Source organism: Thalassophryne amazonica, chromosome 17 (genome assembly GCF_902500255.1).
Source record: "Thalassophryne amazonica chromosome 17, fThaAma1.1, whole genome shotgun sequence".
NCBI lineage: Eukaryota > Metazoa > Chordata > Actinopteri > Batrachoidiformes > Batrachoididae > Thalassophryne > Thalassophryne amazonica.
The window spans coordinates 39879393-40003056 of NC_047119.1; the positions used below are offsets into that span (position 1 = coordinate 39879393).

Here is a 123664-nt window from a genome sequence, read left to right on the forward strand (position 1 = left end):
CTGATCGCGCCCGGTGTGAACGCGGTGGAAATCCGCGAAGTAGCGCTATTTTTTACACTTATTATAGATGTTTTAAGGCTGTAAAACCCCTCACTACACACTTTTGTCAAACAGGCATTAACATTTTCTCACTTTTCTCTCTTGTGTAAACACTCTCTTTTTTCTTCTGTGTGAGAAGATTATAAACAGACACATGCAGAACACAATGCGCGGCTCTCCCTTCGCTCACTGCCTCCGGGGGTACGGATGCGGGACCTGCAAAGAATCCAAATCCTCTCTCGGTGGCCACGGAGCTCTGTGGCTACGGTCAACATCCGGATCAAAACAGCGAGCGTAGCCTCTGGACCTGTTGCCAGATTTGGCACAATTCTGCACAGCAGACAGGAGGGTGGCGGTGTGATTGGCAGTGAGAGCAATCGCAGTGATTTATTTATTTTTTTTTATATTTTGTTAGTCAAGAGAGGTGGCGGATCACGGATCCAGTATAAATAGCTGGCGGAGCCAACGTCAGAGGTTCCGGAGCGCGCGTCCGAGGTTCCAGAGCACGCTCCGGCTTGCTCCCCCTCAAATTAAGCCCTGGTTAGATCCCACAACAACAAACAGATGACCACAACCAGCAAGCCCACTTTGAGTTGCTAGATGGTCACTTCTACGCTGTCCAACTCTGACAGCGTAGTTCACCCAGCAGTTGGAGGTGCCTGGAATCAGCTCTCTGTCACAAGGGTCCGACCCACGGTTCCCCACCGGTACTGCTCGGAGGGGGCACGCCGTAGGCTGTTTAAGCTGGTGGCAAGGAGATTTGTCTAGTTGCTCACTGCCTCCATCCGGACGTTCACCCCATCCAAGCTGTTCCAGCACCCTGGCCAAATAGCCCTGGGGCCAGGATACAGACCGGCCACGCCCGTTAATGGCAGCTCTCACTCTAATGGATCTGGGCTCTGGGATAGTTGCTAGAAACTGTGTTTAGCGATCCAGACAGAGGACCTATTAGAGCTAACTGATGTTAAACACCCAACACTCTCATGGGCCTTTTACACTGAACACGTCGGAAGCATCAAATGCGTCAAAAATCGGTCTAAAAAGCATTATTTTCAATGAGACGTGTTGCTTTTTAGATGTGTCAGAAGCGTCGCGTCAAAAGCTGAGCTAAACCGACGCTTCTGACAGGAGCCCGCTTTGCCGCTTGTCGGCAGGCTGATGCGGTCAAAGTTCAACCCAATCCAACTTTCGATGCTCTGAGCTGTGCCGTACCTTTGCGCTGTCCAATAGGAACAATGCGTCGGGCCAAAACACGGAAGACTAGTGGCAGAAACCACTGATCTGTACAAAACAGATCAGTGCAGAAACCACTGGTCTGTACAAAACAGATCGGTACATAAACCACTCATCTCTACAAAACAGAAACGTGTCACAGGACTGCTGTTTTCTGAAGAAAAATCCTTGGAAACGTTTTTTTTTTTTGTTGTTGTTGTTTGTTACCTCAAAATTTCTGATTACTGTTAAAAAAGTTTAGAACACTTGTAATTAAAATATCTAAATAAATCAATAAATGGTTCTTTAGAAACCTTTCATCTTTCATCTAAATTAAAACCACCTGTTATTTCAGATTAGATAATTTCTTGTTTAACATAAGGAACCTCTGACATTTATTTTTAGACAAATAACATGGAAATTTGTACATTTTTTAAAGTCTGGTAGATTATTTATATCTCATTTCAACCAGAAAAACAGACACTGTAAATAAATACAAATGATTATTATAAATGCAGTGTGATTGTAAAGTAGGATTTATGTGACATAAACCTCATAATGATTTTTTTTATATAGTCATTTCAACTTGTAATTTCATAAAAATATGTAATTGCCTTTAATGTTGTTATCAGGACAGTCATTTCTAAAATATGAATTTGAGCACAATAAGTGGAGAGCTTCTACTTGTGCAAATGTCTTTTGACTTTGATTCATGGACATTTTAAATGATTCGTTCATTTATTATTAAAAAATACAATGAAACAGCTTTTTAAAAAATAATAAAATAGTTGCTGTTGAAAGAGCCTTTTATTTAGAAGCAGGTGATGTTATGCTGAATTCTCGGGAACAGATGAAGGTCTCTTCTGCAGCTTTGAACTCTGGTGGTGTTGCTGAAGAGCAGAGATGTTTTCTTTCGACTGGACTTCATGGTGTTCAGCTCATCAATGGAAGTTTGGTTGTCTGCACAGCAAATGTTCCTGATTGGGCCAAATAAAGATATTTCTTTAAATATAAAGAAACACTAAACAGTTTATATATAAAAAAGAAAAGAAAACAAAAAAAAAAAACGGGAAAAAAAACTAAGTCGTCAGTCCTCTCTTGGTCTGTATCACTCCGAAAAGTAGCTGAAAAAAAGCTTCTCCCAGCAGGGTGATGGGAGAATCGTTCTACTGCTGTTTTTTAAAGCTTTTTTGTGGTTCAGGTGACACAAATTCAAGATGGCGATTGCTGAACTTTTTTCAGGTTGTGGAAACAGCCCGAGTGTGACGTGGCAATCTCCGCCCCCTTGCCACTTCCGAAGTGAAATGTCTACGTCACGACGCGATGGAAACGCATCCGATGGATTGGAAAGCATTGACGGACTGGCCTGACGTGTTCAATGTGAAAGACCCTTCAGTTTTACACCTTAAGGAGATCCAGTAATCCAATGTCCACAACCAACACTTTAACTGCAGTTTAGAACTTTATTGCAGAACAGGCAAGTGCTGACAGCGAAATTAACATGGATTATAATTCTGATGACAATTTATAATTGGTTGGAATATGATTAGAAATATGATTGGAAATAATTATCTGATTATGTACTTTAAAACTGATCACTCACTTTAATTGGGACAGTTCTGAACTTCTAACAGTCCTTTGGGGGTGAGAGCGTGAGGGTTTGAGGTCGCATTCCCTGGCCGGGGAAACTTGAGCTCCTTTTGCGGATTGTAAGTACCTTCCTCTTCAGCCGGTAACCACCGACTTAATCCAATACACGGAAAAAGTGGCATTCCTTCTTCAGCCGGCTACAGCCGACCTAATCCAACACCCGTATGCCGAGCGTCAGGGTTGGACTGGGAACATATTTCGGCTCTGGCATTTTTCCTCTGGACCAGCCCACTATTGGCCCGACGAATCCACCCCCAAACACGCACACCCACCCGTCCATACCGAACTCCCAATGAACAAATACTATACACCTAAACACCATGAACACACACCTAAACACACACTTTCACTGTCATTTCACCTTGATCATAGTACAAAACGCGTTCCCGGTGCCACGAGGGGGCATCCTGATAACATTAAAGGCAATTACATATTTTGACAAAATTACAAGTTTAAATGACTATATATATATATATATATATATATATATATATATATATATATATATATATATATATATATATATATATATATATATATATATATATATATATAAAACATCATGAGGTTTATGTCACAGAAATCCTACTTTACAATCACACTGCAGTCATTGTTAAATTATTTCCTTTTGCATTTATAATAAACATTTGTATTTAGTGTTTGTTTTTCTGGTTGAAATAATATATAAATAATCTACCAGACTTCAAAAAATATACAAGTTTCCATGTTATTTTATTTGTCTAAAAATGAATGTCTGAGGTTCCTTATGTTAAACAAGAAATTATCTAATCTGAAATAAAAGGTGGTTTTAATACAGATGAAAGGTTTCTAAAGAACCATTTATTGATTTATTTACCTATTTTAATTACAAATTTTGAGGTAACAACAACAAAAAAACATTTCCAATGATTTTTCTTCAGAAAACTGCTCTATAAATGAGCAGTCCTGTCACACGTTAATGTTTTGTACAGATCAGTGGTTTCTGCACCAATCGGATTGGTCCAATACATTTTGTAGAGATCAGTGGTTTCTGCCACGAGTCTTCCGTGTTTTGGCCCGACGCCGTTCCTACTGGACAATGCAAAGGTACGTCACAGCTCAGAGTGTCGAAAGTTGGCGCACCTCATCTCGTCAGAACACCGGCTCTGTGGTATGCAGGAGATCACTTGACCGAGCGTCTATACGTTCAAATAATAATTTAAAAAAATACTGTCATCACTCTTCACTCTTAGTCTCTTACAACAGTGTAGCGTAAATACACGAGCTTTCCAGGAGCGCACGTCTCCTCCGGTGCGCACTTTTTTGTTTGGGGGGGTGATGATAAACTTATCGCCCCCTTAATATATATATATATATATATATATATATATATATATATATATATATATATATATATATATATATATATATATATATATATATTTATTTATTTATTTATTTTTTTTTTTTTTTTTTTTCTGGCGCCGGGTGTGTGTGAGTGAGAGGGAGAGAGAGAGAAGAGCGGAGAGAAGTCCAGGCGCCGAGGAGTCAGTCCATTCACAGGGGCAATCTGATTGGCCACCCTGTATGCTTCTCCAATTGTCATTGTAAGTCATCGTTGTGTGATCAAACAGAAACAAAACTGAAACCTAGAATAAGACTGCGCCGTGTATGAAACACTACAGAAGTTTTATTTTGACACAAATTCAGGAAGTGGCTCTGCAGCTGCGCCGATTAAATGCTGTAGCTTCACCGATCACGGACTTTCCACGTGTTGACTGCAGCGCGCGGTTCGAGAACACTGTATATTTCCATAATCTCTATAATATGGGAGGGCCCACCGGGGAAATGCCCAAAATCACAGATTATCAGTCCGAGGCAGCCGAGCGTTGTTCCATGGATTGGGAGCAGAGATCATATCTCCCACACGGGCCAGTGGTTATCTTCCTCCTTCTGCAGCTTCTCTCCTGGATTGCTCGTGTGTGTGTGTAGAAATCTTTCTCACAGATGATTTTGCTCCAAGTCCTCTCACTCTTGATGCAGAAAGTTCCAGTTGATAGTCACAGGATGGTCAGTTCCTGTGAGCTCCATCGAAGCCTTTACAGAAGGGTAGTGAAGAATCACCTCACTTGGAAGTAACCTTGTTTCCTCATTGCAAACAGTTTTTATATGTCATTGTCGTAGGTTGCCAGGGAATGAAGATGACTCTCAAAACCTCCACTCCCCCTCCTTCCTACTTATCCTGTTTACACGTTAGGAACTTCTCTATTCTTTAACTAATGGTTGAACACAATTCATCTTTTTAACTGACAGTTGAACAGATTTCCTCTTTTTGTCTCAAAAACAAGTTAGGAACTTCTCTATTCTCTAACTAACAGTTAAACACATCCCCCCCCCCCCCCCCCCCATTTTTTAAATCTCAGAAACAACTCAGTTCCTCTTTCTTAAAAATTAACTCAGCCTGTCTCACTTTGATTCTTAAAACATATAATCGTCACAACATATATAATCATTACAATTAATCATTCATAAATCAAATCTTCAATCATTTCTCAAGTTTAACACATCAATATATTGTTTTGATTAGCATACTGTTACACTCTTGATGATATAAGCACACACCATTGTTCCCACTGCAGCAGTCATTTCTGGCAGTTCAAATTTATAATGGAAAATCCAGTATGATCTTACTTGCTTCTGTGGATTTATCCAATATCATGTCACTCCGTGCTGAGCTGAGGGTGAGATGAAAGTCACATTCTCCAACTATATATATATATATATATATATATATATATATATATATATATATATATATATATATAGTGAGGAAAATAAGTATTTGAACACCCTGCGATTTTGCAAGTTCTCCCACTGTATGCACCACTCTGCATTTAATCATTAGTGATCGATCTCTGCTCCCCTCCACAGCATGTCTTTTTCCTGGTTCTCTCCCTCAGCCCCAACCAGTCCCAGCAGAAGACTGCCCCTCCCTGAGCCTGGTTCTGCTGGAGGTTTCTTCCTGTTACAAGGGAGTTTTTCCTTCCCACTGTAGCCAAGTGCTTGCTCACAGGGGGTCGTTTTGACCGTTGGGGTTTTACATAATTATTGTATGGCCTTGCCTTACAATATAAAGCGCCTTGGGGCAACTGTTTGTTGTGATTTGGCGCTATATAAAAAAATTGATTGATTGATTGACTTAGAAATCACGGAGGGGTCTGAAATTTTCATCTTAGGTGCATGTCCACTGTGAGAGACATAACCTAAAAAAAAATCCGGAAATCACAATGTATGATTTTTTTAATGATTTATTTGTATGTTACTGCTGCAAATAAGTATTTGAACACCTATGAAAATCAGTGTTAATATTTGGTACAGTAGCATTTGTTTGCACTTACAGTCAAACATTTCCTGTAGTTTTTCACCAGGCTTGCACACACTGCAGCAGGGATTTTGGTCCACTCCTCCATACAGATCTTCTCTAGATCTTTCAGGTTTGGAGTTTCAGCTCCTTCTAAAGATTTTCTATTGAGTTCAGGTCTGGAGACTGGCCAGGCCCCTCCAGGACCTTGAAATGCTTCTTATGGAGCCCCTCCTTAGTTGCCCGGGCTGTGTGTTTGGGGTCATTGTCATGCTGGAAGACCCAGCCATGACCCATCTTCAATGCTCTTACTGAGGGAAGGCGGTTGTTTGCCAAAATCTCGCAATACATGACCCCATCCATCCTCCCTTCAATACAGTGCAGTCGTCCTGTCCCCTTTGCAGAAGAGCACCCCCAGAGTATGATGTTTCCACCCCCATGCTTCAAGGTTGGGATGGTTTTCTTGGGGTTGTTCTCATCCTCTAAACATGGTAAGTGGAGTTGATTCCTAAAAGCTCTATTTTGGTCTCATCTGACCACATGACCTTCTCCCATGCCCCCTCTGGATCATCCAGATGGTCACTGGTGAACTTCAGATGGGCCTGGACATGTACTGGCTTGAGCAGGGTGACCTTGCTGCCCTGCAGGATTTTAAACCATGACAGCATCATGTGTTACTAATGTAATATTTGACTGTGGTCCCAGCTCTCTTCAGGTCATTGACCAGGTCCTCCTGTGTAGTTCTGAGCTTTCTCAGAATTATCCTTACCCCACAAAGTGAGATCTTGCATGGAATGCCAGAACGAGGGAGATTGACAGTCATCTTGTTTCTTCCACTTTCTAATAAAATAATCATAACAGTTGTTGTCTTCTACCAAACTGCTTGCCTGTTGTCCTGTAGTCCATCCCAGCCTTGTGCAGGTCTACAGTTTTGTCCCTGGTGTCCTTAGACAGCTCTTTGGTCTTGGCTATGGTGGGCATGTTGGAGTGTGATTGATTGAGTGTGTGAACAAGTGTCTTTTATACATATTGAGCATGAGCTGGACATGCCCCAACATGTCCTGTGAGGCTTCATCACGGCGTTGCTTTGTGCCATGCGGCTCCACCGCAACGCATGGAACTCCTCCGCACGTCTGTCTCAATGTGCCGAAAAAGTGCTGATGTCCACGTCTTTTCACAATTCCTGTGCTAGTCAGACGACATACCGGATCAAGACAGCGTCCAGTTTAGAAATGAACGGCACATTCCACTGTTACAGGAGTTTTTGTCATGGAAAGAGGAACGGAGTTCCACGCGTCGCGGTGGAGCCGCATGGCGCAAAGCAACACCGTGATGAAGCCTCACAGGACATGTTGGGGCATGTCCAGCTCATGCTCAATTTCTCAGATAATCACACGACTGAAAAGCAACCGACAGCCGTCTGAAATCCACCTGAAAGGCGTCCTGTGAGACCAACACGGAGGTGGTTTTGTGCCGCATAATGAACGGCTCCGTGTGGCGCGTCCCTCCGCTTTTCTTTCCATGAAAAAAACTCCTGTAACAGTGGAATGTGCCGAAAAAATGCTGATGTCCACGCCTTCTGCCTTTTTGTGAAAGTCAAACGATGTCCCGGATCAACAAAGCCTTCACGTTGGAAATGATCTGGTTGTTTCAGCGGGGTGTCAGCCTGTCGATCGGCACTCGGAGTGCGGCCAGTTGTGGGCGGTCTTTAAACCGTCTGGATCACTCCTTAATCTGTGTAATCCCCATAAAATCGTCCCTGAAAGCCATATTAATTTTCCATACGGTGTCCACCTGGAGGTCTCTCACAGTTTATGGAAAAAAAATTGATGCAGCAAAGCTCCAAATCATTCAGACATTTATTCGCAATAAAAAAACGACGAGAGGGGTGGACCAGTGCTCACACAAAGCCTGCTCACAGGTGAATGACGCAACCGACAGGCGTGAAAAAACTCACGCATGCGCACGAAGGTTCAAGCTTGGCTGATGCAATCACACGTGATTCAAATCCATATGGTTTTTGAAAAAAAATAAAACGGTCGGATACTTTTATAACAGACCTCGTATATATATATTTGTCCCTCTCTGAGTCTGCTCTGCTTCAGGTTTCTTCCTGTTACCAGTTGGGGACTGGGTCAGATTAGACTTTACTCATGTGCAGCATATAGGATCGACTGTGATTTGGCTTTGTATAAATAACTTGAATGGACTTCTATCAGTGTCATGGCAACTGTGGTGAAAATAACTTCACTGATTTAAACAGTGGCTGCAAGTTGCTGGATCCTGGTTTCAACGTCCTGGTACTCCAGTAATGCTGGAGTAATCTGATTACATCACTGGTTTGTATTTTAGTATTTTTATGCTCTACAAATTTCCACTGTTTGTAGAATTTTGAAACTCAATAGGTAAACTTCTTTTTTAAATTTTTGGAAACAAAATGAAAAATTATTGTACATTATAGTATTTGTTATTGTTATTCTTATTATTATTATTCGTGCTTTAAAATAATTTTTTTTTACTGGCGTTCCTCTAACGTAGGGCGTGTCCTGCCGTGACGTCATTATGGAGGAAGTGCGCTGCTTGTTGTCGGTGGTTGCGGGTTCGGGACCGTTCGTGACGCTGCGGGACCAGAACTCCGGAACCGCACGAACTATGGACCGGTAAGCGTGCGAACAAGGATCCGGATCAGTGCCGCCGTTCTCCCGTACCCCCCCTCCCCCTCCGCCCGTTGCCTTGGTGACCGAGCCGCGAGCCTCCGGCGTCAGCCCCGCCCTCCCGTTTGTTTTTGTTTGCTTGCTTACTGGAGTCGTTTCCAGCGTTGTTTGTGGCTTTGCTTCTGTTTGTTTCGCTTGTTTTGACAAAATAATAAATAGATAAAATCGCGACTGTAGAGTCACAATTCGGGGGCGGGGTTTAGTTGATGAAATCTCACGATATTTCTCCACATACACGTTTAAAAGAATTACCACAAAAAGTACAATAAAAACTCAAGTATTTGTGCAATTATTTCACATTCAAATAATACACAGTGAATAAAATGCTAATTCACAGTTACATTTCCCTGTAAATATAGTCAAAATCACCCAAACATATTTTATAAACTTAACACTTATTTGGAAAATAATCAAAAATTACGACTTGGGGGCATCTCGTGGGGACGCCCCCTAGTGGTCTCCCTAGGGAGGACTTCCAGGTGTAACGGAGGCCAGTAGGAATTCCTGTGCATGTGGTAGTCCCCGCTACAGCCAAAGGCACTCAGGCCATAGCTGACGTTTTTCCGACTGCTTTTAGCTGACAGGTCAGAGCGCCGGCCCGCCTCACATGCCAAGTGATTATGAGTTCGCATCCCGAGTGGAGTGGGTGAGAGGAGTAAAAACACAACGCAAAGCTGCTACATTGGTGCCGTGACCCAGGTGGGAGTGGATGGATGGATGGATGGATGGATGAGATTTATTGTCATTTTCATTACAACAATGAGATTCCGTCCACACTCAAATTGCCACAGACAAGATACAGCAATTAATCCACAGTTATTACTTGTTTACCGTAATAATGGCACACATCAGAATTAAGACAACACATATACATTTGACATTGTTTATGTGCACTAAACTTGAAACAGTCCGTTTTCGGAATTGAGGCGATGTGAGTGTGTGGTAGCCGCAGCAACAGGAGTCACACCGCTGCCAGTTTGGGGGAACGGGGATCTGCCGCAGCTAAAACTGCGCAGCCCCCGGAGGGGAAAAGGGGTGGCATGAGCGGTGGCTGGGATGGGGTGTGTGATGGGGCAGGACGGGAGGTAGGGGGGTGGTGGAGTATGCTTCAGTCTTTGTCCATGTGTGAGTCAGTTTCTGTCCTTGTGTACTGGAGTTAGAGAGATAAGGAGGCTACCAATGTTCCCCAAGGCCGTAGAGATTCTTCTGGAGGAAAACAATGGGGCATTTTATCTTCAGAGGCTGATAAGCCTGCCGTGTTTGTGGTTGAGCAGTGAAAAACACTTTTACAGTCTCACATGAACAAACCAGATCCCAAATTATGAATATTCCCCGGTCTCTGAAATCTTCATCTCCATCTGCAAGGTGCGCATTTGCTCCGAGAGTGAGGTTCGGGGTGGGGTACTGTGACAGAGGCTAGCAGGAGTTGCTGTGCATGTTCACCTCACTCCCCGCCCGGCCCCCGGGAGCCAGAGTCTACTTTGGCCACTCAGGCCAGAGCCTGGGTTTAGTCTGACTGGACAGTGTGTCCACATGCCCTGGGCATTTGTTCCCAGGGCAATTGGGAGGAGGTAAAATCACAAGGCAGATCAAAGCCGCTACACAGGCATGGCCAACTGGGGGGAATCTGTTAGTAATTTCGAACCAGTTTAAACTGTCATTGATCATTTATGTTACCTGTCAATTAAAAATATGATTTCTTGATTTAAACCCTTTTCAGATGTATTCGTAAGATGTGAAAAACATTTTGTCTCAAATAAACCTTGAGAAAAGAGAAAAGTAACACATTTGAGGAGCAAGAACAGTTCAGAATGAGTTTTTTTTGGTTGTTTTTGTTAAAAATTGATGCTTTGACGTCGTATAGTTGATTGTGTTTATGATGAATGAGGTTTTGAATCCATTCTATCTGCAGGAAGCAGATGCAGATGTTCTTTTGTTGCTCGCCTGTTCTGAGACCATGAGCGGCTCCAACCTGCCGACAGGTAACAGCTCAACCACATATTTAACTTTCACGAATAATCACATTGATTGAGTTCAGACACTGTAGAAATAATCCTGTTATCATGCTCATTTCTGACATCAACAGGGAAAATAACTGAATGAAAAAAGTCATGTATTTACAATATTTAATCTGCAAAAGCAACAAATGACAGCAGGGGGTTAATGAAAATTGTTTTGTATTTTGAAAAAATATTGTTATGAAGATGACATTATTAAGTACAATCTAAAAAACACAAAACCAAATTCGCCTGAGCTCTAGAACAAACATATTTTAGTAAAAGTGTCAAAAATTTGACTTTGTCAAATTGTACGTGAAAATGCAAATGTTCCATTTATATGAACAAATACCATGTTGCTCGACAAAATCCATGGACATCAAGCGCCTCAAGTCTGGCATCAGTAAGGACAAGGTTTGGGGGGGAATCTGACCTTTGACCCCAGTGTCCTTTTGGTTGACCCAGCCTGGACAATTCTACAACCCGTCGACGTCATCTGACCCCAGTGACCTTGACCTTTGCCCTACTTTAACCAGTTAAGGGCAATTCTGGGCTTGACCTTCATGCACATACAAAGTTTTATAGAAATCAGTTAAAGAACCAAGGAGAAAACAGGTTAAGAAACAAACATTGCTTAAATTTTATGAACAAAATTCAAACTGGAAAAAATAATGTTGAAAGGTTGAATTTTTTTCTCTCGTGCTGTCAGGAACTATCTGTGGCTCCACACTGGATGGCGCCAACGGGCTGTGTGATTCTGGTCGTGTTTCATGTGTCCCGTCGTCTCGGGTTCTTCACCTTCGGCGGCTGCCCGCTGACGTCTGTGAACAAGAAGTGCTCTCTCTGGCGCTCCCTTTTGGCCGAGTTAGTAACCTGATAACGCTGAAGGCCAAGAAGCAGGTAGAGTCCACAAGGTCACATCAGGTTCTGCTTTCGGCCCCACCTTCACACGTCAGTGCCATAAAAAACAAATGATACGACATTAATCTGCAAGTTTAATGAAGAACAAGTGGACTTCCTGTTTAGAGATTCCACTGATCATCCAAGACCAAAGCCCCGTTTTCTTAAAAAAGAAAAAGGAAGATAAAGCTCAGTTTTGTACATGGACCTAGTTTAAGTCAAGATTTTCATTAGATTTTTTTTACTCTTTTATTCTATTCTTCTCACAGTTTTAGGATACAGTCTGATGTCATATGATCAACACATACAAGGTAATGTAAAAAAAAAAAAGAGAGAAGATTTTCTCAGAGTGCTTCTGATTCCTTTTCACCACTTCAGAACGTCGACCCGCCTCCTCAAAGTGTGTAACCCTGCCTCCTCTCAGTGCCTACTGGAACTGCCTTCTGTAGTCCATGTAGCCCTGTAACCCTGACATGACTGAATCACTTTGTAGTTGTTGATTCCTTTGAATGGAGGTGTGCTTAATATTGTGGCACTTCTTGTGGATTTTACAGTCATCTCTGTGGGTCTTCAGTTACACAGAAATGAAAGACTAAACACTAAGGATGTTGGAGACAATTGGCCTTTTATATCTTCAGCAGCTTCACAGCAGAGCTGGATTTGTCTGTCTTTATTACTTACAGGCACAAATTGTACAACATGCTCCTGCAAAAATATGATTATTTCTATCCAAACAACAGTTGAAGATTTCTGTTTTCTTAGTTCCACTCAAAAAATTAATAAATATAAGTATGCAGATACTATCCATCCATCCATCCATCCATTTTCTTCCGCTTCATCTGAGGTCGGGTCGCAGGGGCAGGAGCTCAAGCAAAGCTGCCCAGACCTCCCGATTCGCACACACCTCCCCTAGCTCCTCCGGGGGAACCCCAAGGCGTTCCCAAGCCAGCTGCGAGACGTAGTCCCTCCAGCGTGTCCTGGGTCTTCCCCGGGGCGTCCTCCCGATGGGACGTGCCCGGAACACCTCTCCAGCAAGGCGTCCAGGGGGCATCCAAAAAAGATGCCCAAGCCACCTCAGCTGTCTCCTTTCGACATGGAGGAGTAGCGGCTCGAGTCCGAGCTCCACCAGCGTGACCGAGCTCCTCACCCTGTCTCCAAGGGAGTGCCCAGCCACCCTGCAGAGGAAACTCATCTCAGCCACTTGTACTCGCGATCTTGTTCTTTCGGTCATGGACCAAATCTCATACTGTCATCCATCCATCCATTTTCTATAGCTGCTTACTCCAATCAAGGGTCATGGGTGGGGGTGGGGATGGGGGTCGGGGGTAGCTTGAGCCTATCCTAGCAGACATAGGGTGCGAGGCAGGGTACACCCTGGACAGGACACCAGTCTATCACAGGGCCACATATAGACAGACAAATACATAGACACGTGGAGAACATGCAAACTCCACACAGAAAGCACTAGTCAGGAAGCGATCCCACGATCTTTGTGCTGTGAGGCAACAGTGCTAACCACTAATCCACCGTGCTGCCCGCTTATTAAATGAATATAAAAAAATGAATATTTATGTAATTTTTGTTCTTGTAATCATGAAATAGCTGATGTTGCATTTCAGAACAGCTAATTGATCTTTTTGTTTTATTAATAATTCATTTCTCTTCAAATTTAGTTTCATATTGATTCGGTAAAAAACATTTCATTAATTGCACTTTGGAATCTTTTTTCAGGCGTTTTTAGAAATGGCATCAGAGGAAGCTGCTGTTACTATGGTAAACTACTACACCTCAGTCACACCCAGTATCAGGAATCAGCCAATCTTCATCCAGTTCTCCAACCATCAAGAGTTGAAGACTGACAGCTTTCCCAATCAGGTGGAATAATAATTATATAATAATAAATAAAGCTCCAAATAGATATAATAATGTCTCATGATTTTAGACTGAAGACAGTAATTTTCTTCACTTTTTCACTATTTTGATTTTTATTAGGAAAACTTTTTCTTTTTTCTTTTCACATCCTGTTTATACTCGTACATAAAAATTTTGCCCGTTTTATATATGCTGTGCTTTTTATATTTTTCTTTTATGAATAATCAAGCTTCATTTGTTTGCAGAGAGTGCATGCAGTGCTGCAGGCCATCAGTGCATCAGAGGTGCATCCTGGGAACATGCTGACAGGAGGCGAGGGGCGGAGCTTAGCTCTGGGTCAAAGTCCTGTCCTACGAATCATTGTTGAGAATTTGTTTTATCCTGTCACGCTGGAAGTGCTGCAGCAGGTTCTGCACTTTACACATTAAAAAAAGGAGAAGTGATCAAAGTATTTATCGATTAATTTTGCTGTCAGTCAAGATGTTTGAATTGTTTCTGTTGCCACGGTAACGTGTCTGCAGATCTTCAGTAAATTCGGGTCAGTCTTGAAGATCATCACCTTCACGAGGAACAACCAGTTTCAGGCTCTGCTGCAGTTCAGTGACGCCACACACGCTCAGCACGCCAAGGCGGTGGGTCACATGAACATGCACATGCACACAAGCACTTGCATGTATGCATACGTAGTGCCACGCCCCCTTGAGCTTTGACATGTTTCTGCTGAAGTAATGTTGACACCCACTGTTTATTTGTTTGTTTGTTGCTGTAGTCATGTTTTTTTCTCCTGGGTGATACCAAACTGGCACTCGGAGACTATCACAGATCCGTTTGTGCACTGCTGACCCAAAGCCCCCACCCCTCACTGCACACCTTTTTAATAATGCCCCCCCCCCAAAAAAACCCACCCCCAAACATTTGCATCTTACATCACTGTCACGCCGTCGGATCAGGTGTGACCTTTGCCCAGTCTGCTGTACATCTCATTATTACTGTGAAGGATCAAAGAAGAAGAATCGATAATTCACCAATAATCAGTCCTCCTGGCTCAGAAGTCCCACCTTTGTCCTTTTTAGTAACCTCACACCAACATGGACAACAGTGTCACAGTTGCGCACATTTTCTGTACTTGTGAGGTGATCCATGAGCAGAGGTTAACAATGCTAATCGATCTTTACACATAACTGAGCCCCTGATGACTAGCATGTGCGCTTTTAGCTCTGTCCAAGTACGCAGAAAATACACACAGGTCAAAGACGAGAAACAGGCGATGAACAGGAAACCGGTTTGCGGTCTCAACTTTTGCGAACTGGTTCTCTGGGTCTATAGTTAAATGGTCTTATGCTAAAGTACGCCAATGATGCTGCACTACCTCTAGCGAGTGCTAACGGCCTGAAGTTAAAATTCAGTGGCTTTAGAAACCCGTTTAACAAACTAACAGCGCTACTTATTGGTCTATGTTAGCTTTAGCTGCATAGCTCTATTAGCTGCTTATGTCTCTAACTAACAACAGGCTGATCTGAAGGACTGGAAAAGATCAAAGCAGCAAAAAGACCGATTAAAACTTAAAGAATGAGATTTAAAATAAAAAAGCAGTAAAAAGGAGGCCGTAAACGGCTTATTTGAGCTTCAGATTGATGACGTCACCACAGAGCTCAGTGATGACACGCTAAAATGATGACTGACGTGTTTTTGTGCTGCTCAGGGTCTGGATGGACAGAACATCTACAATGGCTGCTGCACGCTGCGCATTGACTGCTCCAAACTCAGCACGCTCAATGTCAAGTACAACAACGACAAGAGTCGTGACTTCACCAGAGTCGACCTTCCCACCGGCGAACTGGAACCCGCCTCCACCGCTGCCTTCGGTGAAAAGTGCTGCTGCTATTCAAGTGCTGCCATATGTCATAAGCAGCCATGCTAATGATACTAGCTGCGTCTGTATGTTGCAGGTGTGGCCCTTCCTCCGTACGGTGCCGCAGTTTTCCCACCCACAATCAGCCAGCACACAGGTGAGATGGTGCTCGCTTTACCTGAGACAGAGTGAAGCTCAGTTCCATTTCATCTGTTCTGTGTCTGATGATCAGGTCAGGTTAGTATGTGTTGGTGCCACATCCACCATACCATGAAACTGCCTTAGGGCCTGAATGGCAATCACCCAGGCAGATGACTGGTTTTCCCCAACCTCTCCAAAGTAACCATCTAGCTGCTGCAGTCAGGTGAAACACAAGTGTGTCCTTGGCCAGAAGACACATGGATATGTCTGTGACCTTCTCCACTCGGATGCTCAACATTGAGACACCTGTGTACTGGATCATGTCCAGAGAATCACATCACATGGACAAAATGTGGTAGCTGATGTTCCCTCACAGTGTTAGTGATCCTCCTCATCTAACCCTCACAAAGTAATCCTTCATTTGACACAACATCACTCCAGCCGGACCCAAGGATCCTCCACAGAGACCAGGTACCAAAGACATGGTTTGGCATGGTTTGTTTTGACAGACCAAGTCTGACAAAACATACAGTAAGACAGGAAGCAACACGAGCCTGATGTCTTGGACATTCCTGCAATGATATCAGCATCACCAAATACCTCTGACCTTTGACCTCATGACTCCAAAAGGTCTTCCCAGGCATCTCTGGATCTCAAAGACGGAGGACGCAGAAACATGAGTGTCACTGCATCTCATACTGATCTCTCACTGCGGTATTGTATCACTTCCTGTTCCGGAGCACAGTGGTGTTTTGCTGTATCTCTTAGCTGTTTAATCTGTGCAGTTAGATTGATCTAGTTAACTAGATAACGATTTGTTTCACAGTGTAATCTTAACGTGCCTTAACTAAAGCACTCCCTCTGCTGAATCACCTCTAAATTATTTACACATTATTCACATTGCGTGTTTTTAGGAATCCGCTAGCTTAGCGCAGCTACTAGCTCTTAGCCGGTTTAGCATGGCGGCTTCTCCTGTCTCTCCCGCACTTTTCTGCTCTGGGTGTGAAATGTTTAGTTATTCCTCGGCCTCCTTTAGCAGTAATGGTACTTGTAATAAGTGTAGCGTATTCGTAGCTTTGGAGGCCAGGCTGGGCGAATTGGAGACTCGGCTCCGCACCGTGGAAAATTCTACAGCTAGCCAGGCCCCTGTAGTCGGTGCGGACCAAGGTAGCTTAGCCGCCGTTAGTTTCCCTCTGGCAGATCCCGAGCAGCCGGGAAAGCAGGCCGATTGGGTGACTGTGAGGAGGAAGTGTAGTTCTAAACAGAAGCCCCGTGTACACCGCCAACCCGTTCACATTTCTAACCGTTTTCCCCACTCAGCGACACACCCGCCGAGGATCAAACTCTGGTTATTGGCGACTCTGTTTTGAGAAATGTGAAGTTAGCGACACCAGCAACCATAGTCAATTGTCTTCCAGGGGCCAGAGCAGGCGACATTGAAGGAAATTTGAAACTGCTGGCTAAGGCTAAGCGTAAATTTGGTAAGACTGTAATTCACGTCGGCAGTAATGACACCCGGTTACGCCAATCGGAGGTCACTAAAATTAACATTGAATCGGTGTGTAACTTTGCTAAAACAATGTCGGACTCTGTAGTTTTCTCTGGGCCCCTCCCCAATCGGACCGGGAGTGACATGTTTAGCCGCATGTTCTCCTTGAATTGCTGGCTGTCTGAGTGGTGTCCAAAAAATGAGGTGGGTTTCATAGATAATTGGCAAAGCTTCTGGGGAAAGCCTTGTCTTGTTAGGAGAGACGGCATCCATCCCACTTTGGATGGAGCAGCTCTCATTTCTAGAAATCTGGCCAATTTTCTTAAATCCTCCAAACCGTGACTATCCAGGGTTGGGACCAGGAAGCAGAGTTGTAGTCTTACACACCTCTCTGCAGCTTCTCTCCCCCTGTCATCCCCTCATTACCCCATCCCCGTAGAGACGGTGCCTGCTCCCAGACCACCAACAACCAGTAAAAATCTATTTAAGCATAAAAATTCAAAAAGAAAAAATAATATAGCACCTTCAACTGCACCACAGACTAAAACAGTTAAATGTGGTCTATTAAACATTAGATCTCTCTCTTCTAAGTCCCTGTTAGTAAATGATATAATAATGGATCAACATATTGATTTTTTCTGCCTTACAGAAACCTGGTTACAGCAGGATGAATATGTTAGTTTAAATGAGTCATCACCCCCGAGTCACACTAACTGCCATAATGCTCATAGCACGGGCCGAGGCAGAGGATTAGCAGCAATCTTCCACTCCAGCTTATTAATTAATCAAAAACCCAGACAGAGCTTTAATTCATTTGAAAGCTTGTCTCTTAGTCTTGTCCATCCAAATTGGAAGTCCCAAAAACCAGTTTTATTTGTTATTATCTATCGTCCTCCTGGTCGTTACTGTGAGTTTCTCTGTGAATTTGCGGACCTTTTGTCTGACTTAGTGCTTAGCTCAGATAAGATAATTATAGTGGGCGATTTTAACATCCACACAGATGCTGAGAATGACAGCCTCAACACTGCATTTAATCTATTGTTAGACTCGATTGGCTTTGCTCAAAATGTAAATGAGTCCACCCACCACTTTAATCATACCTTAGATCTTGTTCTGACTTATGGTATGGAAATTGAAGACTTAACAGTATTCCCTGAAAACCCCCTTCTGTCTCATCATTTCTTAATAACATTTACATTTACTCTGATGGACTACCCAGTAGTGGGGAATAAGTTTCATTACAGTAGAAGTCTTTCAGAAAGCGCTGTAACTAGGTTTAAGGATATGTTTCCTTCTTTATGTTCTCCAGTGCCATATACCAACACAGGGCAGAGTAGCTACCTAAACTCTGTGAGTGAGATAGATTATCTCGTCAATAGTTTTATATTCTCTTTGAGGACAACTTTGGATGCTGTAGCTCCTCTGAAAAAGAGAGCCTTAAATCAAAAGTGCCTGACTCCGTGGTATAACTCACAAACTCGCAGCTTAAAGCAGATAACCCGTAAGTTGGAGAGGAAATGGCGTCTCACTAATTTAGAAGATCTTCACTTAGCCTGGAAAAAGAGTCTGTTGCTCTATAAAAAAGCCCTCCGTAAAGCTAGGACATCTTACTACTCATCACTAATTGAAGAAAATAAGAACAACCCCAGGTTTCTTTTCAGCACTGTAGCCAGGCTGACAAAGAGTCAGAGCTCTATTGAGCCGAGTATTCCTTTAACGTTAACTAGTAATGACTTCATGACTTTCTTTGCTAATAAAATTTTAACTATTAGAGAAAAAATTACTCATAACCATCCCAAAGACATAGTGTTCTCTTTGGCTGCTTTCAGTGATGCCGGCATTTGGTTAGACTCTTTCTCTCCGATTGTTCTGTCTGAGTTATTTTCATTAGTTACTTCCTCCAAACCATCAACATGTCTATTAGACCCCATTCCTACCAGGCTGCTCAAGGAAGCCCTACCATTAATTAATGCTTCGATCTTAAATATGATCAATCTGTCTTTATTAGTTGGCTATGTAGCACAGGCTTTTAAGGTGGCAGTAATTAAACCATTACTTAAAAAGCCATCACTTGACCCAGCTATCTTAGCTAATTATAGGCCAATCTCCAACCTTCCTTTTCTCTCAAAAATTCTTGAAAGGGTAGTTGTAAAACAGCTAACTGATCATCTGCAGAGGAATGGTCTATTTGAAGAGTTTCAGTCAGGGTTTAGAATTCATCATAGTACAGAAACAGCATTAGTGAAGGTTACAAATGATCTTCTTATGGCCTCAGACAGTGGACTCATCTCTGTGCTTGTTCTGTTAGACCTCAGTGCTGCTTTTGATACTGTTGACCATAAAATTTTATTACAGAGATTAGAGCATGCCATAGGTATTAAAGGCACTGCGCTGCGGTGGTTTGAATCATATTTATCTAATAGATTACAATTTGTTCATGTAAATGGGGAATCTTCTTCACGGACTAAGGTTAATTATGGAGTTCCACAAGGTTCTGTGCTAGGACCGATTTTATTCACTTTATACATGCTTCCCTTAGGCAGTATTATTAGAAAGCACTGCTTAAATTTTCATTGTTACGCAGATGATACCCAGCTTTATCTATCCATGAAGCCAGAGGACACTCACCAATTAGCTAAACTGCAGGATTGTCTTACAGACATAAAGACATGGATGACCTCTAATTTCCTGCTTTTAAACTCAGATAAAACTGACGTTATTGTACTTGGCCCCACAAATCTTAGAAACATGGTGTCTAACCAGATCCTTACTCTGGATGGCATTACCCTGACCTCTAGTAATACTGTGAGAAATCTTGGAGTCATTTTTGATCAGGATATGTCCTTCAATGCACATATTAAACAAATATGTAGGACTGCTTTTTTGCATTTGCACAATATCTCTAAAATTAGAAAGGTCTTGTCTCAGAGTGATGCTGAAAAACTAATTCATGCATTTATTTCCTCTAGGCTGGACTATTGTAATTCATTATTATCAGGTTGTCCTAAAAGTTCCCTGAAAAGCCTTCAGTTAATTCAAAATGCTGCAGCTAGAGTACTGACAGGGACTAGAAGGAGAGAGCATATCTCACCCATATTGGCCTCTCTTCATTGGCTTCCTGTTAATTCTAAAAGAGAATTTAAAATTCTTCTTCTTACTTATAAGGTTTTGAATAATGAGGTCCCATTTTATCTTAGGGACCTCATAGTACCATATCACCCCAATAGAGCGCTTCGCTCTCAGACTGCAGGCTTACTTGTAGTTCCTAGGGTTTGTAAGAGTAGAATGGGAGGCAGAGCCTTCAGCTTTCAGGCTCCTCTCCTCTGGAACCAGCTCCCAGTTCGGATCAGGGAGACAAACACCCTCTCTACTTTTAAGATTAGGCTTAAAACTTTCCTTTTTGCTAAAGCTTATAGTTAGGGCAGGATCAGGTGACCCTGAACCTTCCCTTAGTTATGCTGCTATAGACCTAGACTGTTGGGGGGTTCCCATGATGCACTGAGTGTTTCTTTCTCTTTTTGCTCTGTATGCACCACTCTGCATTTAATCATTAGTGATTGATCTCTACTCCCCTCCACAGCATGTCTTTTTCCTGGTTCTCTCCCTTAGCCCCAACCAGTCCCAGCAGAAGACTGCCCCTCCCTGAGCCTGGTTCTGCTGGAGGTTTCTTCCTGTTAAAAGGGAGATTTTCCTTCCCAGTGTCGCCAAGCGCTTGCTCACAGGGGGTCGTTTTGACAGTTGGGGTTTTTCTGTAATTATTGTATGGCTTTGCCTTGCAATATGAAGCGCCTTGGGGCAACTGTTTGTTGTGATTTGGCGCTATATAAATGAAATTGATTTGATTTGATTTGATACAATTCTGACAGCTGAGTCCAGAAAGTCAATGAAAGCTTCGATCTTTCCACAGGACAATCACAAACCCAGATACTTTGATTCCTCACTCAGCTTTTTCAAGTGCTGCAGTCATTGGTTCCATAAAGATCACAGCATCGTCCATGAAGTCAAGGTCTCTAAACCTTTCCACGCCAACAAAGACACCTAAGTCACTGGTTTCCACATCCCGATCCAACAACCAGACTAGACAGGCACTCAAAAGTGTAGGAGCCAGAACACATCACCTGAGGAACACCAGAATTCAGTGGGAGCAACTAAGACTCCACACAACACTCACAGTACCTATGCATAGGCTGGATATTATGTCCAGAAACTTCTTTGGAATCCCGCAAATTCTCAGAATGTCCCAGAGAGCAGTCCAGGCAACTGAATCAAACGCATTGTGAAATTCAACACAGGGTGCAAAGAAGCACTGCTGACATCGGTGCTTTAGTTCAGTAAGTACAACCCCAATTCCAGTGAAGTTGGGACATTGTGTAAAATGTAAATAAAAACAGAATACAATGATTTGCAAATCCTTTTCAACCTATATTCAACTGAATACACCACAACGACAAGATATTTAATGTTCAAAATGATAAACTTTATTGTTTTTGTGCAAATATTTGCTCATTTTGAAATGGATGCCTGCAACACATTTCAAAAAAGCTGGGACAGTCGTATGTTTACCACTGTGTTACATCACCTTTCCTTCTAACAAGGCTCAATATGCATTTGGGAACTGAGGACACTAATTGTTGAAGCTTTGTAGGTGGAATTCTTTCCTATTCTTGCTTGATGTACGACTTCAGTTGTTCAACAGTCCGGGGTCTCCGTTGTTGTATTTTGCGCTTCATAATGCGCAACACATTTTCAATGGGCGACAGGTCTGGACTGCAGGCAGGCCAGTCTAGTACCTGCACTCTTTTACTATGAAGCTACGCTGTTGTAACATGTGCAGAATGTGGCTTGGCATTATCTTGCTAAAATGAGAAGGGACGTCCCTGAAAAAGATGTTGCTTGGATGGCAGCATGTGTTGCTCCAAAACCTGGATGTACCTTTCAGCATTGATGGTGCCATCACAGATGTGTAAGTTGCCCATTCCATGGGCAACTAACACACCCCCATACCATCACAGATGCTGGCTTTTGAACTTTGCGCTGGTAACAATCTGGATGGTCTTTTTCCTCTTTTGTCCATAGGACATGGCGTCCATGATTTCCAAAAACAATTTGAGACATGGACTCATCAGACCACAGCACACTTTTCCACTTTGCATCTGTCCATTTTAAATGAGCTCGGGCCCAGAGAAGGCAGCAGTGTTTCTGGATGTTGTTGATGTATGGCTTTTGCTTTGCATGGTAGAGTTTTAACTTGCACTTGTAGATGTAGTGACGAACTGTGTTAACTGACAATGGTTTTCTCAAGTGTTCCTGAGCCCACACGGTGAGATCCTTTACACAATGATGTCGGTTTTTAATGCAGTGCCACTTGAGGGATCAAAGGTCACGGGCATTCAGTGTTGGTTTTCGGCCTTGCCGCTTACTTGTAGAAAGTTCTCCAGATTCTCTGAATCTTCTGATTATATTTTGGACTGTAGATGATTGAATCCCTAAATTCCTTGCAATTGAATGTTGGGAAACATTATTAAACTGTTGGACTATTTTTTCACACAGTTGTTCACAAAGTGGTGATCCTCGCCCCATCTTTGCTTGTGAATGGCAGAGCCTTTTGGGGATGCTCCTTTTATGCCCAATCATGACACTCACAATTAGTGCCCTCAGTTCCCAAATGCTTATTGAGTGTTGTTAGAAGGAAAGGTGATGTATAACACAGTGGTAAACATACCACTGTCCCAGCTTTTTTTGAAATGTATTGCAGGCATCCATTTCAAAATGAGCAAATATTTGCACAAAAACAATAAAGTGTATCAGTTTGAACATTAAATATCTTGTCTTTGTGGTGTATTCAATTGAATATAGGTTGAAGAGGATTTGCAAATTATTGTATTCTGTTTTTATTTACATTTTACACAACGTCCCAACTTCATTGGAATTGGGGTTGTACTCTCAGAGCCAAGATGTGGTTAATAGTTGACGTCCTAGTATGATGTGAAGCCAGACATGTAATTGGGACTGAATCCCGGTAAGAATAATCTGTGCAAGTACCTTTCAGTGTATTACCCTGTAGTTACTGCAGTAGAGGTGATCATCCTTTCCTGAGTGGGACAGTAGGTCCTTTCTTCCAAGCTCTTGGGATGATACCTATATCCTAAACTGAAACAAAAACTGTTTGCAACACTACAACATCATCTGTAGCCACCTGAAGAAGTTCAGCCAGATACCACACATCCCCGGAGCTTTACCCATGCTTAGCTGTTTCCATGCCTATGCAATCTCACTGAGATTCAGTGATTGACAGTTGACTGCAAGATGAGCCGCCAGAAGCCTGCTCACAGAATCCTTGAAGAAACACCGCCTGTTCTACCCTCAGGCCCATCACAGTCCATTTTCTTGGCTCCTTAATTAAACAGGCCAGGATGTCCATTAAACTGCACAACAACTCCTCTGGATGATGTTCAGGTCCCTCAGAGATGAAGCACACAACTCCTCCTGTGGACACTGGTGTCCAGTGCAATTCCCAGTGGCTTTCCTGGTCTGGCCATGGAAGAAAACCACCATTCCATTTGGTTCATCACACAGTGATTTTTTTTGTCTCCTCCCCTCCAGGTATTTCTGTCCAAGCTGTTCCAGGCTCATTGGTGCCAACAGGTCGAATGTCTGTCCAGACTCTGGCACCCCCTGCTGTTCACTCTGTGTTGCTGGTTTCTAACCTGAATCCAGAGGTCAGAGCTCAGTCTTGGGTATTTATAATACACGCAGTTTAATTGGACAGACTGCATTATTGTTGTATTTTTTGTCGTGAGTTTTGTTAGGAATACAGTTAAACAGGTGATTGATTCATTGGTTGTTAGATGCTGTATGAATTTCTTTCTTTTTTTTTTGCAGACTGTATCTCCTCACTGCCTCTTCATCCTCTTTGGTATGAATGTTTTACATTTTCTCATTGATTCGTCATATTCATGATTTTTGTGAACTTTGTTTCACAGATTATTTTTAAGTGAAAAGTTTAAACATTTGCTTGAATGCTTTTCAAGTTGATCATGTTTTACAGGTGTTTACGGCGATGTACAGCGAGTGAAAATTCTCTTCAACAAGAAGGAAAATGCTCTAGTTCAGATGAGCGATGCAACACAAGCTCAGCTCGGTGGGACTGCTTTATTTACACGTAACCAAAACGGACAACTCTCTTTTATTTACACGTAAACAAAACAGAAGACACCTCCCCATTATTTACATGTAAACAGAATGCACACTGAGTGGAAGGAAATGTCTAAAAAGGACAAATTGCTAAAAATACTTCTGTTGAACTAAAATATATACTTCAACAGGATTTTTATATATACAATAAAACTCGCCTAAACTGTCATCATATAAACTGGATATTCACACTCACTGGACAAAAGCAAAAGCCCCAATGCTTTTGTATGTTTTCCATGTAATAAACACCGTATATAACGGATTTTGTATAACGAATTTTTGCTCACATTGTACAAAACGTCCCGCCCCATCATAATGTATTTACATTAAAAAACCTTTGCATGTACCGGGCATGTCTGGGATTGACCAGTAACACTGGTACGAAATAAATTTCAGCACTGACACTCGCTGATTCGAGGAAAGGGTACTGCATTTCCGTGATTAAAAGACTGACCGTTTTTTTCTTCAAACTGTGCTCACACACAGGACCTAAACAAGACAGGGTGTAATTCAAGGCTGATGATTATTAACAAAATGATGCTGTCTCCCATCTTCTGTCTTCCTCTCCATTACATTTTTTTTCAGTGCACCTGACAACTACATTTCAAGCATGGATCAAATACATTTGGCAGAAAAGTCCACAAATATGACCACCTTCACAACACAAAATCAGAAAAAGACACTCAAATGACCTGCAATTTAAGGAGGAAATTGTACGTACCGTATAGCTGGTTTGGACGTTGATGATTGTATAAAGATGTGGAGTTTGTTGAGCAACAAATTAATCCAGAAAATGCCACTTTTCCAGTTGTAAATTGCATAAAGATGCAACGGAGAATTTTAAAAGGGTCATGTGCATGTCAGTGTCATTGCATGGCCAAAGAGTTACAGAGTTGCAGAAGCATAAATCAGGCTTTAGGATTTTAAGGTACCACTTCGCAGTGGACTTAGATTAAAACGTGACTCGACCAAATGTAATGTTTTTAATGCACAAGCGTTTATTTAAGGCAGGCGTTTATTTTATTAATTTTTTTCAGATGTAGTTTTAACTGTCATCAAATGAGGCAGGTCCTGATTCAAGGTCAGGCTTTTAATCAAGGAATACTTAAGCCTAATTGGACCTGGGGATTCCCCGTCAATTGTTCTTTGCCTTCTGGCTGTAACTAACCCATTACATACGTATAAAGGATTTTGTCCATTTTTTTTACATATAATGGATTCTGTCAGTTTTATACATATTTCCATTATAATGGACAAAATTTGCTGGACCACCTGAATCCATTATATGCAAGTTTTTACTGTAGTTACAGTCAGCAGGCGCCGAATGATCTACAGGGAATCCTGAATCGAGACCTGCCTAATTTTGTGACCGGGTCAAAAATTCCTCTGAAAAAAATTAAGTCCTGTGTTAAATAAGCGGCTGACATTATGTGCATTAAAAAGATTACATTTGTTCGAGCCACACTTTTTTGAAGCTAGCTATGGAAGTGGTGCCTTAAAATCCAAAAGCCTGAGTTATGCTTCTGCAGCTCTGTAACTGTATGCCATGCAATGACGTGATGTTGATGTGCGTGACAGTTTTAAAGTTCTCCGTCGCTGGATTATGCTTTATTCCGGATTAATTTGACCCTCAACAAGCTTTTCTTTCTACAATCATAAACCTCCAAATCAAAGGTAAGGTGTTATGTGTCGGACGCAGTCGGAGCACCGACCCAGCGTTTGACAGGACCCAGCATAAAGGAAACAGAGCACGGTTCAAAGGATAACAGAATTTAATGACATAACAGTGAGTGCTCAATTAATAACCAATAAGTGCGCGGTCTGGCGAGGTGGAAAAACGGCACGCTCCCAGCAGCACAAACGGTCCGGAGCCAGAACAGTTCGGACCCAAGGACCCCGCCGACACCCCCCAGGTGGCCGCGACCAACCGAGTCTGTGAAAGAAGAAACCATAATGTGAGTCCACCACTCCACCCACAGGGAGACCACTCAAAGGTGTACATAATCAGCAAACACTTCCTGGCTTAATCACCAATCAGCTTCCCACCCTGCAGGCATGGAACACCTTGTTCAATTCTCCACTGCAGTGGAAGCTGATTAAACGACTAACATAACAGCTCAATATAATAAGGTGTGAGGGACACCACATCTACTGGCTGTACTCATGTTAGTCACAAAACCTAAAGTACCTCAGGAAGTGTGCTGACGAGCGTGAGACCTCACCCCCTCCTCTTTCACAGACCATGGCATCAAACCTGGTACGGTCTCTGCGTCCATAATGATGAGATTGTTCTCCAAACGTCGATCTCACCCGTCTTGTCACAAGGTTGAGTCTCTGGCATATACACACTGTGTACTCCAGACTTAAATGCAACCATGCCCCAATCCATACAGATGCACCACAGCTGTGAGTCCTGACGAGCTGCACATGACAAGCCTCAGGTGATCAGGGTGAGGTCCTGATAACTCAGCCACACATCAGCCACTCAGTCCTGAACGCATGCCACCTGGAAGGAAAGACAGAAAACAGAAACAAAAGCCAGCCAGGCACCCCAGCCACACAACATAAGGTGTACAATTTCTTCTTTCTCACTCCGTGTTGTATAATTGGTTATATTTGCGGACTTTTCTGACAGATGTATTTGATCCATTATCGAAATGTAATCAGCATGCGTCCTGCAAAAATTTTTAAAATATGAGAGGAAAGAGTGAAACCAAAAAAGTGTAAAATCACAGCCTTTTGCGCTGTCTGATTTAGTAGGTGCATGTCAGGTTGCGGGTCCTAGTCTGAGCATAGTTTGAAAAAATTATCAGTCAAGCTTTTAATCATGGAAATGACTCCAGTCCCACTTTCCTCAAATCGGCGAATGTCAGTGCTGAAATTTAATTTTCTACATCTGCTATTGTGCACGTCCAGACTGATCTGTCCGGTACATGCGAGGGGTTTTTAATGAAAATGCAGTGCAGTTGGACAGGATGTTTTGTCCGATGTGAGCGAAAATTTGTTATATATGGTGTTAATTACATGGAAAACCATACAAAAAGCATTGGGACTTTTGCTTTTGTCTGGTGACTGCAAATATCTGGTTTATATGATGACGGTTTAGGCAAGTTTTACTGTACATAATCCGTTACATAAATAGAATGGATTTTTATCCATTTTATACATATAACAGATTTTGCTCATTTTATACATATAACGGATTTTGATTATAACTGACAAAATTCGCTGGTCCACCTGATTCCATTATATGCAAGTTTTACTGTATATAGTATCTGCATACTTTATTAATTTTTTGAGTGGAACTGTGAACGTAGTTATACAGTTTCATGATTTATGATGAAGTGGTATAGAGGAGGATTTTCTTAAAAAGAAGACATGAAAGTTGCCAGAATGTACATCTGAGATGCAAGCCTAGATTTGATCTGATTCGGTGAAAGAAAATCCTTCTTTGCTGTACTCCACTATAAAGCTAAGAGCAGTGATGCAAAATGCAGAATTTGCACTGTGCACAATTTCTCCAGTCACAGCCACATAAGTCTGTAACTTCTTCTGGCTTGTCCGGGTGTCTTGGTGGCTTTCCTCACTCTTGTTCTTGCACAGTCACTCAGTTTTTGAGAACTGTCTACTCCATGCAGATTTACCATTAGAGTGCCATACTGTTTGTATTTCTTCGTAACTGAAGACATGTTCAGTGGCAGCTTCACCATCAGAGAGCTTCATCCACAACAACCACAAAATACTCCAAGCTGTCATTGATGTTAAAGGGGGCAATACACAGTATTAAGAACAGGGGTATGTAAACTTTTGATCAGAGTCATTTGGGTAGTTCTGTTGTCACTGTGAATTTAAAAAGAGTAAATTCAGTTGCTTGACAATAAATGGCTTCACCCAACCACTAACCAAGAGTGAAGAAAAGTTTGGTGTTATCGTTCATATTCTCTGAAAAATGGCCAAATAAATAAATATATAAATAAATACAATATTCTGGCAGGGTATGTAAAGTTTTGAGCACAGCATCTTAGGTGCATGTCCACTGTGAGAGACATAATCTAAAAAAAAAAAAAAAAATCCGGAAATCACAATGTATGATTTTTTAATAATTTATTTGTATGTTACTGCTGCAAATAAGTATTTCAACACCTGTGAAAATCAATGTTGATATTTGGTACAGTAGCTTTTGTTTGCAATTACAGAGGTCAAACGTTTCCTGTAGTTTTTCACCAGGTTTGCACACACTGCAGCAGGGATTTTGGCCCATTCCTCCACACAGATCTTCTCTAGATCAGCCAGGTTACTGGGCTGTCACTGAGAAACACGGAGTTTGAGCACCCTCCAAAGATTTTCTATTGGGTTTAGGTCTGCAGACTGGCTAGGCCATTCCAGAACCTTGATATGCTTCTTACGGAGCCACTCCTTGGTTATCCTGGCTGTGTGCTTCGGGTCATTGTCATGTTGGACGACCCATCCATGACCCATCTTCAATGCTCTAACTGAGGGAAGGAGGTTGTTCACCAAAATCTTGCAATACATGGCCCTGGTCATCCTCTCCTTAATACAGTGCAGTCATCCTGTCCCATGTGCAGAAAAACACCCCCAAAGCACGATGCTTCCACCCCCATCCTTCACAGTAGGGACGGTGTTTTTGGGATGGTACTCAGCATTCTTCTTTCTCTAAACACGGCGCGTGGAATTAAGACCAAAAAGTTCTATTTTGGTCTCATCTGACCACATAACTTTCTCCCATGACTCCTCTGGATCATCCAAATGGTCATGGGCAAACTTAAGACGGGCCTGGACGTGTGCTGATTTAAGCAGGGGAACCTTCCGTGCCATGCATGACTATAACCCATGACGTCTTAGTGTATTACACACAGTAACCTTGGAAACTGTGGTGCCGGCTCTCTTCAGGTCATTGACCAGCTCTTCCCGTGCAGTTCTGGGCTGATTCCTCACCTTTCTTAGGATCATTGATACGCCATGAGGTGGGATCTTGCATGGAGCCCCAGTCCGAGGGAGATTGACAGTCATGTTTAGCTTCTTCCATTTTCTAATAATTGCTCCAACAGTTGATCTTTTGTCACCAAGCTGCTTGGCAATTGCCCCGTAGCCCTTTCCAGCCTTGTGGAGGTCTACAATTTTGTCTCTGGTGTTTTTGGACAGCTCTTTGGTCTTAGCCATGTTAGTAGTTGGAGTCTTACTGATTGTGTGGGGTGGACAGGTGTCTTTATGCAGCTAATGACCTCAAATAGGTGATTCTAATTTGGAATAATGAGTGGAGATGGACCTTTTAGAGGCAGACTAACAGGTCTTTGAGGACCAGAATTTCTGCTGATTGGCAGGTGCTGAAATACTTACACTCAACAAAAATATAAACGCAACACTTTTGGTTTTGCTCCCATTTTGTATGAGATGAACTCAAAGATCTAAAACTTTTTCCACATACACAATATCACCATTTCCCTCAAATATTGTTCACAAACCAGTCTAAATCTGTGATAGTGAGCACTTCTCCTTTGCTGAGATAACCCATCCCACCTCACAGGTGTGCCATATCAAAATGCTGATTAGACACCATGATTAGTGCACAGGTGTGCCTTAGACTGTCCACAATAAAAGGCCACTCTGAAAGGTGCAGTTTTGTTTTATTGGGGGGGGATACCAGTCAGTATCTGGTGTGACCACCATTTGCCTCATGCAGTGCAACACATCTCCTTCGCATAGAGTTGATCAGGTTGTCAGTTGTGGCCTGTGGAATGTTGGTCCACTCCTCTTCAATGGCTGTGCGAAGTTGCTGGATATTGGCAGGAACTGGTACACGCTGTCGTATACGCCGGTCCAGAGCATCCCAAACATGCTCAGTGGGTGACATGTCCGGTGAGTATGCCGGCCATGCAAGAACTGGGACATTTTCAGCTTCCAAGAATTGTGTACAAATCCTTGCAACATGGGGCCATGCATTATCCTGCGTCCATAACAGACGCCTGCCCATACCATAACCCTACCGCCACCATGGGCCACTCGATCCACAACATTGACATCAGAAACCGCTCACCCACACACGCTGTCTGCCATCTGCCCTGGACAGTGTGAACCGGGATTCATCCGTGAAGAGAACACCTCTCCAACGTGCCAAATGCCAGCGAATGTGAGCATTTGCCCACTCAAGTCGGTTACAACGACGAACTGGAGTCAGGTTGAGACCCCGATGAGGACGACGAGCATGCAGATGAGCTTCCCTGAGACGGTTTCTGACAGTTTGTGCAGAAATTCTTTGGTTATGCAAACCGATTGTTTCAGCAGCTGTCCGAGTGGCTGGTCTCAGACGATCTTGGAGGTGAACATGCTGGATGTGGAGGTCCTGGGCTGGTGTGGTTACACGTGGTCTGCGGTTGTGAGGCTGGTTGGATGTACTGCCAAATTCTCTGAAACGCCTTTGGAGACGGCTTATGGTAGAGAAATGAACATTCAATACACGAGCAACAGCTCTGGTTGACATTCCTGCTGTCAGCATGCCAATTGCACGCTCCCTCAAATCTTGCGACATCTGTGGCATTGTGCTGTGTGATAAAACTGCACCTTTCAGAGTGGCCTTTTATTGTGGGCAGTCTAAGGCACACCTGTGCACTAATCATGGTGTCTAATCAGCATCTTGATATGGCACACCTGTGAGGTGGGATGGATTATCTCAGCAAAGGAGAAGTGCTCACTATCACAGATTTAGACTGGTTTGTGAACAATATTTGAGGGAAATGGTGATATTGTGTATGTGGAAAAAGTTTTAGATCTTTGAGTTCATCTCATACAAAATGGGAGCGAAACCAAAAGTGTTGCGTTTATATTTTTGTTGAGTGTATTTGCAGATTATTATGTCTCTCACAGTGGACATGCACCTAAGATGAAAATTTCAGACCCCTCCATGATTTCTAAGTGGGAGAACTTGTAAAATCGCAGGGTGTTCAAATACTTATTTTCCTCACTGTATATATATGTATATATATATATATACGAGGGTAGGCTGAAAAGTTTTAAGGCTCCCCATGAAGGAGTAATGCATTAACTGCATCATAGTGAGCCTTAGAACTTTTCAGCCTACCCCTGTATGTGTGTGTGTGTGTATATACTCAATTTTCAGCATTTTTCTAATGATATCAGTTGATGAATGTAATTTATCATGACTCTTAATAGTGTTATATATGTTTAACATTCTGCTACAAAACTGGGTTCCTATTCATGTGTACCTCACCTCACACCCTGTGACTGCTCCATCCCCCTGTCACCCTTAACTGCAGTAAGCGGGTATAGAAAATAAAGGGATGGATATTTAATATTTCTGTTTTATCTCACTATTTCAGCAATGAGTCATCTGAATGGCCAGTGTCTCCATGGCAACACGATCCGGGTGACACTGTCCAAACACCCGATGGTGCAACTTCCTCGCGGGGGAGTAGGGCAGGAGGAGCAGATGCTGACACGTGACTTCTCAGGCTCCGCCCTCCACCGCTTCAAAAAGCCTGGTTCTAAAAACTTCAACAACATCTTCCCTCCGTCTGCGACGCTGCATCTGTCCAACATACCGTAAGGACTGTCTCTCTTCACATCGAACGTTTCCTCCAAAAGGCAAAAAAGTAATTGTCAGTGAACTCAAACAGGAAGCATCGAAACTGAGTGAATGCACAAAAAACAACAACAACAACAAAAGAACAACAGAAAAAACAAAACTGCTTTTGATTAAATAGGATGCGCTCATGTCATGTTCCTGAAAACTCTCGGTCTGGGATTTTGGAACTCAATGTTTTGCTTTTGGTATGTGACGGCATGCTTCTGGGAGTCTACATGGTGCTTTTGGGACTTGATGCCATGCTTCTGGTATTCGACATGGTGTTTCTGGAACTTAACACCCTGCTTCTGGTAGTCCACATGGTGCTATTGGGACTTGACATGGTGTTTTTTGTACTTAATGTATTGTGCTTGGTGCTTGACTTGGTGTGTTTGGTGCTTGACTTGGTGTGTTTGGTGCTTGACTTGATGCTTTTGGTACGTGATGCGGTGCTTTGTTACTCACCACAAACTGGAGCTTCAGTCATTGTAATCTAATGGATTTAATTATGATAAAAAAAATGTAACTTTCACACTGTAAATTATGATATTTTCCGTTACTCGTTCTGTGTTCTTGTAGCAGGGGTGGTGGCCAAGTGGTTATTGCGCTTGGTTTCAGTGCGGAAGGTTCCCGGTTCAAACCCCACCCCTGCCACATTACTCCATGTAATGTGGAGTTGTGTCAGGATGGGCATTTGGCATAAAACCTTTGCTAAATCAACATGCAGATCCACCTTGGATCTGCTGTGGTGACTCCGAGTGAAAACAAGGGAACAGCCGAAGGGGCTTACTTTACTCATTCTGTGTTCTTGGACATACTACCTAAACCTTTAAGACAAAATAAATGTAAATATAAAGTTTGTAAATATTTATTTCTTGGGTTTTTCTTCCTTCCTTCCTTGTCTCCTAGCTCCTCTGTCAGTGAAGATATGTTGAAGGATTTATTCTCCTCCAGTGGATTCACTGTCAAAGCCTTCAGGTTTTTCCAGTAAGTCCCAACAAATATTTTGTGACATCCTCTCCGGGTTCCTCTGATAAGATGATGTCACTTCCTGTGTGGCTCCAGGAAGGACAGGAAGATGGCTCTGATGCAGCTGGCATCTGTTGAGGAAGCGATCGAGGCACTGATTGTTCTGCACGACCACCAGCTGGATCACAACCAGCACCTCCGGGTCTCCTTTTCGAAGTCTACTATCTGATCTCTGACCAGAGACACACATGTTATGGACCAGGTGACTTATGCAGGTAGGCAGAAACTCGTGATGCTCCCTGTTGTTAGCCTGTTGCTTTAAAGACATAAGAACTGGAACGTTTGCTGCCAAAGATGCAGTGTCACCATCTGCTGGTTTATTTACTACTTTGTTTGTCTGGTTCTACAGTGTATTTGAGGCTCTGTGTTGCCATGAAAACTGTTGATATCTGTGCATTGTGGTTGTTTTAACTGAAGAAAAGCTGGCGAAAATCACCATTCCACTTGTAGTTTGTAAAATTTGGTTAATTTGTTTAAGACAAACTGCAGTGGCATGAGCGGAATGTAACGTACCGTTTGTCACACGGAGCGTAAAGTACGTTTGGAACATACAGTTTGTAATGTGGAGCATTACGTATGGTTTGCCGTGCAGCAATGTAAGCACACTGCAGAAATAATCACTGGGTTATTTTCAGTCTTTTATATTCTTTATTTATTGTAAGACCACATATGAAACACTGAATGCGAGTCCAGACGTTTAATTATCACATTTTTGTAACTCGCTGAATGCTGTTAAACAGAACATGGCGCCGATTAGTGATTCAGATTAAAGTTGCCCAGTGACTTCTTGTCCATAAAGTGTCAATTTAAAGTAAAAAAAAATACAAAACTAGAAGCACTCAGAGTGCAAACCTCCGTCAAGGCCATGGGGTCACTGACGCCATAACATCTAACATGACCCTAAAGAGATTCCCTCCTTTTTGTCTCTTTCTCTAAAATTGTATATAATAATCATTAGATTATTAATATATAAACAAAAATAAATTTAAGAAATATTATAATTTGAAAACAAATGCACCCGAACATGATGACAGCTGCAACTGCTTAATGCTAACTTTTAACATTGAAAATGCCATAGACATGCTAACGCGTTAGCATCGGGATCTGGATCGTGATCCGGATCACCACTAAAATTTAATCACTTGTTCCTCTTGTCATTTCCAACCACTCCACAAAATGTCATCAAAATCCGTTCAAAACGTTTTGAGTTATCCTGCTGACAGACAGACAAACAAACAAACACGACCGAAAACATAACCTCCTTGGCGGAGGTAACAACAAACAGCACATACTTTTTCTAATCAAATATATTCGTAGTAAGTAGCTTGACTTAATTACTTGTCATGATTTTGCGAAGATACATTTATGTACCACGTGAATTCTTAGTTTGCTCGCCAGCACTTCCTGCCCCGTTCGGTGATGGCGGATGGCACCACCTAGTGGCACACTTGTGATATGTACACAGTATTGAAAGTCTGTCTCTGAGTTATCATTATAAACATTATTGTGTCATCTTTGCCAGCAGCACTGAAACATCGTGGGAAATTCTTGGCGTGCTTTCTCTTGAAGCTCTGGGGCCATCAGCTTTGTTGTTATGTCACATGACCCACAATGTATCGGTGGAGAATGACTTTTGACCCATCTTCTTCCCCGTGTTGTTTACTCAGTTTTTTTCTTTGTCTGGTTGTCCTGGAAACAGACGGTCCAATGGAAGAGGCCAGTCAGCAAGGACCACTCCACTACAAACACAACTTTCGCCATAGCGACCGAGCTTCTGAGCAACAAGTAGCAGTGCATTGTGGGTAATGGAGTTGAACTTTACACCAGGCAGAAAGACGTTCAACTTGATTTTTTTTTTTTTTTTGCATGTACAAAATTAGTTTCAACATTTGTTTGTTGATTTTAAAGGGTCGTGATGTTAAAACCTGTATTTTTATTATTTTTTAATGCTGCAGGTTTCATATTAAAGGTCACATGATCACATTCAGCACTCAGGCTGAGTGGAGGACAAAGTTTGAAAAAATACCAAAATTAAGAGTCAAATGATGCAATTTGCCCTTCTGGTTCAGGAGTTGGACCAACAACTCTGTGTTCTCTAAGCTGCTATTCACACATTTAGGCTACCAAAAGCGGGTCGCAGGCAGAGCTCATCGTTAACTGGACCACTGGCATGGCTACTGGGCAGGGCTTAAGACAGAGCATGGCTTTCAGTTTGGAGATGGGAAACATGATGGTCCTCTGGTCCATCTGCCTTCCATCATGCTGCTGACAGTGAGCAGGCTAACGTTGGCGCACAGACGGTGCTCTGAAGGTCGCCGGTTGTGACTTAACGTTGTCACTGCACTGCGTCTTTGTCTCCTTCACTGCCTCTTTCAGGTTGTTGGTCGACGTCTTACATGTACTGATGTCACTTGTTGTAGTCACTTTCAGAGTGAAGCTAATCTATTTATTGATCCTGATCAGGAAAGAATCAGAATGACCTCACTGGGGGGTGTGTCCTGTGGCTAGACAGTCCATCACCTGACCTTTGCCCTCCTCGCTAAACCTTCCCTTTGAATTCTGCGCAGAGCTAGACAAGCAGTAACCACGACGACAGCTTTTGCCTGTGGTGACCAGAATCATATTATGTCAGTCTTCTGTGTCACGCCCACAAAAAGAGGGCTGTGGCCAGCTCAGCAGGTGAGCTCCCCTTTATTACAACCCCTTTAAAATCGCCTCAGCGACACATCAGCTCTGATTGGCTGAAATCTTTTTAATTCCTACTTTTGTGCCTTACTTGTTGAAACCAGTAGTTTTGTGTTTCTGTGATTCAGCGTTCTAAGACATGTTTACGTCGCTGGTATTAAAATACATTGCATTTAATCCTGAATGTATTTATAAATGAACTCACGCTCAGCTCTGATTGATTGAGCTTCAGATGTCCCACACTTTTTTCTATGGGGGAGGGGGGGGCACAAACAACTGCCTTTTTGACTGTTTGCGCTCCACAACACTATGCTGCTGACTCCGCCCATTGCTTTATGATGTAATCACATTGTCAGTAATTTTCTAAATAGTTTGAATACAGATTTGGACCAAAACATCTCAATCAAGATGTTCAAGTAAATTTTCCATTCGGATGTCTTTGTGCTCGGTGGCGTGTCCGCTAACGGTTTGAAGTTCATGTTCAGTGATGCTGCAGTGGTGAATGGATGGAGACGCCTTTGGGTTCCTGAGCAAAACTGAGTGTTCCAGTAGACACAATTCTGGGAAGCATCTTTTGTCTTCTGAGGGCATAGAAAACAAAAGACGCTTCAGAGAATATCTGCAAATGGAATGCCTTATTTTATTTCTAAAATAAAGACAGTCACCGTGGCTCTGCCTTCCTTACATCATCAGAATGTGGCTTTTAAACTTTAAAGCTGTAAACGTAAACACTTATGTGGTTTCTGTGGCTGATTGGTGAAAAAGAGTCAGCAAATATAAAAAATATAGAACACAATGCTAAAGTACCCTCAGACGTATGAGCATGTAATCAAAGAAAGAGTGTGTAGAAAGACTGTGGCCTTTTGACCCCCTTAGGTCATGGTTAGCCATCTTTGAACTTGTCCAAGGTCTGTGTCCCAAGAATGCTCCCTGTGAATGTGAAGACCCTCCCTGGCAGTAATAGGACTGGACTTATACTGAGCACAGACAGACGGACAGATGCAAAGTCTTCGCAATACCCAATGGCCATATTTTGGCCTTGGGTAAAAATTCAGTTAAATAATCGGTTCAGATAGGCTCCACCCCCTGTGACCCTGCACTGTTATAAAGTGCATCCCAAAAGTTCACAGCACTTCACTTTTTCCACATTTTATAATGACAACTTGAAAAACGTCTTTTTGTAATTATTGCAAATTTATTAATATAAAAAACTAAGGAATCACACCCTTTGGCAGCAATTACAGCCTCAAGTCTTCTTTAATATGTCACAAGCTTGGTGCACCTATCTTTGGGCAGTTTTGCCCATTCCTCTTTGCAGCACCTCTCAGGCTCCATCAGGTTGGATGAGGAGTGTTGGTGCACAGCCATTTTCAGATCTCTCCAGAGATGTTCAATAGGATTCAGGTTTTGGCTCTGGCTGGGCCACTCAAGGACATTCACAGAATTGTCCTGAAGGCACTCCTTTGATATCTTGGCTGTGTTTTTAGGGTCATTGTCCTGCTGAAAGATGAACTGTCGCCCCAGTCTGAGGTCAGAAGCACTCTGGAGCAGGTTTTCATCCAGGATGTCTCTGTACATTGCTGCATTTGTCTTTCCTTCAATCCTGACTAGTCTCCCAGTTCCTGCTGCTGAAAAACATCCCTACAGCATGATGCTTCACTGCAGGGATGGTGGCTGGTTACCTCCAAATATGACGTATGGTGTTCACATCACAGAGTTCAGTATTTGTCTCATCAGACCAGAGCATTTTGTGAGGTGTCATGTGCCTTTTACGTAATAAGGAGTGGCTTCCGTCTGGCCACTCTACCATACAGGCCTGATTGGTGGATTGGTGCAGAGAAGGCTGTCCTTCTGGAAGGTTCTCTTCCCACAGAATGCTGGAGCTCTGACAGAGTCGGTCACCATTCTTGGGCCTTAGTCAGGGAGCTGACCTTCTCCTCTGATCGCTCAGTTTAGATGGGTAACCAGCTCTAGGAAAAGTCCTGTTGGATGTGATCGTCTTCCATTTACTAGTGATGGAGGTCACTGTGCTCACTGGGACCTTCAAAGCAGCAGAAATGTTTCTGTACCCTTCCTCAGGTTCGTGCCTCGAGCCAATCTTGTCTCGGAGGTCTACAGACAATTCGTTTGACTTCATGTTTGGTTAGTGCTCTGACATGCAATGTCAACTATGGGACCTTATACAGTGGCTTGCAAAAGTATTCAGCCCCTTGGTATTTCACAAATTTTAATTCGTTTATGGCATTTCAAATACAAAAAATAAATCAGCCTTCTCAATATAAAAATTTCTAAAATTATCTTCCTTAAACTCGAACTGAAAGCATCACTGATATCAATTAATTAAAAATATAAAAGCCAAGATGATGGGTTGCATAATTAATGGGGTCCTTTGGTATTTGGTAAATAATCAATTTTATTGCCAGTTTTCTTCAGACAAGTCAGGGGATGGATACATAAACATTTCCAAGTTACGGAATATGTCTTGAACTTTACTTCAGTTATGAACAAATACAAACAGTACGGCACTCTGTGGTAAATCTGTGTGGAGTAGACCATTTTCCAAAACTGAGTGACTGTGCAAGAAGAATGAGGAAAGCCACCAAGACACCCAGACAACACAGAAGACATATACTCTCTGGCTGTGATTGGAGAAATTGTGCATTGTGCATGTTTTGCATTTGGTATCCCCAGTTATACAGCTTCATGATGAAGTTGTACAGAGGAGGATTTTCTTTCACCAAAACATTAAATCTACACTTGCATCTCAGATGTACTGTAGTGTTCAGAATAATAGTAGTGCTATGCGACTTAAAAGATTAATCCAGATTTTGAGTATATTTCTTATTGTTACATGGGAAACAAGGTACCAGTAGATGCAGTAGATTCTCCCAAATCCAACAAGACCAAGCATTCATGATATGCACACTCTTAAGGCTATGAAATTGGGCTATTAGTAAAAAAAAAAAGTAGAAAAGGGGATGTTCACAATAACAGTAGCATGGCATTCAGTCAGTGAGTTTGTCAATTTTGTGGAACAAACAGGTGTGAATCAGGTGTCCCCTGTGTAAGGATGAAGTCAGCACCTGTTGAACATGCTTTTCTCTTTGAAAGCCTGAGGAAAATGGGACGTTCAAGACATTGTTCAGAAGAACAGCATAGTTTGAATAAAAAGTTGATTGGAGAGGGGAAAACCTATACGCAGGTGCAAAAAATTATAGGCTGTTCATCTACAATGATCTCCAATGCTTTAAAAATGGACAAAAAACCAGAGACGTGTGGAAGAAAATGGAAAACAACCATCAAAATGGATAGAAGAATAACCAGAATGGCAAAGGCACACCCATTGATCAGCTCCAGGATGATCAAAGACAGTCTGGAGTTACCTGTAAGTGCTGTGACAGTTGGAAGACGCCTGTGTGAAGCTAATTTATTTGCAAGAGTCCCCCGCAAAGTCCCTCTGTTAAATAAAAGACGTGCAGAAGAGGTTACAATTTGCCAAAGAACACATCAACTGGCCTAAAGAGAAATGGAGGAATATGTTGTGGACTGATGAGTAAAATTATTCTTTTTGGGTCCAAGGGCCACAGACAGTTTGTGAGATGACCCCCAAACTCTGAATTCAAGCCACAGTTCACAGTGAAGACAGTGAAGCATGGTGGTGCAAGCATCATGATATGGGCATGTTTCTCCTACTATGATGTTGGGCCTATATATCGCATATCAGGTATCATGGATCAGTTTGGATATGTCAAAATACTTGAAGGTCATGTTGCCTTATGCTGAAGAGGACATGCCCTTGAAATGGGTGTTAACAAGACAATGGCCCCAAGCACACTAGTAAACAAGCAAAATCTTGGTTCCAAACCAACAAAATTAATGCCTCGCAGATGTGAAGAAATCATGAAAAACTGTGGTTATACAACTAAATACTAGTTTAGTGATTCACAGGATTGCTAAAAAGCAGTTTGAACATGATAGTTTTGAGTTTGTGGCGTCAACAGCAGATGCTGCTTATTGTGAACACCCCCTTTTCTACTTTTTTTTTTTTTTACTAATAGTCCAATTTCATAGCCTTAGGAGTGTGCATATCATGAATGCTTGGTCTTGTTGGATTTGTGAGAATCTACTGAATCTACTGGTACCTTGTTTCCCATGTAACAATAATATACTCAAAACCTGGATTAATCTTTTTAGTCACATAGCACTATTATTCTGAACACTACTGTACCTTCTGGCAAATTGTAGTTGAACTTTCAGGTCTTTTTAATAAAACCCTCCTCTGTTGCTTTCAGTTTGAGACTAAGGAAGATAATTTTAGAAATTTTTATATTGAGAAGCCTGACTTTTTGTATTTGAAATGCCATAAACAAATGTGTGAAATACCAAGGAGCTGAATACTTTTGCAAGCCACTGTATGTAGACAGGTGTGTGCCTTTCCAAATCATGTCAACTTCATTTACCCCAGGTGGACTCCAATTAAGCTACAAAAACATCTCAAGGATGATCAGTTCACCAGTAACCATCTGGATGATCCAGAGGAGACATGGGAGAAGGTCATGTGGTCAGAAGAGACCAAAATGGAGCTTTTTGGTATCAACTCCACTCGCCGTGTTTAGAGGATGAGAACAACCCCAAGAACACCGTCCCAACAGTGAAACGTGGGTGGAAATAGAATTTTTAGGGGTAAAGAGACAGGACGACTGCACTGTATTGAAGGGAGGATGGATGGGGTCATGTATTGCGAGATTTTGGCAAACAACCTCCTTCCCTCAGTAAGAGCATTGAAGATGGGTCGTGGCTGGGTCTTCCAGCATGACAAGGAACCGAAACACACAGCCAGGGCAACTAAGGAGTGTCTCCATAAGAAGTATTTCAAGGTCCTGGAGTGGCCTAGCCAGTCTCTACATCTGAACTCAATAGAAAATCTTTGAAGGGAGCTGAAACTCAAAAACTGAAAGATTTGGAGATCTGTATGGTGGAGTGGACCAAAATCCCTGTAATCTTGGTCAAGAACTACAGGAAATGTCTGACCTCTGTAATTGCAAACAAAGGTTTCTATACCAAATATTATGGTCTGTTCTTATTTCATGCAATAAAATATAAATTATTCTAAAAAAATCAATGTGATTTTCTGAAAATTTTTTTATTCTCTCAGTTGAAGACCTCTCCTACCTCTCCATTCTTTGTGGGTGGGAAAACTTGCAAAATATTCAGTGGATCAAATACTTATTTGTCTAACAAAATGTGGAAAAAGTGAAGCGCTGTGAATACTTTCTAGATGAATTGTAAGTAGGTTTAGAAATTGAACGCTGTGTTCACTAAAGTGGGCAGTCCTTAGAAGGTTTGCGTGAAAGTAACTGTCACTCATTTAGGTTTCAGATTAAATTAAGTGAAAATTGTTTTTTTTTGTTCAAGTTATGACACAAAAGGAGGGCGGGACAGAGGTCTTGACCCGCCTTTTCTTACAGCCAACAAGGGGCAAAAATGGAAAACTGTAAAGGGGCGGAGTCACGCTGCAGTTAGTATGTTTGTAGCTACATACCTGTGAAGAAACAATTATCACAATTGATGCAAACAAATCATGGAGACTGTTAATTTGTACAGATTAAATATTTTACTCAAATGTGAATTAATTTGTGTGAAAGCTTTCAATTAATTTGAGCACAGATTTTTAACTCCTTGGTGAAATTTAGTAATCTGAGGCTGTGAGATTTATTTGCAAATCAATTCCGAAGCTCTAATTAATCATTCCGACTGTAAATGACCAAACATGATTTGGCAAATTTAGGTTACAAATTACATAATCTGTGTAATTACTGCAAGTGTAAAGTTTGCTCGAGTTACATGTACAAGCATTAATTTTAAGGCAGCAGTGTAACAACTCCACAAACACTTCATATTCAAACAGCACAGGTGGGACACTATGCTGCAAAAGAAGTAACAGAAATTAATGCTGAGAAAATTAAATCAATGCCTCACAAATTGTGTTATGACCTTTCACAAGATGACCTCAATATAATGTTCCTGTGTTGCATTGTGGGACTTTATTTTAGTTACTGTGTTTTGTTTGGGGGGGGGGTGACAGGAAGTTGTAGCATGAATCAGTAAATAAAATCTGAACCAGTGTCTACTTTCTGTCTTTCTAAGGCCTTCCCACTGCCACGCCTCACACAGACTACTCCCACACTTTGAACTTGAGCTTTGGGAAAGGAAACTTTATTGTTTCTGCGACACAATCCTTGACTGATTGGCCAGTTCTCAAAATATCTACACCAGTGAAGAAGAATTAATAAAAACGATCATGTTGGACAGCGGGTTCGTCAGACTGACGTCATCAATCAAACCCCTTCCAGTGGCACTAACAGTTAACAACAAACATTCAGAAATGTTTTTTTTTAAAAATCTTTACATCTTTATTCCTGTTGGTCCACTGAAATGTTTTGACCTCTTGTCAAACAATACTGTGCCAAAACGTTTAGCCCCGCCCACAACTGGACTGAGATCAAGTAGTATTTTATTTTGACATTAAAATCAAGTCGTGACGTCTCACGATATTCTTTTCTATTTTACACATACGAGCTTGGCTTCTTTTGTGGGTGGCTCTTTTTACATGAAACTGTTAAAGCCGTGAGACAGATTCGCATCTGTGACCTGAAGACCTGATTGGCTGTTCCTGTAAGTCCTGCTCATAACCAAAGCACTGATAAACTTCTCTGCTTCATATCAGATCAAAGGCACAGTGCCTCCAAAAAGCATGAGTCCCCTTCACTTTCATGATTTTGCTGTATGACGTCACCCCCACTTTGAAAAATTCTGGCCTAGATTTAATTTCTTTATCAGTCTATGAAGCTGTGACTGGTGCAACGAGGGGAAGGGGTGGCCGGGCGGGAAGGGGCAGTTCTCCAATCAGACCCTCTGAAGTTTGTAACGCCTTGGTGGCTTCCCGCACCAGTCTTCAGAAACATGTATCCCATCAGACTTAACACATGCCATTGCTGAATTTAAACATCGCAATTAGAAAAAAAGCCCACCTCCCTTCTTTTTTTTTGGTTGAAAACAAAGCCACCTAAAAGTCAAAAGGGCCAACTGCTTTTTAGAGGCACTGTAAAACAGGACTGGATCGTCCTGAAGTTCTGCTGCCCCCAAGAGTCTGATAACACTATTAAAAGTAAGAATTTTCACATTATAAAAACATCACAAACTTCAAATATGTGAAGATCAGGGGAGCAGAAGGTGCACTTACTCTCTTCTGATTGGCTCTTTTTTGGCCTCAACCACTTGACTTGCACGGTTTTTTTTAATGCCATTCTGCACTCTCATTGGCTTGTTCTGGCATCGTTTCATTTAGCACCAAAAGGAAGATAAATATATTAAACCTCACATTAAAACAGTCTTTAACGCTTCTCTTAATAAAAGCAAACACGTCCTGCTGTTTGGCATCACAGACAGGTGCCACGGTGACTAGACATCGAGGATTTCCTCGGCTGTGCCGCCGCAGCGCAGTCTATAGCGGCCCGTTCTCCAGCTGATGGTGGGATCCCATAACGCCGACAGGAAGATCTGCACGGCCATCGATTCCCTGATGAACCATGCGACTGCAAAATCCAGCTTGGAGAAGCACAGCGGGCCGCCCTGCATGATAATGTCAGTTACACACGCTGAACAAATTAAGCGTCCAGTTCAAATAAATTCATTCTTTCAAAATAAGAGTGAGTGACTGACCTGAACTCCGGTCAGCTGGATGTAGTCTGCTATAAACCAGGCCAGACAATGACACATGAAGAAGACCATCATGTCCCACCTACACACACACACACACACACACACACACACACACACACACACACACACACACACACACACACACACACACACACACACACACACACACACACACACACACACACACACACACACACACACACACACACACAGTGTGAAGCGGCTTGCTCTGCCTTGTGTTGTGATTTTGATGCCTGCCATTCACTTCCCTCAGGATGTGAACTCATGATCTCTGGCACGACAGGCACTCTCTAAGCAGAAGGCTAGAGCCCAGGCACTGGCCTTGTGGCCAGATAATCCTTTTAGCTGCTGAGTGAGGTTTACGACAGTACAGTTGTTCAGTGGTTAGCATGGTTGCCTCACAGCAAGAAGGTCACGGATCAATTCCCACCTGTGGCTTTTCTGTGTGGAGTTTACATGTCCCCGTGTCCTCCGGGTTCCTCCCACATCCAAAGATATGCAGGTTAGGTGGAGTGGAAACTTTAAATTGTCTGTTGGTGTGAATGTGTTTGTTTGTCTATATGTGACCCTGCGGCAAACTGGCATCCTGTCCAGGGTGTCACACCCTATGACCGCTGAGATAGGCTCCAGCCCCCACTACCCAATCGTGGTTGAAGATGAGTTGTGTGAGTGGAATGAGGTTTACTGATTACTATCCGGTTGTTAAGAGTGATGTAACGCATCATGTGATTTTCAACTTCCGGGTTCAAACAAAAAAGGCGGATTGTCATTAACATTGAGAACTGCACTGAGACGCTCTGATCAGACTGCACTTAAACCGTTACACACGGACAACAGCATCAACATCGCAACATAAAACTCTTTGTATATTGGGCCTCATGTATCAACGTTGCGCACTTGTGGCGTAAATTTACGGTGTAAATTTGAAGTACACCAAAGTTGCTGTGACATGTATCAAGCAGTGCACACCTGCCCATTTCCAGCGCACGCCTGACGTGACCTTGATAAATGCGGCAGGTGAAAACAATCGTAATTATAATAAACACGCCCATAAATATTCAGACTCCGCTTTAGACACACCCTCATTTTACGACATGGAAGCCAGGTAGACGGCAAAGAAAAAGAACTCCACCAATCACGACGCATGCCAATACAGCGTCAAAAGCGGCCGTCGTATCAATTATTTTGTAGTATAATCAAAAAGTGTTACAGTGGTCCCTCGTTTATCGCGGGAGTTACGTTCTAAGAAATAGCCCGTAACACACGAAACCGCGATGTAGTCAGCGTTATTTTTTACAATTAATAGACGTTTTAAAGCTGTAAAACCACTTTATACACTTTCTCAATCAGGCATGAACATTTTCTCACTTTTCTCTCGTGTGTAAACACTCTCAAAGTTCAAACCTTAGTAGAAAAATAAGACCAACCTGTTTTCAGGCCCAAACATTTGTTTGAGAAATAAAAATAGAACATTTTCCTATAAATAATTATGATGGCTTTTAGAACTAACAAATTTAATTTTAACGATCAACGTACGAGGTTGGACACATAAGAAATTATTAATAGTGACTGACCAGTATTTCACAGATCGCGCCTCTTCGTCCTGACGCGCCTTTTTCCACTCAGACCTCGCTGCAGGTGTCTGTTTCCGAGTGACAAACACAGTTATGAGTAGTTGTTGGCGCTCTTTTTTCTTCTGGGCGAGAAGATTCTTATAAACAGACACGCAGAACACTGCAAAAAAAAAAAAAAAAAGCATGCAAAACTGGACTAAATACTCCGCGAGACTCCGAGGCCGCGAAAGGTGAACCGCGTTATAGCGAGGGACCACTGTATCTCTTTTCACATGTCAATAATTCTTGACATGTGGATATTTGCTCGCTCAATTAATAAGACACGCCTAATTTTTCAGATTTCTTTATTTTTAAAATGTATTTCTTTATTTTACTGTAACAAACGAATGGAGAAAACAAAACCTGGTTGCAGCACGGGCGAAGGGAATGACAACACTACAGTTGTAATTATCAATTTCATTGTCTAAAACGATCACACCACATAAAGTTAAGCTCAGCGCTGCTCTGGCTCCAGGCTCTGGAGAAAAAGGCGAGCAGCGCTTTCTTTGTGGTCAGTGCTGTGGCGCGGATCGTGCTCGAGACCAGCAATCCCGCAAAAGCGGGATTTGTATTTATTATTATGTAGTATAATCAGGAAAGTGTTATTTATGTAACATATGCAGTGATTTGTATAATGGCACTGTTTATCATGTTGATAATTTTCATTTTTATGTGGATTCCAGCGCTGGTTCATTTTTGTGTATAATTTACGCCACCTCTCGACCTGGTGTATATTTTCAGCGCAGCGTACGCCAACGACCACACTGATAAATGCCAAGTAGCGCAGCCATTTTGGCTTACACCCCATATACGCTCAAATATCACCGTACGCACGTTGATACATGAGGCCTAATGTGCCTAAAACTCTCCTGGATATATTAATTGGGTTTTTAGACGTTACTGCTTTTGTTTTATGTAAAAATGCCAGAAGCTCAGGTCATTTCTTCGTTATATTCCATGGGAGTTGCTGTGAGCTGCGATCGCTTCCTGTTCATGTCATTTGGAGGGAAAGTGAAGTTTGCACTTTAACGTCCTGTTTATTGTCCTTTACAACACTGTTTGTCCTCTTTGTTCCAGAGTAATATATATGTCTGAAATTTGGTTTGCGTTTATTAAATTCCACGCAGGTTAAACGTAGCAGACATGGATCATTTGGTAATATTTGTTTTAGCAAGTTTTCAGGGTCTCATGGATGCAGTCTCTTATTAATGTGATGAAAAGCATTAAAAAAAATTTTAGTAGTACAGTGGAACCTTGATTTATGAGTTTAATTTCTTCTGTGACCAAGCTCGTAAGCCAATCTGCTATTTCAAATGAATTTCCCCCACTGAAAATAACGAAAATAATTTTAATCCATTCCAGCCTTGTAAAACATCCCCAAATCACTAAATTATGAAAAAATATTTAATTAAACAGACGTATATTTTACCTGTGCATAATAAAATATAGAAAGTAAAAGTAAGACGTTTTATCAAGTGTTATCTTAGAAACAGACGAATGCAGTTAACGGAGGCTTGCGCACACTGTAAACATAAACTAAACTGTAGATCCTTAAAAGGAACATACAGATGTAACTTTAATTGTACACTTGCAGGTCTTTGCACCCGGAAACAGATTTATCATGTGATGCGTTACGTCAGACCGGATTGCACAGTGACTCCTGCTGGCCTCCATCACAGACACAGACCGCTCCATCATAGAACTGACAATGGCCACAGCAGCCAGTCAACTTCATGCATGTTTTCTCCTATGGCGCCCCCTAGTGCTTGATTTTTTTTCAGCTAGTTCCAGTTCTTTCCTGAAAGCCGGACTCAAGTGCACTAGATTCACAAATATAAACTGCAGAAATATGCAAATGCATCATTTTACAAAGCTGACTGGTCCCCTCTAAAAATCGGTCCGCCCTGCCGTCACTGTGCAGCGTCATTTTGGACCAGAGCAGCATCATTTCTGAGTGTCACTGGCGTTTCGCTGATTATCACCTCGTTTCTGCTACTGCACTCCAGTAATGCAGTGACACATATCTGAAGCTTTTGTATAACAATCATTTCCACATAAATTCAGCATTATTTCATAATGAAAGACGGGGGAAGTGATCAGAGCGCCACTGCAGCACATCTGAGTCTGAAGTGCTGTGGCGCCTACGTCATTTCAGAGCGTCAGTAGCTACTCTCAGATTATCGCCTCGTTTCTGCTTAAAACTGACTTTTGAATAATTTAAGAGGTTTTAATTTGTCATCAGATGGTTAATAATCACATTATTCCCTTTGATCGTTTTGGGTGAAGACAGTCAGCCTCAGAGTCAGCCTCAGAGTCAGCCTCAGAGTCAGCCTCAGAGTCAGCCTCAGAGTCAGCCTCAGAGTCAGCCTCAGAGTCAGCCTCAGAGTCAGCCTCAGAGTCAGCCTCAGAGTCAGCCTCAGAGTCAGCCTCAGAGTCAGCCTCAGAGTCAGCCTCAGAGTCAGCCTCAGAGTCAGCCTCAGAGTCAGCCTCAGAGTCAGCCTCAGAGTCAGCCTCAGAGTCAGCCGTGCTGCTGTGGTCCAAAATGACGCATGCGCAGTGAAGGCAGGGCGGACTAATTTTAGGGGTGACTGTTCAGTCTACGACACTGGGTCTGGACCTGCTCTGCCCACAGAGATTTCAATGACTGTCAAAGTGTATGCACATGCACACATGCCGTGATGGGAGGGTGACATGCCCTCAAGTGTTTGCACAGAAAGAGAAAAAAAAAAAAAAAATCAGGGAGAGCTCTGACTGGCTGGACTTCTTAAAAGGTTTGAGTAGCTGCCAAAACACATTTCTGTCTCTGTACTTTTATTTGAACTTTTTACTGTGAAACTCAGATTCGTGCATGAAAAGCACAACAGAAAAACTATCACACCAACAGTTAAAAGAAACAGGAAGTGCACTCTGTTTACAGCACAATCCTCCAATAATGCCCTCAAACATTCTTTGATTAAGAGGTCTGTCTTGCTCCAAGTCTGTAATCAAGATTAAGAGGTGAACCGTGTTTTTGATCTTTACTGCGGAAGCTGACGATGTAATTAGGTTCAAAGGAATCAGCATCAAATCTTAGATCAAAGGAGGCTTATTTACTTAAAGAGGCACTATGCAACTTTTTTAAAACTCTAATTGTTAAATTATTGTTTTGGGGAGAATGCCCCCGAACCCCGCCCCCACCCCTGAACCCCGCCAAGCAACTAGTAGCAGAAAACCAGCCTTGCAACTTTAGGGACAAATTAACTGCTTTACGGTGCTACAACAACACATATGAGGTCTGTTAGAAAAGTATCAGACCTTTTTATGTTTTTCAAAAACCTGATGGATTTGAATCACGTGTGCTTGCATGAGCAAACCTTGAACCTTCGTGCGCATACGTGAACTTTTTCACGCCTGTCGATTGCATCATTTTCTGGTAAGCAGCCTTTGTGAGAGGATGTGTGCAGTGCGCTCAGCGGATTTTCATTTCAAGGAACGACTGGAGCAGCGCCGCATCAAATTTTGCCAGAAACTGGGCGACAGCCAGGTGGAAACCATTCGGATGACTCAGACGGCTTTTGGTGACTTTTCAGTCGTGTGACTATCCAGAGAAATTGTGGAAGAGGTGGGCATGTCACAGCATGTGCTGTGAGACTTCCAACACGGAGGCGCTTTTGTGCTGTCCTCAGCAGCAGCATGAATTTCACCACCAATCTTTTCATGGCCAAATCTTCACAGTGGAATGTGGAATGAAACAAAATAAGATACAGGCCACATGGACATTAAATTGCAAAGTTTATATTAAACTAAACGGGACACGAGAAGAGGCTAAAACCCTGTGCATTAAAGATGAATATGATTTGAGCAAGTTTAACTGAAGAAAGGTGTAAACAATGAAACAATATGGTGAAAATCACAAATAAGATCAATGACTAACCTTATGGATGGCTTTTCATCATTTGATGATGGAACTTTTGCACAGGAGTCTAGCTTAAAAATCTTTGAAGATACTGAACACAGTTTTCATAACTTTAAAAACAATATTGACCCAGATTGTTTTTTTTCGTGAAAATATTATTCAAAATTGTAAATATTTCACTGAAGAGAAACTGAAGGATTACTCTTTAATAAATGGGACTTTTTCTATTATACATTTTAATAGTAGAAGTTTCCTTACAAATTTCTCTAAAATTCAGGACTGTTTAAGAACATCAAATAAGCAATTTTCAGTTATAGCTATCACTAAGACTTGGTTGAGAGAGCAGCTAGAGGATGATGTTCAGCTTGAGGGATATGACTTTTTTGCAATAAACACGAAGAATAAACGAGGTGGTAGTATGGCACTTTATGTAAGTTCTAATCACCAATGTGAAATTATACATAGTATGTCATTTTCCTTGGAAAATATCATGGAATGTGTTACAGTTGAAATTAAATGTAAAAATATATATATATATATATATATATATATATATATATATATATATATATATATATATAATGATAAGCTGTGTTTATAGAGCTCCAGGATCAGATAAATACTTTTGTGGATAGACTGACTGACATGTACAACACAATTAATAATAAGCTTTTGTTTGTCTGTAGAGATTTTAATATTGATTTTTTTAAACCCTTATGGTCAATTACAAATAACTGAAAATCTAAACTCTGTTTTGTATGGGTCTATATCCTGTGATCACACATCCAACCAGGATAACTAGGAACACATCAACACTCATTGACAACATATTAACAAATGCCATTGTAGGGAATACAACAGGTGGAATACTTATTTCCAATGTCAGTGATCATTTGCCAGTTTTTATAGCCTTTCAATCATCAGTAGACAGGGTGCACCAAACAACATTAGGAAAATAACTAATGTTAATATTGAGAACCTCAGAAGGGATTTATTGCGCCAAAATTGGTGTGAAATTTATTGTGATGATGTTGATGAATCATTTATTTCTATTGTATCTAATCTGTATGATAAACATTGTCCGTGGGTGCCTAAAACCGGAAATACGCAAAGGACTGATAAACCTTGGATAACAAAGGGACTCCTGAATGCATGTAAAAAGAAAAATTTATTGTATAAGCAGTTTTTAAAATTTAGAACCAATGAAGCCGATAGGAAATATAAGACATATAAAAATAAATTAACAAACATTAAGCGATTGTGTAAGAAGCAGTATTACTGCGATTTGTAAAATAAAACTAACATTAGGGGAACCCGGAAGCTCTTGGGCGAAATCATCAAAAGAAAAAAGTTGTTAAAGATTATCCATCTTACTTTTATATAGACTCTGATAAAATTGTAAAAGGAAATAAAATGATTGCTGATTATTTTAATGATTATTTTGTTAAAGTTGGTAAAAATTTATCAAATTCAATTGTAACCACGGCAAAGTGTTCTATGGACAACTGTAAATTAATTAATAAAATTCAGGATTCAATGTTTATTAGAGAAACGGATGAAAAATAAATTTTTAGCATAGTTCATAAAATTAAGGCGAAAAAATCCACTGACATTGAAAGCTTTGATATGGTTTTGATTAAGAACATTATTGACTGTATTATCAAACACAACATATATTTGTAACCCGTCACTTATGACTGGGAAATTTCCCTCCAGAATGAAAATTGCTAAGGTGATACCATTGTTTAAATTTGGCGATAAACACGTTTTTTTCCAATTATAGGCCAATCTCTTTGTTACCACAGTTTTACAAATATTTTTTTCCAGAATTTTAGAAGAGGTTGAACAATTTTATAGAAAGACATATACTTAATGAACAGCAGTATGGTTTCAGGAAAAATATAAACTTCTTTGGCTTTAATAGATTTTGTGGAACAAGCTACAAATGCAATAGAGGACGCAATACACTGTTGGTTTTTTTTGATTTACAGAAAGCATTTGATACGACTGATCATACCGTACTATTGGAAAAATTACAGATGTATGGTATTAGAGGACTGGCCTTCAACTGGATAGCTAGTTATTTACGTTAATAGATAGTGTGTTCACCTTGGTGGGATAAAATCAGAAATTTTGAGGATTACATGTGGAGTACCCCAGGGGTCAGTTCTCGGGCCATTATTGTTTTTTCTGTATATTAATGATATAGGTTTGGTTTCTAAGTCTTTGAGTTGTATTTTATTTGCTGATGATACAACTGTGATTGGTAGTGGAGATAATTTGGGACAGCTCTTGGACTTGGTGGAGAGGGAACTGCAAAAATTTAAATACTGGTTTGACTCTAATAAATTATCACTTCATTTCGGTAAAACTAAGTGCATTATATTTGGAAATAAGCCTAGAAATTTAAGCAGTAAATTACTGTTGAATGGTATTGAAATTGTATCTCAAACTAAATTTCTTGGAGTTTTTGTTGATGACAAGCTTAGTTGGAAAACTCATAAAACATATTGAGTCTAAAATATCAAAAGTTATTGCTATCTTATACAAAGTACAATACTTTCTCCCCCAACATCTGTTGGTTTATTGTATCACTTTTTACCTGTCCCTTATATGACTTACTGCATTGAAGTTTGGGGAAATGGATATAAAACAAATACTAATCCAATATTTCTGTTACAAAAAAAAAAGCTGTAAGAGTGATAAGTAAAAAAACCATATCATGAACTAACAAATTCACTGTTTTTTTATGACTTGGTTGATTATTTTACAATACAGATAATGTATAAAGTTAAAAATGGACTCTTGCCTCATCATGTCCAGGAGCTGTTTAAAATGAGAAAGTCCAGTTATAATTTGCGTGGAACTTTGGTGTTTGATAGAAGAAAGATTTGAACTACTGCTAAAAGTCACTGCATTTATGTAAAGGGTGTTCGAGTGTGGAATGAGTGTTTAGACTGTATTAAAGTATCCAGTACATTGGCTTGTTTTAAAAGACTGTATAAAAATAATACATTAACTTGTTATAGTTTGCGTAATTAAGTAAATTGACTGTGTGGCTATTTGTTTGTTTGTTGTATTATTTTGTATGTTTCATTGAGTAAATTGTTTGAGTTTTGTTCTATATGTTTTAATTTTTGTTTTCTTTTGGCTTGTTTTGTAAAAGAGATTTTGTCTGTGCGTGCGTGCTGAATAAACCATTCATTCATTCAACGTACCGAAAAAGTGCTGATGTCTATCTCTTACGCAATTTCTCGGGTAGTCACACGATAGTCCCGCATCACCACAGCGTTCACTTTGGAATGATCTGGTCATTTCAGCATGCTGATGGCCGACTGGAGCTTGGCTCGCTCGCCACCGTTGTGCGGACGTCTTTAAACCGGTTGTACTGCTCCTTAATCTGTGTGATGCCCAAAGCATCTTCACCGAAAGCTGTCTGAATCATCCGAATGGTTTCTACCTGGCTGCCGCCCAGTTTCTGGCAAAATTTGATGCGGCGCTGCTCCAGTCGTTCCGTCTTTTTCCTTGCAATGAAAATCCACCGAGCGCACTTCACATGTCCCACACAAAGGCTGCTTACCAGGAAATGATGCAATCGACAGGCGTGAAAAAGTTCACGCATGCGCACGAAGGTTCAAGGTTGGCTCATGCAAGCACACGTAATTCAAATCCATCAGGTTTTTGAAAAAAATAAAAAGGTCCGATACTTTTCTAACAGACCTCGTACACGTCCCCCTGTCAAGACGCTGGCAAGATCACAGCTATGAGAACAAATCCAACAGAGGCTTTAAAAAATAATAATAATGCTGTCAGAGGAAGAGGGAAAAGAGCGTGTGACAGAGCAAGGGGTCACACACGGGTCAACAACCTCAGTAGGGTTTTCTTGGAATAATAAAGTTGAAACATAAAGAAGCAGACCTGCCTTCTTACTGCTACACTTGTAGATATATTGAGATAAACTCTCTTAGTGTGATATGGTGTGTACTCCCATAGGATTTTCATGCTAAAATTGATTTTGTTGCTGTTTGTGTTTCAATAGGGCCAAGACTGTCATAAAATGACAGGGCTCAGGTTTCCAGTCCCTGCTTCTCTTCTGAAAGGGGGCACACGTCAGTACAGTGGTAAACTGAAAATCAAGTTAAATTACATGAAATATACACAAATAAACCCGTCTTGAGAGGATTAAAATAAGGTTTGTCTAGGTTCTGACCAATAGTTACACAGGTATAGGGCTTTAAAGGTTCAAGGTCATCCTAGGGTAAATGCTAAAATGTTGTTGTAAGTGGCTTCAAATGATTCCTCATCATTTTGAAGCAAAAACATGCATTGATTTGGTGATACCACCCTTTGCAATATCCAGGGAAAGTCTCAGTGACCCCATAGACCATGAAGACCCTTGATACATTTTGCCATTTAATTATCCAACCAAATGGCATACACAAAAACAAAAAGCATTTTTGGATGCACCATTTTTCAATACGACCAACTTGTCACCAGTTTCAACAAAATCTGAGCATCGGGTAAATTTTACCCCAGGATCACCTTGAACAATTATGGGGCTATACCACTTTAAAGGTTAGAACCTAGGCAAATATATACTTTTCCAATCCTTATAAGGAGACAAACACGTTAGTGTACATTAGAACACAATTTGACTATTTCAAATTTTCCCTCCTTGAAGAAGGCGGCAGCAGTATGAAAATTTAAACCCCATCATTCTTTTACAGTCTGGTCCCTACTGAATCCAAAACAGCAAGAAAATCTATTTTAGCACAAAACTCCTACGGGAACTGTTTCATTGACATACCATACCACACTATTTGTTCACTGTGTATTTCTGTGGACTGTTGCTCCACGGATCGCATTCACCAGCTCTGTTGAAAACAAATGCACATAGAGAGCAGGGGAAGTCAGCAGTGAGTGACCTGTACTCCCAAGTTGTAGGGGGAGCTCCATAGAGAAGAATACAACAACAACAACAAAAAGCCTGACAAAACAGTGACAACAGATCAGAGTTGCATAGTGCCTCTTTAAAGGTAGTTACTGACAGCACAACCAGTTACAGTTCATATTACTTTTAAGTTGTGTTAAAGATCTGCCCCCTTAATCTGGATCCATCCCAAAACTTCATCAGCTGATCTTCACTTGTTTTGCCACTCCACAAAATGTCACTCACACCCATTTGTGTCTTTCAGGTTTAAGAAGTTTCAGTCAAAAACAAAACTTGAGATCAGTTTAATCAAAAACATTCAGCACTATTCTGCCCCCTGGTGGACAAACTTTAAAATCCATCTTCACAGAAAATGCAGGAAACTATGTCTACAACATGAAACACTGTTACATCACAGTGGAATGGATAAAAGTCTGATTGACTGTGTACCTGAACACATGATGAGCAGCCCAGCCAATGATGAGGCTGGCCAAGAAGCACTCAGAGACAGGTTCCAGGACAGTCCCAGGAAGCATGTTGATCCTCAGCTTCGTCCACCTTCAAAACAACACAAATGTACATATCAGCAGTTTTTAAAATATAAAAACTGCCAGCAACACTCACACACCACTGCCGTTAACACACCCTGACCGTTAAGTCTTTAAAGTGCCAACATTTGACAACTCAATCTAACAAGTCCAAACATTTTTTTACACATCTCTGGAAAAATGCAAACAGCATTAAGAGCATCTTAAGATATTTTAGTCTCTGTTTGAAATAATGTTTTTAAAACTTTAGAACGTTCTGAGGACATCAGGAACAAAGTCATTCCAGTGGGACACAAGTCAGGTCTTGGAGCATGAACTGGTGCTGTGCTTGCCACATAAACAACACCATAACACCACTGCTTTTGGGTACGGGATGGCAACCACCCAGGCGGATAACTGGTCCATTCCCACATCTCTCAACATAACCATCTATCTGTCAAAGCCAGGTGAAATGTGGGACTGTCCTTGGCCTTATTCAGCTCCTAGGGTCCTCAACACTCCAACTGTGTGCTGGATCATGCACAGAGAAACGGGCCACATGGACTAAATGTGGTAGCTGATGCTCCCCCACAATGTAAGTGATTGCCACTTCTTTTGTCTCACTGAGATTTGATGCTTTGAAGATGATTGGAGGATCAGGTTTAACGGGTCAGCACTGCTGAGTCAGCCATTCGGACTGGGTCATTTCAACCAGTTCAAATTCATGTAGTCATTCAGATTCAAGAAAATCTGATTAACTGAGGATTTTTATTATTATTATCTTTATAAAAAATAAAATTGATCCCAGAATTAATTAACTCAAGATGTGAAATACATTTAAAAACATCTGAAGCACATCAGTCCAAATTAATCACTGCCACTTAATCAGGTTATTAAGAAAATCAAAGAGAACAAGGAATAAACTAAGAATCTGTGAGGTCACCTGATCATGCGAGACTGGAACTGCCCAATAGAATATGATCCAGAATTCTGTAGTGCCACCTGTGTTGCCATGGAGAACTTCCAACCTCTGAGCCACAGACGAAAAGAAAGAGAAATTAAAACAAGATATTAGCAGGTGCTAATGCTGATGCCCCAGTGGTGTGCTAACCTGTCGGCGATGGCTTTAGCCATGAAGTAATCCTCTGCGATATACTGAGCAAAGGTGACCAACCCGCCGGCCTGATCCAACACATCCTTCCTCATCAGACACGACATTCCCGTCACACACTTTATCCCCGTCACGTTAGCAGAGATGTAGGAACGAGGGTGGGACGTCCCAAAATACACCTGAAACCCATCGGCACCGTTCAGGTGTCATGAATGTCAGAGATGAGCAGCAGCGAGCGCCAATAACCCACAAATCAAACCCGTGCAAATATTTTAAGCATCAGTGTGTGGTGGGGGGAGAGACAATGTTTTCAAAATAAATACATGTTTTTTAAAATTATACAGATAACATATGAGTGGGTTCAATTTCTACAAGAGTCTTCCAATTAAAGTAGAGGCCCAAAGTGGAGAGCGCGCGCACACACACACACACACACCAAAGTGGTGATTAAGCACCTTGCTCAATGGACCTTAGTGATTTTCCTGTATTATGGGGAACTGAACCCAGCAACCTGCGGTCAGTAACCCACTGAAACGTGTAGGACGAATAAAACTATGTGAGGAAGAGCCGTGTTCGACTCACAAAACAAATTGAACAAAAACACCCTTTGCTCTAAAAAAAAACAAAAACAAATAACAATAAGCATTAAAAGGTGAGTCAGTAACTGAATCAACGTTTCTGCTGCTTCTCCAGTCACAGCTTCATGTGGGCAGATAACCACACAGGGTTTTGATTATAATGTAGAATATGAAAACTCTTATGAACATGATTCTCAGAGCTAGCGTGTACAAACGATGGCTTTAGCCTTACCTGCTCCAACGTAGCAGCGAAGCCTGGGCGGTCAGCAACATATGGCAAACCATGAACCAATCCCACCTTCTCTGTCATCTGATTTGTCAGATCCAACAGGGTGTCGGGTTTCACTGCGTTACACATATAGCAACTTAGCACTGGTAGCAGACACAACCAGGATGAGCGGGAATGGCACTCACCTCTAATGCCACTGTCACAGATCCAGATCAGGTTGTACTTGGCTCCCTCGTAGCCAGGCATCAGGTTGTTGATCTTGGGGTTGATTCCAACTTTCTTCCCCCCTGAGAACCAGAAACACACAGATGCTAATATTAGCCTCTTATGATGTATTAAGAAGCAGGCGACAGCATTAGCCGCTAGCCAACAGTCGATAAATTTATTCTCGTGAATAAAATGAGAATGTAATTTGTAAAACAGCAAACAATCATTTCTTCTCACCGATGAACAATCGAGCGTCTACGTTGGGGTATTTGCCGAGCAGCTTCTTACAAACATCGACAGCCGGATCATCTTGTTCCTGGACACAAAGCAGGACCTCATACTGCAACAGACAAAGCAACATTAAAATGATGCAGTCAGCTGAAGGTTCGGTAACACAGGACATTTCACAGTGGCAACACTCGAGCCTGTATTTTAGCCCTAATGCAGCAATCATATTTCATGTAGTTCTTAAGGCTGGCTCCAAAAGAGAGCACATTCCCATAGGACTCTGTTTGAAAATATCCAACTTCAAAGCAGAAATAAACATACTTACAGCGTGGTTTTTGTCTCTATAGTTTCCTCCTCCATGACAACTGTACTAGGGTGTTTAATTTCTTTTTTTAAAGACATTTTAAGCCATAAAGTTTGGTATCTGTGCGTGTGGTTGCTTTGAGTGACAGCTGCTGAATCCAGCACGGCAACACCTCTTGTAGCTTCCGACCATAACTCAGTCCACTCATTGGGCCTCATGTATCAACGTGCGTATGGCGATATTTGAGCGTATATGGGGTGTACGCCAAAACAGCTGCGCTACCTGGCATTTATCAGTGTGGTTGTTGGCGTACGCTGTGATGAAAATATACACCAGGTCAAGAGGTGGTGTAAATTATACAGCAAAATGAACCAGCGCTGGAATCCACATAAAAATGAAACTGATCAACATGATAAACAGTGCCATTATATAAATCAATGCATATGTTACATAAATAACACTTTCCTGATTATACTACATAATAATCAATACAAATCCCGCTTTTGCGGGATTGCTGGTCTATCAAGCACAATCTGTGGCCACAGTGCTGAACGCAAAGAAAGCGCTGCGCGCCTTTTTCTCCAGAGCCTGGAGCCAAAGCAGCGCTGAGCTTAACTTTATGTGGTGTGATCGTTTTAGACAATGAAATTGATAATTACAACTGTAGTGTTATCATTCCCTTCGCCCGTGCTGCAATCAGGTTTTGTCGTCTCCATTCATTTGTCACAATAAAATAAATAAAGAAATACATCTTAAGAATAAAGAAATCTGAAAAATTAGGTGTGTCTTATTAATTGAGCGAGCAAATATCCACATGTCAAGAATTATTGACATGTGAAAAGAGAATACAGTGGTCCCTCACTATAACGCGGTTCACCTTTCGCGGCCTCGCCGTTTCACTGAGTTTTTTGTCCAATTTTGCATGCTTTTTTTTTTTTTTTTTTTTTACAGTGTTCTGCGTGTCTGTTTATAAGAATCTCAAGAAAAAAGAGCGCCAACAACTACTCATAACTGTTTGTCACTCGGAAACAGACACCTGCAGCGAGGTGTGAGTGGAAAAAGGCGCGGCGCCAGGACGCAGAGGCGCGATCTGTGAAATACTGGTCAGTCACTATTAATAATTTCTTGTGTCCAACCTCGTACGTTGATTGTTAAAATTACATTCGTTAGTTCTAAAAGCCATCATAATTATTTATAGGAAACGTTCTATTTTTATTTCTCAAACAAAAGTTTGGGCCTGAAAACAGTTTGGTCTTATTTTTCTACTAAGGTCTGAACTTTGAGAGTGTTTACACACGAGAGAAAAGTGAGAAAATGTTCATGCCTAATTGAGAAAGTGTATAAAGTGGTTTCACAGCTTTGAAACGTCTATAATAATTGTAAAAAATAACGCTGACTATGTCGCAGTTTCGCGTATTACGGGCTATTTTTTAGAACGTAACTCCCGCGATAAACGAGGGACCACTGTAACACTTTTTGATTATAGTAGAGAAGCTTGAATCTTCAACTGGACTGGGTTGCTTGATGTGAGGACGCTTCGCTTCAAATCACAGAAGCTTCCTCAGCTAAAATTCTTGCTCTGGTAGTCTGACTTCTGTCTTGACTCTTGTAGAGAAGAATAAACCAGAAGCCAACAAAAGCTGGAGTTTTTAACCTAACCAGACCCCTCCTACCGAGAGGCCGACTGGTATAGGCTAGTGACTAAACAATAGCTCTAATTAGCACCTATTGTGCACTCTCCTAATGATGGGATGGAAGCCTCCCCTGATGGCTCCCTTGACGACTCTCCTGATGACGTGAATGACTCATTACCATGAACAAAAGACTGAAACTGCTTTGACCTGAGTACCCCATTGTAAACGGGACAAAGCGTGTCTGAGATCTGCCCCCCGGTTAAGGCTGGGTTTCAACTGTTTTACAAAGAATGCTTCCTTGACACCTCTCTCAAACCATTTCTTCTCTCTGGCTAAGATTTTAACTTCCTTGTCCTCAAACGTGTGGTTAGTGTCTTTCAGGTGGAGATGAACTGCAGACTGAGGTCCACTGGCGACCTCTCTGCAGTGCTGGTATAGCCTCTTGTTTAAAGGTTGCTTAGTCTCACCTATGTAGTGTTCGTTACAGTTTTCCTGACATCTGATATAATACACTACATTGCTCTGTTTGTCTGTCTGTCTGTGTATGGTAATGAGTCATTCACATCATCAGGAGAGTCGTCAAGGGAGCCATCAGAGGAGGCTTCCATCCCATCATTAGGAGAGTGCACAATAGGTGCTAATTAGAGCTATTGTTTAGTCACTAGCCTAAAGCAGTCGGCCTCTCGGTAGGAGGGATCTGGTTAGGTTAAAAACTCCAGCTTTTGTTGGCTTCTGGTTTATTCTTCTCTACAAGAGTCAAGACAGAAGTCAGACTACCAGAGCAAGAATTTTAGCTGAGGAAGCTTCTGTGATTTGAAGGAAAACGTCCTCACGTCAAGCAACCCAGTCCAGTCGAAGATTCAAGCTTCTCTACTATGGAAACCACCTGGACAACTGAGAGCCTACACAGAAACTTTTTGATTATACTACAAAACAATTAATACGACGGCCGCTTTTGACGCTCTATTGGCACGCATCGTGATTGGTGGAGTTCTTTTTCTTTGCCGTCTTCCTGGCTTCCATGTCGTAAAATGAGGGTGTGTCTGAAGCAGAGTCTGAATATTTATGGGCGTGTTTATTATAATTACGATCGTTTTCACCCGCCGCATTTATCAAGGTCACGTCAGGCGTACGCTGGAAATGGACAGGTGCGCACTGCTTGATACATGTCACGGCAACTTTGGTGTACTTCAAATTCACACCGTAAATTTACGCCACAAGTGCGCAACTTTGATACATGAGGCCCAATGTGTTGTTGCTTTGTTTGGCGTGTTTTATGACACCTGGTATAATCTGTGTTGTTGTGCTGAAACATCATCTAAGACATCTGTTCTGCAATACTGATGCTAGGTGAAACTCTCATCTTATTTAATGTTGTATGCTAACGGTGTTAACACTTTAGCAGCTGTCAGTAGGTCCACTTAATGTACGATTACTGAGGAAATACAGGGCTCATAAATTTTGCTGTCCACAGAAAAAAACACTGCGCAGTCCCCAAAAATATGATTTGATAAACATCTGAACCCAGCTTAGCCTGTTAGCTGGTGTTTCGGACTCAGAGAGGGGTGTGTTCACACTTTTTTCGTCACACACACAGCTACCCACATTCTGCCCCTTTTATGCATTGTTGATGTTCATCATGAATTGGTGTGGGCAGGGCTCTCAACATGGAGACGCCCAGATAAGGGGGTCATTTCGCCTGTTCTGAGTCTGTATAGAAAAACAAAAGGTGATGTCACGCAGGCTTTGTCCAGTATATATACAGTCTATGAATATTTAATAACACGCACACGGAGCATCCACTGCGTCACAGATCATGTGAGAAAGACGAACCACTCTGCCTCAGTCCCAAAATAAGACACCTGTTCAATATGAGTATCATTTTTTTTCAGTAAGTTATCCTGATATTAGCTCATCCTCAATAACGTCAGAAGTAACAACATAGGTACTTGAAGGTTCTACACTCCCACCTGACAGTGTCGTCGCATCACAGCCCTTTAGTCTGTGTGCTAAATTGACATTTTTCCTCACAACGCTCCTACAGACACTGGACGCACAAAGGTCAATAGATTGGAACATACCAATGCTACAAAGTCCAACAAACAACGGAGGAAATGCATTTTCGCTCATTGTGTGAAGGCATGATCCTGGAGAAACATGTTTGTGTTGTTTAGACAATACTCCCTGAAAAACCTTTTTTTTCCCCCATTCATTGGAGACAGAATATGGAAGCACTGGGACAAACTATTACACAGCGCTGGCTCTGCACTCCATGCACACACTAATGTAACTTGTGTTTTAAACAAACATGCAGCTCAGCGCCCCCATCAGTCAATGTACAGTAGTGTTCAGAATAATAGTAGTGCTATGTGACCTAAAAGATTAATCCAGGTTTTGAGTATATTTCTTATTGTTACATGGGAATCAAGGTACCAGTAGATTCTCACAAATCCAACAAGACCAAGCATTCATGATATGCACACTCTTAAGGCTATGAAATTGGGCTATTAGTAAAAAAAAAAAAAAAAAAAAAAAAAAGTAGAAAAGGGGGTGTTCACAATAATAGTAGCATTTGCTATTGATGCTACAAACTCAAAACTATTATGTTCAACCTGCTTTTTTAGCAATCCTGTGAATCACTAAACTTGTATTTACACTCAACAAAAATATAAACGCAACACTTTTGGTTTTGCTCCCATTTTGTATGAGATGAACTCAAAGATCTAAAACTTTTTCCACATACACAATATCACCATTTCCCTCAAATATTGTTCACAAACCAGTCTAAATCTGTGATAGTGAGCACTTCTCCTTTGCTGAGATAATCCATCCCACCTCACAGGTGTGCCATACCAAGATGCTGATTAGTGCACAGGTGTGCCTTAGACTGTCCACAATAAAAGGACACTCTGAATGGCTGTGCGAAGTTGCTGGATATTGGCAGGAACTGGTACACGCTGTCGTATACGCCGGTCCAGAGCATCCCAAACATGCTCAATAGGTGACATGTCTGGTGAGTATGCCGGCCATGCAAGAACTGGGACATTTTCAGCTTCCAAGAATTGTGTACAGATCCTTGCAACATGGGGCCGTGCATTATTGGATGTATGGCACAACAATCAATCAATCAATTTTTTTTTATATAGCGCCAAATCACAACAAACAGTTGCCCCAAGGCGCTTTATATTGTAAGGCAAGGCCATACAATAATTATGTAAAACCCCAACGGTCAAAACGACCCCCTGTGAGCAAGCACTTGGCTACAGTGGGAAGGAAAAACTCCCTTTTAACAGGAAGAAACCTCCAGCAAAACCAGGCTCAGGGAGGGGCAGTCTTCTGCTGGGACTGGTTGGGGCTGAGGGAGAGAACCAGGAAAAAGACATGCTGTGGAGGGGAGCAGAGATCGATCACTAATGATTAAATGCAGAGTGGTGCATACAGAGCAAAAAGAGAAAGAAACAGTGCATCATGGGAACCCCCCCAGCAGTCTACGTCTATAGCAGCATAACCAAGGGATGGTTCAGGGTCACCTGATCCAGCCCTAACTATAAGCTTTAGCAAAAAGGAAAGTTTTAAGCCTAATCTTAAAAGTAGAGAGGGTGTCTGTCTCCCTGATCTGAATTGGGAGCTGGTTCCACAGGAGAGGAGCCTGAAAGCTGAAGGCTCTGCCTCCCATTCTACTCTTACAAACCCTAGGAACTACAAGTAAGCCTGCAGTCTGAGAGCGAAGCGCTCTATTGGGGTGATATGGTACTACGAGGTCCCTAAGATAAGATGGGACCTGATTATTCAAACCTTATAAGTAAGAAGAAGAATTTTAAATTCTATTCTAGAATTAACAGGAAGCCAATGAAGAGAGGCCAATATAGGTGAGATATGCTCTCTCCTTCTAGTCCCCGTCAGTACTCTAGCTGCAGCATTTTGAATTAACTGAAGGCTTTTTAGGGAACTTTTAGGACAACCTGATAATAATGAATTACAATAGTCCAGCCTAGAGGAAATAAATGCATGAATTAGTTTTTCAGCATCACTCTGAGACCTTTCTGATTTTAGAGATATTGCGTAAATGCAAAAAAGCAGTCCTACATATTTGTTTAATATGCGCTTTGAATGACATATCCTGATCAAAAATGACTCCAAGATTTCTCACAGTATTACTAGAGGTCAGGGTAATGCCATCCAGAGTAAGGATCTGGTTAGACACCATGTTTCTAAGATTTGTGGGGCCAAGTACAATAACTTCAGTTTTATCTGAGTTTAAAAGCAGGAAATTAGAGGTCATCCATGTCTTCATGTCTGTAAGACAATCCTGCAGTTTAGCTAATTGGTGTGTGTCCTCTGGCTTCATGGATAGATAAAGCTGGGTATCATCTGCGTAACAATGAAAATTTAAGCAATACCGTCTAATAATACTGCCTAAGGGAAGCATATATAAAGTGAATAAAATTGGTCCTAGCACAGAACCTTGTGGAACTCCATAATTAACTTTAGTCTGTGAAGAAGATTCCCCATTTACATGAACAAATTGTAATCTATTAGACAAATATGATTCAAACCACCGCAGCGCAGTGCCTTTAATACCTATGGCATGCTCTAATCTCTGTAATAAAATTTTATGGTCAACAGTATCAAAAGCAGCACTGAGGTCTAACAGAACAAGCACAGAGATGAGTCCACTGTCCAAGGCCATAAGAAGATCATTTGTAACCTTCACTAATGCTGTTTCTGTACTATGATGAATTCTAAAACCTGACTGAAACTCTTCAAATAGACCATTCCTCTGCAGATGATCAGTTAGCTGTTTTACAACTACCCTTTCAAGAATTTTTGAGAGAAAAGGAAGGTTGGAGATTGGCCTATAATAGCTAAGATAGCTGGGTCAAGTGATGGCTTTTTTAAGTAATGGTTTAATTACTGCCACCTTAAAAGCCTGTGGTACATAGCCAACTAACAAAGACAGATTGATCATATTTAAGATCGAAGCATTAAATAATGGTAGGGCTTCCTTGAGCAGCCTGGTAGGAATGGGGTCTAATAAACATGTTGATGGTTTGGATGAAGTAACTAATGAAAATAACTCAGACAGAACAATCGGAGAGAAAGAGTCTAACCAAATACCGGCATCACTGAAAGCAGCCAAGATAACGATACGTCTTTGGGATGGTTATGAGTAATTTTTTCTCTAATAGTTAAATTTTGTTAGCAAAGAAGTCATGAAGTCATTACTAGTTAAAGTTAATGGAATACTCAGCTCAATAGAGCTCTGACACTTTGTCAGCCTGGCTACAGTGCTGAAAAGAAACCTGGGGTTGTTCTTATTTTCTTCAATTAGTGATGAGTAGAAAGATGTCCTAGCTTTACGGAGGGCTTTTTTATAGAGCAACAGACTCTTTTTCCAGGCTAAGTGAAGATCTTCTAAATTAGTGAGACGCCATTTCCTCTCCAACTTACGGGTTATCTGCTTTAAGCTACGAGTTTGTGAGTTATACCACGGAGTCAGACACTTCTGACTCCGTGGGCAATGGGCCTCAGGATCAGGATCCTGTCACGGTATCTCTGTGCATTCAAAATGCCATCAATAAAATGCACCTGTGTTCTTCGTCCATAACAGACGTCTGCCCATACCATAACCCCACCGCCACCATGGGCCACTCGATCCACAACATTGACATTAGAAAACCGCTCACCCACACGACGCCACACACGCTGTCTGCCATCTGCCCTGGACAGTGTGAACCGGGATTCATCCATGAAGGGAACACCTCTCCAACGTGCCAAACGCCAGCGAATGTGAGCATTTGCCCACTCAAGTCGGTTACGACGACGAACTGGAGTCAGGTCGAGACCCCAATGAGGACGACGAGCATGCAGATGAGCTTCCCTGAGATGGTTTCTGACAGTTTGTGCAGAAATTCTTTGGTTATGCAAACCGATTGTTTCAGCAGCTGTCCGAGTGGCTGGTCTCAGACGATCTTGGAGGTGAACATGCTGGATGTGGAGGTCCTGGGCTGGTGTGGTTACACGTGGTCTGCGGTTGTGAGGCTGGTTGGATGTACTGCCAAATTCTCTGAAACGCCTTTGGAGACGGCTTATGGTAGAGAAATGAACATTCAATATACGAGCAACAGCTCTGGTTGACATTCCTGCTGTCAGCATGCCAATTGCACACTCCCTCAAATCTTGCGACATCTGTGGCATTGTGCTATGTGATAAAACTGCACCTTTCAGAGTGGCCTTTTATTGTGGGCAGTCTAAGGCACACCTGTGCACTAATCATGGTGTCTAATCAGCATCTTGATATGGCACACCTGTGAGGTGGGATGGATTATCTCAGTAAAGGAGAAGTGCTCACTATCACAGATTTAGACTGGTTTGTGAACAATATTTGAGGAAAATGGTGATATTGTGTATGTGGAAAAAGTTTTAGATCTTTGAGTTCATCTCATACAAAATGGGAGCAAAACCAAAAGTGTTGCGTTTATATTTTTGTTGAGTGTAGTTGTATAACCACAGTTTATCATGATTTCTTCACATCTGCGAGGCATTAATTTTGTTGGTTTGGAACCAAGATTTTGCTTGTTTACTAGTGTGCTTGGGGTCACTGTCTTGTTGAAACACCCATTTCAAGGGAATGTCCTCTTCAGCATAAGGCAACATGACCTCTTCAAGTATTTTGACATATCCAAACTGATCCATGATACCTGGTATGCGATATATAGGCCCAACACCATAGTAGGAGAAACATGCCCATATCATGATGCTTGCACCACCATGCTTCACTGTCTTCACTGTGAACTGTGGCTTGAATTCAGAGTTTGGGGGTCATCTCACAAACTGTCTGCAGCCCTTGGACCCAAAAAGAACAATTTTACTCTCATCAGTCCACAAAATATCCCTCCATTTCTCTTTAGGCCAGTTGATGTGTTCTTTGACAAATTGTAACCTCTTCTGCACGTCTTTTATTTAACAGAGGGACTTTGCGGGGGATTCTTGCAAATAAATTAGCTTCACACAGGCGTCTTCTAACTGTCACAGCACTTACAGGTAACTCCAGACTGTCTTTGATCATCCTGGAGCTGATCAATAGGTGAGCCTTTGCCATTCTGGTTATTCTTCTATCCATTTTGATGGTTGTTTTCTGTTTTCTTCCACGCGTCTCTGTTTTTTTTGGTCCATTTTAAAGCATTGGAGATCATTGTAGATGAACAGCCTATAATTTTTTGCACCTGCGTATAAGTTTTCCCCTCTCCAATCAACATTTTAATCAAACTACGCTGTTCTTCTAAACAATGTCTTGAACGTCCCATTTTCGTCAGGCTTTCAAAGAGAAAAGCATGTTCAACAAGTGCTGGCTTCATCCTTAAATAGGGGACACCTGATTCACCCGTTTGTTCCACAAAATTGACGAACTCACTGACTGAATGCCACACTACTATTATTGTGAACACCCCCTTTTCTACTTTTTTTTTTTTTTACTAATAGCCCAATTTCATAGCCTTAAGAGTGTGCATATCATGAATGCTTGGTCTTGTTGGATTTGTGAGAATCTACCGAATCTAATGGGACCTTGTTTACCATGTAACAATAAGAAATATACTCAAAACCTGGATTAATCTTTTTAGTTACATAGCACTACTATTATTGTGAACACTACTGTAGAAGCACATCCATATTTCTTGTGCAAGAACAGCAAAGCTATATGACCTCACACTGAAGATGTTTGTGACCCCTGATGTCCCCGCCAGGTTTTTTGTATTTTTTTGGATTATGAGGAACTGTTAAATGTCTGTTCATTATGGTGGAATGTTTGCATGGTGCTCTGAGCAAACTAGAGTGTGTGAGCGTCACCTTGGGGTAATCCAGGGTAAAAAACGTCTCTAGGTGGTGATCAGGTTTGTGTCAACGCCCTTCAGTGGCTTCAGCAGAGAAACTCCTGCCAGCTGTGCAAAGGGCTCTTTGACCTCCGACCTTTTCTTGTGAAGATGAAGACGCCTGAGAGGAACAGTGGGAGAGAGGTCAGAGATCAAGCAGGCTAGTCTTCTGTAAATTATATATATATATAGATAAAGACAAGTGAACATGCAGAGGAACAGTCTGCAGAGAGCTGAATAATTAATTCACAAGAGGCCAACTGTTGGTGAATCAGATTACAGATGCCTGGTCATCATCACTGACACCATCAGGGCAAAGGCTGTGTCCTGTGTGTTCTATTAAAATAACAGACCAGGAGATTTACATAACTCCATATACAAATAGGACAAATCAATCAATAATCATGACAGAATGACCACCATGAAAAATAAGAAGACAGTTTACACAAAATGTAAAGTTTTTTTTTTTTTCTTCTTTTTGAGCACCTCGTAATCTAATACTTTGACATAGTACGTGACAAAAACATTGGGAAGAGGACATCACAGCCCGAACTGTAAAAACAGTCCACCAAAAATCAATAGAACACCACAGTTTACAGCGTCTGAGATGTATCAGCCAATCACAGGCTTGAGGCTGTTCTTTGCACTATGGCGTCTGGAAATAAGCATTAATGGACATCTGGGCCTGGATTGGACTTGCTTTAAAGCACCACTGTGCTTTGTCTGGAGACATGTAACTAGGGGTCACCAAACCCGGCTCCTGGAAGTCACCTCCTTCGTCCACTGCTATTTAACCAAGTCAGGCGTGCTCAGCCAGTCAACAGCTAGAAAACACCAGATGCAACTAATCAGCTGGTTACATGGAAAACACATGGCAGGTCATCCCCAGGTCCTGGGTGGGTGACCCCGCCATCTCCACCTTGCTTGTGTGTAGTGCCTTGAGACAACATGTTCTGAATCAGTGCTGTATAAACAGTAGGGCTGCCACAATTAGTCACAATTACGTCGACTATCAAAATCATCTGTGACTAATTTAATGATTGGTGTCACCGTTTATTTTTTAAGCTTTGTTTTTCCTCTCAAAGCTGCTGCTGTACCTGCCTTTCTGTCCTTGACGCACATGCACAGTTGTGATAATCCGGGACAGCCATGATGTCACTGAAAAAGTTATGCCAAAACAATAAAGCGTGTCTGCAAAGAAGCTCAAAAGTTTGGGAACATTTCAACCAAATTAAAGAGAAAAATGTGCAAAGGAAAATCTGCAAGGCAGAATTTGCCTTCCACGGCAGTAAAATGGCGATGCAGGAGCATCTGAAAAGGAAACACATTGTGGCTGATGCTGACAAAGAGGGACAGGTGTCTCTGTAAGCTAATTGGCAAGTTATCCATTAACATTAATGTCTATAGTGAGCTCATTACTTATATTGACATGTAAATTGTAAATGTCAACATCAATGATGATGGTTTCATTAGCCTTATCACACATATGTTATGTGTTTGCTGTAATGTTATAACAACATCATGTTTGAATAGGAAACGTGATAACACTATGTTACAGTGCTAAAAATATGTCCCTCTTCACTGGACGACTGTTACCAAGCCAACAACATGCGCACGTCGGCAAGCAAATATCCTGACTGAAGCAATCTTGAACATGTTGATGACTGACATGATATCGATCTCACTTCACCACAATGATGGAAAAGAAATATGACATCCTTTGAGAACGTCAGTCTCTCCCTCACTCTCTTTCTCTCAATTTCAATTTGCTTTCCTGGCATGAATGTATTAAAACAATATTGCCAACAATAACACACAGTAAAATAAACAATAGCAACATTCAAAGACAAATAACAGCTGCATGCTGGTGTGATAAGCCATAATTTACGCATGATATGATTAGTCAACTAATCAGTGACTAGCTGGTTATCAAAATAATTTGTTTGTGGCAGCCCTAATAAACAGAACCATCTTGTGAGTCGTGGTAGAAGTTCTAATGAAGAATGAACAAGGTGAAGTGCTCCAAGGAACTGAAGTCGACCTGAAACAGACCACAGATAGTGAAGGATCCACACAAAGTAAACTCAGTAAACTCAACTTGTCAAGTACCAACCAAGCGGCAACACTCAAGCTCGCATTTTGACCCCAACCAGGAAGTGCAGTTCGTTGACTGGCTGCTTGAGGCCGGCTCCAAAACAGAGCACATTCCTTAGAAGCCCATTTTAAAGCATCCAAATTTAGAGCAGAAATAAACATTTTTAATAGTCTGGTACAAAAATGGTTTTGGTTTCTACAGACAGAAGAAGGGCCTTTATTGTCATTGTACACGTGTGTGTGTGTATATATATACACATATACACACACACACTGAGGAAAATAACTATTTGAAACCCCTGCGGTTTTGCAAGTTTTCCCACTTAGAAATCATGGAGGGGTCTGAAATTTTGATCTTAGATGCATGTCCACTGTGAGACATAATCTTAAAAAAAAAAATAAAAAAAAAAAAAATCTGGAAATCACAATGTATGATTTTTTTAATCATTTATTTATTTATATGTTATTGCTGCAAATAAGTATTTGAACACCTGTGAAAATTCAATTTCAATCAATTTAATTTATTTTCATTTATACTGTATAGCGCCAAATCACAACAGAGTTGCCTCAAAGCGCTTCACACAGGTAAGGTCTAACCTTACCAACCCCCAGAGCAACAGTGGTAAGGAAAAACTCCCTCTGATGATTTGAGAAAGAAACCTCAAGCAGACCAGACTCCAAGGGGTGACCCTCTGCTTGGGCCATGCTACAAACATAAATTACAGAACAATTCACAGACAAATATACAAGAAATGCTATTGGCGCACAGGACAGGAGGATTGCCAACACAAATACAACTCCCATCTCTGGATGGAGCTGCACCTTAAACAGAGAAAAAACAGAATCAGGCATCAGACAAGAAATACTGTATAATTTGCCAGCATTAAACAACAAGAAAAACAGAGAAGTACTAAGGTGATCGCCGGCCACTAGCCCTAAACTTCACTAAAAGACCCAGAATTTAGGTAAAGTTGAGGCCGTAGCCTGCTCCAATTACTAATAAATGAATTAAAAGAGTAAAAAGTGGAAAACAAAACTGTACCAGTATGCTAGCAATATGAAAGGGGAAAATAAGTGCAACTTAAGTCTGGACTTGAAAATCTCCACAGAATCTGACTATTTTATTGACGCAGGGAGATCATTCCACAGAACAGGGGCATGATAAGAGAAAGCTCTGTGACCCGCAGACGTCTTATTCACCTTAGGGACACAAAGTAGTCCTGCACCCCGAGAACGTAAAGCCGGTACGTAAGGTTTAATTAGGTCAGCTAGGTAGGGAGGTGCCAGTCCATGAATAATTTTATAGGTTAGTAGCAGAACCTTAAAATCTTATCTCACTGGGACAGGAAGCCAGTGAAGGGATGCCAAAATGGGTGTAATGTGGTTGAACTTTCTGCTTCATGTCAAAAATCTGGCTGCAGCATTCTGAACCAATTGGAGACCCCTAATGCTAGACTGTGGTAAACCAGAAAATAGAACATTGCAGTAGTCCAATCTAGAAGAGATAAATGCATGGATCAGGGTCTCAGCATCAGCCATACACAGGATGGGACGAATCTTCACTATATTTCGCAGGTGGAAGAAAGCAGTCCTAGTAATATTTCTAATGTGGAGGCCCAAGGACAATGAAGAATCAAAAATTACCCCAAGATTCCTTACTTTGTCAGTGTGATGTATGACACATGAGCCAAGGCTGAGCGTTAACTGGTCAAATTGATGCCCATTTCAGTCTTATCAGAGTTTAAAAGTAGGAAGTTTCTAGACATCCAACTTCTCACTGCTGCAAGGCAATCTCCTAAGGATTTTATGTGAACGAGATTACCAGCAGTTTTCGGCATGTACGAGGTCTATTAGAAAAGTATCTGACCTTATTATTTTTTTCAAAAACCATATGGATTTGAATCACGTGTGATTACATCAGACATGCTTGAACCCTCGTGGGCATGCAAGAGTTTTTTCACGCCTGTCGGTTACGTCATTCGCCTGTGGGCAGTCTTTGAGTGAGGAGTCGTCCACCCGCTCGTCGATTTTTTTCCATTGTTTAGGAATGGCTCAGAGACTGTTGCTTTGTTTGATAAAATTTTTTCAAAACTGTAAGGCACAACTGAGTGGACACCATTCAATAAATTCAGCTGGTTTTCGGTAAAAATTTTAACGGCTGATGAGAGATTTTGGTCTGGTAGTGTCGCTTTAAGGACGGTCCACGGCGCCTGACGGCGATCTGCGCTTCGAGGCGGCAGCATCTCACCATTTCAAGTTGAAAACTTCCACATTTCAGGCTCTGTTGACGCAGTAAGTCGTCAGAGAACAGAGAACTTTCAGAAGAAGTCGGCATGAGGAGTTTATTTGGACATTCCATTGTTAACGGTCATTTTGTAATGAAAGAACGTGCGGGCAGAGTCGCATGTCGGGCTGGACCCGACCGCGGGGGGTCGCGGCAGGAAAAACACCTCCGTTGGAAATCTTAACGGGCAAGTTGGAACATGCCCAAGCTGTTAAACAATTTCTCAGTTACTCACTTGTTGAAAGCCATTAAAAGCCGCCTGAATTCTACAAATGGTTTTCAACACGGAGGTGTTTTTCCTGTCGCGGCGCACACAGATTTGCCGAGTCGTCACGGAAACGACTCGGCAAATTTGCGCGTACGTCTTTCATTAAAAAAATGTCCTTAAACAGTGGAATGTCCGCATAAATTCCTCATGCCGGCCTCTTCTGAATCTTCTCTGTTCTCTCACGATGTCCTGGGTGAATTAAGCCTTAAATTAGGATGTTTCAGCTCGAAACAGGCCGACGACAGTGCCTGGAAGCGCTGCAGGACGTCCCGCTCCGTGGGAAGTCCTTACACCGACAGAAACACCCCATAATCTCTCATCAGCTGTTAAACTTTTCACAGAAAACCAGCTTAATTTCTCGAATAGTGTCCACTCGGATATTCCTCACAGGTCCAGAAAAATTTTGATAAAGCAACGCACGCCGTCTCGAGCAGCGTGTGAAACAAAGGAATTCAGCCGAGAGGGCGGGACCACATCTCACTCAAGGCCTGCCCACAGGGAAATGACGTCACCGACACGCGTGAAAAAACTAACGCATGCGCACGAGGGTTCAAGCATGATTGGTGTAATCGCATGTCATTCAAATCCATATAGTTAAAAAAAAAAAAAGGGTCGGTTTATTATCCAAGAGACCTCGTATAACTGAGTACCATCTGCATAGCAGTGAAAGGTAATCCCAAAACGCTGCAATATGTGCCCAAGGGGTGCTATATAAAGGGAGAAAAGCAGGGGGCCTAAGACAGACCCCTGTGGAACCCCAAATTTCATGTCACTAAGGTTAGAGGTAGTGTTACTGTACAAAACACAATGAGAATGACTGGTCAAGTATGACATCAGCCATGCAAGGGCACTCCCAGTAATCCCAAAATGATTTTCCAGCCTATCAAGTAGAATATGATGATCCACTGTATCAAATGCAGCACTGAGATCTAACAGCAACAGAACCATAGCGGTGTCCGAATCCATTGTAAGCAGAAGATCATTCACCACTTTAGTGAGAGCCGTCTCTGTGGAATGATATTTTCTAAAAGCAGACTGCAGTGGCTCAAAGAGATTATTCTCAGTAAGCTAGTCTACGAGCTACTGTGACACCACTTTTTTCCAGAATTTTAGAGAAAAATGATAGATTTGATATCAGCCGATAGTTTGTCAATACACTAGGGTCAAGATTAGGTTTCTTAAGTACTGGTTTAATCACTTCAGATTTTAAACATTTAGGAACAGATCCAGAAATTAAAGAAAGATTAATAATTTCCAGCACAGTCGGCCCAAGAGTGGGCCACAGGTCCTTAAACAATTTTGTTGGTATAGGATCAAATAAACAAGTTGTGCTTTTTGTTGATATTACGAGTTTTGTCAGCATGCCTAGTAGGGCTGAAACGATTAGTCGAGTAACTCGAATAATTCGATTACAAAAAATGTTCGAGGCAAATTCTGTGCCTCGAAGCTTCGTTTAACGTTGTAGTACATATGCCAGGCCTGTGTGTGGCGCTGCAAAGTCCACAGGAAAAAAAAAACAGAATAAGACTGGAGCATAACAGCTAATGAAATTAGCAATGATAGCTACCACTTTCCAGCGTGACAGAGTTAAAATAAAGCCTTTAAGAGATAGATGGTCCACGCCGATCATCTGAAATAGGACTTACTGTGCATTTAAAGCGAGCAGTGTATTTGTCTCATTAAAAAAAAAAACACGGTCTGCTCTACGTGGGGAGGGACGGTGGCCGGCTGCCCTCTGCACGGTGTTGAGGGGCTGACAGACCGGGCGAGTCACAGCTCTGGCCCCGGCTACATTGACAAACAGCAGAAGTCCACTCTTTCTTCTGGTTTCCTCAGACTCACACTGTTTGACTTTTTAATTTTTTGCTTTTTAGGACAACACACAACACTTCACAAACACGGTGACTTAAATAAAATAATAAAAAAACTGACTGCGAGGCTGCATGTTCAACCTCCGGCTGAAATGCATCTGCTGAATTGCAGAGAAAGAGGGGGAAAAAAAAAATATATATATATATATACGAGGTCTCTTAGATAATAAACCGACCCTTTTATTTTTTTTTTAACTATATGGATTTGAATGACATGCGATTACACCAATCATGCTTGAACCCTCGTGCGCATGCGTGAGTTTTTTCACGCGTTGGTGACGTCATTTCCCTGTGGGCAGGCCTTGAGTGAGATGTGGTCCCGCCCTCTCGGCTGAATTCCTTTGTTTCACACGCTGCTCGAGACGGCGCGTGTTGCTTTATCAAAATTTTTTCTGGACCTGTGAGGAATATCCGAGTGGACACTATTCGAGAAATTAAGCTGGTTTTCTGTGAAAAGTTTAACGGCTGATGAGAGATTATGGGGTGTTTCTGTCGGTGAAAGGACTTCCCACGGAGCGGGACGTCCTGCAGCGCTTCCAGGCGCCGTCGTCGGCCTGTTTCGAGCTGATAACATCCTAATTTAAGGCTTAATTCACCCAGGACATCGTGGGAGAACAGAGAAGATTCAGAAGAGGCCGGCATGAGGAATTTATGCGGACATTCCACTGTTTAAGGACATTTTTTTAATGAAAGACGTACGCGCAAATTCGCGGAGTCATTTCCGTGACGACTCGGCAAATCTGTGTGCGCCGCGACAGGAAAAACACCTCCGTGTTGAAAACCATTTGTAGAATTCAGGCGGCTTTTAATGGCTTTCAACAAGTGAGTAACTGAGAAATTGTTTAACAGCTTGGGCATGTTCCAACTTGCCCGTTAAGATTTCCAACGGAGGTGTTTTCCTGCCACGACCCCCCGCGATCGGGTCCAGCCCGACATGCGACTCTGCCCGCACGTTCTTTCATTACAAAATGACCGTTAACAATGGAATGTCCGAATAAACTTCCTCATGCCGACTTCTTCTGAAAGTTCTCTGTTCTCTGACGACTTACTGCGTCAACAGAGCCTGAAATGTGGAAGTTTTCAACTTGAAAACGGCGAGACGCTGCCGCCTCGAAGCGCCAGATCGCCGTCTGGCGCCGTAGGCCGTCCTTAAAGCGACACTACCAGACCAAAATCTCTCATCAGCCGTTAAAATTTTTACCGAAAACCAGCTGAATTTATTGAATGGTGTCCACTCTGTTGTGCCTTACAGTTTTGAAAAAAATTTTATCAAACAAAGCAACAGTCTCTGAGCCATTCCTAAACAATGAAAAAAATCGACAAGCGGGTGGACGACTCCTCACTCAAAGACTGCCCACAGGCGAATGACGTAACCGACAGGCGTGAAAAAACTCTCGCATGCCCACGAGGGTTCAAGCATGTCTGATGTAATCACACGTGATTCAAATCCATATGGTTTTTGAAAAAATAATAAGGTCGGATACTTTTCTAATAGACCTCGTATATATATAAAAATATCACACAGGGACCCAGTCCATCAACCTTAACAAAAAAAAAAAAAAAAAAAAAAAACTTAAAAATGGTTACATTTTACAAGTTGGAGAAAACAAAACAGAAAGCCACATCCCATCGCCATTTCAGCAAAATGCTAACACTTTGGCGCAGTGACATTGTGCCATTGCTTAAGGAGAGCCCTGGACTATTGATGATGTTTAAAAACGCAAAAGTACTTTTTATCCGATTACTCGCCAGAATAATTGATAGAATACTCGATTACTAAAATAATTGATAGCTGCAGCCCTAATGCCTAGTGAGATACTATCAAATTCTGTAAATCTAGGTAATACCTCAGTAGTGGCGCCCACCTCAATAGCAGGGTGTAGCGGCTGGGTTAAGGCATGCCGGGATATGTTTAACCTGATGTCTTCTATTTTCTTCCCAAAGTAATCCAGGAAATCTTGTGCTGTAAAAGGAGAGCGAACAACAGGTGGTTGTCCATGCATAAGTGTTGCCACCGTTTCGAACAAGAACTTTAAGTTATGCTTGTTTTTGTTGATCAAATCAGAGTAGTAAGTCCGCTTTGTAGCCAATAATGCATGCTTATAGTCTAAGATAGCATCACGCCACACAAGGTGAAATACTTATAATTTTGAATGACGCCATTTCCGTTCTAGACCTCTTGCTTTATGCTTGAGGTCACGCAGATAATCATTAAACCAAGGTGAGTGTGATTTGGGGGAGCGCGGTTTTAACACAGGTGGTGCAATCATGTCGAGTGTAGTTTTGAGCACTGAGTTTAAACTATCCACAAGTCTGCCTACTCCCTGGGTATTGTCAATGTGAAGCTAAGACATCAGGCAGTCTAGCTTCGAGTTCAGTCTTAATTGAGGAGTTGATGCATTGCCATAATGATATATAAGGTTGTTGTTCCACTAAACACGGCAGCGAAACTGTAAACTTAATAAGCGAGTGACCAGACACCACTGATGTAAGAGGCATGATGTCAATATTCGTGACAGCAATACCATGTGCGAGAACCAGATCCAGGGTATTTCCACTAATGTGCGTCGAATCCCGAATGCAAAATCAATGTTAATATTTGGTACAGTAGCCTTTGTTTACAATTACAGAGGTCAAACGTCTCCTGTAGTTTTTCACCAGGTTTTCACACACTGCAGCAGGGATTTTGGTTCACTCCTCTATACAGATATTCTCCAAATCTTTCAGGTTTGGAGTTTCAGCTCCCTCAAAAGATTTTCTATTGAGTTCAGGTCTGGGAGACTGGCCAGGCCACTCCAGGACCTTGAAATGCTTCTTACAGAGCCCCTCCTTAGTTGCCCTGGCTGTGTATTTGGGGGTCATTGTCATGCTGGAAGACCCAGCCATGACCCATCTTTAGTGCTCTTACTGAGGGAAGGAGGTTGTTTGCCAAAATCTCGCAATACATGACCCCATCCATCCTCCCTTCAATACGGTGCAGTCGTCCTGTCCCCTTTGCAGAAGAGCACCCTCAGAGTATGATGTTTCCACCCCCATGCTTCATGGTTGGATGGTTTTTTTTTTTTTTTCTTTAATATTTATTTCATTCATTTAAAGAAAAACAGAAAAGCAAAAAACAAAAGCACCACAATACCAGAATGAAAGGAGCAGAAAGAAGAACAAGTCTTATGATTTCTGCCCCTTTTAACAATACAATCTTTCAATATACAGCATCATAGTCAACATTATTTAACAGATTGCATTTCTTTAACTTGTCACATACCACTGACCCATTTCATAATTATGACCATTAATTAATAGATTACATCACTGACAGGTTACATTTAAACTTAAGACACTCCAAACATTATTAACAGTTTACTTTTTTTTTTTTTTTTTCCTTTCTTGCAGCCCACTGACTTACTTCATAGTTTCATACTTACTTAATACATCTAATTTAATATGTTTTTTAAATAATTTAAGCGACCTTAATTCTTTAATTTCGTTATTAGATTGTTCCATAATTTGACACCATTTTACTGCAATACTCCTTTCCTTTACTTTGGTTCTAAATCTTGGTTTTTTAAAGACTTCTATTCCTTTCAATTTATAACTACTTACTCTTTTTTCAAACATATTTTGAATGTTTGTTGGTAAAGTATTTTTATTAACTTGGTACATCGTTTGTAATATTTTCAAATCAACTAAATCATGAAATTTAAGTACCCTATACTTAATAAACAATGGATTAGATGAATCTCTAAAACCACTGTTACTAATCACTTTTAAAGCTCTTTTCTGCAAAATAAATAAAGGTTGTATATAGGTTGTATATGTTGATCCTCAGATTTCTACACAGTAAGTTAAATATGGGACAATCAATGAATTGTACAATGTTAATAAACCATAACTACTTAATGAATATTTTACTTTATGCAAAACAGCAATGGCTTTCGCTATTTTTCCTTTTATGTAATTTATGTGTGACTTCCATGTAAGATCTTCATCAATCATGACTCCTAAAAATTTCATTTCTTTTACCCTTTGTATATCCATTCCATCTATTTGTAATGACATTATTTTCTTTTCTTTCTTTCTTACATTCACAAAATCATTGATATACAAAATAAACAGTTTGGGTCCAAGTACCGATCCTTGTGGTACTCCATAAATAATGTTACACAATTCTGATTTGGTATTATTTATCTGAACAAACTGTTTTCTATTTTCTAAGTAGCTTTTTACCCACTGATGTGCAACACCTCTTATTCCATATTGTTGTAACTTGTGGAGCAATCTTGAGTGGTCTATAACATCAAAAGCCTTTTTCAGGTCAATAAAAAATTTACAAAATAATCCTTATTATCTATTGTTGTTGATATTTTCTCTATTAGTTCCATAATTGCCATAGCTGTCGAATGTTTTGTTCTGAATCCATACTGAGCATTATTTAAAATATGATGTTTCTCAATAAATTTATCCAATCTTGTTACAAAAACTTTTTCCATAATTTTAGAAAACTGTGGAAGCAATGATACTGGCCTGTAATTAGAAAAATTATGTTTGTCTCCATTTTTATATAATGGGACTACCTTAGCAATTTTCATTTCATCTGGAAAAACCCCAGTTGACAGAGACAGATTACAAATATAAGTAAAGTTGGGGTTGTTCTCATCCTCTAACATGGTAAGTGGAGTTGATTCCAAAAAGCACTATTCTGGTCTCATCTGGGAGATTCTATGGTAACGGAATTATAATCCGAGCACATTTTAATGGGGAGCTAAAATATGGCCAGGTTTTTCCCATCAGGGTAATTCCATTACCATAGAATCACCCATCTGACCACATGACCTTCTCACATTGATCCTCTGGATCATCCAGATGGTAACTAGTGAACTTCAAATGGGCCTGGACATGTGCTGGCTTGAGCAGGGGGACCTTGCTGCCCTGCAGGATTTTAACCCTTGACAGCATCATGTGTTACTAATGTAATCTTTGTGACTGTGGTCCAGCTCTTTTCAGGTCATTGACCAGGTTCTCTTGTGCAGTTCTGAGCTTTCTCAGAATCATCCTTATCCCACAAAGTGAGATCTTGCAAGGAATCCCAGACCAAGGGAGATTGACAGTCATTTTGTGCTTCTTCCACTTTCTCAAAATAGTCATAACAGTTGTTGTCTTCTTCCAAGCTGCTTGCCTGTTGTCCTGTAGTCCATCCCAGCCTTGTGCAGGTCTACAGTTTTGTCCCTGGTGTCCTAAGACAGCTCTTTGGTCTTGGCTATGGTGGACAGTTTGGAGTGTGATTGATTGAGTGTGTGAACAGGTGTCTTTTATACAGGTAACAAGTTCAAACAGGTGCAATTAATACAGGTAAAGAGTGCAGAATAAGAGGGCTTCTTAAAGAAAATAACAGGTCTGTGTGAGCCAGAATTCTTGCTGGTTGGTAGGTGTTCAAATACTTATTTGCAGCAGTAACATACAAATAAATTATTAAAAAATAATACATTGTGATCTTTGAGTTCATCTCATACAAAATGGGAGCGAAACCAAAAGTGTTGCATTTATATTTTTGTTGAGTGTATTTGCAGATTATTATGTCTCTCACAGTGGACATGCACCTAAGATGAAAATTTCAGACCCCTCCATGATTTCTAAGTGGGAGAACTTGCAAAACCACAGGGTGTTCAAATACTTATTTTCGTCACTGATATATTATATATATATATATATATATATATATATATATATATATATATATATATATATAAAACACACACACACACACACACACACACACACACACACACACACACACACACACACACACACACACACACACACACAGATTTCTGTCCTCTGTAGTTAACCCATCCTAATTACAGTTAGACACAATCCAACCACTATGGAGCAGTGGGCTGCCACAGTCCAGCACCCTTGGACCAACTCCAGATGTAGAGATGCGTCCTTGGTCAGGGGCAGAGTAAGGAGAAGACCCTAAGGAAGCATGGTTTTTGATTATGTGAGGAAACCGGAGTGTCCATTGATTCCTCTGCTCGTAGTCTCTGACAGAAACTGAGCCAATCACTTTTCTGTCTGTTTCGAGTATTTTGTTGCAAACACCTGGAATAATATGACTTGTGCAGTGAAATGCCCAAACAATTAATCTAAGACATCCTTGTTCTAATATTCATGCTGAGTGAAACTCTTGTCTTGTTTAATATTGTATGCTAATGATGTTAGCAGCTGTTGGTAGGTCCACTTAATGCACAATTACTGAGGAAATATGCAGTGGGTAACTTTTGCTGTCCACACCAAAGCAAAAAGTTATGAGAAAACCACCTCACAGTCCCCAAAAATATGAATTAAACACCCAAGCCAGGACATTTCGAGAAAGTAGGATGGTTCGTCAGAACACTGTTTCTGACTTTAAGTGGATATCCGGAAGCACAAGGCAGTGGCTAGCAGGCTAACGGTAAACCAGGAAAACGCCCAACTGCTTGCTCTCCGCTAAACATCGACTTAGCTTCAAACAAGCCACTTATAAACTTCACAGTTTTCTATTGTTTTACTTGACTTCATTTTAATGCTAGGTTGATTGGTTAATTATCACGTGATCACTAATAACGATGTGCGGCTAAGAGTTAGCTGCGTGAAGCTAGCACGGCTGTACTCACACGTAGATGATTGACATTAAGTGCATGAGCCAGAGCACGAAGAAGAGCAGGAACCCGAACACGGCCAGAGCCTGCATCAACACGTCCAGAACCTCCATGACCATCCGCGCGTATCCACTCTGTGATAGCCTCAGCAGGACCGCTAGTTCGGTCCAACGATCGCTTTCAGCGTTTGACAGACAGCAGACTCCGCTGACGGTCAGCTGACCGACTGTAGGCGGGACCAGAGCAGGGGGTGGGGTTGATGCTGTAAACATACACAACCCAACGCTGCTGCTTCTTCTATGTCGTTTAACGGCAGCCGGCATCCATATTGTTGCATTGCTGCCACCTTCTGCCTCAGTCCGTTATAGCAGTACTAAATCCTCTCGATCAGTCCAGTTAGTGCAGCAGATAGTGATTGTGCACATGGGCGTAATTTGGTGGGGGATATGTGTGTGTACTTGAAACATGCTATGCCAGTCTTATGTGCAAACCATGTCAGTCTTATGTGCAAAACCATGTCAGAATAGTATCCTCGTCTCTGCAAGTTTGTATTTTTAGCAGCATTGACTTGTTTACACCTGTTTCTTGTTTGTCACATTTGGAATTTTCTGGGAATGCATTTGCCCAGATTTGAAAACCAAAAATAGTTGCCTCTAGGGACTAGTGTCTACACATAAGTATTGATTGGCTATATGCTAATTTACTAAATTCTGAAAGTTAGAAAAGGAAATCAGAAAAGCTATCTGGGACCTCAGAAAGACCATCTGCAATTATTGCTTGATCTTCAAAATCAGTCTATGCAAGCGAAATTATGTTCAGTATGAGTGTGTCATTAGTGCCACTTCAAAAATTTTATTCATGATAAGTAATTTATCCTAAACTTATGATCTGTTGTTTTTTCAAACTTATGCAAAAACAAATCTTGAGAAAAAAAATACAGTATGCGATAGTAATAATTATTAAGAGCCTGTTCTTTCATATTTATGAATACATTTTACCACATTGCAGTTGCTTTTTAATGAAAACTCAACCTATCATTCTTTTGAGTTCTACACATGTGGTGATACCTTTTTTACACCAGGATGTTAATAAAAATCAATGCTGGCTATTCTCAGAATAAAGTACTTATATCCACAGTTTCAAATTGCATAAGTCAAATGGTTGTCCACTTTATGTCTTCTCAAAATCTTAAAATTACTGTTCTGGATGCTCAGAATGCATCTGAGCTTATCTAGAAACCGTTGCCTTCTGGGGCCTAAAGCGGCCCCCAGACCCCCGGCCTATAGGCTTCTGCCCTGCGGGCCTCACACTTTGTCCCCCCAATTTCTAATTCTAAACTGCGCCCTTGATTGTGCAGTTTTGTGACTAAAGCATGAAATTTTCCACACATATTTAATACCTATTTTCAGATGTAAAGGTATCCCGGAGCCGCCCTCTAATGAACTACAGGGGGCAGAATTTAAAAGTAAAGTGTTTCAATCATATTGAAAGGTATACCACATTATTTGCCTGACCACAACGATTCCAAAAAGATATAGTTTAAGATTATCCTTGACTGTTAACTCAGTCACATGGGGTGCACAGCCAGTACATTCTGAGTGCCAGTCCCAAGCCCGATAAATGAGGAGGGTAGAAGGAGGCACGGTGTTAAGATTATAGTTTGTCAAATCTCAGCCACATGGGGTGTGCAGCCCAGTACAATCCGAGTGCTGGGTCCTAATCCCGGATAAAAGAGCAGGGTTGCATCAGGAAGGTCATCCGGTGTAAATCAAGCCAACCCAACCGCGCAGACTAAAAATCGAATTTCTATACAGGATCGGTCGAGGCCCAGGTTAACAACAGCCACCACTAGTGCCGTACCCAACAGGGTGCTGATGGAAATTGGGCTACTGCTGGCGAAGAAGAGGAGGAGGAGGAGGAAAATGTGTCCAGAGACAACCGAAGAAGAGGAAATCGAAAAGGGTGGACATGAGAGTCGGAGCGTTGAAAATGGTGGCAGTATGGCAGGTAAAGGAAGAAAGCTGGCTGATAGATGGAGAGAAGAAAGGTATGACATATTGTGTGTGCAACAGGCCAGTGGAAGGAAATAAGACCAGGAGCATAGTCGTAGGTTCAAGTTGTTGTATCTGGTGTGGACAGGGAAGAGAAATGGTGTTGGGTCATTTTAAAGGAAGAGTATGTGAAGAGTGTGTTGGAGGTTACGCGAGTGTCTGACCGGTGGATGATGTGAAGTTAGAAATTGAAGGGGTAATGATGAATATCATCAGTGCATAATGCCCCACAGGTAGGTTGCGAGATGAAGGAGAAAGAAGATTTTTGGAGTGAGTTAGATGAGGTGGTGGAGCGTGTGCCCAAGTCTGAGAGTAGCGATAAGAGGAGATTTCAATGGGCATGTTGGTAAAGGGAACAGATGGGTAGATATGGTTTCAAGGGACAGAATGTGGAAGGACAGGTAGTAGTTGATTTTGCAAAAAGGATGGAAATGTGAATACTTACTTTAAGAAAATGGAGGGAGCACAGGGTGACATACAGTGGTGGGCACAGTTCCGATAACATAATTATCGAAGATAATGTTTTCATTATCAGATTATCTTTTCAGATAAGTTTAAATTTGCAATTCATGGATGTTTTGTTTAGGAGTAATATTGTCGCCTGCAGTCTTTTGATGTCAATTTCAATTGTAATTTCAGGGGCACTTCTAAAATATTAATAATAAAATAAATAATAATAAATGGCTGTTTGTGCAAATTGTGTGTGTTTTTTTTCAAGTGGGGGGCACTTGGAGGGGGGTCTTGCCCAAGGAGTAATTCAGTGTAGAAGGCGATGTAGAACCGCCACTGACTCTGGGTGTGGTAAGGTTAGGCCTTACTTGTGTGAAGCGCCTTGAGGCAACTTTGTTGTGATTTGGCACTATATAAATGAAAATAATTTGAAACTAAAAATTGCATTTGTGGATTTAGAGAAAGTTTATGACTGAGTGCCAAGAGTTGTGGTATTGAATGAGGAAGTCTGGAGTGGCAGCAAAGTGTGAGGGTAGTGCAGGACATGTACAAGGATAGTGTGACAGCGGTAAGATGCACAGTTGTAATGACAGATTCATTCAAAATGGAAGTGAGATTACATCAAGGATCAGCTTTGAGTCCTTTCTTGTTCACAATGGTGATGGACAGGTTGACTGATGAGATCAGTCAGGAGTCTCCCTGGACTTTGATGTTTGCAGATGACATTGTGATCTATAGTGAGAGTAGAGAGCAGGTTGAGTCTCGCCTGGAAAGGTTGAGATATTCTCTGGAGAGAAGCGGAATGAAAGTCAGTAGGAGCAAGACTGAGTACATGTGTGTGAATGAAAGGGAGCCTGGTGGAATAGTGCAGTTACAATGAGTAGAAGTGGTGAAAGTAGATGAGTTAAAATACTTGGGGTCAACTGTTCAAAGTAATGGAGAGTGTGGTAGAGAGGTGAAGAAGAGAGTGCAAGCAAGGTGGCAGGAGTGATTTGTGACTGAAGAATATCAGCAAGAGTGAAGGGGAAAGTTTACAATACAGTAATGTACAAGTAGTGGGACCAGCTATGATGTATGGCTTACAGATGGTGGTACTAACAAAAGGACAAGAGGCAGAGCTGGAGGTGACAGAGCTGAAGATGTTGCGATTCTCTTTGGGAGTGATGAGAATGGACAAGATTAGGAATGATATATCAGAGGGACCGGTCAGGTGGGACGGTTTGGAGACCAAGCCAGAGAGGTGAGATTGAGCTGGTTTGGACATGTGCAGAGGAGGGACCCAAGGTATATAGGGAGAAGGATGCTGAGGATAGAGCTACCAGGCAGGAAGAGAAGAGGGAGGCCAAAGAGGAGGTTTATGGATGTGCTGAGGGAGGACATGCAGGTGATTGGTGTGACAGAGGAAGATACAGAGGACAGGATGAGACGGAAACAACTGATCTCCTGTGGCGACCCCTAACGGAAAGAAGATCAATTTCAGTTTGCACAGGGGTCAAAAGTTAAAGTTGCACCAGTTTTGGTAATAAAGAGATGCAAATTACTGGTTGAGCTTTTTTTTTTTCAATATTTATTTCATTCATTTAAAAGAAAAACAGAAAAGCAGAAATGAATATATACAAGACATTGAATGAAAAGGAGCAGAGGGAAGAACATGTCTTATATTTTCTGCCCCTTTTTACAATACAGTCTTTCAGTTTTAAGCATCATTATTCAACATTATTTAACAGATTACATTTTTTTGACTTTGTCACATACCACTGACTTATTTCATAATTTTAGCCATTATTTAAAAGATTACATTTTTAACAGGTTACATTTTAGACTTAAAACATTTTAGACATTATTAACAGATTACATTTTAGACTTTGTCACAACCCAATGACTTATTTCATAGTTTCATACTCAGTTAATACATCTAGTTTAATACGTTTTTTAAATAATTTAAGCGACCTTGTTTCTTTGATTTCTTTGTTGAGGTTGTTCCATAATTTTACACCATTCACTGCAATACTCTGTTCCTTTACTTTGGTGCTGAATCTTGTTTTTTTAAAGTCTTCTATTCCTTTCAAATTATAACTATGAGGTCTATTAGAAAAGTATCCGACCTTATTATTTTTTTCAAAAACCATATGGATTTGAATCACGTGTGATTACATCAGACATGCTTGAACCCTCGTGGGCATGCGAGAGTTTTTTCACGCCTGTCGGTTACGTCATTCGCCTGTGGGCAGTCTTTGAGTGAGGAGTCGCCCACCCTCTCGTCGATTTTTTCATTGTTTAGGAATGGCTCAGAGACTGTTGCTTTGTTTGATCAAATTTTTTTCAAAACTGTAAGGCACAACTGAGTGGACACCATTTGATAAATTCAGCTGGTTTTCGGTAAAAATTTTAACGGCTGATGAGAGATTTTGGTCCAGTAGTGTCGCCGTAAGGACGGCCCACGGCGCCTGACGGCGATCTGCACTTCGAGGCGGCAGCGTCTCGCCGTTTCAAGTTGAAAACTTCCACATTTCAGGCTCTGTTGACCCAGTAAGTCGTCAGAGAACAGAGAACTTTCAGAAGAAGTCGGCATGAGGAGTTTATTCGGACATTCCATTGTTGATGGACATTTTGTAATGAAAGAACGTGCGGGCAGAGTCGCATGTCGGGCCGGACCCGACCACGGGGGGTCGCAACAGGAAAAACACCTCCATTGGAAATCTTAACGGGCAAGTTGGAACATGCCCAAGCTGTTAAACAATTTCTCAGTTACTCACTTGTTGAAAGCCATCAAAAGCCGCCTGAATTTTACAAATGGTTTTCAACACGGAGGTGTTTTTCCTGTCGCGGCGCACACAGATTTGCCGAGTCGTCAAGGAAATGACTCGGCGAATTTGCGCGCACGTCTTTCATTAAAAAATGTCCTTAAACAGTGGAATGTCCGCATAAAGTCCTCATGCCGGCCTCTTCTGAATCTTCTCTGTTCTCTCACGACGTCCTGGGTGAATTAAGCCTTAAATTAGGATGTTTTCAGGTCGAAACAGGCCGACGACGGCGCCTGGAAGCGCTGCAGGACGTCACACTGCGTGGGAAGTCCTTACACCGACAGAAACACCCCATAATCTCTCATCAGCCGTTAAACTTTTCACCGAAAACCAGCTTAATTTCTCGAATAGTGTCCACTCGGATGTTCCTCACAGGTCCAGAAAAATTTTTGATAAAGCAACGTGCGCCGTCTGGAGCAGCGTGTGAAACAAAGGAATTCAGCCGAGAGGGCGGGACCACATCTCACTCAAGGCCTGCCCACAGGGAAATGACGTCACCAACACGCGTGAAAAAGCTCACGCATGCGCACGAGGGTTCAAGCATGATTGGTGTAATCGCACGTCATTCAAATCCATATAGTTAAAAAAAATAAAAGGGTCGGTTTTTATCTAAGAGACCTCGTACTTACTCTTTTTTCAAACATATTTTGAATGTTTATTGGTAAGGTATTTTTATTAGCTTGGTGCAATGTTTGTAATATGTTCAAATCAACCAAATCATGAAATTTAAGTACCCTATACTTAATGAATAATGTATTAGATGGATCTCTAAAACGACTATTGCTAATCATTTTTAAAGCTCTTTTCTGCAGAATAAATGGTTGTGTATAAGTTTTACATGTTGATCCCCAGATTTCTACACAATAAGTTAAATATGGGACAATCAATGAATTGTACAATGTTAATAAACCATAACTATTTAACGAAAATCTTACTTTATGCAAAACAGCAATGGCTTTTGCTATTTTTCCTTTTGTGTAATTTATGTGTGACTTCCATGTAAGATCTTCATCAATCATGACTCCTAGAAATTTCGTTTCTTTTACCCTTTGTATGTCCATTCCATATATTTTAATGACACATTTTTTTTCCACTCTGTCATTAAACAATATGAAATTTGTCTTATTAAGATTTAGTGACAATCTGTTTATATCAAACCAATGTTTAACTTTTTCCAACTCTGTATTTATCACTTGTGCTACTTCCTGTATACAGTGGCGGCTGGTGAAAAACAGTCTTGGTGGGGCTGCTGTGCCAATAGATTCCCTTGCCTTGTCCAGTACAGGCATTCAAGTGAACAATCGGAAAATTACTACAATTCCACAATAATCATTTCATGTCCTTCTCAAAATCAGCAGTTTTACAGATCAAGTTAACCATTTACAGCTATATTAGGCCCCATTTCTACTTTGGAAAGGAACAGTATCAAATACAACACTCAAGTCTTGACCAAAGAACATTTCACCATTTGACACCAATTACACACATAGTACACCAAACTGTACTGAACTGCCATTATCTACAGACAAACAGATCCTGGGGTTCACAATGACACCGACCTTAACAAAATAGAAAATATCACCAAATTTACACTCTTTAAAACGTGGAAAAATTCTTCAATTGACAAAGAACATTATGTACATACAATCTTACTGCTACACTTGTAGATATATTGAGATAAACTCTCTTAGTGTGATATGGTGTGCTCCCATAGGATTTCATGCTAAAATTGATTTTGTTGCTGTTTGTGTTTCAATAGGGCCAAGACTGTCATAAAATGACAGGGCTCAGGTTTCCAGTCCCTGCTTCTCTTCTGAAAGGGGGCACACGTCAGTACAGTGGTAAACTGAAAATCAAGTTAAATTACATGAAATATACACAAATAAACCCGTCTTGAGAGGATTAAAATAAGGTTTGTCTAGGTTCTGACCAATAGTTACACAGGTATAGGGCTTTAAAGGTTCAAGGTCATCCTAGGGTAAATGCTAAAATGTTGTTGTAAGTGGCTTCAAATGATTCCTCATCATTTTGAAGCAAAAACATGCATTGATTTGGTGATACCACCCTTTGCAATATCCAGGGAAAGTCTCAGTGACCCCATAGACCATGAAGACCCTTGATACATTTTGCCATTTAATTATCCAACCAAATGGCATACACAAAAACAAAAAGCATTTTTGGATGCACCATTTTTCAATACGACCAACTTGTCACCAGTTTCAACAAAATCTGAGCATCGGGTAAATTTTACCCCAGGATCACCTTGAACAATTATGGGGCTATACCACTTTAAAGGTTAGAACCTAGGCAAATATATACTTTTCCAATCCTTATAAGGAGACAAACACGTTAGTGTACATTAGAACACAATTTGACTATTTCAAATTTTCCCTCCTTGAAGAAGGCGGCAGCAGTATGAAAATTTAAACCCCATCATTCTTTTACAGTCTGGTCCCTACTGAATCCAAAACAGCAAGAAAATCTATTTTAGCACAAAACTCCTACGGGAACTGTTTCATTGACATACCATACCACACTATTTGTTCACTGTGTATTTCTGTGGACTGTTGCTCCACGGATCGCATTCACCAGCTCTGTTGAAAACAAATGCACATAGAGAGCAGGGGAAGTCAGCAGTGAGTGACCTGTACTCCCAAGTTGTAGGGGGCTCCATAGAGAAGAATACAACAACAACAACAAAAGCCTGACAAAACAGTGACAACAGATCAGAGTTGCATAGTGCCTCTTTAAAGGTAGTTACTGACAGCACAACCAGTTACAGTTCATATTACTTTTAAGTTGTGTTAAAGATCTGCCCCCTTAATCTGGATCCATCCCAAAACTTCATCAGCTGATCTTCACTTGTTTTGCCACTCCACAAAATGTCACTCACACCCATTTGTGTCTTTCAGGTTTAAGAAGTTTCAGTCAAAAACAAAACTTGAGATCAGTTTAATCAAAAACATTCAGCACTATTCTGCCCCCTGGTGGACAAACTTTAAAATCCATCTTCACAGAAAATGCAGGAAACTATGTCTACAACATGAAACACTGTTACATCACAGTGGAATGGATAAAAGTCTGATTGACTGTGTACCTGAACACATGATGAGCAGCCCAGCCAATGATGAGGCTGGCCAAGAAGCACTCAGAGACAGGTTCCAGGACAGTCCCAGGAAGCATGTTGATCCTCAGCTTCGTCCACCTTCAAAACAACACAAATGTACATATCAGCAGTTTTTAAAATATAAAAACTGCCAGCAACACTCACACACCACTGCCGTTAACACACCCTGACCGTTAAGTCTTTAAAGTGCCAACATTTGACAACTCAATCTAACAAGTCCAAACATTTTTTTACACATCTCTGGAAAAATGCAAACAGCATTAAGAGCATCTTAAGATATTTTAGTCTCTGTTTGAAATAATGTTTTTAAAACTTTAGAACGTTCTGAGGACATCAGGAACAAAGTCATTCCAGTGGGACACAAGTCAGGTCTTGGAGCATGAACTGGTGCTGTGCTTGCCACATAAACAACACCATAACACCACTGCTTTTGGGTACGGGATGGCAACCACCCAGGCGGATAACTGGTCCATTCCCACATCTCTCAACATAACCATCTATCTGTCAAAGCCAGGTGAAATGTGGGACTGTCCTTGGCCTTATTCAGCTCCTAGGGTCCTCAACACTCCAACTGTGTGCTGGATCATGCACAGAGAAACGGGCCACATGGACTAAATGTGGTAGCTGATGCTCCCCCACAATGTAAGTGATTGCCACTTCTTTTGTCTCACTGAGATTTGATGCTTTGAAGATGATTGGAGGATCAGGTTTAACGGGTCAGCACTGCTGAGTCAGCCATTCGGACTGGGTCATTTCAACCAGTTCAAATTCATGTAGTCATTCAGATTCAAGAAAATCTGATTAACTGAGGATTTTTATTATTATTATCTTTATAAAAAATAAAATTGATCCCAGAATTAATTAACTCAAGATGTGAAATACATTTAAAAACATCTGAAGCACATCAGTCCAAATTAATCACTGCCACTTAATCAGGTTATTAAGAAAATCAAAGAGAACAAGGAATAAACTAAGAATCTGTGAGGTCACCTGATCATGCGAGACTGGAACTGCCCAATAGAATATGATCCAGAATTCTGTAGTGCCACCTGTGTTGCCATGGAGAACTTCCAACCTCTGAGCCACAGACGAAAAGAAAGAGAAATTAAAACAAGATATTAGCAGGTGCTAATGCTGATGCCCCAGTGGTGTGCTAACCTGTCGGCGATGGCTTTAGCCATGAAGTAATCCTCTGCGATATACTGAGCAAAGGTGACCAACCCGCCGGCCTGATCCAACATCCTTCCTCATCAGACACGACATTCCCGTCACACACTTTATCCCCGTCACGTTAGCAGAGATGTAGGAACGAGGGTGGGACGTCCCAAAATACACCTGAAACCCATCGGCACCGTTCAGGTGTCATGAATGTCAGAGATGAGCAGCAGCGAGCGCCAATAACCCACAAATCAAACCCGTGCAAATATTTTAAGCATCAGTGTGTGGTGGGGGAGAGACAATGTTTTCAAAATAAATACATGTTTTTTAAAATTATACAGATAACATATGAGTGGGTTCAATTTCTACAAGAGTCTTCCAATTAAAGTAGAGGCCCAAAGTGGAGAGCGCGCGCACACACACCACACACACCAAAGTGGTGATTAAGCACCTTGCTCAATGGACCTTAGTGATTTTCCTGTATTATGGGGAACTGAACCCAGCAACCTGCGGTCAGTAACCCACTGAAACGTGTAGGACGAATAAAACTATGTGAGGAAGAGCCGTGTTCGACTCACAAAACAAATTGAACAAAAACACCCTTTGCTCTAAAAAAAAACAAAAAAATAACAATAAGCATTAAAAGGTGAGTCAGTAACTGAATCAACGTTTCTGCTGCTTCTCCAGTCACAGCTTCATGTGGGCAGATAACCACACAGGGTTTTGATTATAATGTAGAATATGAAAACTCTTATGAACATGATTCTCAGAGCTAGCGTGTACAAACGATGGCTTTAGCCTTACCTGCTCCAACGTAGCAGCGAAGCCTGGGCGTCAGCAACATATGGCAAACCATGAACCAATCCCACCTTCTCTGTCATCTGATTTGTCAGATCCAACAGGGTGTCGGGTTTCACTGCGTTACACATATAGCAACTTAGCACTGGTAGCAGACACAACCAGGATGAGCGGGAATGGCACTCACCTCTAATGCCACTGTCACAGATCCAGATCAGGTTGTACTTGGCTCCCTCGTAGCCAGGCATCAGGTTGTTGATCTTGGGGTTGATTCCAACTTTCTTCCCCCCTGAGAACCAGAAACACACAGATGCTAATATTAGCCTCTTATGATGTATTAAGAAGCAGGCGACAGCATTAGCCGCTAGCCAACAGTCGATAAATTTATTCTCGTGAATAAAATGAGAATGTAATTTGTAAAACAGCAAACAATCATTTCTTCTCACCGATGAACAATCGAGCGTCTACGTTGGGGTATTTGCCGAGCAGCTTCTTACAAACATCGACAGCCGGATCATCTTGTTCCTGGACACACAGCAGGACCTCATACTGCAACAGACAAAGCAACATTAAAATGATGCAGTCAGCTGAAGGTTCGGTAACACAGGACATTTCACAGTGGCAACACTCGAGCCTGTATTTTAGCCCTAATGCAGCAATCATATTTCATGTAGTTCTTAAGGCTGGCTCCAAAAGAGAGCACATTCCCATAGGACTCTGTTTGAAAATATCCAACTTCAAAGCAGAAATAAACATACTTACAGCGTGGTTTTTGTCTCTATAGTTTCCTCCTCCATGACAACTGTACTAGGGTGTTTAATTTCTTTTTTAAAGACATTTTAAGCCATAAAGTTTGGTATCTGTGCGTGTGGTTGCTTTGAGTGACAGCTGCTGAATCCAGCACGGCAACACCTCTTGTAGCTTCCGACCATAACTCAGTCCACTCATTGGGCCTCATGTATCAACGTGCGTATGGCGATATTTGAGCGTATATGGGGTGTACGCCAAAACAGCTGCGCTACCTGGCATTTATCAGTGTGGTTGTTGGCGTACGCTGTGATGAAAATATACACCAGGTCAAGAGGTGGTGTAAATTATACAGCAAAATGAACCAGCGCTGGAATCCACATAAAAATGAAACTGATCAACATGATAAACAGTGCCATTATATAAATCAATGCATATGTTACATAAATAACACTTTCCTGATTATACTACATAATAATCAATACAAATCCCGCTTTTGCGGGATTGCTGGTCTATCAAGCACAATCTGTGGCCACAGTGCTGAACGCAAAGAAGCGCTGCGCGCGCTTTTTCTCCAGAGCCTGGAGCCAAAGCAGCGCTGAGCTTAACTTTATGTGGTGTTCGTTTTAGACAATGAAATTGATAATTACAACTGTAGTGTTATCATTCCCTTCGCCCGTGCTGCAATCAGGTTTTGTCGTCTCCATTCATTTGTCACAATAAAATAAATAAAGAAATACATCTTAAGAATAAAGAAATCTGAAAAATTAGGTGTCTTATTAATTGAGCGAGCAAATATCCACATGTCAAGAATTATTGACATGTGAAAAGAGAATACAGTGGTCCCTCACTATAACGCGGTTCACCTTTCGCGGCCTCGCCGTTTCACTGAGTTTTTTGTCCAATTTTGCATGCTTTTTTTTTTTTTTTTTTTTACAGTGTTCTGCGTGTCTGTTTATAAGAATCTCAAGAAAAAAGAGCGCCAACAACTACTCATAACTGTTTGTCACTCGGAAACAGACACCTGCAGCGAGGTGTGAGTGGAAAAAGGCGCGGCGTCAGGACGCAGAGGCGCGATCTGTGAAATACTGGTCAGTCACTATTAATAATTTCTTGTGTCCAACCTCGTACGTTGATTGTTAAAATTACATTCGTTAGTTCTAAAAGCCATCATAATTATTTATAGGAAAACGTTCTATTTTTATTTCTCAAACAAAAGTTTGGGCCTGAAAACAGTTTGGTCTTATTTTTCTACTAAGGTCTGAACTTTGAGAGTGTTTACACACGAGAGAAAAGTGAGAAAATGTTCATGCCTAATTGAGAAAGTGTATAAAGTGGTTTCACAGCTTTGAAACGTCTATAATAATTGTAAAAAATAACGCTGACTATGTCGCAGTTTCGCGTATTACGGGCTATTTTTTAGAACGTAACTCCCGCGATAAACGAGGGACCACTGTAACACTTTTTGATTATAGTAGAGAAGCTTGAATCTTCAACTGGACTGGGTTGCTTGATGTGAGGACGCTTCGCTTCAAATCACAGAAGCTTCCTCAGCTAAAATTCTTGCTCTGGTAGTCTGACTTCTGTCTTGACTCTTGTAGAGAAGAATAAACCAGAAGCCAACAAAAGCTGGAGTTTTTAACCTAACCAGACCCCTCCTACCGAGAGGCCGACTGGTATAGGCTAGTGACTAAACAATAGCTCTAATTAGCACCTATTGTGCACTCTCCTAATGATGGGATGGAAGCCTCCCCTGATGGCTCCCTTGACGACTCTCCTGATGACGTGAATGACTCATTACCATGAACAAAAGACTGAAACTGCTTTGACCTGAGTACCCCATTGTAAACGGGACAAAGCGTGTCTGAGATCTGCCCCCCGGTTAAGGCTGGGTTTCAACTGTTTTACAAAGAATGCTTCCTTGACACCTCTCTCAAACCATTTCTTCTCTCTGGCTAAGATTTAACTTCCTTGTCCTCAAACGTGTGGTTAGTGTCTTTCAGGTGAGATGAACTGCAGACTGAGGTCCACTGGCGACCTCTCTGCAGTGCTGGTATAGCCTCTTGTTTAAAGGTTGCTTAGTCTCACCTATGTAGTGTTCGTTACAGTTTTCCTGACATCTGATATAATACACTACATTGCTCTGTTTGTCTGTCTGTCTGTGTATGGTAATGAGTCATTCACATCATCAGAGAGTCGTCAAGGGAGCCATCAGAGGAGGCTTCCATCCCATCATTAGGAGAGTGCACAATAGGTGCTAATTAGAGCTATTGTTTAGTCACTAGCCTAAGCAGTCGGCCTCTCGGTAGGAGGGATCTGGTTAGGTTAAAAACTCCAGCTTTTGTTGGCTTCTGGTTTATTCTTCTCTACAAGAGTCAAGACAGAAGTCAGACTACCAGAGCAAGAATTTTAGCTGAGGAAGCTTCTGTGATTTGAAGGAAAACGTCCTCACGTCAAGCAACCCAGTCCAGTCGAAGATTCAAGCTTCTCTACTATGGAAAACCACCTGGACAACTGAGAGCCTACACAGAAACTTTTTGATTATACTACAAAACAATTAATACGACGGCCGCTTTTGACGCTCTATTGGCACGCATCGTGATTGGTGGAGTTCTTTTTCTTTGCCGTCTTCCGGGCTTCCATGTCGTAAAATGAGGGTGTGTCGGAAGCAGAGTCCTGAATATTTATGGGCGTGTTTATTATAATTACGATCGTTTTCACCCGCCGCATTTATCAAGGTCACGTCAGGCGTACGCTGGAAATGGACAGGTGCGCACTGCTTGATACATGTCACGGCAACTTTGGTGTACTTCAAATTCACACCGTAAATTTACCGCCACAAGTGCGCAACTTTGATACATGAGGCCCAATGTGTTGTTGCTTTGTTTGGCGTGTTTTATGACACCTGGTATAATCTGTGTTGTTGTGCTGAAAACATCATCTAAGACATCTGTTCTGCAATACTGATGCTAGGTGAAACTCTCATCTTATTTAATGTTGTATGCTAACGGTGTTAACACTTTAGCAGCTGTCAGTAGGTCCACTTAATGTACGATTACTGAGGAAATACAGGGCTCATAAATTTTGCTGTCCACAGAAAAAAACACTGCGCAGTCCCCAAAAATATGATTTGATAAACATCTGAACCCAGCTTAGCCTGTTAGCTGGTGTTTCGGACTCAGAGAGGGGTGTGTTCACACTTTTTTCGTCACACACACAGCTACCCACATTCTGCCCCTTTTATGCATTGTTGATGTTCATCATGAATTGGTGTGGGCAGGGCTCTCAACATGGAGACGCCCAGATAAGGGGGTCATTTCGCCTGTTCTGAGTCTGTATAGAAAAACAAAAGGTGATGTCACGCAGGCTTTGTCCAGTATATATACAGTCTATGAATATTTAATAACACGCACACGGAGCATCCACTGCGTCACAGATCATGTGAGAAAGACGAACCACTCTGCCTCAGTCCCAAAATAAGACACCTGTTCAATATGATGTATCATTTTTTTCAGTAAGTTATCCTGATATTAGCTCATCCTCAATAACGTCAGAAGTAACAACATAGGTACTTGAAGGTTCTACACTCCCACCTGACAGTGTCGTCGCATCACAGCCCTTTAGTCTGTGTGCTAAATTGACATTTTTCCTCACAACGCTCCTACAGACACTGGACGCACAAAGGTCAATAGATTGGAACATACCAATGCTACAAAGTCCAACAAACAACGGAGGAAATGCATTTTCGCTCATTGTGTGAAGGCATGATCCTGGAGAAACATGTTTGTGTTGTTTAGACAATACTCCCTGAAAAACCTTTTTTTTCCCCCATTCATTGGAGACAGAATATGGAAGCACTGGGACAAACTATTACACAGCGCTGGCTCTGCACTCCATGCACACACTAATGTAACTTGTGTTTTAAACAAACATGCAGCTCAGCGCCCCCATCAGTCAATGTACAGTAGTGTTCAGAATAATAGTAGTGCTATGTGACTAAAAAGATTAATCCAGGTTTTGAGTATATTTCTTATTGTTACATGGGAATCAAGGTACCAGTAGATTCTCACAAATCCAACAAGACCAAGCATTCATGATATGCACACTCTTAAGGCTATGAAATTGGGCTATTAGTAAAAAAAAAAAAAAAAAAAGTAGAAAAGGGGGTGTTCACAATAATAGTAGCATTTGCTATTGATGCTACAAACTCAAAACTATTATGTTCAACCTGCTTTTTTAGCAATCCTGTGAATCACTAAACTTGTATTACACTCAACAAAAATATAAACGCAACACTTTGGTTTTGCTCCCATTTTGTATGAGATGAACTCAAAGATCTAAAACTTTTTCCACATACACAATATCACCATTTCCCTCAAATATTGTTCACAAACCAGTCTAAATCTGTGATAGTGAGCACTTCTCCTTTGCTGAGATAATCCATCCCACCTCACAGGTGTGCCATACCAAGATGCTGATTAGTGCACAGGTGTGCCTTAGACTGTCCACAATAAAAGGACACTCTGAATGGCTGTGCGAAGTTGCTGGATATGGCAGGAACTGGTACACGCTGTCGTATACGCCGGTCCAGAGCATCCCAAACATGCTCAATAGGTGACATGTCTGGTGAGTATGCCGGCCATGCAAGAACTGGGACATTTTCAGCTTCCAAGAATTGTGTACAGATCCTTGCAACATGGGGCCGTGCATTATTGGATGTATGGCACAACAATCAATCAATCAATTTTTTTTATATAGCGCCAAATCACAACAAACAGTTGCCCCAAGGCGCTTTATATTGTAAGGCAAGGCCATACAATAATTATGTAAAACCCCAACGGTCAAAACGACCCCCTGTGAGCAAGCACTTGGCTACAGTGGGAAGGAAAAACTCCCTTTTAACAGGAAGAAACCTCCAGCAAAACCAGGCTCAGGGAGGGGCAGTCTTCTGCTGGGACTGGTTGGGGCTGAGGGAGAGAACCAGGAAAAAGACATGCTGTGGAGGGGAGCAGAGATCGATCACTAATGATTAAATGCAGAGTGGTGCATACAGAGCAAAAAGAGAAAGAAACAGTGCATCATGGGAACCCCCCCCAGCAGTCTACGTCTATAGCAGCATAACCAAGGGATGGTTCAGGGTCACCTGATCCAGCCCTAACTATAAGCTTTAGCAAAAAGGAAAGTTTTAAGCCTAATCTTAAAAGTAGAGAGGGTGTCTGTCTCCCTGATCTGAATTGGGAGCTGGTTCCACAGGAGAGGAGCCTGAAAGCTGAAGGCTCTGCCTCCCATTCTACTCTTACAAACCCTAGGAACTACAAGTAAGCCTGCAGTCTGAGAGCGAAGCGCTCTATTGGGGTGATATGGTACTACGAGGTCCCTAAGATAAGATGGGACCTGATTATTCAAACCCTTATAAGTAAGAAGAAGAATTTTAAATTCTATTCTAGAATTAACAGGAAGCCAATGAAGAGAGGCCAATATAGGTGAGATATGCTCTCTCCTTCTAGTCCCCGTCAGTACTCTAGCTGCAGCATTTTGAATTAACTGAAGGCTTTTTAGGGAACTTTTAGGACAACCTGATAATAATGAATTACAATAGTCCAGCCTAGAGGAAATAAATGCATGAATTAGTTTTTCAGCATCACTCTGAGACCTTTCTGATTTTAGAGATATTGCGTAAATGCAAAAAAGCAGTCCTACATATTTGTTTAATATGCGCTTTGAATGACATATCCTGATCAAAAATGACTCCAAGATTTCTCACAGTATTACTAGAGGTCAGGGTAATGCCATCCAGAGTAAGGATCTGGTTAGACACCATGTTTCTAAGATTTGTGGGGCCAAGTACAATAACTTCAGTTTTATTCTGAGTTTAAAAGCAGGAAATAGAGGTCATCCATGTCTTCATGTCTGTAAGACAATCCTGCAGTTTAGCTAATTGGTGTGTGTCCTCTGGGCTTCATGGATAGATAAAGCTGGGTATCATCTGCGTAACAATGAAAATTTAAGCAATACCGTCTAATAATACTGCCTAAGGGAAGCATATATAAAGTGAATAAATTGGTCCTAGCACAGAACCTTGTGGAACTCCATAATTAACTTTAGTCTGTGAAGAAGATTCCCCATTTACATGAACAAATTGTAATCTATTAGACAAATATGATTCAAACCACCGCAGCGCAGTGCCTTTAATACCTATGGCATGCTCTAATCTCTGTAATAAATTTTATGGTCAACAGTATCAAAAGCAGCACTGAGGTCTAACAGAACAAGCACAGAGATGAGTCCACTGTCCAAGGCCATAAGAAGATCATTTGTAACCTTCACTAATGCTGTTTCTGTACTATGATGAATCTAAACCTGACTGAAACTCTTCAAATAGACCATTCCTCTGCAGATGATCAGTTAGCTGTTTTACAACTACCCTTTCAAGAATTTTGAGAGAAAAGGAAGGTTGGAGATTGGCCTATAATTAGCTAAGATAGCTGGGTCAAGTGATGGCTTTTTAAGTAATGGTTTAATTACTGCCACCTTAAAAGCCTGTGGTACATAGCCACCTAACAAAGACAGATTGATCATATTTAAGATCGAAGCATTAAATAATGGTAGGGCTTCCTTGAGCAGCCTGGTAGGAATGGGGTCTAATAAACATGTTGATGGTTTGGATGAAGTAACTAATGAAAATAACTCAGACAGAACAATCGGAGAGAAAGAGTCTAACCAAATACCGGCATCACTGAAAGCAGCCAAAGATAACGATACGTCTTTGGGATGGTTATGAGTAATTTTTTCTCTAATAGTTAAAATTTTGTTAGCAAAGAAAGTCATGAAGTCATTACTAGTTAAAGTTAATGGAATACTCAGCTCAATAGAGCTCTGACACTTTGTCAGCCTGGCTACAGTGCTGAAAAGAAACCTGGGGTTGTTCTTATTTTCTTCAATTAGTGATGAGTAGAAAGATGTCCTAGCTTTACGGAGGGCTTTTTTATAGAGCAACAGACTCTTTTTCCAGGCTAAGTGAAGATCTTCTAAATTAGTGAGACGCCATTTCCTCTCCACATTACGGGTTATCTGCTTTAAGCTACGAGTTTGTGAGTTATACCACGGAGTCAGACACTTCTGACTCCGTGGGCAATGGGCCTCAGGATCAGGATCCTGTCACGGTATCTCTGTGCATTCAAAATGCCATCAATAAAATGCACCTGTGTTCTTCGTCCATAACAGACGTCTGCCCATACCATAACCCCACCGCCACCATGGGCCACTCGATCCACAACATTGACATTAGAAAACCGCTCACCCACACGACGCCACACACGCTGTCTGCCATCTGCCCTGGACAGTGTGAACCGGGATTCATCCATGAAGGGAACACCTCTCCAACGTGCCAAACGCCAGCGAATGTGAGCATTTGCCCACTCAAGTCGGTTACGACGACGAACTGGAGTCAGGTCGAGACCCCAATGAGGACGACGAGCATGCAGATGAGCTTCCCTGAGATGGTTTCTGACAGTTTGTGCAGAAATTCTTTGGTTATGCAAAACCGATTGTTTCAGCAGCTGTCCGAGTGGCTGGTCTCAGACGATTCTTGGAGGTGAACATGCTGGATGTGGAGGTCCTGGGCTGGTGTGGTTACACGTGGTCTGCGGTTGTGAGGCTGGTTGGATGTACTGCCAAATTCTCTGAAACGCCTTTGGAGACGGCTTATGGTAGAGAAATGAACATTCAATATACGAGCAACAGCTCTGGTTGACATTCCTGCTGTCAGCATGCCAATTGCACACTCCCTCAAATCTTGCGACATCTGTGGCATTGTGCTATGTGATAAAACTGCACCTTTCAGAGTGGCCTTTATTGTGGGCAGTCTAAGGCACACCTGTGCACTAATCATGGTGTCTAATCAGCATCTTGATATGGCACACCTGTGAGGTGGGATGGATTATCTCAGTAAAGGAGAAGTGCTCACTATCACAGATTTAGACTGGTTTGTGAACAATATTTGAGGAAAATGGTGATATTGTGTATGTGGAAAAAGTTTTAGATCTTTGAGTTCATCTCATACAAAATGGGAGCAAAACCAAAAGTGTTGCGTTTATATTTTTGTTGTGTAGTTGTATAACCACAGTTTATCATGATTTCTTCACATCTGCGAGGCATTAATTTTGTTGGTTTGGAACCAAGATTTTGCTTGTTTACTAGTGTGCTTGGGGTCACTGTCTTGTTGAAACACCCATTTCAAGGGAATGTCCTCTTCAGCATAAGGCAACATGACCTCTTCAAGTATTTTGACATATCCAAACTGATCCATGATACCTGGTATGCGATATATAGGCCCAACACCATAGTAGGAGAAACATGCCCATATCATGATGCTTGCACCACCATGCTTCACTGTCTTCACTGTGAACTGTGGCTTGAATTCACAGTTTGGGGTCATCTCACAAACTGTCTGCAGCCCTTGGACCCAAAAAGAACAATTTACTCTCATCAGTCCACAAAATATCCCTCCATTTCTCTTTAGGCCAGTTGATGTGTTCTTTGACAAATTGTAACCTCTTCTGCACGTCTTTATTTAACAGAGGGACTTTGCGGGGGATTCTTGCAAATAAATTAGCTTCACACAGGCGTCTTCTAACTGTCACAGCACTTACAGGTAACTCCAGACTGTCTTGATCATCCTGGAGCTGATCAATAGGTGAGCCTTTGCCATTCTGGTTATTCTTCTATCCATTTTGATGGTTTTTTCTGTTTTCTTCCAGCGTCTCTGTTTTTTTTGGTCCATTTTAAAGCATTGGAGATCATTGTAGATGAACAGCCTATAATTTTTTGCACCTGCGTATAAGTTTTCCCCTCTCCAATCAACATTTTAATCAAACTACGCTGTTCTTCTAAACAATGTCTTGAACGTCCCATTTTCGTCAGGCTTTCAAAGAGAAAAGCATGTTCAACAAGTGCTGGCTTCATCCTTAAATAGGGGACACCTGATTCACCCGTTTGTTCCACAAAATTGACGAACTCACTGACTGAATGCCACACTACTATTATTGTGAACACCCCCTTTTCTACTTTTTTTTTTTTTACTAATAGCCCAATTTCATAGCCTTAAGAGTGTGCATATCATGAATGCTTGGTCTTGTTGGATTTGTGAGAATCTACCGAATCTAATGGGACCTTGTTTACCATGTAACAATAAGAAATATACTCAAAACCTGGATTAATCTTTTTAGTTACATAGCACTACTATTATTGTGAACACTACTGTAGAAGCACATCCATATTTCTTGTGCAAGAACAGCAAAGCTATATGACCTCACACTGAAGATGTTTGTGACCCCTGATGTCCCCGCCAGGTTTTTTGTATTTTTTTGGATTATGAGGAACTGTTAAATGTCTGTTCATTATGGTGGAATGTTTGCATGGTGCTCTGAGCAAACTAGAGTGTGTGAGCGTCACCTTGGGGTAATCCAGGGTAAAAAACGTCTCTAGGTTGGTGATCAGGTTTGTGTCAACGCCCTTCAGTGGCTTCAGCAGAGAAACTCCTGCCAGCTGTGCAAAGGGCTCTTTGACCTCCGACCTTTTCTTGTGAAGATGAAGACGCCTGAGAGGAACAGTGGGAGAGAGGTCAGAGATCAAGCAGGCTAGTCTTCTGTAAATTATATATATATATAGATAAAGACAAGTGAACATGCAGAGGAACAGTCTGCAGAGAGCTGAATAATTAATTCACAAGAGGCCAACTGTTGGTGAATCAGATTACAGATGCCTGGTCATCATCACTGACACCATCAGGGCAAAGGCTGTGTCCTGTGTGTTCTATTAAAATAACAGACCAGGAGATTTACATAACTCCATATACAAATAGGACAAATCAATCAATAATCATGACAGAATGACCACCATGAAAAATAAGAAGACAGTTTACACAAAATGTAAAAGTTTTTTTTTTTTCTTCTTTTTGAGCACCTCGTAATCTAATACTTTGACATAGTACGTGACAAAAACATTGGGAAGAGGACATCACAGCCCGAACTGTAAAAACAGTCCACCAAAAATCAATAGAACACCACAGTTTACAGCGTCTGAGATGTATCAGCCAATCACAGGCTTGAGGCTGTTCTTTGCACTATGGCGTCTGGAAATAAGCATTAATGGACATCTGGGCCTGGATTGGACTTGCTTTAAAGCCACCACTGTGCTTTGTCTGGAGACATGTAACTAGGGGTCACCAACCCGGCTCCTGGAAGTCACCTCCTTCGTCCACTGCTATTTAACCAAGTCAGGCGTGCTCAGCCAGTCAACAGCTAGAAAACACCAGATGCAACTAATCAGCTGGTTACATGGAAAACACATGGCAGGTCATCCCCAGGTCCTGGGTGGGTGACCCCGCCATCTCCACCTTGCTTGTGTGTAGTGCCTTGAGACAACATGTTCTGAATCAGTGCTGTATAAACAGTAGGGCTGCCACAATTAGTCACAATTACGTCGACTATCAAAATCATCTGTGACTAATTTAATGATTGGTGTCACCGTTTATTTTTTAAGCTTTGTTTTCCTCTCAAAGCTGCTGCTGTACCTGCCTTTCTGTCCTTGACGCACATGCACAGTTGTGATAATCCGGGACAGCCATGATGTCACTGAAAAAGTTATGCCAAAACAACTAAAGCGTGTCTGCAAAGAAGCTCAAAAGTTTGGGAACATTTCAAACCAAATTAAAGAGAAAAATGTGCAAAGGAAAATCTGCAAGGCAGAATTTGCCTTCCACGGCAGTAAAATGGCGATGCAGGAGCATCTGAAAAGGAAACACATTGTGGCTGATGCTGACAAAGAGGGACAGGTGTCTCTGTAAGCTAATTGGCAAGTTATCCATTAACATTAATGTCTATAGTGAGCTCATTACTTATATTGACATGTAAATTGTAAATGTCAACATCAATGATGATGGTTTCATTAGCCTTATCACACATATGTTATGTGTTTGCTGTAATGTTATAACAACATCATGTTTGAATAGGAAACGTGATAACACTATGTTACAGTGCTAAAAATATGTCCCTCTTCACTGGACGACTGTTACCAAGCCAACAACATGCGCACGTCGGCAAGCAAATATCCTGACTGAAGCAATCTTGAACATGTTGATGACTGACATGATATCGATCTCACTTCACCACAATGATGGAAAAGAAATATGACATCCTTTGAGAACGTCAGTCTCTCCCTCACTCTCTTTCTCTCAATTTCAATTTGCTTTCCTGGCATGAATGTATTAAAACAATATTGCCAACAATAACACACAGTAAAATAAACAATAGCAACATTCAAAGACAAATAACAGCTGCATGCTGGTGTGATAAGCCATAATTTACGCATGATATGATTAGTCAACTAATCAGTGACTAGCTGGTTATCAAAATAATTTGTTTGTGGCAGCCCTAATAAACAGAACCATCTTGTGAGTCGTGGTAGAAGTTCTAATGAAGAATGAACAAGGTGAAGTGCTCCAAGGAACTGAAGTCAACCTGAAACAGACCACAGATAGTGAAGGATCCACACAAAGTAAACTCAGTAAACTCAACTTGTCAAGTACCAACCAAGCGGCAACACTCAAGCTCGCATTTTGACCCCAACCAGGAAGTGCAGTTCGTTGACTGGCTGCTTGAGGCCGGCTCCAAAACAGAGCACATTCCTTAGAAGCCCATTTTAAAGCATCCAAATTTAGAGCAGAAATAAACATTTTTAATAGTCTGGTACAAAAATGGTTTTGGTTTCTACAGACAGAAGAAGGGCCTTTATTGTCATTGTACACGTGTGTGTGTGTGTATATATATACACATATACACACACACACTGAGGAAAATAACTATTTGAACACCCTGCGGTTTTGCAAGTTTTCCCACTTAGAAATCATGGAGGGGTCTGAAATTTTGATCTTAGATGCATGTCCACTGTGAGACATAATCTTAAAAAAAAAAATAAAAAAAAAAAAATCTGGAAATCACAATGTATGATTTTTTTAATCATTTATTTATTTATATGTTATTGCTGCAAATAAGTATTTGAACACCTGTGAAAATTCAATTTCAATCAATTTAATTTATTTTCATTTATACTGTATAGCGCCAAATCACAACAGAGTTGCCTCAAAGCGCTTCACACAGGTAAGGTCTAACCTTACCAACCCCCAGAGCAACAGTGGTAAGGAAAAACTCCCTCTGATGATTTGAGAAAGAAACCTCAAGCAGACCAGACTCCAAGGGGTGACCCTCTGCTTGGGCCATGCTACAAACATAAATTACAGAACAATTCACAGACAAATATACAAGAAATGCTATTGGCGCACAGGACAGGAGGATTGCCAACACAAATACAACTCCCATCTCTGGATGGAGCTGCACCTTAAACAGAGAAAAAACAGAATCAGGCATCAGACAAGAAATACTGTATAATTTGCCAGCATTAAACAACAAGAAAAACAGAGAAGTACTAAGGTGATCGCCGGCCACTAGCCCTAAACTCACTAAAAGACCCAGAATTTAGGTAAAGTTGAGGCCGTAGCCTGCTCCAATTACTAATAAATGAATTAAAAGAGTAAAAAGTGGAAAACAAAACTGTACCAGTATGCTAGCAATATGAAAGGGGAAAATAAGTGCAACTTAAGTCTGGACTTGAAAATCTCCACAGAATCTGACTATTTTATTGACGCAGGGAGATCATTCCACAGAACAGGGGCATGATAAGAGAAAGCTCTGTGACCCGCAGACGTCTTATTCACCTTAGGGACACAAAGTAGTCCTGCACCCCGAGAACGTAAAGCCGGTACGTAAGGTTTAATTAGGTCAGCTAGGTAGGGAGGTGCCAGTCCATGAATAATTTTATAGGTTAGTAGCAGAACCTTAAAATCTTATCTCACTGGGACAGGAAGCCAGTGAAGGGATGCCAAAATGGGTGTAATGTGGTTGAACTTTCTGCTTCATGTCAAAAATCTGGCTGCAGCATTCTGAACCAATTGGAGACCCCTAATGCTAGACTGTGGTAAACCAGAAAATAGAACATTGCAGTAGTCCAATCTAGAAGAGATAAATGCATGGATCAGGGTCTCAGCATCAGCCATACACAGGATGGGACGAATCTTCACTATATTTCGCAGGTGGAAGAAAGCAGTCCTAGTAATATTTCTAATGTGGAGGCCCAAGGACAATGAAGAATCAAAAATTACCCCAAGATTCCTTACTTTGTCAGTGTGATGTATGACACATGAGCCAAGGCTGAGCGTTAACTGGTCAAATTGATGCCCATTTCAGTCTTATCAGAGTTTAAAAGTAGGAAGTTTCTAGACATCCAACTTCTCACTGCTGCAAAGGCAATCTCCTAAGGATTTTATGTGAACGAGATTACCAGCAGTTTTCGGCATGTACGAGGTCTATTAGAAAAGTATCTGACCTTATTATTTTTTTCAAAAACCATATGGATTTGAATCACGTGTGATTACATCAGACATGCTTGAACCCTCGTGGGCATGCAAGAGTTTTTTCACGCCTGTCGGTTACGTCATTCGCCTGTGGGCAGTCTTTGAGTGAGGAGTCGTCCACCCGCTCGTCGATTTTTTTCCATTGTTTAGGAATGGCTCAGAGACTGTTGCTTTGTTTGATAAAAATTTTTCAAAACCTGTAGGCACAACTGAGTGGACACCATTCCAATAAATTCAGCTGGTTTTCGGTATAAAAATTTTAACGGCTGATGAGAGATTTTGGTCTTGGTAGTGTCGCTTTAAGGACGGTCCACGGCGCCTGACGGCGATCTGCGCTTCGAGGCGGCAGCATCTCACCATTTCAAGTTGAAAACTTCCCACATTTCAGGCTCTGTTGACGCAGTAAGTCGTCAGAGAGACAGAGAACTTTCAGAAGAAGTCGGCATGAGGAGTTTATTTGGACATTCCATTGTTAACGGTCATTTGTAATGAAAGAACGTGCGGGCAGAGTCGCATGTCGGGCTGGGACCCGACCGCGGGGGGTCGCGGCAGGAAAAACACCTCCGTTGGAATCTTAACGGGCAAGTTGGAAAATGCCCAAGCTGTTAAAACAATTTCTCAGTTACTCACTTGTTGAAAGCCATTAAAAGCCGCCTGAATTCTACAATGGTTTTCACACGGAGGTGTTTTTCCTGTCGCGGCGCACACAGATTTGCCGAGTCGTCACGGGAAACGACTCGGCAAATTTGCGCGTACGTCTTTCATTAAAAAAAATGTCCTTAAACAGTGGAATGTCCGCATAAATTCCTCATGCCGGCCTCTTCTGAATCTTCTCTGTTCTCTCACGATGTCCTGGGTGAATTAAGCCTTAAATTAGGATGTTTTCAGACTCGAAACAGGCCGACGACAGTGCTGGAAGCGCTGCAGGACGTCCCGCTCCGTGGGAAGTCCTTACACCGACAGAAACACACCATAATCTCTCATCAGCTGTTAAACTTTTCACAGAAAACCAGCTTAATTTCTCGTAATAGTGTCCACTCGGATATTCCTCACAGGTCCAGAAAAAATTTTGATAAAGCAACGCACGCCGTCTCGAGCAGCGTGTGAAACAAAGGAATTCAGCCGAGAGGGCGGGACCACATTCACTCAGGCCTGCCACAGGGAAATGACGTCACCAGACACGCGTGAAAAAACTAACGCATGCGCACGAGGGTTCAAGCATGATGGTGTAATCGCATGTCATTCAAATCCATATAGTTAAAAAAAAAAAAAAGGGTCGGTTTATTATCCAAGAGACCTCGTATAACGAGTACCATCTGCATAGCGTGAAGGGTAATCCCAACACGCTTGCAATATGTGCCAAGGGGTGCTATATAAAGGGAAGGAAAAGCAGGGGGCCTAAGACAGACCCCTGTGGAACCCCAAATTTCATGTCACTAAGGTTAGAGGTAGTGTTACTGTACAAAACACAATGAGAATGACTGGTCAAGTATGACATCAGCCATGCAAGGGCACTCCCAGTAATCCCAAAATGATTTTCCAGCCTATCAAGTAGAATATGATGATCCCTGTATCAAATGCAGCACGAGATCTAACAGCAACGAACCATAGCGTGTCCGAATCCATTGTAAGCAGAAGATCATTCACCACTTTAGTGAGAGCCGTCTCTGTGGAATGATATTTTCTAAAAGCAGACTGCAGTGGCTCAAAGAGATTATTCTCCAGTAAGCTAGTCTACGAGCTACTGTGACACCACATTTTTCCAGAATTTTTAGAGAAAAATGATAGATTGATATCAGCCGATAGTTTGTCAATACCACTAGGTCAAGATTAGGTTTCTTAAGTACTGGTTAATCACTTCAGATTTAAACATTTAGGAACAGATCCAGAAATTAAAGAAAGATTAATAATTTCCAGCACAGTCGGCCAAGAGGGGCCACAGGTCCTTAAACAATTTTGTTGGTATAGGATCAAATAAACAAGTTGTGCTTTTTGTTGATATTACGAGTTTTGTCAGCATGCCTAGTAGGGCTGAAACGATTAGTCGAGTAACTCGAATAATTCGATTACAAAAAATGTTCGAGGCAAATTCTGTGCCTCGAAGCTTCGTTTAACGTTGTAGTACATATGCCAGGCCTGTGTGTGGCGCTGCAAAGTCCACAGGAAAAAAAAACAGAATAAGACTGGAGCATAACAGCTAATGAAATTAGCAATGATAGCTACCACTTTCCAGCGTGACAGAGTAAAATAAAGCCTTTTAAGAGATAGATGGTCCACGCCGATCATCTGAAATAGACTTACTGTGCATTTAAAGCGAAGCAGTGTATTTGTCTCATTTAAAAAAAAAAACACGGTCTGCTCTACGTGGGGAGGGACGGTGGCCGGCTGCCCTCTGCACGGTGTGAGGGGCTGACAGACCGGGCGAGTCACAGCTCTGGCCCCGGCTACATTGACAAACAGCAGAAGTCCACTCTTTCTTCTGTGTTTCCCTCAGACTCACACTGTTTTGACTTTTTAATTTTTTGCTTTTTAGGACAACACACAAACACTTCACAAACACGGTGACTTAAATAAATAATAAAAAAACTGACTGCGAGGCTGCATGTTCAACCTCCGGCTGAAATGCATCTGCTGAATTGAGAGAAAGAGGGGGAAAAAAAAATATATATATATATATATACGAGGTCTCTTAGATAATAAAACGACCCTTTTATTTTTTTTTAACTATATGGATTTGAATGACATGCGATTACACCAATCATGCTTGAACCCTCGTGCGCATGCGTGAGTTTTTTCACGCGTTGGTGACGTCATTTCCCTGTGGGCAGGCCTTGAGTGAGATGTGGTCCCGCCCTCTCGGCTGAATTCTCTTTGTTTCACACGCTGCTCGAGACGGCGCGTGTTGCTTTATCAAAATTTTTTCTGGCCTGTGAGGAATATCCGAGTGGACACTATTCGAGAAATTAAGCTGGTTTTCTGTGAAAGTTTACCGGCTGATGAGAGTATGGGGGTGTTTCTGTCGGTGAAAGGACTTCCCACGGAGCGGGACGTCCTGCCAGCGCTTCCAGGCGCCGTCGTCGCCTGTTTCGAGCTGATAACATCCTAATTTAAGGCTTAATTCACCCAGGACATCGTGGGAGAACAGAGGAAGATTCAGAAGAGGCCGGCATGAGGAATTATGCGGACATTCCACTGTTTAAGGACATTTTTTTAATGAAAGACGTACGCGCAAATTCGCGGAGTCATTTCCGTGACGACTCGGCAAATCTGTGTGCGCCGCGACAGGAAAAACACCTCCGTGTTGAAAACCATTTGTAGAATTCAGGCGGCTTTTAATGGCTTTCAACAAGTGAGTAACTGAGAAATTGTTTAACAGCTTGGGCATGTTCCAACTTGCCCGTTAAGATTTCCAACGGAGGTGTTTTTCCTGCCACGACCCCCCGCGATCGGGTCCAGCCCGACATGCGACTCTGCCCGCACGTTCTTTCATTACAAAATGACCGTTAACAATGGAATGTCCGAATAAACTCCTCATGCCGACTTCTTCTGAAAGTTCTCTGTTCTCTGACGACTTACTGCGTCAACAGAGCCTGAAATGTGGAAGTTTTCAACTTGAAACGGCGAGACGCTGCCGCCTCGAAGCGCAGATCGCCGTCTGGCGCCGTAGGCCGTCCTTAAAGCGACACTACCAGACCAAAATCTCTCATCAGCCGTTAAAATTTTTACCGAAAACCAGCTGAATTTATTGAATGGTGTCCACTCTGTTGTGCCTTACAGTTTTGAAAAAAATTTTATCAAACAAAGCAACAGTCTCTGAGCCATTCCTAAACAATGAAAAAATCGACAAGCGGGTGGACGACTCCTCACTCAAGACTGCCCACAGGCGAATGACGTAACCGACAGGCGTTGAAAAAACTCTCGCATGCCCACGAGGGTTCAAGCATGTCTGATGTAATCACACGTGATTCAAATCCATATGGTTTTTGAAAAAATAATAAGGTCGGATACTTTTCTAATAGACCTCGTATATATATAAAAATATCACACAGGGACCCAGTCCATCAACCTTAACAAAAAAAAAAAAAAAAAAAAAAAACTTAAAATGGTTACATTTTACAAGTTGGAGAAAACAAAACAGAAAGCCACATCCCATCGCCATTTCAGCAAAATGCTAACACTTTGGCGCAGTGACATTGTGCCATTGCTTAAGGAGAGCCCTGGACTATTGATGATGTTTAAAAACGCAAAAGTACTTTTTATCCGATTACTCGCCAGAATAATTGATAGAATACTCGATTACTAAAATAATTGATAGCTGCAGCCCTAATGCCTAGTGAGATACTATCAAATTCTGTAAATCTAGGTAATACCTCAGTAGTGGCGCCCACCTCAATAGCAGGGTTGTAGCGGCTGGGTTAAGGCATGCCGGGATATGTTTAAACCTGATGTCTTCTATTTTCTTCCCAAAGTAATCCAGGAAATCTTGTGCTGTAAAAGGAGAGCGAACAACAGGTGGTTGTCCATGCATAAGTGTTGCCACCGTTTCGAACAAGAACTTTAAGTTATGCTTGTTTTTGTTGATCAAATCAGAGTAGTAAGTCCGCTTTGTAGCCAATAATGCATGCTTATAGTCTAAGATAGCATCACGCCACACAAGGTGAAATACTTATAATTTTGAATGACGCCATTTCCGTTCTAGACCTCTTGCTTTATGCTTGAGGTCACGCAGATAATCATTAAACCAAGGTGAGTGTGATTTGGGGGAGCGCGGTTTTAACACAGGTGGTGCAATCATGTCGAGTGTAGTTTTGAGCACTGAGTTTAAACTATCCACAAGTCTGCCTACTCACTGGGTATTTGTCAAATGTGAAGCTAAGACATCAGGCAGTCTAGCTTCGAGTTCAGTCTTAATTGAGGAGTTGATGCATTGCCATAATGATATATAAGGTTGTTGTTCCACTAAACACGGCAGCGAAACTGTAAACTTAATAAGCGAGTGACCAGACACCACTGATGTAAGAGGCATGATGTCAATATTCGTGACAGCAATACCATGTGCGAGAACCAGATCCAGGGTATTTCCACTAATGTGCGTCGAATCCCGAATGCAAAATCAATGTTAATATTTGGTACAGTAGCCTTTGTTTACAATTACAGAGGTCAAACGTCTCCTGTAGTTTTTCACCAGGTTTTCACACACTGCAGCAGGGATTTTGGTTCACTCCTCTATACAGATATTCTCCAAATCTTTCAGGTTTGGAGTTTCAGCTCCCTCAAAAGATTTTCTATTGAGTTCAGGTCTGGAGACTGGCCAGGCCACTCCAGGACCTTGAAATGCTTCTTACAGAGCCCCTCCTTAGTTGCCCTGGCTGTGTATTTGGGGGTCATTGTCATGCTGGAAGACCCAGCCATGACCCATCTTTAGTGCTCTTACTGAGGGAAGGAGGTTGTTTGCCAAAATCTCGCAATACATGACCCCATCCATCCTCCCTTCAATACGGTGCAGTCGTCCTGTCCCCTTTGCAGAAGAGCACCCTCAGAGTATGATGTTTCCACCCCCATGCTTCATGGTTGGGATGGTTTTTTTTTTTTTTTCTTTAATATTTATTTCATTCATTTAAAAGAAAAACAGAAAAGCAAAAAACAAAAGCACCACAATACCAGAATGAAAAGGAGCAGAAAGAAGAACAAGTCTTATGATTTCTGCCCCTTTTAACAATACAATCTTTCAATATACAGCATCATAGTCAACATTATTTAACAGATTGCATTTCTTTAACTTGTCACATACCACTGACCCATTTCATAATTATGACCATTAATTAATAGATTACATCACTGACAGGTTACATTTAAACTTAAGACACTCCAAACATTATTAACAGTTTACTTTTTTTTTTTTTTTTTTTACTTTCTTGCAGCCCACTGACTTACTTCATAGTTTCATACTTACTTAATACATCTAATTTAATATGTTTTTTAAATAATTTAAGCGACCTTAATTCTTTAATTTCTTTATTAAGATTGTTCCATAATTTGACACCATTTACTGCAATACTCCTTTCCTTTACTTTGGTTCTAAATCTTGGTTTTTTAAAGACTTCTATTCCTTTCAATTTATAACTACTTACTCTTTTTTCAAACATATTTTGAATGTTTGTTGGTAAAGTATTTTATTAACTTGGTACATCGTTTGTAATATTTTCAAATCAACTAAATCATGAAATTTAAGTACCCTATACTTAATAAACAATGGATTAGATGAATCTCTAAAACCACTGTTACTAATCACTTTTAAAGCTCTTTTCTGCAAAATAAATAAAGGTTGTATATAGGTTGTATATGTTGATCCTCAGATTTCTACACAGTAAGTTAAATATGGGACAATCAATGAATTGTACAATGTTAATAAACCATAACTACTTAATGAATATTTTACTTTATGCAAAACAGCAATGGCTTTCGCTATTTTTCCTTTTATGTAATTTATGTGTGACTTCCATGTAAGATCTTCATCAATCATGACTCCTAAAAATTTCATTTCTTTTACCCTTTGTATATCCATTCCATCTATTTGTAATGACATTATTTTCTTTTCTTTCTTTCTTACATTCACAAAATCATTGATATACAAAATAAACAGTTTGGGTCCAAGTACCGATCCTTGTGGTACTCCATAAATAATGTTACACAATTCTGATTTGGTATTATTTATCTGAACAAACTGTTTTCTATTTTCTAAGTAGCTTTTTACCCACTGATGTGCAACACCTCTTATTCCATATTGTTGTAACTTGTGGAGCAATCTTGAGTGGTCTATAACATCAAAAGCCTTTTTCAGGTCAATAAAAATACTTACAAAATAATCCTTATTATCTATTGTTGTTGATATTTTCTCTATTAGTTCCATAATTGCCATAGCTGTCGAATGTTTTGTTCTGAATCCATACTGAGCATTATTTAAAATATGATGTTTCTCAATAAATTTATCCAATCTTGTTACAAAAACTTTTTCCATAATTTTAGAAAACTGTGGAAGCAATGATACTGGCCTGTAATTAGAAAAATTATGTTTGTCTCCATTTTTATATAATGGGACTACCTTAGCAATTTTCATTTCATCTGGAAAAACCCCAGTTGACAGAGACAGATTACAAATATAAGTAAAGTTGGGGTTGTTCTCATCCTCTAAACATGGTAAGTGGAGTTGATTCCAAAAAGCACTATTCTGGTCTCATCTGGGAGATTCTATGGTAACGGAATTATAATCCGAGCACATTTTTAATGGGGAGCTAAAATATGGCCAGGTTTTCCCATCAGGGTAATTCCATTACCATAGAATCACCCATCTGACCACATGACCTTCTCACATTGATCCTCTGGATCATCCAGATGGTAACTAGTGAACTTCAAATGGGCCTGGACATGTGCTGGCTTGAGCAGGGGGACCTTGCTGCCCTGCAGGATTTTAACCCTTGACAGCATCATGTGTTACTAATGTAATCTTTGTGACTGTGGTCCCAGCTCTTTTCAGGTCATTGACCAGGTTCTCTTGTGCAGTTCTGAGCTTTCTCAGAATCATCCTTATCCCACAAAGTGAGATCTTGCAAGGAATCCCAGACCAAGGGAGATTGACAGTCATTTTGTGCTTCTTCCACTTTCTCAAAAATAGTCATAACAGTTGTTGTCTTCTTCCAAGCTGCTTGCCTGTTGTCCTGTAGTCCATCCCAGCCTTGTGCAGGTCTACAGTTTTGTCCCTGGTGTCCTAAGACAGCTCTTTGGTCTTGGCTATGGTGGACAGTTTGGAGTGTGATTGATTGAGTGTGTGAACAGGTGTCTTTTATACAGGTAACAAGTTCAAACAGGTGCAATTAATACAGGTAAAGAGTGCAGAATAAGAGGGCTTCTTAAAGAAAAATTAACAGGTCTGTGTGAGCCAGAATTCTTGCTGGTTGGTAGGTGTTCAAATACTTATTTGCAGCAGTAACATACAAATAAATTATTAAAAAATAATACATTGTGATCTTTGAGTTCATCTCATACAAAATGGGAGCGAAACCAAAAGTGTTGCATTTATATTTTTGTTGAGTGTATTTGCAGATTATTATGTCTCTCACAGTGGACATGCACCTAAGATGAAAATTTCAGACCCCTCCATGATTTCTAAGTGGGAGAACTTGCAAACCACAGGGTGTTCAAATACTATTTTCGTCACTGATATATTATATATATATATATATATATATATATATATATATATATATATATATATAAAACACACACACACCACACACACACACACACACACACACACACACACACACACACACACACACACACACACACAGATTTCTGTCCTCTGTAGTTAACCCATCCTAATTACAGTTAGACACAATCCAACCACTAGGAGCAGTGGGCTGCCACAGTCCAGCACCCTTGGACCAACTCCAGATGTAGAGATGCTTCCTTGGTCAGGGGCAGAGTAAGGAGAAGACCCTAAGGAAGCATGGTTTTTGATTATGTGAGGAAACCGGAGTGTCCATTGATTCCTCTGCTCGTAGTCTCTGACAGAAACTGAGCCAATCACTTTTCTGTCTGTTTCGAGTATTTTGTTGCAAACACCTGGAATAATATGACTTGTGCAGTGAAATGCCCAAACAATTAATCTAAGACATCCTTGTTCTAATATTCATGCTGAGTGAAACTCTTGTCTTGTTTAATATTGTATGCTAATGATGTTAGCAGCTGTTGGTAGGTCCACTTAATGCACAATTACTGAGGAAATATGCAGTGGGTAACTTTTGCTGTCCACACCAAAGCAAAAGTTATGAGGAAAACCACCTCACAGTCCCCAAAATATGAATTAAACACCCAAGCCAGGACATTTCGAGAAAGTAGGATGGTTCGTCAGAACACTGTTTCTGACTTTAAGTGGATATCCGGAAGCACAAGGCAGTGGCTAGCAGGCTAACGGTAAACCAGGAAAACGCCCAACTGCTTGCTCTCCGCTAAACATCGACTTAGCTTCAAACAAGCCACTTATAAACTTCACAGTTTTCTATTGTTTTACTTGACTTCATTTTAATGCTAGGTTGATTGGTTAATTATCACGTGATCACTAATAACGATGTGCGGCTAAGAGTTAGCTGCGTGAAGCTAGCACGGCTGTACTCACACGTAGATGATTGACATTAAGTGCATGAGCCAGAGCACGAAGAAGAGCAGGAACCCGAACACGGCCAGAGCCTGCATCAACACGTCCAGAACCTCCATGACCATCCGCGCGTATCCACTCTGTGATAGCCTCAGCAGGACCGCTAGTTCGGTCCAACGATCGCTTTCAGCGTTTGACAGACAGCAGACTCCGCTGACGGTCAGCTGACCGACTGTAGGCGGGACCAGAGCAGGGGGTGGGGTTGATGCTGTAAACATACACAACCCAACGCTGCTGCTTCTTCTATGTCGTTTAACGGCAGCCGGCATCCATATTGTTGCATTGCTGCCACCTTCTGCCTCAGTCCGTTATAGCAGTACTAAATCCTCTCGATCAGTCCAGTTAGTGCAGCAGATAGTGATTGTGCACATGGGCGTAATTTGGTGGGGGATATGTGTGTGTACTTGAAACATGCTATGCCAGTCTTATGTGCAAACCATGTCAGTCTTATGTGCAAAACCATGTCAGAATAGTATCCTCGTCTCTGCAAGTTTGTATTTTTAGCAGCATTGACTTGTTTACACCTGTTTCTTGTTTGTCACATTTGGAATTTTCTGGGAATGCATTTGCCCAGATTTGAAACCAAAAATAGTTGCCTCTAGGGACTAGTGTCTACACATAAGTATTGATTGGCTATATGCTAATTTACTAAATTCTGAAAGTTAGAAAAGGAAATCAGAAAAGCTATCTGGGACCTCAGAAAGACCATCTGCAATTATTGCTTGATCTTCAAAATCAGTCTATGCAAGCGAAATTATGTTCAGTATGAGTGTTGTCATTAGTGCCACTTCAAAAATTTTATTCATGATAAGTAATTTATCCTAAACTTATGATCTGTTGTTTTTTCAAACTTATGCAAAAACAAATCTTGAGAAAAAAAATACAGTATGCGATAGTTAATAATTATTAAGAGCCTGTTCTTTCATATTTATGAATACATTTTACCACATTGCAGTTGCTTTTTAATGAAAACTCAACCTATCATTCTTTTTGAGTTCTACACATGTGGTGATACCTTTTTTACACCAGGATGTTAATAAAAATCAATGCTGGCTATTCTCAGAATAAAGTACTTATATCCACAGTTTCAAATTGCATAAGTCAAATGGTGTCCACTTTATGGTCTTCTCAAAATCTTAAAATTACTGTTCTGGATGCTCAGAATGCATCTGAGCTTATCTAGAAACCGTTGCCTTCTGGGGGCCTAAAGCGGCCCCCAGACCCCCGGCCTATAGGCTTCTGCCCTGCGGGCCTCACACTTTGTCCCCCCAATTTCTAATTCTAAACTGCGCCCTTGATTGTGCAGTTTTGTGACTAAAGCATGAAATTTTCCACACATATTTAATACCTATTTTCAGATGTAAAGGTATCCCGGAGCCGCCCTCTAATGAACTACAGGGGGCAGAATTTAAAAGTAAAGTGTTTCAATCATATTGAAAGGTATACCACATTATTTGCCTGACCACAACGATTCCAAAAAGATATAGTTTAAGATTATCCTTGACTGTTAACTCAGTCACATGGGGTGCACAGCCAGTACATTCTGAGTGCCAGTCCCAAGCCCGATAAATGAGGAGGGTAGAAGGAGGCACGGTGTTAAGATTATAGTTTGTCAAATCTCAGCCACATGGGGTGTGCAGCCAGTACAATCCGAGTGCTGGTCCTAATCCCGGATAAAAGAGCAGGGTTGCATCAGGAAGGTCATCCGGTGTAAATCAAGCCAACCCAACCGCGCAGACTAAAAATCGAATTTCTATACAGGATCGGTCGAGGCCCAGGTTAACAACAGCCACCACTAGTGCCGTTACCCAACAGGGTGCTGATGGAAATTGGGCTACTGCTGGGCGAAGAAGAGGAGGAGGAGGAAAATGTGTCCAGAGACAACCGAAGAAGAGGAAATCTAAAAGGGTGGAAATGAGAGTCGGAGCGTTGAATGTTGGCAGTATGGCAGGTAAAGGAAGAAAGCTGGCTGATATGATGGAGAGAAGAAAGGTAGACATATTGTGTGTGCAACAGGCCAAGTGGAAGGAAATAAGACCAGGAGCATAGTCGTGGGTTCAAGTTGTTGTATCATGGTGTGGACAGGAAGAGAAATGGTGTTGGGGTCATTTTAAAGGAAGAGTATGTGAAGAGTGTGTTGGAGGTTAAGCGAGTGTCTGACCGGGTGATGAGTGTGAAGTTAGAAATTGAAGGGGTAATGATGAATATCATCAGTGCATAATGCCCCACAGGTAGGTTGCGAGATGAAGGAGAAAGAAGATTTTTGGAGTGAGTTAGATGAGGTGGTGGAGCGTGTGCCCAAGTCTGAGAGTAGCGATAAGAGGAGATTTCAATGGGCATGTTGGTAAAGGGAACAGATGGGTAGATATGGTTTCAAGGACAAGAATGTGGAAGGACAGGTAGTAGTTGATTTTGCAAAAAGGATGGAAATGTGAATACTTACTTTAAGAAAATGGAGGAGCACAGGGTGACATACAGTGGTGGGCACAGTTCCGATAACATAATTATCGAAGATAATGTTTTCATTATCAGATTATCTTTTCAGATAAGTTTTAAATTTGCAATTCATGGATGTTTTGTTTAGGAGTAATATTGTCGCCTGCAGTCTTTTGATGTCAATTTCAATTGTAATTTCAGGGGCACTTCTAAAATATTAATAATAAAATAATAATAATAAATGGCTGTTTGTGCAAAATGTTGTGTGTTTTTTTTCAAGTGGGGGGCACTTGGAGGGGGGTCTTGCCCAAGGAGTAATTCAGTGTAGAAGGCGATGTAGAACCGCCACTGACTCTGGGTGTTGGTAAGGTTAGGCCTTACTTGTGTGAAGCGCCTTGAGGCAACTTTGTTGTGATTTGGCACTATATAAATGAAAATAATTTGAAACTAAAAATTGCATTTGTGGATTTAGAGAAAGTTTATGACTGAGTGCCAAGAGTTGTGGTATTGAATGAGGAAGTCTGGAGTGGCAGCAAAGTGTGAGGGTAGTGCAGGACATGTACAAGGATAGTGTGACAGCGGTAAGATGCACAGTTGTAATGACAGATTCATTCAAAATGGAAGTGAGATTACATCAAGGATCAGCTTTGAGTCCTTTCTTGTTCACAATGGTGATGGACAGGTTGACTGATGAGATCAGTCAGGAGTCTCCCTGGACTTTGATGTTTGCAGATGACATTGTGATCTATAGTGAGAGTAGAGAGCAGGTTGAGTCTCGCCTGGAAAGGTTGAGATATTCTCTGGAGAGAAGCGGAATGAAAGTCAGTAGGAGCAAGACTGAGTACATGTGTGTGAATGAAAGGGAGCCTGGTGGAATAGTGCAGTTACAATGAGTAGAAGTGGTGAAAGTAGATGAGTTAAAATACTTGGGGTCAACTGTTCAAAGTAATGGAGAGTGTGGTAGAGAGGTGAAGAAGAGAGTGCAAGCAAGGTGGCAGGAGTGATTTGTGACTGAAGAATATCAGCAAGAGTGAAGGGGAAAGTTTACAATACAGTAATGTACAAGTAGTGGGACCAGCTATGATGTATGGCTTACAGATGGTGGTACTAACAAAAGGACAAGAGGCAGAGCTGGAGGTGACAGAGCTGAAGATGTTGCGATTCTCTTTGGGAGTGATGAGAATGGACAAGATTAGGAATGAATATATCAGAGGGACCGGTCAGGTGGGACGGTTTGGAGACCAAGCCAGAGAGGTGAGATTGAGCTGGTTTGGACATGTGCAGAGGAGGGACCCAAGGTATATAGGGAGAAGGATGCTGAGGATAGAGCTACCAGGCAGGAAGAGAAGAGGGAGGCCAAAGAGGAGGTTTATGGATGTGCTGAGGGAGGACATGCAGGTGATTGGTGTGACAGAGGAAGATACAGAGGACAGGATGAGACGGAAACAACTGATCTCCTGTGGCGACCCCTAACGGAAAGAAGATCAATTTCAGTTTGCACAGGGGTCAAAAGTTAAAGTTGCACCAGTTTTGGTAATAAAGAGATGCAAATTACTGGTTGAGCTTTTTTTTTTTTCAATATTTATTTCATTCATTTAAAAGAAAAACAGAAAAGCAGAAATGAATATATTACAAGACATTGAATGAAAAGGAGCAGAGGGAAGAACATGTCTTATATTTTCTGCCCCTTTTTACAATACAGTCTTTCAGTTTTAAGCATCATTATTCAACATTATTTAACAGATTACATTTTTTTTGACTTTGTCACATACCACTGACTTATTTCATAATTTTAGCCATTATTTAAAAGATTACATTTTTAACAGGTTACATTTTAGACTTAAAACATTTTAGACATTATTAACAGATTACATTTTAGACTTTGTCACAACCCAATGACTTATTTCATAGTTTCATACTCAGTTAATACATCTAGTTTAATACGTTTTTTAAATAATTTAAGCGACCTTGTTTCTTTGATTTCTTTGTTGAGGTTGTTCCATAATTTTACACCATTCACTGCAATACTCTGTTCCTTTACTTTGGTGCTGAATCTTGTTTTTTAAAGTCTTCTATTCCTTTCAAATTATAACTATGAGGTCTATTAGAAAAGTATCCGACCTTATTATTTTTTTCAAAAACCATATGGATTTGAATCACGTGTGATTACATCAGACATGCTTGAACCCTCGTGGGCATGCGAGAGTTTTTTCACGCCTGTCGGTTACGTCATTCGCCTGTGGGCAGTCTTTGAGTGAGGAGTCGCCCACCCTCTCGTCGATTTTTTCATTGTTTAGGAATGGCTCAGAGACTGTTGCTTTGTTTGATCAAATTTTTTTCAAAACTGTAAGGCACAACTGAGTGGACACCATTTGATAAATTCAGCTGGTTTTCGGTAAAAATTTTAACGGCTGATGAGAGATTTTGGTCCAGTAGTGTCGCCGTAAGGACGGCCCACGGCGCCTGACGGCGATCTGCACTTCGAGGCGGCAGCGTCTCGCCGTTTCAAGTTGAAAACTTCCACATTTCAGGCTCTGTTGACCCAGTAAGTCGTCAGAGAACAGAGAACTTTCAGAAGAAGTCGGCATGAGGAGTTTATTCGGACATTCCATTGTTGATGGACATTTTGTAATGAAAGAACGTGCGGGCAGAGTCGCATGTCGGGCCGGACCCGACCACGGGGGGTCGCAACAGGAAAAACACCTCCATTGGAAATCTTAACGGGCAAGTTGGAACATGCCCAAGCTGTTAAACAATTTCTCAGTTACTCACTTGTTGAAAGCCATCAAAAGCCGCCTGAATTTTACAAATGGTTTTCAACACGGAGGTGTTTTTCCTGTCGCGGCGCACACAGATTTGCCGAGTCGTCAAGGAAATGACTCGGCGAATTTGCGCGCACGTCTTTCATTAAAAATGTCCTTAAACAGTGGAATGTCCGCATAAAGTCCTCATGCCGGCCTCTTCTGAATCTTCTCTGTTCTCTCACGACGTCCTGGGTGAATTAAGCCTTAAATTAGGATGTTTTCAGGTCGAAACAGGCCGACGACGGCGCCTGGAAGCGCTGCAGGACGTCACACTGCGTGGGAAGTCCTTACACCGACAGAAACACCCCATAATCTCTCATCAGCCGTTAAACTTTCACCGAAAACCAGCTTAATTTCTCGAATAGTGTCCACTCGGATGTTCCTCACAGGTCCAGAAAAATTTTTGATAAAGCAACGTGCGCCGTCTGGAGCAGCGTGTGAAACAAAGGAATTCAGCCGAGAGGGCGGGACCACATCTCACTCAAGGCCTGCCCACAGGGAAATGACGTCACCAACACGCGTGAAAAAGCTCACGCATGCGCACGAGGGTTCAAGCATGATTGGTGTAATCGCACGTCATTCAAATCCATATAGTTAAAAAAAATAAAAGGGTCGGTTTATTATCTAAGAGACCTCGTACTTACTCTTTTTTCAAACATATTTTGAATGTTTATTGGTAAGGTATTTTTATTAGCTTGGTGCAATGTTTGTAATATGTTCAAATCAACCAAATCATGAAATTTAAGTACCCTATACTTAATGAATAATGTATTAGATGGATCTCTAAAACGACTATTGCTAATCATTTTTAAAGCTCTTTTCTGCAGAATAAATAATGGTTGTGTATAAGTTTTACATGTTGATCCCCAGATTTCTACACAATAAGTTAAATATGGGACAATCAATGAATTGTACAATGTTAATAAACCATAACTATTTAACGAAAATCTTACTTTATGCAAAACAGCAATGGCTTTTGCTATTTTTCCTTTTGTGTAATTTATGTGTGACTTCCATGTAAGATCTTCATCAATCATGACTCCTAGAAATTTCGTTTCTTTTACCCTTTGTATGTCCATTCCATATATTTTTAATGACACATTTTTTTTCCACTCTGTCATTAAACAATATGAAATTTGTCTTATTAAGATTTAGTGACAATCTGTTTATATCAAACCAATGTTTAACTTTTTCCAACTCTGTATTTATCACTTGTGCTACTTCCTGTATACAGTGGCGGCTGGTGAAAAACAGTCTTGGTGGGGCTGCTGTGCCAATAGATTCCCTTGCCTTGTCCAGTACAGGCATTCAAGTGAACAATCGGAAAATTACTACAATTCCACAATAATCATTTCATGTCCTTCTCAAAATCAGCAGTTTTACAGATCAAGTTAACCATTTACAGCTATATTAGGCCCCATTTCTACTTTGGAAAGGAACAGTATCAAATACAACACTCAAGTTCTTGACCAAAGAACATTTCACCATTTGACACCAATTACACACATAGTACACCAAACTGTACTGAACTGCCATTATCTACAGACAAACAGATCCTGGGGTTCACAATGACACCGACCTTAACAAAATAGAAAATATCACCAAATTTACACTCTTTAAAAACGTGGAAAAACTCTTCAATTGACAACAGAACATTATGTACATATTACAATGTTCACACCACCTTCAGAGAGAGAGAGAGAGGGAGAGAGAGAGAGAGAGAGAGAGAGAGAGAGAGAGAGAGAGAGAGAGAGAGAGAGAGAGAAAATTAAGATAATATTTTGCATGAACATTACTGAGTGGAATGGAGGCAAAAAAGAAGCTTGAAAAACTTAAATTAAATAACTTGACTAACTAATAACACCAAAACCTTTAAATTAAATTGGTTAAAATTAATTAACAGTGTAAAGGACAAAGCAAATTAAGTATACAAAACCACTTAATTAAATGCGTTGCTAAACTTGAGTTTGTCTGACTATAAGTGTCTTGTGTGTACTCAGTGGCTGATTTAGAATTTCTTTAAAAAACATGCAAATTGTTATTTTAGGGTTTTGTTTTATTTTGTTTTTAAACTGAGCAAATAATTTGTTTTAGAGTGTGGAATACTCCAAAGAATATTTTACTTCTGTGGACTGATCCTCATAACGTGTAGTGAAATCAAAATACCAGCAAGGCTGCAGCTTTGAACACTGTTACAAACAGCCCCAGCCTCCCCTATTACCATTATAACTGGTCTGCTGTCCCAATAAAGATCACAGCTTTGACCCCCTAAAACAAATAATAATAAAAAAAAATATATATCACTCATTCGTTTTATCTTTTCACCCTCGTTTCCACACCAGGAGCAACATTCGGGAATAAATCCGAGCAGCTCGTCAGCTCACCTGAAGAGGTGGATTCGCTCCTTTCCATCCGCGCAGATCAGCAGCCTCCGTGACGTGTGAGCGCTGACAGTGTGAATGAAGCCTGACACGGTTTATAACGAGTCAGACAAACGTCTCTCCTTCAACCGGGATGTGCAACTGTCATTAAACCACGAGAAAGATCTGATGTGCGCACCTCCATGTGCCTCCAAAAGGATCCCCGCGAAACTTTGGTGTCATTGATTTGATGAGTTTTGTCCCGTTTTAAACCTCCGAAGAGTTCTTCAACTTACTCCAGCAAAACACACAGAGACAAAATAAAAATAAATAAATATAACCCAAATGTCGTCGCTCTTCCTGACTGACAGCAGCAGCTGCTGACTGTAATCTAACGCAGTGATTTTCAACCTTTTTTGAGCCGCGGCACCCTTTTTATATTTACAAAATCCTGCGGCACACCACTGTCATGTGTCACGTGTCACGCACCACTAACTCGACTGTTTCTACACGGTGCCTTAGCACGTTAGCGACACGTGCGGTACAGATATGAGGTAACACAGTATACTATAGTCATGGAGCTGTATATAAGAACAAGACAGCGCAGTCCAAATGCTGCACATTAAACGAAAACGTCCCTTCATGGACAGCGACATGACGTCTAATAACCGGGCAAAATATTGACGAAGTACCCGGATGTTAATGCATTTTCAATGGAGATTCGCGACTGAACACACTCAGAAAAATGCTCGCAAAATACCCTGTTAAAATGCCATTTTGTCCTGGATATCGAGCCAGTAAAATTAAATTACATTAAATTATGTCAGGAAAGTATTAAACTTACTCTGACACACACACACATTCTCAAATATTAGTGTTGAAAGTTACACGGATCTGCGCTGATAAGCTGCGCTGCTCGGCTGAGCTGCTGCTGTTCAACGCAGCGCGGCTCCTAAAACCATTACAATACTTTTATATATATTATATTTTTACACAATTATCCTTTATTGACCGAGTTTCATTCATGAAGTCAGTGGTGTGTGTGTGTGTGTGTGTGTGTGTGTGTGTGTGCACATCTCTGTGTGTGTGGCAGCACAGCGCGAGTCATTAATCTCATTATTTTAAGGTGCAAAAAAAAAAAAAAACTCCCCAGTCTTGTCCAACAATTTTTAGTCACTAACGACAATAATTTTAACTAGACATTGGTCTAGCAGTGGAAAATATCAACTAGACATAAGTGAAAATAATGATCCGTGTCATCGGGCGACACAGGTACGGAGACATACAGCTGTTTATCATCCAAATATCACGGACAAAGTGACAACAATAACCAAAACCACTTACTTATGGAAGGAAATATTGTCTCCCTTGTTCCTCCGTTTGTGACTTTGCCAACATGCGCAGCTTTCCGGCATATTCCACCTGTTTCTTGACGAGACTAAGTGAACTTCTATGCACACAAATCACTAACTTGCCCGGAATTAAAATGGCGATCACGCCTCCTTGTCGGCACACGGCTCAGCGCTACTGCGCGCTTTGCTGCCATCTACTGGAATAAAAGAGCAAGTGGAATAGATTTGTCTGTGTTGAATGCTTGGTCTCCAAAGTAAAGGTCAAACAAGGTTGACGACGTCCACTGGTTTCTATGACATATGTTACCCTGTAATATGATAACTAAGCATGACAGATGGTGCAAAGTATTCCTTTTTAAAAAACCTATTAACCCTATGATCAGACAAATAATATGGTATATTTTTCAATATGATTGGAACATTTTAAAATTTTGACCCCTGTATAATTCTTCATTGACCCCTGCAGGTCATTAGTGGTAAGCTGCTTTGGTCACACATTGAATAATTGTTGTGGCAATTTTAGCTGCACCACTGTCTTTCAAGTATTTAAAAATCCAACACTAAGCCCTTCCACTTCACCCCATATCTAAAATACTTCCTACAGAAACATCTTTCATGCCTATTCTTATAAATTCTGAGAGAAGCTCTTGTCTTTCTCTGGAATATTTATTACAATACATGAGAACACGCTGCACCATCTCTGGCTGTTGACATTCCAAACATAGTCCATCCTGATACTTTTCAAGGAGAGATTACTGTTCAAGAAAGTATGACTAATTCTCAATCTGGCAATAGTGATGTCATCCTTTCTTTTCCACCCTCTTATTTTTCAACTCTTTAATCTGTCATACTACTAGTTATTGAAAACAAATGCCTACGCTTAGTCTCCTGCTCCCAGCATTTTTTCCATTTTAAGTTAATTTCCCTCCAGACAATACACTTGCCCTCTGCTTTTGATAGACTGATCCTGATGTCTGTGTTTTCATTTGTCAAACCTTTTTTTTTTTTTTTTGGCCAACCTATCCACCTTCTCATTTGTTGGGATACCTATATGCATTGGGACCCACATCAATTTTATCTCAACCGCTTTCCTTGCCACATCCCTAATCACCAAAAGAATGTCATCAAGGAGGTCTTGCTGACTGCTGGATGAACCTCT

At 41.2% G+C, this 123664-nt stretch overlaps 2 protein-coding genes and 1 pseudogene across 4 annotated transcripts; 1 reads left to right on the top strand and 2 right to left on the bottom strand.

The window, feature by feature from the left end:
- Positions 1-8780: 8780 nt before the first annotated feature.
- LOC117529984 (polypyrimidine tract-binding protein 3-like) lies at positions 8781-36494 on the top strand. 3 transcript variants are annotated; one of them, XM_034192905.1, is made up of 15 exons: positions 8781-8901; positions 10868-10937; positions 11662-11852; positions 13584-13727; positions 13970-14131; positions 14246-14356; positions 15427-15589; positions 15674-15733; positions 23810-23925; positions 24089-24122; positions 24255-24347; positions 31756-31978; positions 32910-32987; positions 33066-33244; positions 34729-36123. In XM_034192905.1, exons 2-14 carry the CDS (start codon positions 10913-10915, stop codon positions 33196-33198), a joined length of 1533 nt encoding a protein of 510 aa, XP_034048796.1. In that variant the 5' UTR covers positions 8781-8901; positions 10868-10912; the 3' UTR covers positions 33199-33244; positions 34729-36123. The 3 variants fall into 3 exon arrangements, with proteins under 3 accessions (XP_034048796.1, XP_034048795.1, XP_034048794.1); XM_034192904.1 differs by having other exon boundaries at positions 34552-34859; XM_034192903.1 differs by having other exon boundaries at positions 8782-8901; positions 34555-36494.
- Positions 36495-41908: 5414 nt separating this feature from the next.
- On the bottom strand, positions 41909-79968 carry LOC117529985 (ceramide glucosyltransferase-like). Its single transcript, XM_034192907.1, is given in 11 exon segments — positions 41909-43346; positions 43437-43515; positions 54346-54453; positions 55366-55452; positions 55534-55712; positions 56344-56456; positions 56526-56627; positions 56785-56887; positions 66562-66599; positions 66602-66705; positions 79752-79968. Coding segments are annotated over 11 exon segments (1188 nt in total). The 5' UTR covers positions 79856-79968; the 3' UTR covers positions 41909-43175.
- An 8010-nt stretch (positions 79969-87978) lies between these two features.
- On the bottom strand, positions 87979-113735 carry LOC117529986 (annotated as a pseudogene).
- Between the last annotated feature and the right edge of the window lie 9929 nt (positions 113736-123664).

Bases quoted from the DNA above. Each gene is read 5' to 3' on its own strand.
- LOC117529984 (XM_034192905.1), top strand. From the start codon at position 10,913: ATGAGCGGCTCCAACCTGCCGACAG. The intron at 11,853-13,583 runs GTAGAGTCCACA...ATCTTTTTTCAG, and splicing joins CGCTGAAGGCCAAGAAGCAG to GCGTTTTTAGAAATGGCATC. The intron at 15,734-23,809 runs GTGAGATGGTGC...CCTCCCCTCCAG, and splicing joins CACAATCAGCCAGCACACAG to GTATTTCTGTCCAAGCTGTT.